The sequence below is a fragment of the Mobula hypostoma genome, chromosome 23 (assembly GCF_963921235.1).
Source record: "Mobula hypostoma chromosome 23, sMobHyp1.1, whole genome shotgun sequence".
Lineage (NCBI taxonomy): Eukaryota > Metazoa > Chordata > Chondrichthyes > Myliobatiformes > Myliobatidae > Mobula > Mobula hypostoma.
The window spans coordinates 44,630,937-44,775,115 of NC_086119.1; the positions used below are offsets into that span (position 1 = coordinate 44,630,937).

General features: G+C 42.8%; 1 protein-coding gene across 19 annotated transcripts; it reads left to right on the forward strand.

Moving 5' to 3' along the window:
* Positions 1-1,178: 1,178 nt before the first annotated feature.
* LOC134336822 (general transcription factor II-I repeat domain-containing protein 2-like) lies at positions 1,179-67,873 on the forward strand. 19 transcript variants are annotated; one of them, XM_063031329.1, is made up of 16 exons: positions 1,219-1,403; positions 4,042-4,136; positions 6,874-6,965; positions 8,288-9,156; positions 10,616-10,719; positions 14,589-14,727; positions 14,966-15,017; positions 21,333-21,382; positions 24,708-24,779; positions 36,766-36,831; positions 53,020-53,085; positions 57,781-57,843; positions 61,520-61,618; positions 62,884-62,949; positions 63,831-64,014; positions 65,785-67,873. In XM_063031329.1, the coding sequence occupies exons 4-16, from the start codon at positions 8,607-8,609 to the stop codon at positions 67,724-67,726; spliced, it is 3,453 nt and encodes a 1,150-aa protein (XP_062887399.1). In that variant the 5' UTR covers positions 1,219-1,403; positions 4,042-4,136; positions 6,874-6,965; positions 8,288-8,606; the 3' UTR covers positions 67,727-67,873. The 19 variants fall into 19 exon arrangements, with proteins under 19 accessions (XP_062887412.1, XP_062887413.1, XP_062887399.1 ...); XM_063031326.1 differs by lacking the exon at positions 1,219-1,403 and adding an exon at positions 1,411-2,279; XM_063031333.1 differs by lacking the exon at positions 1,219-1,403 and adding an exon at positions 1,411-2,279 and having other exon boundaries at positions 6,874-6,933.
* The last annotated feature ends 76,306 nt before the right edge of the window (positions 67,874-144,179 follow it).

Here is a 144,179-nt window from a genome sequence, read left to right on the forward strand (position 1 = left end):
CTCTGTGGGCGGGCTTTACAGTCAACCTCAAAAATAACGACAGTGTTGCTCGCTGCACTGTTTGCAACAGTGACTTTTCTATTGCCCATGGTGGGTTAAAATGTAAAAGACATGTTGAGTTGAGTTTAACAGGTGTCATTACAGCATAGCTAATGTTATTTAAACTAGCTGGCTAGCTGCTAAGGAGCTACGCTATTGATGTCCTACGTGATGAGGCCAAACTCCCTGTAGACTTGCTTAAAGTTGTAATTGAATAAACATGGGTCAGACACCCTGAGCCAATAGGCTGGTCCTGGACTTATTTCCTGGCATAATTTTACATATTACTATTTAACTATTTATGGCTTTATTACTATTTATTATTTATGGTGCAACTGTAACGAAAACCAATTTCCCCTGGGATCAATAAAGTATGACTATGACTATGAATATAAGTACATATTTTAATGTCACATTTGCTGCATATACCCAACTTGGTTTACAGATTAGACAAAATCACTAAACAAAGTATTACAGACACCCTTGGAGGTCGACGGGCGGGTGGGAGGGGGGTGGGGGTGCTACCTCCCTGAAATGAGTTTTTGCATGGTGGGCTGTCTGACAAAGTACCCAGGACATCTTTAGGGCGCAGTGTTTCAGAAAGGCAGCGTCCATTACTCAGGACCTCCAGTACCCAGGGCATGCCCTTTTCCCACTGTTACCATCAGGTAGGAGATACAGAAACCTGAAGGCACATACTCAGTGATTCAGGAACAGCTTCTTCCCCTCTGTTATCCGATTCCTAAATGGACATTGAAGCTTTGGACACTACCTCGCATTTTTTTTAATATACAGTATTTCTGTTTTGCACATTAAAAAAAATCTATTCAATATACATAATTGATTTACTTGTTTATTTATTATGTTTTATTTAATTTATTATTACTCTCTCTGCTAGATTATGTATCGCATCGAACTGCTGCTGCTAAGTTAACAAATTTTACGTCACATGCCGGTGATAATAAACCCGATTCTGATGTTGCCGAAACTTTCTTATTTTTTTCAATCAAATACTAACTGCCAAGTTGTTTCCACATGGCATTCAAGGCATTGTGGTAGGAGGGCAATGTGGTTGAAAGCACAGAATGAGCCAAGATTGGACTACATATCCCGGCATGCACCGGCAGCCGCTGGCGTCCGTTCCAGCTTCGCATAGGGCGGAGGTAATGGAGACAGGGATCCAAGTGCAGACGCAAAATACTGGCGAAATTCAGCAAGTCAGGCAGCATCTATGGAGGGGAATAAACAGCTGACGTTCCAGTGCGAGACCCTTCATCAGGACTAGGTGCCGTCAGCTGAGCTCTAGGTCGACTTCTGTTTTTTTTGTGTTTGTTTTAAAACACGAATTTTATCTAGTAGTTGAGGTAATATGACCCCGTGACTGATAATACCACCCAGTCTATTATTTATTTATTTTTTCTCTTAGCCTTTTCCACTGGCGGCTGAGGGGAATTTGTAGGAGTGCGCGCGCGCGTTCCTGTGATCGGTTGTGAGCTTTCTTCACCAACCTGTCGGCCTGGTGATGGCGGGGGAATCAAACCATCCCCGCTCGCTCCGTTGCATGTGCGTACGGTACAGAATGTAGTAGGTCACACGGAAGGTTTGAGCGGACGCCTGTTTGCATGGAGCAGATGGACGGACGCGCGTCTCCGCACCGTGTGGCTGTGCGACTCGCGGCTGTACTGCAGCAGGCGGAGGGATACACGGCTCCCCTCCCTCTCCGTCCCGTCATTACATCCCTGCCACCGAAAATAACTTGGCTCGACGGGCTTCCCCGGCGCAAATGAGGCTCGGGCAAATTTTTTTAGAGGTGGATAGGATGCGTTTGAATTACTTCCTTCCAGTATTGGTTTTATACCGGAATACTTCCGATCGTTTGGCGGCAGGATACGAGAATCAATAGGTCATAAACGCAAGCAATTTTGCGCATAGAAAAATGCTGGAGGAACTCAGCAAGTCCAGCGTTTGCATTATGTGGTAGTAAGTTGTAAGGCTTTAAACCAATATCCTGAAGGCCCGAAATATCGATTATTTATTCATTTCCGTAGTTGTTGCCTGACCCGCTGTGTTCCTCCAGTATTATGCGTGGTTCCTTGATTGACCGACAGCTGGTTTGTCCAATAGATAATGCGGTGGCTAGCTCGGAATTCCGATGTAACCAATCAGTATGTAGGGGGCAGGACGTCAATTAGGCTGAAAGGCAAAAAACTGGTTGACAAAAAATGGAAGAACGATTCGTGGTAATGTGATCAAAATTTTACATGCATATTAATTTTTTTTGCATTTGGTTGTTTATAATTTTGTTAATTGTTCTGCAAGTACTGGACAATTAGTGCACTATATCCGAATTTAACAGTAATTAATTTAGTCTATTGGTAATATTGAACCCATACATTGTAGATTAATATTTTTAAGAATCAATGGTGACAATATATAAAGTGCATTAATTGGTTATAAAGACGGTTGTTGAGTAATATATTTGCAAAAAATGACACGAGACTGTAGATGTCATATGGAGCTGAAAACAAATTGCTGGACAAACTCAGCTGGTTGAACCTTCATCTGTAGAAGCAAAGGGATAGCTGACGTTTAGGGTAGAATTTTCTTACCTCTTTAATAAAAGTGATACTATTTAGACTATGAAACATGTTAGATCTTTAGATACTGTTTTGGAAAGTGTAAAATACTTTAATTGTACTGCAATCTGCAGACATAACAATGTTCCTTGGCATCACCACTTTCTAATGTTTGGTACTTCTGTACTCGAGATCCTTGCATGGGCAGGACAGCACATTGGTAGTACTTTTTGACAGTGATTACAAATTCATATTCTAGTCATAGTCATACTTTATTAAGACTATAACTAGAATATGAATTTGTAATCACTGTCAAAAAGTACTACCAATGTGCTATTCTACTTGTTCTCTTCACCAGTATCATGCTCTCCAGTCTCTTGTGTATACACAGTCAGAAGAAACACAACCAGGTGGTCAGATTAATCAAAGGCAGGTGAGGGATGCAGTAGTGGGTATTCATGATGGTGGTATAGAATTGGTCGAATGCATTGCATCCTCCTGCATTGCAGGTGATGTATTGGAAGTTAGGTAGAGGTTTCTTCAAACTAGCCTGATTAAAGTCTTCTGCCACAATGTAATAGATATATGCTGCTTTGTTCTTATTGATTACCGTAATGTAGACTGCAGTCTGTAAACCTTTTATTGTTAGGTGGTAATGTTGTACTGTGGAGGCGGGGTGGTAGAGAAGCATTTGTTTAGCAAATGTCAAGTGCATTGCTTCATTGCATATTTTGGATGAAGGCCAGTAGGATGATCATTTATGAATATGGCATACTACTGAGGTTTAGCCATCATTGATGGAACAACTATGCAATTCAGTTCAGCAGTCATTATCTATCACTGCAGAGTTGTTGCAGATAGTGGTCCCTCACTTGGCTGTTGATATAACCGGATGGGTGCCTGGGTTTGGGCTAATGTTGTTGACTGCTTGTCCCTCTGGAAAACCAGCATTTGCTGTGACAAGACTACTCCAGGAATTTTGTAAGGAGAAGAATCCTGAATGCTCACATGTAAATGAGCACAGACATAGGTGCAATAGGTGCAGTCTGGCTGACTCGTACCCACGCAAGTATGCATACAGTGTGAAGGCATACCAGCCTGCATTTCTGGCAGTGATGTAAGTACATTCTATTAAAAAATCCATAACACAAGTAATCTGATGGTAATTCAATTCAAAAAGTTCAGCAGGGGGATAGTCTTACAATGTTGACAAAAGTAATAAATCTAAGGATTGAAAAGGTCTTAGAGTTGTTATGCATTGCTGAGTATTACCATAGGGAGAAGATGGAATAAATCACCCAGAGATACTTAAAGAGCAGCACAATTAAATATGATCACCATAGAGACAATGGGAAAAGTTATAATGGGTGGGTGGGATTGGAGGGAAATTGTTAAGTAATTTGTATGTACTGTATTTTCACTACAGAATACCCAACTGTGATAGACAAGGAAGCAAATTGAGGAGCTAATGACGGAGGGACTCAGTAATTAATGTTCTGGCGAAACTGAACGATTGAAATAGTACGTATCCCTTGGACTCGATAACTGCCATCTCTGAAGCCAGAATTATAGGCAGAAATAGTAAAAATCTAAGTTCTGTAGAGCAGTTGTGATTGATTTAAAAAGCGGAAAATGTCACACTCTTAGAAGAGAAATTGGGTGGTGGTGGGGGGATTAGGAAATGTAGATCAGTTGACCTAATACCTTGACAGCAAAATACTGTGGTCCAGCATTAAGGGTGGCATCAGGGCCCTTCATATTACATGAAATTAGCTTTTTTTTTAAAGGGAGGTCATAATTGACAAACTTTGTGTACTTCCAAGTACAAGTTTAAAGCGCAGTTTCCCAGCCTGGGGTCGACGGAACCCTTGGTTAATGGTAGGGAGCCATGGCATAAAAATGGTTAGGAACCCCCAGTTTAAAGGTTGGATAATGGGAAACTAATAAATGGAATATTACTCAATTTTTTTCAAAATGCATTTTGATAGAGTACAATGCAAACATTTCTTGCAAAAAGTAAAACCTCATATAAAATAATATATTACATTTATAGAAGACTACGACAGAATAAGAATAAATGTGTCATTTTTCAGGTAGACAGATTATTAACAGGGTAACAGTGATCAGTATTGAGTCCATATTAATTTAGATTAATAACTTTGATACAATACATTCTGCCTTTTCATCAAAGTTTGACTGGTAAATCTGCACAGAAGAGCAAGTTATGTTGAAAATGAGAGGGAGAGGGGTTGTAAAATTGGCCCAGTAGTATAGATAGATTTAAGCAATTGGAAGGGCACATGAGGTAGCAAATGAAATTTACTTAGGAAATATGAAGTAATGAACTTTGGCAGGAAAGATCTTCAAATCACAAGAATGTGCTGAATGTTAATGTAGAAGAAATCCTATTGTTTGTTAAGGGAAGGTAAAATATTGAAGGTAGAGGAAGCAATTAAAGTAACTGATAAGTTGACCTTTATCACAAAGGGTTTGGAATACAGAAGTTAGTAGTGAAACAGCTTTGGTGTAGCTTATGTAGTTTTGAATAAAAGAAACTTTAAATTACTTGATTGACTAATTGTAAGAAAGTGTGTCCAGTGAGAGGGAAGTTGAGTAAGATTAGCTTGCACTTGGTGTAGTTTGGACAAATAAGAGAGTCTTAAGATATACAAGGCTATGATACTGCTTTGGTACATTCTCAAGCTGCTAATTCTAGAGCTGAGGACTTAGTTTAAGAATGCGTTATATAGGATTGAGAATAGAAATTACCTTGTGCAGAGGCCTGAAATCTTCAGAACTCTACTACAAGGACTTTGCTTATTCGCTAGTTGGGTAAGTTCAAAGCTGAGATGGAATACTAGATGTCAAAGACATCATAAAATACAGGGACTGGGTGGAAAGCTGGACTTGAGGCACAGGTTCAGACATTATTATGTGAAATGATGGAGTGAGTTCAGAGAACATTGGGCTTGTTCGTATTGTTAGTATTGTTCTTCTACGGACTCGTTGTATAATGAGTTTGATGATTTCAGAACTGTAATCTGTCCTGACTGCTATTGATGTATCCTTTACTTTATTGTTGCCAAACAATTGATACTAGAGCGTACAATCATCACAGTGATTTTTGATATCTGCGCTTTATGCTCCCTGGAGTATAAATCGATAGTAAATATTAAAATTTTAAATTATAAATCATAAATACAAAATAGAAAAGGGAAAGTAGGGTAGTGCAAAAAAAAAACAAAAAGGCAGGTCCGGCTATTTGGAGGGTAGGGCCCAGATCCGGATCAAGATCCGTTCAGCCGTCTTATCACAGTTGGAAAGAAGCTGTACCTAAATCTGGCCATACGAGTCTTCAAGCTCCTGAGCCTTCTCCCGGCGGGAAGAGGGACAAAAAGTGTGTAGGCTGGGTGGGTCATGTCCTTGATTATCCTGGCAGCAGTGCTTCGACAGCATGTGGTGTAAAATGAGTCCAAGGACGGAAGATTGGTTTGTGTGATTTGCTGGGCTATGTTCACGATCTCTGCAGCTTCTTCCGGTCTTGGACAGGACAACTTCCGTACCAGGTTGTGATGCACCCTAGAAGAATGCTTTCTACGGTGCATCTATAAAAATTAGAGAGGGTTTTAGGAGACAGGCCAAATTTCTTTAGTCTTCTCAGGAAGTAAAGGTGCTGGTGGGCCTTCTTGGCAGTGCACTGTGCTTGGTTGGACCAAGTCAGGTCATTTGTGATATTGACCCTGAGGAACTTGAAGCTTTTGACCTGGTCCACTTGCGTACCACCGATGTAAATGGGGCCGTGTGGTCCGCTACTCCTTCTGAAGTCAACAACCAATTCCTTCGTCTTGCTGACGTTGAGGGATAGGTTATTGTTTTTGCACCATGCCACCAGGTTCTTAATTTCCTCTCTGTACTCAAACTCATCATTTCCCGAGATACAGCCTACAATTGTGGTGTCATCAGCAAACTTATATATTGAGCTTGATGGAAACTTGGCTACACAATCATGGGTGTACAGTGAGTACAGTAGGGGGCTGAGTACACAGCCTTGTGGGGCACCGGTGCTCAGAGTGATTGTAGAGGAGAGCTTGTCTCCTCCTTTTACAGGATCTGTGAGGAAGTTGAAGATCCAGCTGCAGATCTGAGTGCTAAGGCTCAGGTTCCGGAGCTTAGGAATCAGTTTATTTGGATTGATGGTATTAAAGGCAGAGCTGTAGTCAATGAAAAGGAGCCTTACATGTGTGTCTTTATTCTCCAGGTGTTCTAAGGAGGAATGTAGGGCCAGAAAGATGGCATCTGCCGTTGACCTGTTGCTCCGGTAGGCGAATTGCAAAGCGTCGAGGTTGACCGGTAGGCTTTCGCTGATGTGTGCCATAACCAATCTCTCAAAGCACTTCATAGCATTGATGTCAGAGCCACAGGTTGGGCCTCTAGTGGGGCCTTGATGAAGTGACTATTTTAATCAATGTATCTCTCCTTTAATTTTCCTTTTTTCTTGGTTTCTCTAGTTCCAAAGCTTCTGCTATCTTTATTATAGCTGTGAAACTTAAATATGCCAATAGGATTGAATGTCTGGAGCATAATTTAATTTCCAATATTTTCAATAATTAGTGTTCCTATTGCCAGGCTAAATGAGCTATGATTAGTATTCACATCATTCAAATTTGATATTCTCACCTGGCAGTGGTTTACATTAAAGGCTCCTCTCTGCAATGCTTTTCATTGGAATTGCTGGGTGTCTGGCTGACTGGGTCTACATGTACAGAGAGTGGATCTGTCAACCTAGTACTTTGGTACATCTTGGTGATTCTGCTTAGTGTGGATCTTCTTTCTCCAGAAATCATAGTCTGTGACAGTTGCTACTAGCTTCCTCATACTGTAGCTGCAGATTTTCTGTGCAGTCTAATGGGACAAATTTCACAGACCTTGGACAGAGAAATCCACCAGCTGAATCTGCAGCTGTGAGGATTGAAACTGGGTCACTGAAACTGTAAAGCGTTGTGGTAACCATTATGCTACCATACTGCTCCAGGTTTTCAAGTAGTTAAAATTTATTTAACTACCTTCTTTGGTGTTTGATTTTAGCATGATATTTTAATTATTTTTTTCAATAACTCCTGGGTGCTTTTGAATATTTGTGAATGAGAGAAATAAACATTGAGTGTCACGGACAGGTTTCTGGGAGCTGTAGTTCACTTGAAAGCTACTGAGTGTGGTCAACAAGTTATATGAGTGATCCTATATTTGAATATATCAGTGAACTGGAAGCCAGTGACTTCATGGCTAGTTGCACACACAACCATGCTGCAAGAAATATTTGTTTAATAATCTCTGGGTAGTGGAAAATCATCTCTGAGGTATTAATTTATTTCGTATTATTTATGTGCAAAGCAAATATGCCTCACTAGCCTGGAATTTGGAAGGAAATACATTTTGAGAGCAACCTTCCTGAATAAATTGCCTTTGCAAAAATAAAAGATGACATTAAGAATGCATAACTAATTGATTGTACAAATATAGACCTAGCACAAATGTTAACAACATTGACGATAGATTACCCAGTTGCATGTCCTTTCTTCTGTATAGATTTATCAGTAGGCTGCAGGTTGGCAAAAGCAAGCAAAATACTTAAAGGTCATTGTGATGCAGTAACTCTCTTTCTCTCTCCACAGATGCAGTTTGTCTTGCTGAGCACTTTCAGTACAGTTGGCCTTCCCTGTTCACGGGTTCTGCATCCGCGGATTCAGCCAACCACGGATCAAAAATATTCGGGAAAAAATTCCAGGAAGTTCCAAACAGTAAAACTTGAACTTGCCGAGCACTACGTTGAATCCACGCGAATGAAGTGATGTGTAGGCATACCGAGCTGTAGCCTCCCGCCATTTCACAGATTCTCAGTCTCTCTCTAGCACTTGTTGTTTGAGCATTGTTCGCCTCGCGTCTCGTTCGTTCGCTACTTGTGTTGTGCACCCTTTGTTTCTGTGAAAAAAAATGGCTCCTAAAAAGCAATTAAGTGGTCAAAGCAATTCCTCAAAGGCTAAGAGGGAGCGTAAAGTGCTATCTCTTGCCGAGAAAATAAAAATCTTAGATCTTTTGAAAAGTGGCATGTCGCTCTCTGAAGTGGGCCGTAAGGTTGGTAAGAACGAATCAAGCATTCGCACAATAAAGCAGAAAGAAGCTGAAATTCGTGGAAGTGTTAGTGTTACCCCTACAACGGCAAAAATGGTCTCTCTGGTTCGTGATAAAGTGCTTGCAAAGACTGAGAAAGCATTAAGTGTGTGGCTAGAGGACATGTCACAGAAGCATATCCCTGTTGATGGCAAAACTATTCGTGAAAAAGCACTTAGCCTCTATGAGCACTACTGTGAGGGGGTTGAGGAGAGCGAGAGGAAGGAGTTTAAGGCTAGTAAGGGATGGCTGGCTAGCTATGTAAAGCGCTACAGCCTCAAGAACTTAAAGCTCACAGGAAAATCGGCATCAGCGTTCCCAGAAGATCTCAAGAAACTCAAAAAGAAAGGCTACGTTCCAGAGCAAGTATTAGGTATTATAAGTAATCTAGAGATGATTTAAAATATACGGGAGGATGTGCGTAGGTTATATGCAAATATTACGCCATTTTATATAAGGGACTTGAGCATCTGCGGGGGGGTCCTGGAACCAATCCCCCGCAGTTACCGAGGGATGACTGTACAGTGGATTCCGGTTAATTGGGACACATCGGGACCAGTACGTTTTGGCCCAGTTAAGCAGCTACCCAATTAGATGAAGTTTCATTGAAATAGTTAAAAAGGTATTGAAAAGATAAACTGAGTAACAAATTATGTATTTAAATGAAATACAGAACAAATTAGAACACTACTAATACTATAACAGTACCATAAAGCTGTATTAGTTCCTAATACTTATCACTGGAGGAATTAATCTGTGCCATTTTCTTTTGAGTGTAAATTAACAAAGTCAGTGTAGGTAAAACTTTGTGTAGGTAATGGACTGCCTTTATGCAATGCTGTTGATGATTGCATCCTCCAAATCGTTATTTTCATTGTAATATTCCAGATGATTGGCGATATCTTCAAATTCTTCATAGTTCCTAACTTGTTGAAGAAGTAAAATGTTTCATTTTCGTTCCCGGCCATTACTGTCATCTCCAAAACTGAATGCACGAAACAGCAGTGAGCAGTACGGTTCAGAATTGTCTTACTGCTTATTTCTCACCACCTATCAGTGACAAAAATCACAGCTTTATGAACCCAAACACACAAAAGTAACACTGTTTAAACATTGTTTACTCTTAAGCATGGTGCATTGTCCAATGACCATGCAGTGCATGCGACTGACACTAGTTGGAAAATGTTTGGCAATGGTATCTGTTGTAAACCATGTATATATGTTGTAACTCGGTTACCTGTCTGGACACACCTCTCTGCTGACTGCCCCTGTGGCTCCTCCCACAGAGTCCTGTATAAAGGGTTTGCCTTGCCCCTCCCCCTCAGTCCGGGGGCAGACAATCACTGTGGAGGTCGTATTGTACAGCAAATAAAAGCCTTTCAGTATTTTACCAAACCTCAGTCTTTTGGAGTAATGGAAGGTGCTTCAGTATCCTGCCCCAATTAAGTGGCATAGTTTCCCAAATAAATGAAGGCTAACTGAAGGCAATCCCGGCTATTTTTTTTCAATTAGTATTTGTTCTTTAACAGTTGCCCGAAATAATTGGCTGCCCCAATTAACTGATACCCCAATTAACCGGAATCCATTGTATTTCATTTTAAATTTTATGTTGAAGTTAATACAATATTGACATTTTTCATGGTTTAATATAATTAACTGGTTAGGAACAGATTTTGAAAATTAGTAAAGAAAGCAACCAAAGAGATTAAGTAATTGATAATTGAAAAATTGGAATTACTTTGCAATTTTTTGTGGTTTTCACATTTGGTGCAGAGACTTTCTGTGTCTTCTTATAATCTTTCTCTTTGCTCTTGGCTCTCTCTTGCCTTCAGGAAATATGGCACAAGTTGCAACTACACCAGTTATAAATGAAGAACCCTCTGGTGCCAAAAATCTTCTGGCAGTAAGGTTCCTTATATCAGCACTGGAGTCGATGGTAAATAGTTAATTTACTAAGTTACCACTTGAGCTAATTTTAAGTGTATGGAAGCTGGTGGCTCCATGGAGTTGGGAGTCTTGGGGATAGGTAATAAAACTCACTTGCATCGTTGTTGTTTTTTAAAAAAAACAAGCATATTTGGAGACTGGACAAAATGGAGGTTCCTAGGGCTCCTGGAATAAGAACACAAGAAATAGGAACAGGAGAAGGCCATCTGGCTATCAGGTCTGCTCTGTCTTTTAATAAGATCATGACTGATCTGGCCATGGACTTGGCCCCACCTACCTGTCTTTTCTCCATACCCTTAATTCCCCTGCTGTACAAAAATCAATGTGTGTCTTAAATATATTTGATGATGTAGCCTCTGCTGCTTCCCTGCACAGAGAATTCCACAGATTCAGTCCTCTCTGGGAAAAGCAGATTCTCCTCATCTCCATCCTAAATCTGTTCCCCAAATTTTGAGGCTATGTCCCCTAGTTTTAGTCTCGCCTACCAGTGGGAACAGCTTTGCTAGCTCTATCTATCCTTTTCACAATTTTATGTTTCTATAAAATTCCCTCTCATTCTTCCAAATTCCAGCAAGTATAGGTCCAGGCAACTCATTCTCTTCTAATAGAAACATAGAAAACCTACAGCAGAGTACAGGCCCTTTGGGCCACAATGCTGTGTCGAAGATGTACTTACTTTAGAAATTATCTAGGATTACCCATAGCCCTCTATTTTTCTAAGCTCCATGTACCTATCCAAGAGTCTTTTAAAAGACCCTATTGTATCCAACAAGCTAATTCCCTCAAAAGTCAACCTGATGAACCTCCTCTGCACCACCTCCAAAGCCAGTACATTCTTCCTCAAGTAAGGAGACTAGAACTGCATGCAGTACTCCTGGTGCAACCTCATCAGTATCCTGTACAATGGCAGCATAACCTTCCTACTGTTAAATTAATCCCTCAAGTAATGAAGGCCAACCTTCCATTAGCATTCTTGGTAACTTGTTGCACTTGCAAACCAGCTTTCTGCAATTCACACACAAGCACTTCTGAGCCCTTGTGCACAACATGCTGCAGTCTCACCATTTAACTAATAATCTGATTTTGCACTTTTCCTTTCAAAGTGGATGACCTCACATATACCAATGTGTATTCCATCTACCAGACACTTGCCCACTCACTTAACCTATCTATATCTCTCTGCAGATCCTCTGCACAGTTTGCTTTTACACTCAGTTTAGTGTTATCAACAAACTTGGCTGCACTACACTTGGTCCCCTCTTCCAAATCATTAGTGTATATAGTGAACAGTTGCAAACCTAGCACTGAGCACTCTGCTCACCACTGACTATTAACCAGAAAAATACCCATTTATCAGAACTCTCTGCCTTCTATTAGTTAGCTAACCCTCTCTTCATGCTAATATGTTACCCCCAACACAGTGCATACTTATCCAGTCTTTTATGCAGCACCTTATCAAATGCTTTCTTAAAATCCAAGTATACAGCATCAACCTGCTTCCCCTTTATCCACTGTGCTCATTATATTGTCAAAGAATTCCAGATAGAACTTGCCCTTTGTGAATCCCTACTGTGTCTGCCTGATGGAGCCACGTCTATCCAGATGTCTCACTACTTCTTCCTTAATGATCACTTCAAGCATTTTTCTCACTGCAGACATTAAGCTAACTGGCCTATTATTACCTGCCTTTTGTCTACATCCTATGCTGGAGATAATATACTGGGAAATGCTGCCACGTGCCATAGTGGAAGTTTATTAGGTTGTGCTGTAGTGGGATCTTATTAAGTTGAGGGTTAACTGAATGTTTTGTATTTGAAACATCTTGCTAATATAAAGGTAATTGCTGCTGTAGATGCTGCCTGGCTTGCTGCGTTCACCAGCAATTTTTATGTGTGTTGCTTGATGAAGTATCACATTTTGACTTGTTTAAAACTAAGATTACAGATGGAATACTGAGTACTGTTTTGGGGTTCACAAAACTGAAGGACTGTTGAGGTACAGATTCCTGTTTAGATCACCATTTATTATATTTTTATTTCATACGTATTTGTAGAATTTGTAGTAAAATTAGTAATAGAAATTGCTAATTAGGCATCTATAGAGATTAATTAAACATTGGCATGTTTCCAGTTAGATTACAGTGTGCTTTGAGATGCTTGCAATTATGAAAACTAAATTGAACAGGTGGAAACATTCTACTGTCTGAAGATTCTCGCATGAAAGACTAGGCAATTTGAAGATCTGGGTAAAATAGACAGGTAGTTTAACTTGTTTGTTTGCACATCCTGTGTTTCAATAACACTCCTTAAGAAAGCCAATTTCTAGAAAGAAGGATAAACAGCAACAGTGGCCTATTTGTACAATGCGATTTGTAGTGACCTTGCTTTAATTTTAAAACAATGATGTTTCCTTCTAGATTTCCCTGTCTGAGAAAATAGTTCTCTGTATTTGGTAAATTTCAAAATTGGTTAATAGATGAATTTAATCTCGAATTCACCAGGTGGCTTAAGGTGCTTATGCTCTCTTTCAAGGCCATTATATATTTTCTTATTTATTGCCCAGATCTGAACATTGCTGTGAATGGATTCTGACCCAAGTTTTGAACTTATCAAATTTAATTTGTATTCCAGATACTTTGTGAAACTACCACCTGTGCATCAGTTTTTGGTTATCTGTGCACATCCAAAACAACTTCCCTCTACTACCTATTGTCTCACCTTTGAAAGAAAATATTCTGAATTGTGTGACTTATATTAAATATGGACAATATCCTGTTTTCCCCAGTTGTTCAAGAATTGGAGGTGAACTTGCATCGCACAAGTTTACTGTGCCTTGTGCTTCTTATTATTGGAAGTGGTTACAAAGATCGTACTGAATTTTGTGAAGTAAAAACAAAATATGGTCTGAATTAAAATTAAAAACAGAAAATATTGGGTAACATCTCTGGAGAAATATAGTTAGATGGTTTGTTGGAACTGGAATGGGACCCGTTCAGCTGTCCCCAGGCAATGAACAGGTTCCATTTTCACGGATTTCCATAAGTTGGACAATGTGTATATTAAAAAAAATGCACTCTAGTAGCCATGCCTCTGCTTTATTGCAATGAATGGCATCAAAGGCATATAAGACTGTTAAGGAAGAGAGATCATAAAAGTGAAGAGACAGTGGAAACTAATATTATTAAATTCCGAAGTATGATGTACATATATACCATATAGGGATATATGTTCTGTACATACATCGGACTTCGGAATTTCATATTATGGAAGCTCATCTGTATGTAAGGTTGTCAATAAGCCCTGTGTTCTTAACCTAGAGATATCTTGTAAGGTTGTTTGTTCAATAGAGCAGGCAAAGAAAAAGTAGAAGGAACAAGGGAGAAGATTGGTAAAAGGATTTAAAACAGGAGATTGAGTGATATATAGGATGAGGCTTAAGGCAGAGGGGATAGTGATGCGGTAAGAAGATAGCTACAGTATCTGAACATACCCCAACCCCTTTGAAAGTTGAGTTTACTGTAGTACTGTAGCTCCTGCAGGAAATGTTTATGCATAATGAGAGGTTCTTCAGGAGCCTAACCCCTTTGTTAACTGGGGAGACCTATACATATGTTTAGCCCTTGGATTTGGTTGAGTTTTTGGATATGGCACTTTACTCCTGTTCTACCTATGGCATCCTCTAATAATTTCAGTGATATTAATTTAAACTTGATACCCAGTATCATAAGGTATGAAGCTACAAGTTTTTCCTCAATATGATATCTGAGCACCAAATATATGTTTAACAAAAGTCATTTTCTTTAATGTGCATTTCTGTATATTTTCTGTTTAAAGTTGGTTCAGCTTGTTTCCTCTTCAGTGCCAGGAAATTGCAAAGTCAAAAGCTGAAGTGGCATGTATTGCTGTATATGAGAAAGATATATTTGTGGTGGGGACTGAACGAGGAAGATCTTTCATTGGAAACCGAAAGGATTTTCAAACTGACTTTGTGAAATACTGTAAGTTGAAAGCACAAAATCAAGTGATGATATTAAGTTGCTGGAAAACCTTTCTTTGGACTTACAGATTGTTTAATAACAACGTTAGGGGCCTCAGTTTTCTCTGGCAATTATTCCAGTTTGAATAATCCTGTTTGTACCGTATTTTGTGCATGTCTTTCACATGAATGTTGAACTAGGGATTGTTGTCTAAGCAAGCCAATCATTTGAAGATTAACATTCCTATTTTTCCATATAGTGGAAACAAAACAGCCAACTAGGAAGGAGAACACACAGATGCCTCCTGGAGGGTAAGTTGGTTTTTCTGTCCTTGCAGTACTTAAAACTTTAATGATATATCTGTAAATTCAGTATAATCTGCATAAATCCATAGTCTGTATTTAATTGCCTCATTTGGAGGTGTAAAAGATAGTATTTCTATTTTCACTTGGAGGTGGATTTGTTATTTCTTTTGGAATTATTTTATATGTGTGGGTATTTCCTTCTGAAGGTACTCTTCCATTTCTCCAGAAAGTTACAAAAAATAGAATTTTCTTTATATTGCTTTAGTAGAGCCCTCTTGTTATGTGATCTTGATCTGTTATTCTAAACTCCCTGACTGTATTTGCCCATCTTGTCCATCTGGTTTTCCCTCTGGTTGTCATACGCTCTTGTGTCTGCTGCCTATATGAAGCTTCGACCTTGGGTCTCACCAACCTGGAAGGTCATCGATTGTCATTCCTGGTGGGGCCCACTGACCACGGGAATCACTCTCTTCATCCTCAGTGCCTACAACCTGGCCCTTGAGGATTGCCTGTCTTCAATTGTGGAGCACTCCAACCTTGACTCTCACCACCTGCTTCTGACCCTAACTTCTAACTCACCCTCAATCTCTACATCCCCAAAACCATCCCTACGAACCTATAAAGCAACTGAGTCCTAGCCCCAACCTTGACAGGCATTGCAGCTCCATACCATCTTGACCAGATCCATTTATGATTTATCTGCTGGAATTTTCCATTCTCACGCCTATTTCTTTTTTCTTTCCATTCAGGTTACTTTGCTTGCTATTATACTTACTACAACACAGGATGCCATACAGCGAATCAGGTCATGCTGGCTTCCAATAGGAGAATCCCATTCTATTCTTCTCTTCTACCACATCTCATTACCCTGCACTTTATACTGACTTGATGTTCTGCAACTTCCCTTCAATTCTTTTGCTAATCACTTACACAAGAAGTAATTTACAGTAGGCAGTGGGTATACAGGAGAAAACTGGAACACAGTCGTAGGAAGAATGTGCAAACGAACGGACTGCACTGCAGGGTAGGATTCAATTTGCATTGCTGAAGGCCATCGTGCCACCCTTTTCATTCTTTATTCTCCTTTACTTTTAGTCTGTCTCCCAGTCTTTTGAATTCACATTGCCAAAGGGCCAGTGCAGTATTTGCCTACCTGAATTGCTGAACCTAAAGTGCATCCATGTTCAAGGATATCCAGATTCCATATCAAAATGAATGGCCTCACGTTTTCACATTACCCTCAGATCTGCACCCTCTTCACATAATCTCATTCCTCAGAGTCCACGAAATTGACTAGTTACGGATACATTTACATCATCAAAAATATAGATTTCAAATCATTGAAACATCCACTATGTGAAAGTGCCAATTTTACTTGTACTGATTTCTACCCTTAAACCAATCTAATATCAATGAAAAATATTTTAAACTTTTCATGAGCCCTTACTTTATGTAACAATCATTTTTTGGCCTTTTGTGAATATTGCAGAATCTAGTTAATTTTAGGAAATTAGTAGCAGTATATCACAATTTCTGCAGAAACCTCTTTTTTTTTAGAACCCTTGGTTATAGGATGTCCAAATTCATGGGATTTGTCTGCTTTTAAACATAATATTTTTCTTAGTAAGAAGGTTTATCTGAATGAGTTTGTTATCACTGACATATGCCATGAAATTTATTGTTTTGAGGTTCCTGCTCCAAAGTAGCTCCTTTATTGATGTTAGTTACATTAACTGTTTTTAGAGCTTTACTCTTCCACTGCTTTTGCCACATTGTGACTTCGGCCATGAAAACGGGAAGATGATTACTTTTTGGTCATATTTGTTGTCCTTATTTATAACCTCTTATCTCAGCCTCTCTGGAACTTCAGTTAAATCCTACAGTGTCAGGTAATGTTCTTTCTCTGCCTGTGTTGGACTGTGATAGGGGAATTAAGGGTTATGGGGAAAAGGCAGGTAGTTGGAGATGAATCCATGGCCAGATCAACCATGATCTTATTGAAAGGTGGAGCAGGCTTGACAGGCCAGATGGCCTACTCCTGCTCTTAGTTCTTATGTTCTTAACTTTGCTCCTCTCTTTTTACTGAGAAGCTATTATCTGTTTGTATTTTTTTACCAGTTTACTCTTGATCACTTCTGTACAGAATCCTGTGAGATTACTAATTCATCCTTGAAACACCAAAGTGTAAAATAATTATTCCCTGCTCACTTCAGAGATGCATTGTTTGCAAGCACAGTATGTTGAAGTTGTATAAGATATTGGTGAGGCCTAATTTGGGGTATTGTGTACAGTTTTGGTCACCTACCTACTGGAAAGGTTTAAATAAGGTTGAAAGATACAGGAAAAGGTCACGAAGATGTTGCCGGGTCTGGAGGACTTGTGTTATAATGAAAGATTGAATAGGTTAGGACTTTATTCCTTGGAATGTAGAAGACTGAGAAGAGGTATATAAAATTATGAGGGGTATGGATAGGGTAAATGCAAGTAGACATTTTCCACTGAGGCTGGGTGGGACTACAACCAGAGATCATGTGTTAAGGGTGAAGGGTGAAAAGTTTAAAGGGAACATGAGGGGAAACTTATTCACTCAGAAGGTCATGAGAGTTTGGAATGTGCTCCCAGCACTAGTGGTACATGTGAACTCAATTTCATCATTTAAGCAGGCCAGGCAGCATCTCTAGGAAGAGGTGCAGTCGACGTTTCAGGCTGAGACCCTTCGTCAGGACTAACTGAACTGACTCTTCCTTCAGTTAGTCCTGACGAAGGGTCTCGGCCTGAAACGTTGACTGCACCTCTTCCTAGAGATGCTGCCTGGCCTGCTGTATTCCACCAGCAACTTTTATGTGTGTTGCTTGAATTTCCAGCATCTGCAGAATTCCTGTTGTTTTCATCATTTAAGACAAGTTTGGATAGGCAAATGGATCGTAGAGGTATGGAAGGCGATGGACCTGGTGCAGGTCGATGGGAGTAGGTTCGTCAAGAGATGGGCCGAAGGGCCTGTATCTGTTCTGTACTTTCTATGACTATTTTCTGATGTCCAACTTTGTGCTTCAAGATTCTAATTTATTCGGAATAAAATAAGTTATTTCCATCTCCTGAACCTCTTCCTTTGCTCAAAAAGATTAACAAGGAACATGCTAGTACTACTGATTAAGCAATTGTCATTTGTTGATGTTATCTTCTACTCCTGAGCTAATTTCTCTGCAGCCATTCACTAGTAATGACAGTGAAAAGTATCTCTACGGGAGTTCCCTGTGTTAGAATCCTAACAGCCCGGGCTCTCCACTGTTGAGAATTGCTTGCATGCTTTGTTTTGAATTAGAAAATCTCCAAAACGAGCTCAGACTAGTCAATCATAAATAAGAAAACCTGTAGATGCTGGAAATCCAAACAACACACACAAAATGTTGAAGGAACTCAGCATGCCAGGCAGCATCAATGGAAAAGAGTAGAGTCGACGTTTTGGGCCGAGACATCTTCATCAGAGCTGGAGAAAAAAGATGAGGAGCCAGAGTAAGAAGGTGGGGGGAGGGGAGGAAAAATACGAGGTAGGTGACAGGTGAAACCGGGAGAGGGGGAGGGGTGAAGTAAAGAGCTAGGAAGCCAATTGGTGAACGAGAAGGGCTGGAGAAGGGAGAATCTGATAGCAGAGGACAGAAGGCCATGGAAGAGGGAGGAGCACCAAAGGGAGGTGATGGACAGGTAAGGAGATAAGGTGAGAGAAGGAAATGGAAATGGAAATGGTAAAGTGTGGGGGGGGGGGGGGCGGCATTACCGGAATTTCAAGAAATCAATGTTTATGCCATCAGGTTGGAGGCTACCCAGATGGAATATAAGGTGTTGCTCCCTCAACCTGAGTGTGGCCTCATCGCGACAGTAGAGGTGGCCATGGACTGTCATATTGGAATGGGAAGTGTAATTAAAATGGGTGGCCACTGGGATATCCTCCTTTTTCTGGCAGACGGAGCGTAGGTACTCAGAGAAACGGTCTCACTAACTATATCGAGTCTCACTGATATACAGGAGGCCACACCAGGAGCACCAGATACAGCAGATGACCCCAACAGGCTCACAGGTGAAGTGTTGTCTTACCTGGAAGTTTAGGGCCCTGAATGGTAGTGAGGGAAGAGGTGTAGGGGCAAGTGTAGCACTTGTTGCGCTTGCAAGGATAAGTGGCAGGAGGGAGATCAGTGGGGAGGGATGAATGGACAAGGACGTCTCACAGGGAGTTATCCCTGTGGAAAGCAAGTTGGGGGGGGGTGGAAGGAAAGATATGCTTGGTGGTGGGATCCCCCTGGAGGTCACGGAAGTTATGGAGAATTATGTGCTAGAAGTGGAGACTGGTGGGATGGTAGGCGAGGACAAGAGGAACCCTATCGCTGGAGGGGGTGGTGGAAGAATGGGGTGAGAGCAGATGTGTGTGAAATGGAAGAGATGCTGTTGAGGGCAGCATTGATGGTGGAGGAAGGGAAGTCCCTTTCTTGAAGGAGAACATCTTAGTTCTGGAAGGACTAGTCAATGACTGTTGAGCGAATTTTATTCAGAGATACACAGCTCTTCCCGCCATTTGAGCTGCACTGCCCAGCAACCCCTGACAACTCTGATTTAACCCTAATCTAATCACAGGACAATTTACAATGACCAGTTAACCTACCCAGTACGTTTTTAAACTGTGGGAGGGAAAACCCACATAGTCCATGGGAAGGATGTACAGAGACTCCTTACAGAGGATGCCAGGATTGAACTCCGAACTGCAACGTCCTCAGCTGTAATAGTGTCACGCTGACAGCTACGCTGCCATGAAACTGCCACTTCAAGTGGTATGACTTTTTCAGACTTGCTGTGATGAATATACTTTCTGCATTAGCTTGCATCAGTTATGTACCAGTTTTAGGTGCATCTATCATAGATCTAAAATTGTCACTTCCTGGCACAACAGAGATAGCTTGTCTCTTGAATGGAGGTATATTATGGCTGACACAGGTGCTGGATGATGGAAAAACTGAGTTTACACCTCAAATTATTATGCAACAACATGTGGGGCAAGGACATGGGATTTTTGTATGCTTCAGTATAAAGAGAGGTATAATATAAGAGTAATGGAGTAATGAAAGTGTTGGCGCGTGGCCAAGTGGTTAAAGCATCAGTCTAGTGATCTGAAGGTCGCTAGTTTGAGCTTCAGCTGAGGCAGCGTGTTGTGTCCTTGAACAAGGCACTTAACCACACATTGCTCTGCGACGACACTGGTGCCAAGCTGTATCGGCCCTAGTGCCCTTCCCTTGGACAACATCAGTGGCATGGAGAGGGGAGACTTGCAGTATGGGCAACTGCCGGTCTTCCATTCAACCTTGCCCAGCCCTGCGCCCTGGGAACCTTCCAAGGCGCAAATCCATGGTCTCACGAGACTAACGGATGCCTAATGGAAGGACTAGAATTCTTTCAAACATATGGTCAGAAGCCAGTGGGAAAGTAGGTTACCCTAAGTTATGTTGTTTTTAATGCTAAGAAGTATTACAGTCTGGAGTTCAACACTAGGTAAAAGCAAGTTCAGTTAGATTTGAAGGTTAACTTATTTGGAAAAGTATTAGAGTTGGAGGATATATATAGAGTACTTAGTACTGTAACAATTTTATGTATTGCATGGTACTGCTGCCACAAACAAAACAAATTTCATGACTTGAATGATGATAAACCTGATTCTGATATTTGTCCCTATTGTGGACTGAAAGGGGGCAGGGAGAGGGGAATCATGGTTGGGAAATAGGGAAGGGAGAGGGGAAAGAGCTGGAAGCACCAGAGAGACATACTGTAATTATCAAGAAACCAATTGTTTGGTATCAAATAACCTTGCCTGGTGTCTCAGTGCTAGGTGTATCTGCACCTATGCCAAACCCTGCCCCTTGTGCTCCTTCTCTGCCACTTGCCCCAGACGCCTCCCACAGCGCTCCACCCTTACCATTCTAAATTTCCCGCCAGATGTACAAACTCGTTCTCTGCTCCACGTTGACAAATACAGTACAGTTCAAAGGTTTTAGGCACCCGAGCTATATATAATATGTGCCTAAGACTTTTGCACAGTGCTGTAGCTGTTTAAAAGAACTAAGGCTGGGCTAAGTGGCCACTTATACCATAATATATTGTACAGTTTATTCTAAGTACAATCCTTTTTAAAGTTGTAACATGGTATAAAGTTAAACCTGAGTTGTCTTCCTGTAAATGCAAGGAGAGATAAGTGGAAAATAACTTACATTTTCTGTACTTACAGAAAAGGAGTAACAAACCATGGCAAAAGTCAATATATTTGAATGTTCTATTTTGTAGCTTTGTTCCAGTTAAGGTGAAAACTGAGCCATGTGATGATAACCAACCGAGTAAGTGTTACTTTCTAAAATTACATATGCTTTTCATTAAAAGAAAAATATGAATGTTAATGTATTATCTGTAGTCCTTATCTATGTTGTTCTTAGTAAAGCTCTGTGTTTTCTACTTGCATGAGATTAATTAGGAAACTTATGATGTAGTAATAGTTTTATCATTGAAAGGGTCAAAAATATTGTAAAGGTATTGAGTATGGGTTCAGTTGTCCATATTGTATAATTATTTCTGCACAGGAGTAACCATAATTTAATTGATCTTCTCATCATCCAATTCTAGGGTCATCATTATTGTAATTGATTTTGTAAGTCTGGCGACACTGGATATCTGAAATGTAACAAAAAATATGTTGGAAATGCTCAGAGGCTCAGGCTGCATCTCTGAAGAGAGACAATGCATCTCTGAAGAGAGACTGTATCTCTGAAGAGAGATATTTTGCCTTTTAGAAAGGAAGGTCTCCAAAATGAATTGTGAATGTTTCTTTATTCAGTTGTTTAAGTTGCCGAGCATTTTGGCCATTTTTTTTTGTTTTATGTCAGTAAAATTAACCTTCATTGTCTGTCCCTCTCTTAAATGGTAGAGGGACATTTGCTAATTTGAACACTTGGGGTCTGTTGCTCACGTCTAAAATTTAAGGAGTTGTTGGAAGATAAAAAGCAGTGCATTTATTATACTTGTAGTCTCTTCTTAAAGCTCAAGGTATTGCCATCAGATCTGGGAAGTTCTTTCAGCAGTTAGTCCCATTTAATTTTTCCTTTGCTGTCTCTTTACAAATATTAATTGTTCTTCATTCTTATGGGACTTGTTTCTCCCATATGTCCACGATATTTTCATTTTCTTCTGTGAAGGCATACAATGGTCAATGTCATTTCCTTACTCCCCATCATAACTTCTATTCTCTCAGCTTGATATGGGCTTGTTCTTGCTATGCAGTTTTCCAATGCCTTATAGAAACCTATAGTATTCCTGTGATTTCCAATTTGCTCTGTTACTCTCCTTTTTCAGCTTTTGGTAATTTCAGATAATTATTCAACACTTATAACTCCTGTAGACTTCTATTCCATTGAGAAGTAACAATTATTCAAAGAGAAAGAAAGACAGAGCAGGAAGCTACAGGACATCTAGTTTAATAGAAGTTACTATTGAAGAGGTTATAGGGCACTTAAAAGATTCAAAGTAATTGGGCGAAGTCAACAAGGCTTTTTTGATCAAATCATTTTTGATCAATTTTTTGTAGTTCTGTTAAGTAACCAGTGTTATTAATAATTAATAATAGGCATCCGTTAGTCTCGTGAGACCATGGATTTGCACCTTGGAAGGTTTGCAGGGTGCAGGCCTGGGCAAAGTTGTATGGAAGACCAGCAGTTGCCCATGCTGCAAGTCTCCCCTCTCCACGCCACCAATGTTGTCCAAGGGAAGGGCACTAGGGCCAATACAGCTTGGCATCAGTGTTGTCGCAGAGTAATGTGGGGTTAAGTGCCTTGCTCGAGGATACAACACGCTGCCTCAGCTGAGGCTCGAACTGGAGACCTTCAGATCACTAGACCGACGCCTTAACCACTTGGCCATGCGCCAACACAACCAGTGTTATAGATGATCGGAAAATACTAAGATTTCCAGAATACTATTGCTAATGTGCTGCGTGTATGGTTACTCTGGAAATTAAATGTTCGTAAGATATAACACTTTGACATGGTATTTTTGTGTTTAATTCACAAGGTTAATATACAGGTAATAAAAGTAATTAAAGAAATAACTTTATTGATCGGGGATAGTTATGGTCTCCTAATTTAATCAGGATGTTAATGTGTTGGAAGAGGTTCAGAGATTACTGGATTTATAATTGAAATGGGTGGGCTGTCTTATGAGAAAAGATTAATAAGTTGTATACCAGTGGCAGTACTGTAGAAAAGATAGCTCCGCTCAAAGGAGATCTAGAATGGAGTCAGTGTTTAAAAATGAATTGCCCATTTAAAATGGATGAACCTATTTTTTTTCCTCTCTCAATAGAACATGAGAATTCACCTTTGGAAATCTTCCCAAAGATATTCATATCTTCCATTAATGTCACTGGTCAAGCAAAGGCAAATAGCTACTTGATACAAAAATGTCATACAATAGTGTGGATAGACAGGAACATTGAAATGAGATTACAGTTTGGTCAATCGTGATCTTTTTGAGTGGCAGCAAAGTTTGGGGGCTGACTGATCTGAGTACTGTTGCTAATTCATGAAGATGTGATACCAACATAGCCCTTAAAATGGTCAGTCATTGCTTTAACATCCTCAATGAGGGAGTGTAGTTTTGGCACTTTATCAGACTTAAAGTGAAGTAGAGGTTAGGAGATCTGATGAATATCGAAGTTATGAGTTACAGTGAGTGAATTTGTGATTTAAAGCAGAAATTAAAGATCATCATCAATGCATTTCAAGGGCCTATTTCTGTGTTGTACTTTTCTATGACAATAAAGGAAAAGCTTGTGGTCTTTTACATATTGTATGATCAGAATATGAATTCCATTTCTAGAACCAATGATTGGAGCATTTCTCAACCTAACTTCTAAAAAGCAAAATGGAAAAGAATGCAAAAAATGAAAACAATGAGTACCTGGCTACCAGCTGTCTCAACAAATGTATTCATAGCAATAGGTTAATGGCCTTTTAACTACAGCTGTTTACGGTAGGCCAACTTCCAAGAGCAATGAAGTATATTTAAATATGCATTACATTAGATAGTAGACTTAATTGCTATTCCATTAAAATCATGTAACTTAAACATTGCACTCTTGAGCTCTAAAAATTACCCTCAGAGTTAATAAACTGCTTGTTAACACATTTGTATTATTGATTGCATCACTGGGTAATTGGTGTACACTTATCACTTTGATTTAGGGGCAAAAAGAACTAATATTGAATCAAACATGGTACTTATTAAATGTGATGGATTACTAGTCAAGATTAATGTTATGTGCCAAATATATTTTAATCTGAAGACTGGGTACAAAACAACTGGTAGAATGACCATAAATGATCCCATTTAGCTTGTATTGTGATTGCTTTTCATCTATAAGTGCATGTATTGATTGCTGATAAAGAGTCCATTGGGATTAGCTATGATAAATGTCTACTACACTCATTCTTAGGAACCACATGAGAATAATTAATAGGACACTTCCCTCCTTTTGATTCTGATATCTGAAGCAGTTTGCTAATTGTTGATCTTTTAAGAGTAATGAATTGTAAGAAAATATCTTCAGTCTCTGCTTTTACTTTGAAGTTTTCCCGATTTGCAATAGAATTTTCATTCTTAAATGTATTTCAGGTACATCAGTTGATCCGGTCCCAGTCAAAGTTGAAACAGAAGACCCTGATTATTATCAATACAGTGTTCAAGGTAATGTGCAAGTCTTGCTCCATAAAAGATCAGTTATTTGGCATGTGATTCAAAAGATTCTTCACGGTTTTAATCAATTTCATTAAAATGATGAAAATTATCAGTCATTTCAATTTAAAAACTTGCAATTTCAAAAACTTGAACAGTCTACTTGGCAGGCATGGTCTGTTTCATAAATTCAAGTGACTCCAAATTTTCAACAACATACTTCACACGAAGTTCAAGAGTATGTAAGTATGTAGATAAAGGGATTTATAAAAGTAGAAAGGTATAGATTGCTATGGTGCAGAATGTTAGAGGAATTATAGGAATGAGGTACAAGTTAGATACAGGATAAAAAGATTAGAATGCATATATGTTACAAGCATATTGTTTGCCTGGGTGAACGCAAATTCAAAGAGTGGAAGGTGAAACATAAATAAAATACATTTGGTGAGTAAGCCTTCACAGTCCTCGTGAGTAGAGTGTTCCAAAGGTTCACTACCCTCTGGCTCAAGAAATTTCTTGTATTTAATCTAAAAGGCTAACTCCTAATTTGGAAACTAATCTTTGGTTCTGGGCAACTCGGCCAAGGAAAGCATTATTCCTGCATCTTTCCTTACATGCTTTTTAAAATTTAAATTTTATTGAGGTGACTTTTTGTTCTTAATGCTAGAATTTGGGTTTGATCTGCTTAATCTCTCATTAAACAATCTCACCCTTCTAAAAGTCAAAGAACCTTTCATCCCATGGTTCGTTCTTCTCCCCTATCAGATTCCTTCTTCTTTAGCCCTTTACCTCGTCCACCTATGGCCTCCAGGCTTCTCACTTCATCACTCTCTCCCTATCCATTCACTTTTCCCCTCACCTGGCTTCACCTATCACCTCCCATTTTTTCTCCTTCGCCTTTCCCCAGATTCCCCTTCCTTTCCAGTCCTGATGAAGAGTCTCAGCTCAAAACATTGAGTGTTTATTCCTTTCCATAGATGCTGCCTGACTTGCTGAGGCGCTAGCATTTTGGATCTCTAGCCTCTGAAGAATCTCTAATCTTTATTGCATTCCTTCTTACAAGTAATGCAAAACTACTAATGTAGCACCTCAGAAACTGGGTAGCGCTGTATTACCAACTTTTCTAGACATTTGAGTGCTTTTCCTTTAATGCTTGCTGACCTAGCTGAAAGATACATGTGTTCTGCCTGCAAATCCATGTCCATGACTCCTAGTGTTAGCTCTGGATATGTGCCCAGCTCACACTCAAGTAGCTTTCATTCTAACCCCGACCTTGTGTCCCAGATTATTGAGTGAGCCAGATGTAGAATTATATGGGGTTTCTGGACATTTGGATACAGTGGGAGTTTTACTGAATACCTTTCCCTGCTGAGGAAGACTAGACCTAGACACAATATTCCTTCCTCTGTTCCCCTCTCTGACCTTTTACTACTTCTCACCTACCTATTACTTCCCCCTGGTTCCCTTCCTCTTTCCCTTTCTCCTCTGATCCACTCCCCTCTTCTATCAGATTCTTTCTTCTCCAGCCCTTGATCTTTCCTGCCCACCTAGCATTACCTATCACCTTCCATCTAGTCTCTTTCCCCTCCCTCCACCGTTTAATTTGGGCACCTCCCCCTTCCCTGTCAGTCCTGAAGAAGGCTCTCGGCCCAAAATGTCAACTGTTTCGCTTTTCCACAGGTGCTGTCTGACCTGCTGAGTTTCTCCTGCACTTTGTGTTGCTTCGGATTTCCAGCATCTGCACTTTTCTCGTATTTACTGTATTCCAGTTTTAGTCTTGTCAGGGCATCTATAATATTCGTAATACATTATTTCTGCGTGATAATTCTCTCGTAATAAAGGCCACCATGCCTTTTGCTATCCTGATTGCTTTGTATATCAACATGTGAACTTTTAAGTGATTGTTTGAGGATACCCTGATCCTTCTGAACACTAACCTTTGTGAATTTCTCCACTTAAATCAAATTAGATGCTTTCAAATTTTTTGCAGGATATTTAATCTGAAGACTCCTTGCCCATTCACTTGGCCTGTCTATACCGCCTGAACCTAATAAAGTAGCCATTGAGTATATGTTTATGGTCTTCTGCTGCTGTAGTCTATTCACTTCAAGGTTCAACATGTTGTGTATTTAGGGATGATCTTCTGCATACCACTGTTATAACTATAAGACATGCAAGCAGAATTAGGCCACTCAGTCCATTAAGTTTGCTCTGCCATTCCGTCATGGCTGATTTATTATCCCTCTTAACTCCATTCTCCTGCCTTCTCCCTGGTAACCTTTGATGCCCTGACTAATCAAGAATTTACCAATATCTGGTTTAAGTATACTCAATGACTGCCCCCACAGCCGTCCATGGCAATGAATTCCACAGATTCACCACCCTCTGGCTAAAGAAATTCCTCCTCATCTCTGTTTGAAAAAGGATGCTCTTCCACTCGGAGGCTGTACCTTCTGGCTCTAGACTTGCTCACTATAAACATCCTCTCCACATCTACTGTATCTGGACCTTTCAATATTCGAGCAACACACTTAAAAAATGCTGGTGAACGGAGCAGGCCAGGCAGCGTCTATAGGAAGAGATACAGTTGACGTTTCGGGCCGAGACCCTTCGTCAGGACTAACTGAAAGAAAAGCTAGTAAGAGATTTGAGAGGGGGAGGGGGAGATCCGAGATGATAGGAGAAGACAGGAAGGGGAGGGATGGAGCTAAGAGCTGGACAGGTGATTGGCAAAAGGGATATGAGGCTGGAGAAGGGAAAGGATCATGGGACGGGAGGCCTAGGGAGAAAGGGCGGGGGGAACCCAGAGGATGGGCAAGGAGTTACAATGAGAGGGACAGAGGGAGGAAAAAGAGGGGGGGAAATAAATAAATAAATGAGGGATGGGGTATGGAGGGAAGGTGGGGCATTAACGGAACTTAGAGAAGTCAGTGTTCATGCCGTCAGGTTGGAGGCTACCCAGATGGAATTTTGCCTACCCAGGTAGACCCATTGTCTCAGCTTGCTCCTGCCCCACCGAATTTATTTCTGTATACCTCGACACTGTTTTATCCCTCCTCGTTCAATCCCTTCCCACCTATATTCATGACACTTCTCACGCTCCGAATCTTTTCAATGATTTTAAGTTCCCTGGCCCCCACCACTTTGTTTTCACCATGGATGTTCAGTCTCTATATACATCCATCCCCCACCAGGAAGGTCTCAAAGCTCTCCACTTCTTTTTGGATTCCAGACCTAACCAGTTCCCCTCTACCACCACTGTCCTCCGTCTAGCGGAATTAGTCCTTACTCTTAATAATTTCTCCTTTGGCTCCTCCTACTTCCTCCAAATTATGGGTGTAGCCATGTGCACCTGTACAGGTCCAGGATATGCCTGTCTTTTCGTTGGCTTTGTGGAACAATCCATGTTCCAAGCCTATACTGGTATCGGTCCCCCTCTTTTCCTTCGCTACATCGACAACTGCATTGGCACTGCTTCCTGCATGCATGCTGAGCTCGTTGACTTCATTAACTTTGCCTCCAACTTTCACCCTGCCCTCAAGTTTACCTGGTCCATTTCCAACACCTCCCTCCCCTTTCTAGATCTTTCTGTCTCTATCTCTGGAGATAGCTTATCTACTGATGTCTACTATAAGCCTACGGACTCTCACAGCTACCTGGACTATTCCTCTTCTCACCCTGTCGCTTGCAAAAATGCCATCCCCTTCTCGCAATTCCTCCGTCTCCGCCGCATCTGCTCTCAGGATGAGGCTTTTCATTCCAGGACGAAGGAGATGTCTTCTTTTTTTAAAGAAAGAGGCTTCCCTTCTTCCACCATCAACTCTGCTCTCACTCATCTCTCCATTTCACGCACATCTGCTCTCACCCCATCCTCCCATCACCCCACTAGGAATAGGGTTCCCCTTGTCCTTACCTACCAACCCACCAGCTTCCGAGTCCAACATATAATTCTCTGTAACTTCCGCCACCTCCAACGGGATTCCACCACCAAGCACATCTTTCCCTCCCCCCCCCACTTTCTGCTTTCCACAGGGATCACTCCCTACGTGACTCCCTTGTCCATTCGACCCCCCCTCATCCCTTCCCGCCGATCTCCTCCCGGCACTTTTGTAAGCGGAACAAGTGCTATACATGCCCTTACCCTCCCCCCCCCCCAACCACTACTCAGGGCCCCAGACAGTCCTTCCAGGTGAGGCAACACTTCACCTGTGAGTCGGCTAGGGTGATACACTGCGTCCGGTGCTCCCGGTGTGGCCTTCTATATATTGGCGAGACCCGACGCAGGCTTGGAGACCATTTTGCTGAACACCTATGCTCTGTCCGCCAGAGAAAGCAAGATTTCCCAGTGGCCACACATTTTAATTCCACGTCCCATTCCCATTTTGATATGTCTATCCACGGCCTCCTCTACTGTCAAGATGAAGCCACACTCAGGTTGGAGGAACAACACCTTATATTCCATCTGGGAAGCCTCCAACCTGATGGCATGAATATTGACTTCTCTAACTTCTGTTAATGCTCCTCCTCCCCTTCACACCCCATTCCTTATTTATTTATCTAATGTATTTTTTCCCCCCCTTTTTTCCTCTTTTTTTTCTCCCTCTGTCCCTCTCACTGTAACCCCTTGCCTGCTCTCCACCCTCCGGTCTCCCTTCCCCCCTTCTCTCTCTCCCCAGGCTTCCCATCCCATGATCCTCTCCTTTCTCCATTCTGGTCTCCCTTTTGTCAATCAACTTTCCAGCTTTTAGATCCACCCCTCCCCTCTCCCCCTTCCCCTCCTACTTTCAAATCTCTTACTATATCTTCTTTCAGTTAGTCCTGATGAAGGGTCCCGGCCCAAAACTTCAACTGTACTTCTTCCTATAGATACTGCCTGGCCTGCTGCGTTCCACCAGCATTTTTTCGTGTGTGTTGCCAGAATATAAGGTGTTGTTCCTCCAACCTGAGTGTGGCTTCATCTTGACAGTAGAGGAGGCCGTGGATAGACATATCAGAAAGGGATGTGGAATTCCCTCCCCCTCCAGTCTTCTCCTATCATTGTGGATCTCCCCCTTCCCCTCCCGCTTTCAACTCTCTCTTTCAGTTAGTCCTGACAAAGGGTCTCGGCCCGAAACATCAACTGTACCTCTTCCTATAGATGCTGCTTGGCCTGCTGCGTTCACCTGCACTTTTTATGTGTGTTGCTTGAATTTCCAGCATCTGCAGATTTCCAAGTGTTTGCCTTTCAATATTCAATTGGTTTCAATTAGAAACTTTCTTCTAAAGTCCAGCGAGTACGGACACAGCCACAGAGTCATCAAACGCTCCTCATACGATGACACTTACATTCCCAAAAATCTCCTCTGGACCCTCTTCAATGTCAGGGCATCATTTCTTTGATATTGGGCCCAAAACTACTCACAGTACTCCAAGAACAGTATGACCTATGCCTTATAAAGCTTCTGCATTACATCCTTGCTCTTGCATTATAGTACTCTCAAAATGAATGCTAACATTGCATTTACCTTCTTTACCACTGAGTCAACCTGCAGGTTAACCTTTAGACAAAGAGTCCAAACCTTTTTTTAATGCCATGGACCCCTATCCATTAACTGAGTGGTCCGTGAACCTCAGGTTGGGAACCACTGTTTTAGGAAATCCTGCACAAGGACTCCCAAGTTCCTTTGTACCTCTGAATTTTCTCCTTGTTTATAAAATAATCCATGACTTTTTTCTACCAAAATACATGACCATACACTTCCCTACGCTATGTTCCACCTGCCCTTTTTTTGCCCAAGTCCTTTTGCCGACTCTGCTTCCTCAACACTATCTTCCTCACCATGTATCTTTGTATTGTCCACAAACTTGGCTAGAAAACCATCAATTCCATCATGCAAATCATTGAGATATTACGTGAAAAGAAGCGGTCCCAACACCAACCCCTGTGGAACATTGTTGGTCACCAGAAGCCAACCAGAATAGGTCCTCTTTATTCCGACTCATTTCCTCTTTCCAGTCAGCCAATTTTCTATACACGCTAGTATCTTTCCTGTAATACCTTGGGCTCTTTTTAAGCAGTCTCATTTGCAGTACTCTGTCAAAGGCCTCTGAAACATCCATGATTACAACACCCACCGACTCTGTCTATCCTGTTTGTTATTTCCTCAAAAAATTCTAACAGATTTGTCAAGCACAATTTCCCCCTAAGGAAATCATGCTGACCAGCCTATTTTATGATGCACCTCCAAGTACCCCATAAACTCATCCTTAATAATGGAGTCCAATATCTTCCCAATCACTGAAGTCAGACTAACTGGCCATTTTCTAGACCCCTAGTGATTCTTGAAAGATTATTACTAATGCTTCCATAATCTCTTTAGCTACCTCTTTCAGAGCCCTGGGCTGCAGTCCATCAGGCTCAGGTGACTTGTCTACCTTCTGATCTTTCAGCTTCCCAAGCTTCTTTTCCTTAGTAATAGCAACTACACTCACTTCTGCCCCCAATACTCTCAAATTTCTGGCATACCTCTAGTGTCTTTCACAGCGAAATATTTACTAAGTACGTCTGCCATTTCTTTGTCCCCCATTACTACCTCTCCAGTGTCACTTTCTAGCGGTTCAATATCCACTGTCAGCTGTTTTTTACTCCTTATATATCTGAAAAAAACATTTGTTCTCTTTTATATTATTGGCTTACTTACCTTAATTTTTCATCTTTTCTCTCCTTATAGCTTTATTAGTTGTTCTCTGTTGGTTTTTAACAGCTTCCCAAGCCATTAACTTGCCCCTAATTTTTTCTATATTATATGTCCTCTCTTTTGCTTTTATGCTGTCTTTGATTTCCATTGTCAGCCACAGTTGCCTCATCCTCCCTTGGAGAATACTTATTCATCTTTGCGATGTATCTGTCTTCCAGCTTCCAAACTACCCCCGGAAAATCCAGTAACGTGTGGTTACTTCAGTTACTGTCACCTTCCTGTCAGCTTGAAGCAGATGGCCATTATCTTACCTCTCTCATTAACAATGTGTTTTCACCCTCAGAACTGCTGCTCAATTAATGTGCGTTTTTTTTTGTTTTCACACCATTCTCTGGAAATAAAGAATGTTGCGCATGAAAATCCCAGGAGATCACCAGTTTATGAGATACTCAAATCATTCCATCTAGCACCAACAATCATTCAATGGTCCAAGTCACTTAGATCATATTTCTTCCCCATTCTGATGTTTGATCTGAACAACAACTGAACCTCTTGACCATGTCTGCATGCTTTTATGTATTGAGTTGCTACGACATGATTAGCTGATTAGATATTCTGTCTTTTAACCTGTCCCCTATCCTGTGTATGCCCCAAATTTGTTCAACAATCTTTTAGAAACATAGAAAATAGGTGCAGGAGTAGGCCATTCGGCCCTTCGAGCCTGCACCGCCATTTATTATGATCATGGCTGATCATCCAACTCAGAACCCCGCCCCAGCCTTCCCTCCATACCCCCTGACCCCTGTAGCCACAAGGGCCATATCTAACTCCCTCTTAAACATAGCCAATGAACTGGCCTCAACAGTTTCCTGTGGCAGAGAATTCCACAGATTCACCACTCTCTGTGTGAAGAAGTTTTTCCTAATCTCGGTCCTAAAAGGCTTCCCCTCTATCCTCAAACTGTGACCCCTCGTTCTGTACTGTACTCGAATCCTCTCACTATAAATGCCAGCATACCATTCACCTTTTTCACCGCCTGCTGTACCTGCATGCCCACTTTCTTTTTTTTTTATTTTATTTTTATTTGGATAAGGAGTTCACAATTATCATGTACTTTTTTCACACATATAACCTTTTCCATTTTTTTATATGTATAAAACTACAATTATTTATACATTCTTAAGTACACATTGAGATGATATAAAAGCAAAATAAACATTTAAATAGATAATTATGTACTGTGGTAAATCTAACCTATTAGGCTAAGTAATGAAATTAGTTGTGAAGAAAAATGGTAATAATAGTTTCCATACAACCCTTCTGGACCATTTCCACTGGTCCAAAATGTTGCATACAAGCCTATATACCAACCATTGTAGGTGTTTATATCCCAATTTGTTCGTAACTGGTGTATAATGACACCCAGGTCTCGTTGCACCTCCCCTTTTCCTAATCGGCCACCATTCAGATAATAATCTGTTTTCCTATTTTTGCCACCAAAGTGGATAACTTCACATTTATCCACATTAACTTGCATCTGCCATGAGTTTGCCCACTCACCCAACCTATCCAAGTCACCCTGCATCCTCTTAGCATCCTCCTCACTGCTAACACTGCCACCCAGCTTCGTGTCATCCGCAAACTTGGAGATGCTGCATTTAATTCCCTCATCCAAGTCATTAATATATATTGTAAACAACTGGGGTCCCAGCACTGAGCCTTGCGGTACCCCACTAGTCACCGCCTGCCATTCTGAAAAGGTCCCGTTTATTCCCACTCTTTGCTTCCTGTCTGCTAACCAATTCTCCACCCACACCAATACCTTACCCCCAATACTGTGTGCTTTAAGTTTGCACACTAATCTCCTGTGTGGGACCTTGTCAAAAGCCTTTTGAAAATCCAAATATACCACATCCACTGGTTCTCCCCTATCCACTCTACTAGTTACATCCTCAAAAAATTCTATGAGATTCGTCAGACATGATTTTCCTTTCACAAATCCATGCTGACTTTGTCCGATCATTTCACCGCTTTCCAAATGTGCTGTTATCACATCCTTGATAACTGACTCCAGCAGTTTCCCCACCACCGACGTTAGGCTAACCGGTCTATAATTCCCCAGTTTCTCTCTCCCTCCTTTTTTAAAAAGTGGGGTTACATTAGCCACCCTCCAATCCTCAGGAACTAGTCCAGAATCTAACGAGTTTTGAAAAATTATCACTAATGCATCCACTATTTCTTGGGCTACTTCCTTAAGCACTCTAGGATGCAGACCATCTGGCCCTGGGGATTTATCTGCCTTCAATCCCTTCAATTTACCTAACACCACTTCCCTACTAACATGTATTTCACTCAGTTCCTCTATCTCACTGGACCCTCTGTCCCTTACTATTTCTGGAAGATTATTTATGTCCTCCTTAGTGAAGACAGAACCAAAGTAATTATTCAATTGGTCTGCCATGTCCTTGCTCCCCATAATCAATTCACCTGTTTCTGTCTGCAGGGGACCTACATTTGTCTTTACCAGTCTTTTCCTTTTTACATATCTATAAAAGCTTTTACAGTCCGTTTTTATGTTCCCCGCCAGTTTTCTCTCATAATCTTTTTTCCCCTTCCTAATTAAGCCCTTTGTCCTCCTCTGCTGAACTCTGAATTTCTCCCAGTCCTCAGGTGAGCCACTTTCTCTGGCTAATTTGTATGCTTCTTCTTTGGAATTGATACTATCCCTAATTTCTCTTGTCAGCCACGGGTGCACTACCTTCCTTGATTTATTCTTTTGCCAAACTGGGATGAACAATTGTTGTAGTTCATCCATGCAACCTTTAAATGCTTGCCATTGCATATCCATCGTCAATCCTTTAAGTGTCATTTGCCAGTCTATCTTAGCTAATTCACGTCTCATACCTTCAAAGTTACCCCTCTTTAAGTTCAGAACCTTTGTTTCTGAATTAACTATGTCACTCTCCATATTAATGAAGAATTCCACCATATTATGGTCACTCTTACCCAAGGGGCCTCTCACGACAAGATCGCTAATTAACCCTTGCTCATTGCTCAAAACCCAGTCCAGAATAGCCTGCTCTCTAGTTGGTTCCTCGACATGTTGGTTCAAAAAACCATCCCGCATACATTCCAAGAAATCCTCTTCCTCAGCACCTTTACCAATTTGGTTCACCCAGTCCACATGTAGATTGAAGTCACCCATTATAACTGCCGTTCCTTTATTGCACACATTTCTAATTTCCTGTTTAATACCATCTCCGACCTCACTACTACTGTTAGGTGGCCTGTACACAACTCCCACCAGCGTCTTCTGCCCCTTAGTGTTACGCAGCTCTACCCATATAGATTCCACATCTTCCCGGCTTATGTCCTTCCTTTCTATTGCGTTAATCTCTTCTTTAACCAGCAACGCCACCCCACCTCCCCTTCCTTCATGTCTATCCCTCCTGAATATTGAATATCCCTGAACGTTGAGCTCCCATCCCTGGTCACCCTGGAGCCATGTCTCTGTGATCCCAACTATATCATAATCATTAATAACAATCTGCACTTTCAATTCATCCACCTTATTACGAATGCTCCTTGCATTGACACATAAAGCCTTCAGGCGCTCTTTTACAACTCTCTTAGCCCTTATACAATTATGTTGAAAAGTGGCCCTTTTTAATGCTTGCCCTGGATTTGTCGGCCTGCCACTTTTACTTTTCTCCTTTGTACTTTTTGCTTCTACGCTCACTTTACACCCCTCTGTCTCTCTGCACTGGTTCCCATCCCTTTGTTGTGAACTAACCTCCTCACGCCTAGCCTCTTTAATTTGATTCCCACCCCCCAACCATTCTAGTGTGACACCTTTGAAAGTTTTAATCGTCTTTCACTTATATTTATTCTGGTAACCAACTTCAAAACAAAACTTCGCACCTATTAATCTATGTCTAAACATAATTGTTTATAATTGTTATAAATATTTTCCTTTTCATTGGTTCATGTTGACTCTGCTTAATTCTATAAACTTCTCGGTGTCCCGTTAACATTTCCTTAATATTTTTCTAGCATTTTCCGTATCACTAATCTGGAGTTCAAAATTTTCTCTCTCCTTCCTTAGTGGAGTTAGATTTACTATGTTACATTCAGTGGGAACCTATCTGAAAGTAATGGAGTATTGGAAGATACTCAATGTGCTCCCAGTCCCATTAATTTCTCAGTTCTTTTTTTAGTAATCGTCCAAATTAATGTCTCTGGGAAGGTTTTGTGTCCATTTGAGGAAGTTGTTAAGAAACAAAAAAATGGAAAGAATTATTACATAGAATAGTTTACATTTTTGGTAAGGGTCCTTAGTAATACTTTAGTTTTGAAATAAAAATTATTTTCCCAGTTTCAAAGCCTTATATAATTGCACTTAAATATGGTTGTTACATCATTCAAGTTAACATTGCTTATATTCTTGTGATTCTTAATGGGTTTCTGTTTTTTTGGCTTTCCCCCACAACAGCATGATAAATGATAAAATCTAGTTGTACCTTGGAAGCCTATAAGTAGATTTGCAACTTAAAGCTCGTTGGCCCTGTAATTAGGAAATATGGCATGGCATGGGATTTCAAAAGAAATTATGTGAAAAGGTCTGTAAAATCTGCATTGATAAGTTTCCACCTATCTTAAAGGCTCTTGTTACTGTTCTAGCTTAATCTTTATAATCTTGAAAATGTAAGTGCTGAGGCTGTTCTTGACTGCCATTGAAATTAAAAACAAACCACTATATTTCTATGTGGGTAGTCTATTCAGTCTTGAGATGAGATAGGGAGAACTACGGTCATAAAGTGTGCAAGTTATGAAGTAGGAAATGGGTTGAATTTTGATAAGCATCTTTTTCATCAAATGTCATCGACCTTTTGAACAAACTGCTTGTTTGTGTTTTGGGTGAGGACGTGTTGCAAGCTGTCAAAAGGAGTCGGAGGGGTTTCCAGTTATAATTAGCGTGAATGAGACCTAGGTGGAAAACTTAGACTATTGATTAGTTACTATGGTCTCCTGGACTTTGTGGTCGTCAGGTGCTGCAGAGGAATTCTCCATAATTGTCCCCAACCCTTTCTTTGAATTAGCCAAGCATATGTGCATCTGATTATCTTCACTGAGATTGCATGGTTCAGACCATTAGATCCATGATGCTTATCTCTATGATTCGGTTAGACAGGATTAATAAAGTTACCTGCTTATTTTTGTTTGTGTGTTAGGGTTGCACACTATATCTTTAAAAGAAATTGCCTAAACACTGTTTGTAGTAGCTGGCAATGGAGATACTAAAAAGATGCTTTTCATGGCAGGGCTAGGTGTGACAATTTCAGATGTCATTGATACTACAAGACCTTCCCAATTAAAGTCTTTCAAAGGTATTAGTTTTTCCTTAACGTATTTTTGCATAGATTGTACAGGTTTCATAGCTGATTTAATTCATATTATTTTGATGGGAAGATTTTAGCAATGATTTATTGTCAAAATGAAGTATTTGGTGCTGCTCATTTCCATCTTTGGAGGTAAACTGGTGAAAAGAAATTAAACTAGTATTATTGCATGATTATATTCTGCTTTAAGCAAAATTTCATCCCAGGAGAAGTCTTAAGTACAACCTGCAGAAGGCTATCATGAGAGCAAAAAGGCAGTTCTGTACAAGTTAGAAACACATTCAGAGGCATGACAACTGTGAGTGACTATAAGGGGACACTTAACAGCATAAAGTTGTGCTTCATTTCCCAATGAGCTCAACACCTTTCATGCACACTTTGAAAGGGAGAACACAGCACCGGTCTGAATCCCCACAGCATCCCATGACCCTGTGTCTCTGTCTTGGAAGCTGATGTCAGAACATCCTTCAAGAGGTTGATTGCTTGCAACGTGTCTGGCCCCAGTGGTGTACCTGGCTGTGTACTGAAAAACTGTGCTAACCAGCTGGCTGGAGTGTGAGCTGACGGGCTGGCTCCAGTGCCCAGGAAGAGCAAGTGAGCTGCCTCACTGGCTATCGCCTGTTGGCCCTCAGATCTCCCATTATGAGCTGCTTTGTGAGATTGGTTATGGCTATTATTAACTCCTGCCTGAGGGAGGACATGGACTGCTGCAATTCACCTACTGTCGCAACAGGTCTACAGTGGACACAATCTCACTGGCTCTCCACTCTACTTTGGAACACCCAGAAAGTAGCAAAACATACATCAGGCTGCTGTTTATTGATTACAGCTCAGTGTGCAATACCATCATCCCCTTAGTATTATTCACCAAGCTTCAAAACCTAGGCTTCTGTACCTCTCTCTGCAACTGGATCCTCAGCTTCCTCATCAGGAAACCACAGTCAGTAAAGGTTTATGATAACATCTGCTCACTGGCAATCAACACAAATGCACTTCAATGATGTATGCTCAGCCTAATGCTCAACTTTCTCTATATTTGTAACTGTGTGGCTAGTAAGCATAGCTCAAATGCCATCTATAAAGCCGCAGATGACGCCACTGTAAAATCTTAGATGGCGATGAAGAGGCATGCAAGAGTGAGATACATCGGCTGATTAAGTGACAGCACAACAACCTCTCACTCAACTAGACCAAACTGTGCTCAGCAAGACCAAGAATTGATTGTGAACTTCGGGAAGGGAAAACTGGGAGAACACACACAAGTACTAACTGAGGAGTCGCTGGTGGAAAGGGTGAGCAGCTTCGGGTTCCTGGTTGTCAGCGTGTCAGAGGATCAATGCTGGGCCCAACATATTGATGCAATTGTGAAGAAGGCACTCCAGCAGCACTTTCATTAGGAGGTTGAAATTTGGAATGTCATCCAAGTCTTGCAAATTTCTATAGATTTCTACAAAACTCCTGGGTGTCAGCATCTCTGAAGATCTATCCTGGCCCAATATATTGATGCAATTATGTGCACAGCTATGGCTGTATTTGAGGAGAATTGGTATGTCACCAAAGACTCTCACATATTTCTGCAGATGTGCCGTTGAAAGCACTCTAACTGTTTGCAGCACTGACTGGTATAGAGTGCCACTGCACAGGATCACAGAAAGTTGGAGACTTAGCTTGCTCCATCATTGCACTAGCCTCCCCAACATCGATGGCATCTTCAAAAGGTGATGTCTCAAAAAGGTGGCATCCATTATTAAGGACCCCCATCACCCAGGACAGGCTAATTTCTCATTGCTGCCATCAAGGAGGAGGAACAGGAGCTTGGAGCCACATAGTCACATTTTAGGAACACCTTCTTCCACTCTGCCAGCAGATTTCTGAATGGACAATGAACCTATGAACCCATCCTCAATGTATATATTTTTTCTTTTTTTTTGCTTTTTTTCAGTATTTTATTTATATATGTTTCTTACTGTAATGTATAGTTTTTTAAATTATTATGTATTGCAATGTACTGCTGCCGCAAAACAACAAATTTCACAGCATATACCAGTGATATTAAAGCTGATTATGATTCTGAGATATGTAGTGGAGACCATTCTGACTGGTTGAGCTCCATCATGGGCACAGCCTTCTCCATCTTAAGAAGATGCCATCCATGAAGACTACCTTGTTGTTCCTGTTTTGCACCAGTTTTTTTTTTGTAATTCATACTGATTTTATATCTTTACATTCTACTGCTGCTGCAAACAGCACACTTCACATCATCTGATTCAGTGACAATATATATCTGATTCTGAGTTGGATTGTTCCTCGAAAGATGAGGGATGAATTGCTTTCTCTTTTAAAGCACCAACTGATACTTTATTGTGGCTGATATTTAATTAAGCATTTGAAACTGTTTTGACATGGTTTCACTACCTCTTGAGTCACCTCTGACGTATGTTTTTCCCCAATGCCTCTTATTTAAATGATCGATATTCAAATAATTTCATGGTTATACCATTCTTCATTATACTGATTATAGTCTGGTATCCACTAACCAACTCCCTCCTGATGCATTTATTGCGGTTATAATGTTAAAGAGCAACTAGCTTACCAGCCATGTTCTGTCATTTTTATTGTCTAGAACATTGTGACATACACCCCATACGTTTGAACTGTGGTGACTAAAATCTTCTTACACTTTTGAGATTATGGCTAGCTTCATCAGTGTGCTGATCTTATTAATAAAGTGGGAGTGCAATTACCTTTTAAATTTTTCTTTCCTCATGTATGCTGGTAATTTTTTGAATTGCTAGTCTTCAGGAGCATATGCATTCCAACAACCAAAAAGGAAATCGAGAAAACTTGATTTCTAATTTTCTAAAGCATGAAAAGTTGCATGGTACATGATCAACTGCCCTACTGGGCATCAATGCACTGTTCACAGAAGCACATTGAAACATCATTGAAATTTTCTTCTATTGGAGGACTAATTTCTGTGGCGCAGCTATTTATCTTCAGTGTTCTCTTGTATGATGGTTCTTCAGAGGTCTCCTGTGTCCTCGTTCTTTGTAAGCAACATTTCTGTGGGCCCGATCGATGCAGCGCTCAACTGGATAGTTTTCTTAGTTTCCTCAACTAATTGAATGGCGATGGCTGTCAGCTTGAAATTTGTATCTCTTGCTATGTCTTGTGTTTGATCTTGAGGTCAATCTTCTCAAGCAGCTGTTATATTTTAAAATATGGAGAGAGATTTCTGGATTTGAGGTGTATGGGAGCAAATCAAGTAAAGCATAAGGCATAGAAGTAGAAACAAACTATTCAGCCCATCGAAACATCTTCCCCCATTTAATGGCGGCTGATTTTTCTCTTTTTTAAAATATCTCTTAGCTACCTTCTCCTGCCTTCTCCCTGTGACACTTTTCCTAAACAAGAACCTGTCAACTTCCACTTTAAATATAGTCAATGACTTGGCCTCCACAGCCATCTGTGACAATGAATTTCACAGGTTCAAAGTTCAAAGTGCATTGATTATCAAAGAATATATAAATTATACAACCTTGAGATTTCATTGTTTGCGGTGATAGTTTACCACAACTTTTTAAAACAAAATGTTGTCAATAATGGTTTTAATCAAATTCCTTTGCCTTTGAACTACTACTAAGCTGTTGCACATATTCGGTATACCTTCTGAAACTGGACATTGCACCACATTTATGGATAAGAAATTCATCCTCATCTGTTCTATGGGGAATCTGTTTATTCTGAAGCTGTGCCCTTTGGTCCTAGACTCTTCCAATATTGGGAAAATGCTCTCCACATTCTCTCTATTCAGGTTTTTCCATACTTGGTACATTCAGGAGTTTCCCACCCCGCAGTCCTTCAGAGGTATCAAACACTTTTCTTACATTAACCATTGCATCCCTGTTGTCATTCTTGTAAACCTCTGGATTATTCCAGTGCCAGCACATCCTCTCTTAGATTTGTGGTCCAAAATTGCTCACAGTACTGCAAATGTAATCTGAGTAACACCTTGTATAGCTTCAGCCTTATATTGTTGCTTTTATGTTCTAGTCCTCTCAAAATAAATGCTAATATAGACCAAGATAGATGATCTTGTAACACAGTTAGAACCTGGCAGGTATGCACTGTAGCCATCACCGAGTCCTGGGTAAAACTAGATCACATTGCATCAAAAGGAAAGACAGGTAGGCAGAGACAGTGGGGTGGCTTGGTTGGTCAAATCTGTAGAAAGAGGTGACATAGGATCAGAAGATGTAGAAATCTTGTGGGTAGCATTAAGAAATTGCAAGGATAAAAAGAACTGATGGAAGTTGCATTCAGGCCTCCGAATTGTAGTCAGAATGTGGGGTACAAATCACAATGGGAGATGGATAAGGCATTCAAAAAGGACAATGTTGTGATAGGCATGGGGGATTTTAGTATGCAGGTAGATTCAACACAGGTATACCACGACGCTATGTGCTTAACTCCCTGCTCTACTTATTTTATACTTATGATTGTGAGGCTAAGCACAGTTCCAACGCCTTACCCAAGTTTGCTGAAGACACCACTGTCATGGGCCAAATCATATTGAAGGGAGATCAAAAATCTGGCTGAGTGGTGCCACAGTAACAACCTCTCACACCATGTCAGCAGGACCAAAGAGCTGACTATTGACTACAGGAGGAGGAAACCAGGGGTCCAAGAACCAGTCCTCATCAGGGATCAGAGGTAAAGAAGATCAGTAAATTTAAATTGTTATTATTTCAGATGGTCTGTCCTAGGTCCAGAATGCACGTGCCTTTACAATGAGAGAACAGCAGCACCTCTGCTTAGAAGTTTATGAAGATTCGGCATCTCATCTAAAACTCTGACAAGCCTCTTTAGATATACTGTGGAGAGTATACTGACTGGTTGCATCACGGCCTGATATATAAGCACCAATACTCTTGACCAGAATACAGTCCAGTCCATCACAGGTAAAGCCCTCCCCACATTGAGCACATCTACATAGAGCACTGTTGCATGAAAGCAGCATCCATCATCAAGAACCCCTACCATCTAGGCCATGCTCTATTCTCACTGCTGCCATCAGAAAGGAGGTACTCAAGCATAAAAGCCCACACCACCAAGTTCAGGAACAGTTATTACCCTTCAACTATCAGACTCTTGAACCAGAGGGGATAACTTTACTCACCCCATCACTGAACTGTTCCCTCAACCTATGGACTCACTTTTGAGAACTCTTCATCTCATGTCCTCAATATTTATTGCTTATTTATTTGTTACTATTTTTTCACTTCTTGTCTTTGTACAGTTTGTTGTCTTTTGCACCCTGGTGTTTGTGTGTTTTGTTGGGTGCAGTCTTTTCATTGATACTATTGTTTCATTGTATTTACTGTAATTGCCCAGAAGAAAGTGAATCTGAGGGTTATATGTGACATATATGTACCTTAATAATAACTTTACTTTGAACTCCTATTGGGAAAATCAGGTTAGTGCTGGATTGAAGAAAAGGAATTTTTAGAATGCCTATGAGATGGCTATTTAGAGTAGTTTGTGGTTGTGCCCAGTAGGGAAAAGAATGGTTGTTATGTAATGATCCAAATTTGATCAGGGTGCGTAAGGTAGGGGAACACTTAGGTGACAGTGATCAAAATATGATAGAATTCACCCTGCAGTTTGAAAGGGAGAAGCTAAACTCAGATATATCAGTATTACAGTGGAGTAAAGGGAACTATGGAGGCATGAGAGGAGTTGGCCAATGTTCATTGGAAGGGATGACATCAGAACTTCAATGGTAGGAGTTTTGGGAGCAATTCTGAAGGCACAGGGTAAATTCATCCCAAAGAAGAAGAAATATTCTAAAGGAAAAATGAGGCATCCATTGTTGACGAGGGAGATCAAAGAAAGAATCAAAAAATCGAGAGGTTGTAAAATATAGTAAAAATTACTGTAAGCTAGAGGATTTTGAAGCTTTTAAAAACCAACAGAAGACCACAGAAAAAGCAATAAGGAGAGAAAAGATGAAATTTGAAGATGTGGCTTCCAGATTTTTTTTATCCACTGTACTTCGGAATTCAAGAATGAGGCATAAGACTTAATGTTTCTGATTGCTTATAAAGTGTTACAGGAACAAAATAAGGGGAGAACAGGCACAAGGGAGTGGGAGGGAAAGAACAGAGACAAAAGAGACCTTAGTGGCAGGGAAAAGAACAAAGAGACAAAGAAAGCAAAATGAGACCGATCTAATATGGTCTGGTGATCCAATATGGTCTGGTGATCCAATATGGTCTGCTAATTGCATTGAATTTCCATAGATAACAGTTAACCAGTGAGATGGCCCCTGTTCAAGTAATGCAATATCCACCATTGAAACTGCAGCCACACACAGCAATTACACATATATAAGTTATTACATTAGAAAAATCAAAGAAAGTAACAAAAGTATAAACAAGGAAAGTAACAATCATACAGTCCAATCAAACAAAAGTAAGCTAGCCAATAATATAAAAGAGGATACCAAAAATTTTTGCAGATATATAAGGAGTAAAAGAGAGATGAGTGGATATTGAAGTGCTGGAAATTGACATAGGAGAGGAGATAAAGAAATGGTGGAGGAACTTAAGTATTTTGAATCAGTTTTCACTGTGGAAGGTACACTAGCACCATGCCAAAAATTCAAAGCGTGTCAGGAGGCTGAAGTGATTGTAGTTGCTATTACTAAGGAGAAGGTGCTCGAGAAGCTGAAAGGTTTAAAGGTAGATAAGTCTTCTGCTCTAGATGGACTACACCTCAGGGTTTTGAACGCTGTAGCTGAGTGATTGTGGAGGTATTAGTAGTGATTTTTCAAGAAACATTAGATTCTTGATTGATTTCAGAGGACTGGAAAATTGCAAATGTCACTCCTCTCCCTAGGAAGAGAAAGAGGCAAAAGACAGAAAATTATAGGCCAGGTAGCCTGACTTCAGTGGTTGGTAAGAATCTGGAGTCTATTATTAAGGATGAGATTTCGGGCTACTTGGAGACACCTGATAAAATACATCAAGGTCAGCATGGTTTTCTAAAGGAGAAATCTTGCCTGACAAATCTACATAGAAACATAGAAAACCTAGAACACAATACAGGCCCTTCGGCCCACAATGCTGTGTCAAACATGTACTTAGAAATTACCTTGGGTTACCCGTAGCCCTCTATTTTTCTAAGCTCCATGTACCTATCCAGAAGTCTATTAAAAGACCCTACTGTATCCACAATCTGTTGGAATTCTTTGAGGAAATAATAGGCAGGATAGACAGTCATTGGGTTTTGTTTACTTGGATTTTCAGAAGGCCTTTGACAAGCTGCTGCACATGAGGCTGCTTAACAAAATAAGAGCCTAAAATACTATGGAAAAGATACTAGAATAGATGGAAGATTTGCTGACTGGCAATATGCAAAGTGTCAGATTAAAAGGGGCTTTTTCTAGTCAGCTACCGGTGACTAGTGATGTGCCGCAGGCTTCAGTGTTGGGACCGATTCTTTACCCATTATATTTGAATGATTGGATGAAGGAATTCATAGGTTTGTGGCTAAGTTTGCAGACAATTCAAAGATACATGGAAGAACGGGTAGTGTTGAGGAAGGTCTTGGACAGATTGGGAAAATGGACAGAGAAGTGCCAGATAGAATATTATGTTGACTATTTTGTAAATGGGAAGAAAATTTAAAAAATCAGAGGTGCAGGGGGACTTGGGAGTCATCGTGCGGGATTTCCTAGAGGTTAAATTCCAGACTGCGACATTGGTAATGAAGGCAAATCAATGTTAGCATTTATTTCAAGAGGACCAGAATATAAAAGGCTGTAATGCTGAGGCTTTCTAAGGCATTGGTCAGACTGCACCTGGAGTATAATGAGCAGTTTTGGGCCCCTTATCTAAGAAAGGATATGCTGACATTGGTGAGGGTTCAGAGGAGATTCATGAAAATGTTCCCAGGATTGAAACGATTAATGTCTGAGGAGCTTTTGAATGCTACAGGCTTATACTCATGGAAGTATAGAACAATGAAGGGGGAATTTCATTGAAACCAATCAAATATTGAAAGATCTAGATGGGGTGGATGTAGAGAGGATGTTCCCTATAATGCAGGAGTCTGGAACCAGAGGGCACAGCCTCAGATACAAGGATGTTTCTTTAGAACAGAGATGAGGAATATCTTTAGTCAGAGAGTGGTGTATTTGTGGAATTCATTGCCACAGATGGCTTATTGCTTTTTTATTTGTCTTCTGTTAGCTTGTTAAAGCTTCCCAATCCTCTGCTTTTTCACTAATGTTTGTTACATTATATGCACTCTCATTTGCTTTTATGCTGTCTTTAACATACCTTGTCAGCCATGCTTGGCTCATCCTCCCTTTAGAACGCTGCTAATTTGAGATGAAATGATCCTGCATCTTTTGAATTGTTCCCAGAAACTCCAGTCACCATATCTCAATTTCCTGCTAGACTCCCCTTCCAGTCAATTATGGCCAGCTCTACTCTTAAGCTTTTAAGTTTCTTGTACACCACCAGTATATCGGATTTTAGTTTCTCCCTTTCAAACTGCAGGGTGAATTCTATCATGTTTTGATCATCGTCTCCTAAAGGTTCCTTTACCTTAAGCTTCCTAAATGAAATCAAATTCATTGCACAACTCTAAATACACAATTGCTGGTGGGTTCAACCACAAGCTGTTCTTCAAAAACAAACATCTCATAGGCATTCTACAAATTTCTCCAGTCTGCCTGCAGATTGAAGATCCAATGAACACGATAACACTGTCTTTCTTACATGCCTTTTAATCACCTGTTATAATAATGTGCTTCACATCCTGGCTACTTTATATAACTCCCATCAGGTCCTTTTACCATTGTAATTTCCTAGCTATACTCACAACAATTCAGCACCTTCTTGATAAAGATTTTATTTTATAGTTTATCAACAGAACAATACTACATGACCCCTCTGCCCAGCTACCTATCTTTTCAATAGGTTGTGTAACCTTGGGTGTTTAGGATGCTTTATCTTCTTTCAGCCCATCTCTATGATGCTCACAACATCATATCTGCCAGTTGTGAACTGCACTATAAGCTTGTCTACCTTATTTCATTTATAATATGCATTCAAATATAACACCTTCAGTACTGTATTCATCACTCTGCTTCTCAAATTTGTCTCCATGTTGCCTGAAATAAAATTCTTATCCAACAGCCCACGTGGCGAGAACAAGCATAATATACCAAATGCCATGTGGAGACTGCCCGAAACAATATGTAGGACAGATGGGGAGAAAACTATCCATGAGACTACATGAACATCAGCTTCCCGTAAGAAGACTCGATTCTCTGTCACTCATCTCAATACATAAAGATCAAGAAGGACACAAGTTTTTCAGGGAAAATACAAAAATCCTAGCAGAATTTGTCCTGAGCCAGTCTTTCAAATTGTCCCCAGTTGCAGCCCATCTTCAAAGATCCTTCATCTCCCAGGGGTGAGGCCTTTGGAGCTTCTGTTGGTGTTTCTGTGTCACTGGGTTTTTACAGGATGAGGTTGCTAGTCCCGTGGCCAGTCATCCTTCCATAACCAAGCTTGGGACCATCCATGGTGGAATTCCAGCAAGGACTCCCAGCACAATTTGTGGACAGGCCGACTGGAGGAGAGGTCATACTGGATCTAATACTAGGAAATAAACCTAGTTATAGTGACAGATCTCTCAGTGGGTGAGGTTTTTGGAAACAATGAGCACAATTCCCTGATCTTTACCATAGCTTTGGGCAGCGATAGGAGCAGACTGTATGGGAAAGTATTTAATTGGAGGGAAGGTGAATTATGGTGCCTATTAGGCAGGATGTTGGGAGCGTAAATTGGGAACAGATGTACTCAGAAAAATGTCCGGCAGAAATGTGAGTAGACAGTTTATATGATTTGGCACGGACCAGATGAGCCAAAGAGCCTGTTTCTGTGCTGTACTTTTCTATGAGTATAAATATGGAGGCTTAAGGAGAATTTGCATGGGATTCCGGATAGATTTGTTCAATTGAAACAGAAAGGATGCCCTAAGGTTCAGGAAGTAAAGATCAGACTGGGCTACTGTAAGTTAAGGTAGCCAGGAAGGAACTCAAGAGGGTTCTCAGGAGAGCTAAAAAGGGACGTGAAAAGACCTTGGCAAGTAGGATTAAGGAAAAAACCCACGGCGTTATACACGTATGTGAAGAACAGAAGAGTAGGAGTGAGAGTAAGACTGACCAGGGATAAAATGGGAAACATGCCTGGAGATGGAGGAGTTAAGGGAGATCCTTGGAGCTGGGAGGGGTGGGCTTTGGGGTTCGAACATTTAACTGTCATTCATTCTTTAGGGCACTGCTCTGCTCCTCTGTTTTCGTGGATGGCTGTGAAGAAAAAGAATTTCAGGAATATATTATTTCTCTGACATTAAATGTACCTTTGAATACTTGCTTCAGTATTCCAGTGAGAGGAACGCTGACAAATGTGAGGACAGTGTAGAACAGGTTAATATGCCAGGGCCTGTCGATGTTAAGAAAGAGGATATGCTGGAACTTTTGAAAAACATTAGGATATATAAATCCCTGTTGTCAGACAAGATACACCCAATGTTACTACAGAAAGCGAGGAAAGAGAATGCAGAATTTTTAACAATGATCTTGGCATACTCCCTGGCCACAGGAGTAGTACTCGAAGGTTAAGGTGTGGCCAATGATATTCCTTTGTTCAAGAAAGGTAACAAGGATAATCTAAGGAATTATAGATAGTGAGTCTTATTTTATTGGTGGGCAAACTACTGGAGAGGACTCTTAGAGATAGGATTTATGTACATTTGGAGAAGCATGGTGTGATCAGGAACAGACAGCATGTTTTTGTGAGGAGCAGGTTGTGCCTCATGAGCCCATTATAAAACACTGTTACCATCAGGTAGGAGGTACAAAAGCCTGAAGGCACACAGCGATTCAGGAACAGCTTCTTCCCCTCTGCCATCCGATTCCTAAATGGACATTGAAGCTTTGGACACTACCTCACTTTTTTTTAAACATACAGTATTTCTGTTTTTGCACGTTTTTTAAATCTATTCAATATACGTAATTGATTTATTTATTATTAATGTTTTATGTTATTTATTTTTTTCTCTCTGCTAGATTGTGGTATTGTATTGAACTGTTGCTGCTAAGCTAACAAATTTCACGTCACGTGCCAGTGATAATAAATCTGATTCTGAAGACAGAGCAGTGGATGTGGTGTGCATGGATTTTTGCAAGGTGTTCAATAAGGTTCCTCATGGTAGACACATTTAGTAAGTCAGGGGGCATGGGATCCAAGAAACCTGACTATGTGGGTTCAGAATTGGCTTGCCAACCGAAGGCAGAGAATGGTAGTAGATGGAGTATATTCTGTCTGGAGGTTGGTGACCAATAGAGTTTGACAGGTATCTGTTCTGGGTCCCTACACCTTGTGATTTTTATAAATGATTTGAATGAGGAAATAGAAGGGTGGGTTAGTACATTTGCAGATGATGCAAAGCTTGATGGTATTGTGGATAGTGTAGAAAGTTATAGGTTACAACAGGATATTGATAGGATGCAGAGCTGGGCTGAGAAGTGGTAGATGGAGTTCAATCCGGAAGAGTGTGATGTGATAACACTTTGGAAGTTTGAATTTGAAAGCAGATTGCAGATTTAATGGCAGGATTCTTAGCAGTGTGGAGAAACAGAGGGATCTTGGTGTCCACGTCCATAGATCCTTCAGAGTTGCTGCAGAAATTAATAGGGTGGTTAAGAAGATGTATTATGTATTGGCCTTCATTAGTCAGGTGAATGAGTTCAAAAGCTGCGAGGTAATGTTGCAGCTCTATAGACCCCTGGTAAAACTACACTTGGATAATTCTGTTCAGTTCCAGTCACCTCATTATAGGAAGGACGTGGAAGCTTTCAAAGTAAATTTATTTTCAAAATTTAAATATGTCATTTTCTTGTAGGCATTCACAATAGAACAGAGAATATAATAGAATCAGTGAAAAACTACACACAAACACTGACAACCATTTTGCAAAATAAGACAAACTGTGCAAATATAAAATAAATAATTATATAATACAGAGAACATGAGTTATAGAGTCATTGAAAATGATCCGTAGGTTTTGAAATTAATTCAGAGTTGAGGTGAGTGAATTTTTCATGCTGGTCTAGGAGCCTGATGGTTGAAGGGTATAACTGCTCCTGAACCTGGTGGTGTGGGAACTAAGGCTCCTATCCTTCCTTCCTAATGGAGGCAGTGAGAAGAGAGCATGGCCTGGATGGTAGAGGTCCTCGATGATGGATGCTTCTTTCTTGTGGCGTTCCTTGTAGATATGCTTAGTGGCAGGGAGGGCTTTGACTGTGATGAACTGGGCTGTGTCCAGCACCTTTTGTAGGGTTTTCTGTTCATGGGTTTCAAAAGAGTGCAGAGAAGATTTACAAGGATATTGCCTGCATTAGAGAAAGGATGTTTTATGAAGAAAGATTGAACAAGCTAAAGCTTTTCTCTGTGGAGCGAACGAGTATGAGAGGTGACTTGATAGAGCTGTATAAGATGATAAAAAGCATGAGATAAAGTGGAGAGCCAGCATATTTTTCCCAGGACAGAAATGGTAAATACGCCATGTTGATAATTTTTAAATGTTTTGAGAAAATTATAGGAGTGATGCCAGGGATGGGTGTTTTACACAGAGGGTGGTAAGTGCATGGAACATGTTGGCAGGGCTGCTGGTAGAGACTGATGCAATAGAGTGACTTCAGATGCTCTTAGATGGGTACATGGAGGAAAGAAATGGAGGGCTATCTGTGAGGGAAGCGTTAGATTGGTCTGGCAGTAGGTTAAGTAGTCAGCACAACATCATGGAGGGAAGAGTCTGTACTCTACTGTATTGTTCTATGCTCCAATGTTCGTGCTCCTTTTGAGCCTGCCTGATTTTACTTTGTTGCATTGTGCTATTCATCTTGAAAATGTGCAGCTTTTCTCTTTATCTGTTACTTAATCACACCAGATGGTGCTGTGGTGCTTGCAGTGAAATTATTGAGCTATTCCAATAAAATATTTTGCCAAAATGTTCCACTAAAATTAAAAGCAAAAAAAAAGAAATTATTAGATTGGAAATTAAGGAAAGAGTGAAAATATGTGACAAACAAGTTTGGATCTAATGATTCAGATGTTCTGGGGAGCATTATAAACACAAAATAATCTGCAGAAGCTGGGGTCAAAGCAACACTCACAACACGCTGGAGGAACTCAGCAGGTCGGGCAGCATCCGTGGAAAAGATCGGTTGACGTTTCGGGCGGGTCCTGACAAAGAGTCCTCCAGCGTGTTGTGAGTGTTTCTGGGGAGCATTAACTGGTGTATATAGGAATCAAAAAATAACATCCAGAGCAAGATGCTCAAAGCATTTTGAGACTGTGCTGATGAATAATTTATGACGTGAAGCACCGATTTTCAGGGAAAATAGTGCTTCACTGTTTACTCTAAGTCTTGTCTTTTTATCACCAAAATTCTTAAAGTTGATTTTTTTTTTAAATGAGCAATAGTCCTACTGCTAGCTACTGACCCTAGAGAGCTGCTTTCTGGAAGAACGAGTTCAGTGCTGCTCTGTTTTGTCTGTTTTTGTATTACACACTCATCTTTCACCCATTTTCCAGTCCCAATTTTATGCAATCTCAATATAATTTACATTTTGATTTGTATGGAGTAGTTGGTGGAAGACTAACATTTGGTGAACAATGTGATGGGCTGCTTGGCCATTTCCTGCTACAGCTGCAAGGGTCAAGAGAAATGGAGAATAGAAGAAAGGCAACACAGCAGCAGTAGTGCTCTCCCCTTTGTCCCCACCTTTTTATTCTGGTATCTTCCCTCTTCCGTTCTGGTCCTGAAGAAGGGTCTCAGTCCGAAGTGTTGACTGTTTATTCATTTCCATAGATGCTGCCTGACCTGCTGAATTCCTCCAGCATTTTGTCTGTGTTGCAGTAGTAATAGTTGTCACTCAGTTTGCAGATTTGTTTGGATTGCAGATTTAGATGCCGTGGTCAAGTGCATGACAATGATGAAATGGAGCACACAGTCAATCAAATCAGAATGGCTAGGAGCTGAAATATGTTTTATTAGAACATAGAACATAGAATCTACAGCACATTACAGGCCCTTTGGCCCACAATGTTGTGCTGACCATGTAACCTACTCTAGAAGCTGCCTAGAATTTTCCTATTGCATAACCCTCTATTTTTCTAAGTTTCATGTATCTATCTAAGAGTCTCTTAAGAGACCTTATTGCATCGCTGGCAGTGCATTCCACACACCCACCTATCTCTGAGTGGAAAAACTTGCCTCTGACATCCCCCTTGTACCTACTTCCAAGCACCTTAAAACTATGTCCCCTTGTGATAGCCATTTCAGCCCTAGGAAAAAGCCTCTGGCTATCCACACGATCAATGTCCTTATCATCTTATACGCCTCTATCAGGTCACCTCTCATCCTCTGTCACTCCAAGGAGAAAAGGCCAAGTTCACTCAAACTATTCTCATATCGCATGCTCTCCAATCCAGGCAACATCTGTGTAAATCTCCTCTGTACTCTGTCTGTCGTATCCACATCGTTCCTGTAATGAGATGACCAGAACCGAACACAGTACTCCAAGTGGGGTCTAACTAAGGTCTTGTATAACTTTATTTTTACCTCATGGCTCTTGAACTCAATCCCATGGTTGATGAAGGCCAATACACCATACACCTTCTTAACGACACTCAACCTGTGCAGCAGCTTTGAGTGTCCTACAGATATGGACCCCAAGATCTCGCTGATTCTCCACACTGCCAAGAGTCTTGCCACTAATATTATATTCTGTCTTCAAACTTGACCTACCAAAATGAACTACTTCACACTTATCTGGGTTGAACTCCATCTGCCGCTTCTCAGTCCAGTTCTGCATCCTATCGATGTCCCACTGTAACCTCTGACAACCCTCCAGACTAACCACAACACCCCCTACTTTGTGCCATCAGCACACTTACTAACCCACCCTTCTACTTCCTCATCCAGGTCATTTATAAAAGTCACAAAGAGGAGGGGTCCCAGAACAGATCCCTGCGGAACACCGCTGATCACCGATATCCATGCAGAATATGAACCCTCTTCAACCAACCCTTGCCATCTGTAGGCAAGACAAAGCAAGGTCTCCTTGGATCCCATGCCTCCTTACTTGCTTAATGAGCTTTGCATAGGGACCCTTATCAAATGCCTTACTGAAATCCATAGACACTACATCCAGTGCTCTGCCTTCATCAGTGTGTTTTGTTACATTCTCAAAGAATTCAATCAGGCTAGTAAGGCACAATCTGCCCTTGACAAAGTCATACTGACTAACCCTAAACAGAGTATTGTGTGTAGTATTTCATTGCAGAGTACTACATCCTTGTCAATTGGTTAGTAATTATAGTAAGTAGATGTAGTAGATATAATAACTCAGATTTATATACAGATTGAATGGTTTGGATTGAGGATACAGATTATTAAGGAACTGCGTTTATATTCAGTATTTTGCTGATTGTTAGTTTGTCTAGTCCAACCAACAATTCATAAACACTTCCTTCAATTAACTTATCCTCTTCATTTGTTCAAAAGTTTTAATTTACCTAATTACATCATTAATACTGATATTTGTATTGTGAAAATTGTATTACATAAGCTTATACATAATTCAGGAAAAATTCCTGTTTACTTGCAGCATGATATACAGAACTTTGCAGTAGAACTTGACGTCAATTTTAAATGGTATTGTACATTGAGCTGGCGCTTGGCCAAGTGGTTAAGGCGTCGGTCTAGTGATCTGAAAGTCGCTAGTTCGAGCCTCAGCTGAGGCAGCTTGTTGTGTCCTTGAGCAAGGCACTTAACTATGCATTGCTCTGCGACAACACTGGTGCCAAGCTGTAGCGGCCCTAATGCCCTTCCTTTGGACAACATTGGTGGCATGGAGAGGGGAGACTTGCAGCATGGGCAACTGCCAGTCTTCTATACAACCTTGCCCAGGTCTGCGCCCTGGAAGAGGCACAAATCCATGGTCTCATGAGACTAAACGGATGCCTATATACATTGAGGAGTACAAAAGTATATTCAAAAGTAATTCAAAGTATCATTTGCCGACAGGAGGAGAGTTGCCGAATGAAGCCAATGCATCAAGTGAAGAGACTGAAGAGGAGTTTACAGCAGATGGTATGAAGTGGAGTAACCTTCCATTTTTGACTTAAGCCCCCTCAGAACTTTAAATTAACCTGTCATAGTCCCAGAGAAGTAACAGATCATTAATGCAGAAGTTTTTGAACTGACAATGTGGTTAACTTTTAATGCATAGAAATAAAAATGTAAATTTCTGCGCTAGTAAATTGTTACGATAATTAGTAGACTAATAATAGCAATTTGATATCATAAAAAGTACAAACTTTGTGGACTCTTAGTTTGATTCTTTGTCATTTATTTCAAGCAAACCTTACGAATTCTGCTGGTGTCTTAGTAAAATTGTATTGGTGAGATTGGTCTTTCATGTACAAGCATCTGGAGTGCCCAGTTTTGAGTCTTGAGATCTGAATTCATGAATTCCATCTCACCAGCATCTTCGAGCTTGTGCCAAAATTGGGAAAGCTATTTTCCAGACTAATCAAGCAAAGCTTGATGTTGTGGTACTCATTAAATCATAGCTTACGATCAAAAGGACCCTGGTCAGACCCCACATTGGAGTACTGTGCTCAGTTCTGGTCGCCTCACTACAAGAAGGATGTGGAAGCCATAGAAAGGGTGCAGAGATGATTTACAAGAATGTTGCCTGCATTGGGGAGCATGTCTTATGAGAACAGGTTGAGTGAACTCGGCCTTTTCTCCTTGGAGCAACGGAGGACGAGAGGTGACCTGATAAAGATGTATAAGATGATGAGAGGCATTGATCGTGTGGATAGTCAGAGGCTTTTTCCCAGGGCTGAAATGGTTGCCACAAGAGGACTCAGGTTTAAGGTGCTGGGGAGTAGGTTCAGAGGTGATATCAGGGGTAAGTTTTTTTTTTACTCAGAGAGTAGTGAGTGCGGGGAATGGGCTGCCGGCAACGGTGGGGAGGCGGATAGGTTAGGGTCTTTTAAGAGACTTTTGGATAAGTACATGGAGCCTAGAAAAATAGAGGGCTATGGGGAAGTCTAGTAATTTCTAAGGTAGGGACATGTTCGGCACAGCTTTGTGGACTGAAGAGCCTGTATTATGCCGTAGGTTTTCTATGTTTCTATGTATGTAAAAATCCAGATGCCTCCATCTCCATCCCTGGGCATGTCCTATTACTGTCAGCAGGTTCGGATATGGTCCAAGTGCGGAGTGAGAGATACTGACGCGGGTCAATAGTTCACAGACTTTAATGCGATCAGTGTTAAAGGGAAAAGAAAACAATAAACGCTAGGCCAAACAGGGCCATTAACTAAAGCTCTCAAATGGAAAACAAAGCCTACACTGCAGCTGAAAAGAACAACTAAATATAAAACAAATACTGCTGGTCTTCAGAGTTAGTTGACTGGACAGTCCAATTTCCTGGGCAAGGCCAAATGCAGACAGACAGCAAAGCGTTGCTGTGTTCTGAATACTATCACGATTAAATAATACTTAGCTGACACATGCTTATTCACAAGCCCAATTGTCGTATCTACTGTGCTGCCAAATCCGTGGTTGTGATAATTATACCACCAAGAGAGATCCACCAGAGATGGTGGGTATAGTGGGATACAGTCAGGAGGGAGCTGCCCTTGGATTCCTCAATAATGGCACTTGATTCCATGAAATGTCACAGCATTAGGTTAAACCTAGTCAAAGAATCCTTCAGACTATAGTGTATCTTCCTCCTTCTGTTGATGAATCAGTACTACTCCATATTGAATGCCATTTAGGGTGTTGAATATACTGTGGATGGGTGACTTCAACATGCGTCACCATGATAGCTTGGTAGATCCACTACTGACCAGTCTAGCAAATGTTAAAATACATTGTTGTTAGATTGGATCTGGGGTAGGTCTTGAGGGAACCAACAAGAAGGAACCTCCTACATGATGTCATCCTCACCAAACCTACCTGTTGTAGATGCATTTGTCAACAACAGTATTGACCACTGCACAGTCTTGTGTAGCTGAAATCCAGTTTTTACAGTGAAACTACATGTCATGTGTGGAAATACAACCATGCTAAACAGGGGCAGACTACAACTGTCTAGCAGTTCATCACTGGACATCCATGAGACATTGAGGGCCAGCAGTAGATTTATACTCAATCACATCTGAAACCTTTATGGCCTAGCCCTGCTCTGCAATCACCACCAAACCAGAGGATCAACCCACGTTCAATGATGAGTGTGGGAGGGCATCAGACATACTTCACATTGAGGAATCATTTTGGTAAAGCTACAAGATAGAGCTATTTGCATTTGAGACAACAAAGACAGCATGCACCAGAGGTAAGTGGTCAGACCCCACCTCTGCAGTACTGCTGCATCCATTAGTGAACAATTTAAAATTTCACTGAAGGAGAAGGCTCTCCAGATATCGCTATTATCAATGAAAGGGGAGCCCAGCACATTAGTGCAAAAGAGGAAACTGAAGCATTTGCAAAAATCTCCAGCCAGAAATGGTGATTGGATGACCTATCTCAGCCTCCAGCATTACAGATGCCAGTTCTCAGCCAATTTGATTTACTCCTTGTGATATCAAGAAACTGCTAAAGGCACAGTATATCACTATGGGCTCTGATAACATTCCAGCAGTAGTACCAAAGTCTTCTACTCCAGAACTTGTGGCCTTGGAGAAGCTGTTTCGAGAGCACCTACAATACTGACATCTACCTGACAGTGTGGAAGGTCATTAATGAAACACCTGAAGATAGTTGGAGCTCTGACAATGGTTTGAGGAACTCCCGTAGTGAGATCCTTGGTTGCAATGATTGGCCTCTGACAACTAAACCATCTTCATTTGTGGAAGGTGTTCCCATTGATGCTGTTAATTTATTTTACTAGGACACTTTGATGTCACTTTGCCATTTGCCACTGCCGTGATGTCCAGAGTAGTTACTCTAGAATTAAGCTCTTTGATTCATGTTTGGACCAGACTGTGATGCTATTCAGAGCAAGATAGTCTTGGCAGAAGCCAGAGCGGATGTTGGGGTGTTGACTATGTTATTGATAAGTAAGCACTGCTTGGTGTCATTGATGGTGACAACTTTTATCCTGCATTTTATGACATACCAATTTTCACATCTGGGAATTAAAAGCTCTTGGATACCTTCTGTTACCTACCCCTGGGACATGACCCTACCAATGAAGTGTTACCTGTTCTGCATTCCACCAATGCTGCCTGACCTGAAGTTTTTCCAGCATTTATTTTTTCTGGATTTCCAGCATCTGCAGTTTTTATTTTCGTTGTTTATTTATAAAAATATTGGTGGTTGTCTGTTGTGTCCGACGATGACAGCAGGAGCGGGAGAGTTCTTAATGTGGAAAAGCCATTGCACTTGGATAGTTCCACTCTCTTGACCTCAGAAGTCTGACTCCAATGGTACGAACAATTGTCACAAACTGGGGTCTTCCTTGGTTGCAGTGGATAACCATGATGTCTTTGTGCATTGTCATGTCCTTCGCTCACTACAGAGCGTTACAGACCCTAGCCATTGGATCTCCCTGTAGATCTCATCCACCTAGTCCACTGGAGCTGATTTCTCATGCTGAGACAGGCATGTCCCTAACTCACTGGGGTATGAGGCCGCCAGCTGCCCTCTGCTGGTTTATCCCGCCTGTTGAAGCGGTGTACTCGGGAGTGGCCACTGTGACATGCAAACAGCTACGTGGAGTCACGGGTGAAAGCTGAGTGTTCTGTGGGGACCAAAGATGAGTGAGCTGCGCTAGAATGGACATGAGAAGTCCCTTCACCAGAGGTGCTAGCCCTCCCTGGACACCCCAAACATCCCATAAAAATATTGTATAAGGATTACTTTAATTGGAAAAGTTTTGTTTGCATCTATTGCTTTGAGTCCTTTACAAATATAAAATGGTTGCAGAGCCTGCCATGACCTCTACTAAAGTAATTATTATGTACTCTACAATAAGCAAAATCATGTATATTTAACATTTGCATCACTCACTGAAACAATCGGTATTTTAAAAGACAGTTTAAAAGTAAAAGGCTGCTCTGTAATTGAGTATTTTGAGAAAGTAATGCAAGCTTTAAAGTGACAAATCAACTGACATTTGCATTGAATTGATCTTGTAATGGTTTCACATAGTGTGGGATAAACTCACTGTCATAATGACTGTAGGTTTTCTTCAGGCAAATTCAATGAGTTACATATTGATGCAGTGATCATCATTACATCTGAGGGTAAAGTGGCTGTTGGAACCGGTGTCTATGTACAACTACATGGCAATTAAATAAAAGCACACACAGAGGGGATGGATTTAACTGGTGCATTTGCATTGCAGCAAGAGGGGGGAGAGAGAGAGAGAACAATGTGCTTGCAGACAACAGGTCAATATGTAGTGCTGGGGGGGGGGGGGTCAATGCTTTAAAAAAAAAATTTGTTCCAAACATTACAGAACTTCCCAGAGCTGAAGTCAGTATTACAGAGGGATTTGATCATTGATATTTTAGAAGTTAAAAAAGTGTTTTCCATTAAATTCGTGGTTAACTTACAATTATTTTTTAAACCTGAATAGAGCTATTGAACACATAAGTAAGGACATATAGGGTGACCCTTATCTGAGCAAAAAGCTTTTCTTAATTGTGGAATACTTACTAACATCCTATGGTTATGTGAGGTGCAGTGTATAACTCTGAACATAAATTGGTTTTATGTTCTTTATATTCTTTAAATGATACACATTTGTTTTGTATTCTTTAGATCCAAAGCAGCAAGAGCTTTCTGAAACTAGTGACTACCCAGAAGTAGAAGTTACTATTGAAGGCAAGCATTGGTCTTTAACTTATTTGGTAGTCTCCACAGAAATCACAATAACTAGCATATTTGGATGTTTAGTTGGTATTCAATTTTAGTTTCTCCTATTACAATCTAAAACAATTGTGTGTGTCTCCATAGGAGGGGATGGACAGATGGCTGGTGAACTTAAATTTTGGAGCTGCTTATTCTTTTAATTAATTTTTTTTCATCCCTACAGTCCTGACCTGATATATTTTACCCTCAGATTTATGCTAATTGCATTTGAAATGTAAAATTGGTGCTTCATAATGCAGAATCTTAGTTTGGAAAATAATTAATCAAAAGCTTTTTAAATGAAGAGGGTTACTTTTCTAGTTTCTTAGCTTTGATTTCGCCTGCTATCTGTAAGGTAGCTCTTTATGGAGTGGTGTAGGTACTGGAGTGGGTAAAAGTAGCACCTTGAAGGCTTTTAAACTGTATTAGAATCAATCTTGTTGCATGTTAATTGAGATAATGGAGAAAAATCTCAGTAATCAGACATAGGCTGCCAAGATGAACAAGTGCTTCAAGAAGGTGTCAGTGTACCACAGCAACGTCGTGTGGGCTGCTTACAAAACCTCTAAATATACCTCTTCTGAATAACTCTTACTGCTATCTGTAGCCTATAATTTCCCTTTAAGCACCATACTTTTGAACCATCGATTTCATGATCTTCTAAAGGATTCGGCAGACTTAGCTCTCAAGCATGCAGGTACAGCACTTTTAAGCGGATGAAGGTACGTCAGGATGACTGGAAGAGAAGGACAAGGGGAGGACTCCCAAGCCAGACTGAAATGCCAAGCAGTGGAAGTTCCCCTACCCAGCATCTTGTTGGTAAATGTGTATCACTGGAGAACAAGATTGAGGATTTAAGGGCAAGATTACTGTATTGGAGTGAAATGAGGAATTGCTGTGTTCTGTGTTTCACGGAGGCATGGCTCACTGCGGACACACTAAATATGTTGGTAAGACTTGATATACAGGATAGACTGGACTGCTGTTTCGGAAAAGGCAAAAGATAGGAATCTGTGTTTCATGATAAACTCTTTGTGGTACGGGGACATGGCAATTTTGTCACATTCTTGTTCCCCCAACCTGAAACATCTAGCCGTAAGTACCAACCATTCCACTTACCAAGAGGGGTCTCCTCTGTGATCCTGACCTCAGCTTACATAATGCCAAAAGTTGGCATTAATAAGGCACTCAAAATATTGAATGCTGCCATCACCAAACAAGAAACAGCCCAACCTGATGCATTTCAAATCCAGAGTTGGGCACTTCAATCAGGCTTGTTTGAAAGCTCTGTGCATTTATCATTCAACCAGTGCACTGAACCACTTCTTTACTACAATAAGGAATGCATACCATTCCATACCTGGACCATATTTCGGGAGATCTGATCCTTCTCCTGTCTGCGTAAGGCAGAGGCTAAAGAGCAAGGCTCCAGAGATAAGAACAGCAACAAGATTCAGGCAGAGGTGCAGCTATGGGGTGTGCTGCAAATCAGTGGATTGGGCCATGTTCAAGAACTCATCAAAGAATCTGAATGAATACACCACACTTGTCATGGACTTTATAAAAGCAATCATAGATAAGTCAAAATCATTTAGAGCCTTCCCCAGTCGGAAGTTTTGGATGAACCATGAGATCTGCTATCTGCTGAGGGCCAGATCAGTGGCATTCAGGTCTGGCAACCAAGTAAGATACAAGAGATCCAGGTAGGAACTCCGGAAAGCCATCTGACATGCAAAGTGGCAATTCCAGACCAAACTTGAATCACAGAAGGTTGCTCGAAGGCCATGACAGGGCTTAAATGCTATTATTTCTTGAAACCGAGCAACATGGGTGACAACAAGTCTTTGCTCCCAGATGAGCTTAATGCCTTCTATGCTTGCTTTGACCATCAAAACATGGAGAAACTTTCACAAACTCTCACAGCCCTCGATGATGATGTGATTTCAGTCTCGGAGGCCGATGTGCGAGCAGCCTTCAGGAGGGTGAACCCACGAAAAAGATCCAGTCCAGATGGAATACCTGGCCAAGTGTAAAAGACCTGTGCTGATCAACTGGTTGGAGTGTTCTCTAATACCTTTAACCTATTGCTACAGCAATCTGAGGTACCCACCTGCTTCAAGCAGGCTTCAGTTGTACTGGTGCCTGAGAAGAACATGGTAACCCTGCTTCAATGACTATCATCGCGTGGATAGCCGGAGGCTTTTTCCCAGGGCTGAAATGGCTAACATGAGGAGGCATAGTTTTAAGGTGCTTGGAAGCAGGTACAAGGGGGATATCAGAGGTTAAGTTTTTCATACAGAGTGGTGGGTATGTGGAATGCACTGCCAGTGACAGTGGTAGAGGCAGATTCAATAGGGTCTTTTAAGAGACTCTTAGATAGCTACATAGAGCTTACGAAAATATAGTGCTACGCAGTAGGGCGATTCTAGGCAGTTTCTAGAGGATGTTACATGGTCGACACAACATTGTGGGCCGAAGGTTTCTATGTTTCTGCTTCTATCCAGTAGCACTTACATCCACTGTGATGAAGTGCTTTGAGAGGTTGGTGATGAAATATCAACTCCTGCCTGAGAAGCAGCTTGGATCTGTTCCAATTTGCCAACCATCAAAACAGGTCAACAGCAGATGCCGTGTCATTGGCTCTTCACTCAACCCTGGAACCTCCTGAACAGCAAAAATGCATACATCAGTACGTTCTACAGCTACAGCTCAGCATTCAGTGCTATCATTCCCTCAAAACGAATCAATAATCTTCAAGACCTTAGCCTCCTGGATTTCCTCGCTTGTTGACCCCAGTCAGTTCAGATTGGCAACAACATCTCCTCCACAATCTTCATCAGCTGAGATGCACCACAAGGTTCTGCGCTTAGCCTCCTGCTCTACAAGTTGTTTTTTAGCTTTCTGTATTTGCACAGTTTGTGTTTTATTTTTGCACATTGGTTGTTTGTGTGTCTTGTTGGGTAGGGTCTTTCTTTGATTCTGTTGTGTTTCTTGCATTTACTGTATATGCTCACAAGAAAATGAATCTGACGGTAGTATATGGTGACATATATGTGCTTTGATAATAAATTTAATTTGAGCTTTGATCTTTGAGTTTTGCCAATTTCACTGAGGTAGACCACTTGAAAGATTTTCTTTAGAAAATTGACAAGCAATCACTTCCATTGACACCTGTAAAATGATATTCTTTTAAAGGGTCTAATGGTTTAAGGGTCGGCACAACATTGTGGGCTGAAGGGCCTGTACTGTGCTGTACTGTACTGTTCTATGTTCTATGTAACATCCACTGATTCTTAACTTTTTTTATTTAAAATTTAAAATTAACTTTTGCATCCTTATTCTGTATCATTATAACTAGTGAGGGGAATCTGGTTAATAATTGCTCATTAGGTGGTCCTCATCAGCACCATTGCAAAACTATATTAAGTGGTTTGTGTATTTTCTGACTTGTATAAACGGAGCCAGTTTGTAACCTGTCAACGGCCTTTACTTCTATAATGAATGCTTCGGTAAAATTAGTCTTATTGGACCTTGAAGCTGAAAGGCACTCTGCACAGAGCTATTTGGACAAGTATGAGGAGCACATTTTTTGGTTTGGACTTTCATGAATAACATGGGAAAATTATAAAGCCATATTTTATGTTTTCAGATGATGAATATTTCCCACCAAATAAGCGACCAAAGAGTACTGTACAGGCAACAGATGCTGGGGCCACAGTGAAGTGGAAAAATAGAGAATTCAATTTTGGTGAGTCAAGAGTACCATTTCAGTGTCCCGAAAAGGTTTGGATCAATAGCTTGAAAATGGGACTAAATGTCAGTGACTTTCTGGATACTATGTATCCCATGATTATGCAGAGGTTAAATAAATTGTACATTTTAATATTTAACTGTAAATATTGTGAATTTTTATTCTCTGTAGGGCTGGCCCAGTAGTGTAGTGATTAACATAGTGCTGTTACAGGCTACGGTCCCACCACTGTCTGTAAGGAGTTCGTATGTTCTCCCTGTGACCACATAGGTTTCCTTCTACATTCTGAAGACGTGGGGGTTAATTGGATACGGGTGTAATTAGGTGTTGCAGGCTCATTAACATAATATTAATAATAGGGCCTGTTACCATATTGTATCTCTAAATGAAAAAATAATAATTCTTGATTTTAAAATGAAGGCAAAGGACATAAAGTAAGGATGCTATGATAAAGTCTTCATAGAGCATTGCAGTATTTTGATATCATAAGAATGGATATAATGAGGAGGCACAGAGGATGGAAGATTTCAGTTATTTGAAGAAACTAAAGAAATAGTTTGTCATGGAGCAGAAGCAAATATTAGGAAATGCAGCATTTGTCTGCAGGGTTGCATATTTGGTCTATTTCTGAAGGCTGGTACTGGACTAGCCATTATTGCAGTGAAGGCCTCAAAACAGCATTCAGACTATTACTTGGGCCATAATTTCCAAAAGTATACACAACAAAATGTTAGTTTTTGCAAATGTAGTTAGATTTTTCCAAAGTGATTGGCATAATTCACTGGCAAGCTGCCCATGTTTTGCATTATATACATTTGTTTTACAAGTGTTAAATCCAGCGGCTTTCCAAGGAAAATTCATTTCAGTGAGATGTATCAGCAATTTCTGTTTAAAACATTCATTTAGGCTGCTTTAAAGGAAAGAAATGAGGTTGAGATTACCACGTTGGTTTAACACCTCTATTACAAATACAACATAATTTTGAATTTTAATTATCAAATATTTGTGTTGGAACCAGATATTTGATTTCTTTTGTTTCATGAAGTTCGCTGTGGATATATTTTAGCAGTATTGTGTAGTATACAACGTTTGACATACTAAGGTTGAAAAAATCCCTATGTTCAGTTCTGCTTGTTGCCATCATTCCTATATATAATCAATAAAACTGACTGTCCCTGAATGTTAGTTACCACAATTTGCATTCAGGAATATATAATATTGAAGTTTTTCTCATTAATTTAGAGACCTTTTCTTAAATACAGAGCAATCCAATGCTAGGATTACTGATTTAAGAAAACAAGTGGAAGAACTCTTTGAAAGAAAATATGGTAATTATTTTAAATCTCTTATGAAGTACTAATGAGATAAGTGTTAATTTTTTTTTAGAAATAAGGATTTGAAATCCTATTCATGTTTGGATGAGTTGGCCGTAATGATGGTTAATTAACTCCACTGCGTGTGTCTGCTTGTATCATGTAATTATTTGCTTAAATTTGAGTTAGATGTATTTTAGCAAATGCTTTTCTATTTTTTGTGCGCTAAGAGTACCAAATTGCCTGTCTTGTTTTTGACAAAGCTTGCTGTTTCTTTGTTGAACATTAAATTATTTATTTCCATGCATAGTCTTTAAAACAGTTAAACTCCAGGAATTTCCTTCTGAATTTGGCAATGCAACACAAACAGATTTTCTAGACTTTTGGATGTTGGATTATTGAAATTTTACTATATGAAGGGCTTGGGAGGGTATTGTGCATGAATAGCACAAGGAGTAGAGCCTGCAATTTTGTTTTAGTCACGGACAGAGTTTCATTGCCTTTCTCATTGTCACTAGTCAGTAACTTAATTTAGTTTTGCATTGAAAATATGGGGGCACTTATTATATGTAATTTCATTAACTACAGGTTTTTAACCCCACAAGCATTAGACCTTGTGAATTAGTAAAACACAAGTCCAGTGAAGTTTTCAAGATTGTTTGGCTTGCTTTATTCTCCATGTTATGAGAATTTTAGGAGGGTCTGATGAGGATATCTTACAATGTCAATAATCTCTCCACTTCTCTATCGAAAAATAACATTCTGCAATTTGGTAATCCTCCCATTCACCACTGTTAAAATATGCTCATCGCAAAGTAGAATGTAAGGAATTTAGAACAGGTATTTCAAAAAGCTGTTGTGATGGGATCTAAGTTTTACATTGTGTAATCTTTTAGCTGAAGCAACTCTAGCTACTGGACCGGTTGTGATCCCATATCCACTCTTCCAGTCCAATTCTGAAGATCTTTGTGTTGATGGCTTACCTGAAGGGATTCCATTTAGGAGGCCGTCCACCTATGGAATTCCAACATTAGAAAGAATCCTTCTAGCAAAAGACAAGATAAAATTTGTTATAAAAAGGTATGGATTTAGCAAGGATATGATTTAATGGCAATATAAGTGGATCTTATTGCTCACTGTAAATCACTCCCTAGTTTTCTTAAAGTAGATTTATTGACTGCAAAGGGCTTTGGAATAACTGAGGATTTTGAGCAGTGTTATAAAAATTTAAGTCCTTTACAAGTCCATAATGTATCAAAATCAGCCTTCTACTTTTGGCCATGATTAAAATTTATTAAGTGGGCTGGGTGAAAATATGAAGTTTTTTTTTGTTTTTTTTTGTGTTACTGAAATATTCTTAAGATCGTTGAAGTCTCATTGTATTTCAGTATCCAGGGTTCTGTGTTGAAGTAATCACATGTTTTCACTTGTGATATCATGTCAAGTCAATGGTCACTCCCAACAGACTGACTCAATCAGTCCAATTCATCAGTTGTATTCTGTGGCCATGCAACTTGTTCTTTTGGAAGGTCATCTACTTCTTTTTAATCTTTTAGCCATTTATCCACAATGGGGCTAAATTGGCATTAGTTGATTAACCTACCAGCACGTGTTTTAGATCCTTATTTAAGAAAGGATGTGCTGACATTGGAAAGGGTACAGAGAAGATTCACTAGAATGATTCCGGGAATGAGAGGGTTAACATACGAGGAACGTTTGTCCGCTCTTGGACTGTATTCCTTGGAGTTTAGAAGAATGAGGGGAGACCTCATAGAAACATTTCGAATGTTGAAAGGCATGGACAAAGTGGATGTGACAAAGTTGTTTTCCATGATGGGGGAGTCTAGTACGAGAAGGCATCACTTAAGGATTGAAGGGCGCCCATACAGAACAGAGATGTGAAGAAATTTTTTTAGCCAGAGGGTGGTGAATCTATGGAATTTGTTGCCACGGGCGGCAGTGGAGGCCAAGTCATTGGGTGTATTTAAGGCAGAGATTGATAGGTATCTAAGTAGCCAGGGCATCAAAGGTTATGGTGAGAAGGTGGAGGAGTGGGACTAAATGGGAGAATGGATCAGCTCATGATAAAATGACAGAACAGACTCGATGGGCTGAATGGCTGACTTCTGTTCCTTTGTCTTATGGTCTATGGTCTTATGTTGAAAGTGAAGAACCTGACAGAAATTTATACGGTCACAAGATGGCAGGGGTGATGAGCTTATGGCATGCATGCTCAAAGTAGTGTGCGAGAAAGTTTTTGTTGGTAAACAACATGCAGTCTTCTTCTTGGGCCTTTAACTTCCAGTGGAGCATGGGCCATTGATGCTCTCCCATCTCCATCATCCAAAGTCGATGGTATGGTTGGAATTCGTCAATATTTCTGTCATCCTTTGTGTCCACTGTACAGGGGCTTGATCTATACAGCTACACCAGAGCCCTGCTGGCCTGCCTTACCCCTTCCCTCCTCTCACGACAGGGATGTAAGGTTGGACTTTGAGAGGCACAGGGCATACAGTGCCACCCTTCAAGCCTTTAAAATCCACCCATAATAAAAAGGTACATAATGATTATCATTACCGTGAAATGAAACAGTAAATGATTTTTTGCCGTCCAAGAGCAGTGAAATGTTTTCACAGAAAACGTCTCCTACTGACTAGGTGCCAGCTAGATGGTGGGGAGAACATATAACATTTTGAAATCCTCGCAGACCTGGTGTACACATCAGTATTTGGATTGTAAATGGTTGGGCCAGTTAGCATTGGCCTCCATGAATATTTTCCCATAATAAAGGTAAAACTATTATTTAAGTTTATTTGTGAAAAATTTTTAAATTGTGTTTACCCTTTTCAGCTTGCTCGGAATGTCAGATACACCAGTAAGGAAACAAAAGCATTCAAGTGATGAGAGAAGCACCAAAGATTTTCAAGAATGGTGGAGTGAAAGATTTGGCATGATTAAAAAGGGTGATAAAGCATTCTGCATCTTTTGTTCTGAAACAGTGGTGTGCAGGACTTCCTGTGTGAAGTGGCATTATGAAACTCTTCACAAGCAACTCTGCAATAAGAGTGAGCAAGAACAAAAAGAACACATTTCTCGAGAAATCTGCAACAAACAAATGCAGTCAAATATTTTGATGTCGTTCATTTCAGATAGTTCCAATTTAGTTGCTGCTAGTTTTGAGGTTTCAAAGGTTATTGTTAAACATGGAAAACCACTCAGTGATGGGGAATATGTAAAAGAATCATGGCTAGAATGTGCTCCTTTCCTTTTTAACGGTTTTCTAGAAAAAGAAAAAATTATTCAGCGCATTAAGGGTTTGCCAGTGAGCAGTAACACGATAGAAGAAAGAATATTAATGATGGGAACAAACGTAGCAGAACAACTAACAAAAGATATTAGTTCATGTAAATTTCTTTCCATTTGTCTTGATGTGAGCATTGATGTTATATCGCCAGCTAGGCTAGCCATCATTGCTAGATTTTGTAGGGATGATGAAATATGCGAAGAACTGGTTAACTTGGTAATGTTACCTGAACACACCACAGGGATTGAAATCTGTAAGGCAGTAGTAAAGGCATTGTCTGGTCGACAAGTTAACCTTTCTAAAATAGTTTCTGTGACAACTGATGGTGCACCTAGCATGATTGGTGAAGAGGCAGGTTTTGTAGATCTGCTTGAAAATGATGTTGGACATCCACTGATAGGCTTTCATTGCATAGTACACGAGGAGTCTCTGTGTGCGAAAGCTGCCCTTAAGGAACTTAAAGAAGTGATGAAAATTGTAACCAAGGTAATTAATTTTATTTCTGGGCATCCTTTTAATAAAAGACAATTTCAGAATTTATTGAGCGAGGTGCAGTCAGTGTACACAGGACTATTTACATTCAATAGTGTTCAGTGGCTTAGAAGAGGTTCTGTCCTGAAATGCTTTGTTGAGTGTTTGGATGAAATTCATCTATTTTTGACAAGTGAAAAATTTGCTTGTCAAGAATTATACGACATTGTGTGGATTTGTAAATTGATGTTTTTTGCAGATTTCTCCTCACATTTAAGTGATTTGAGCACCAAATTACAGGGATGTGGCAAAACGCTTGATGTCATGTTTGATAATATAAAGGCCTTTGAAATCAAACTGGAAGTATTTAAACGTGATGTGGAAAACGGCACTTTTAAATATTTCCCTAACCTAAAAAAACATATGACAGCCGTTGAAATTCCAGAAAAGACAGACATTCAGAGCCTTCAAATACAATTTTTGAGCATCATTGATTCAACTGCTGAACACTTTTCTTTCAGATTCACTAAATTCAGGTTGTTTGAAGAAACTGCAAAATTCATTAAGTATGCAGACTGTGTTACAATAGACAAACTGAATTTAGAAATATTACAGTGGATTGATTTGGGTAATTTTGAAATGCAATTGATTGATTTACAAAGCAGCTCAATTTGGAGGCAAAAATTTGTTGACTTAAGAGTTGAACTAGAAAATATTGAAAGAGATCGGTTAGTGACTGGATCAAAGCTTAAAAATCCAGACAATGAGATTCTGAAGCTCTGGAATTCCATTCCTGAAACTTTTAACTGTCTGAAAGATCTTGCTATGGCAATATTAACAGTATTTTCATCAACATATTTATGTGACTCATTATTTTCAATGATGAACTTGGAGTCTAATTATTGGAATCGACTTAATGATGAAATTAGTGCTACGTGCATAGCCCTTAAGACAACCAAATACAAACCGGATGTAAAACATTTGTCATCGTTAGTGCAGCAACAAAAATGCCACTGAGTAAAGTGTGTTTATTTTTCTTTCCTTGAGCTTTTGTAAGTATGCAGCAAAGCTTATAATTTCATGTTCACATTTCTTATGAAGTACAATAACAATACTATTTAGAAATATTTTCAATTGTCTTTTTGAAATATTAAAAATATTTTGTACAGGTTTTCTAAAATGCTTTGTTTATTTCTTAATAGTAAAACAATATATGTAAATAAGCAACAGAACTCACCCTTTTCCCTTAAAGTCAATAATATTGTAACTAATTCATTAACGACTGATAATCTCTGCTCAAAAGTATCATGGCACATGAGATAAATTTTTCGAAGATCATTACCAATTTGGGCTCACACTTTCAAAATTGTCTGCCATTCCTGTACCACAGTTACATATTCTCAAACATTGCATGTCATTCAGATGAACCTGAATGCAAGCTGCATTCTTCTGCAGCCAGTTTTGCTTCATAAAACAGTTTGGTCACGTGAGTTCCTCCAGCATTTTGTGTGTGTTGCTTGGTCACATGTAGGAACAGTTCCCACGCTTCCCCCCCGCCCAAAGCAGGAGGATAAATGATAAATGTGGAACTGTTCCAGTACCTGTCACCAAGGTAATAGTTCCATGTCCCAAAAGTGGATACCCAACCTCCACAGAATTTCCTGGTGAGTGCCAAGGTGCTGGTCAGATAGGAAAAAGGGCAAAACTTCCCCGAGCCCCTTGTTGGAGGTTCAGGGGAATGTGATGGAGCTTGGCTTTAAAGTTGCCATAGTTGAGCCAAATGTCATTTGGATTTCTGAACTGATAAGCGCGGATCAGCAGAGGCAGAGATGAAGCACAAAGACAAATACTGTACACGTTATTAATATTAGAGGGATGTGTTCACCAGCAGAAATTCTGGGAGGAGTTCTGAGTTAACTTTAACTTTTGGTGAACTTAAATGGTGATAATTCTTTCATCGGCTGCCACCATTGCTGTGGCAAATTCCACCTTGATGCCAAAAGCAATTATCAGGTTGTTTAATGGGTATTATTAAATATCATAATATTTCAAGGACACCATCTGATGTCTATTATAGATATATACTGCATAATTTGTTATAACGTTTATATGGAACTGAACAATTTTCAAACTACGCAATGTACAACTGGTGACATTCACAGAAACCCTGGAACGTAACATTTCCCCGGAAGAATCTTCTCCTGTGTCTGTAGTAACATTTCCACTGATTCCTGGTGACGATTGATATACTTCCAGGGAATCCCTGCAGCAGATACTTCCGAGAAATTCTTGTAACTACTGGCATGTCCAGGAACTTCCTGCAGTAAACACTGCTATGGAGTTCCTGTGCAATGAATCTCATGGAGAAGTGATAAAACTGGATGATGTATCAGTAACATTTGGTGATTTGGCAGGGAGGGCTGCTCAGAGGGACATCCAGTAGGCAGTATGGGGCTATCACATTTCCAAATGAAATTCACAAAGAGAGGAACTGAAAGAAAATTCACTTTGCTACTGGTGCTAAAATCATTTCTCAGTTAACTTCCGGTGTCTCATTGCACAACAGGCAGACCTCTGCTGTCTGTCTGGACCAGCTTAATTTAGCTCATTGGAATGTCCTCTGCTGCTCTCACTGGTCATGATTGCATTTGTCGGTGTCACTTTTCATACAAAAAAAAAGCTGCTAGAGGAATCCAGTAGGTCAGGCAGTACCTGCAGAGGAAAGTGACATTGATTGCCTGTTTCCCTTTACTGATGCTGCCTGACCTGCTGAGTTTTTCCAGCAGCTAATTTTTTTATTCTTCAGATTATATCATCTGTGATCTCGTCTCCAGTAGCGTTTTTTGCCTACTTGCGTATGTTAGTAACATGCCATTCTATTCATCATAGATCCTACCTATTCCTTTGGACTGGGTCCTACTGAGGCTTTCTGGTGTTATATTGTGAATATTATGCAAGTATAAATTATTGCTTTAGATCCTTCCATAAACTCCATAACTAGTCACCCCGTCCTCCATCTCAGCCCCTGAAAACTGCTGAAGGCTAAACTAAACCATTCAAGAGCCTGGTGCCGCATTTACATGAAATGGAGCATCTGTGGCATCAGAGACTGACAATTTCCACCTCAAAGGTCACCTGACTGCCTATCCTGTGGTAAGTGACTCATCTGATATTCTAAAGCCTTTCCACCACCTACAAGGCACACAACAGGAGTATAATAGAATATTCTTCACTATTCTATAGCGCTAACAACTCTCCAGACGTTCAACACCGTCCAGAATCAGCTTATTTGATTGGTGTGTGGCCATGGTTAAGGTGTCAGTCTAGTGATCTGAAGGTTGCCAGTTCAAGCCTCAGCTGAGGTAGCATGTTGTGTCCTTGAGCAAAGTACACATTGCTCTGCAACGACACCGGTGCCAAGCTGTATCGGCCCTAGTGCCCTTCCCTTGGACAACATCAGTGGCGTGGAGAGGGGAGATTTGCAGCATGGGCAACTGCCGGTCTTCCATACAATCTTGCCCAGGCCTGCGCCCTGGAAACCTTCCAAGACGCAAATCCATGGTCTCACGAGACTAACAGATGCCTGTTTGATTGTAATTCTATTCACCCAAAACACTTGTGCACTCCTCCATTGGTATACAGTGTTACTGAGGCATCATCTACACAATTTATTGCTCTCTCAGATTACTCTGAAAGCACTTCCCAAATCTGTGACCTCAGTTACCAAGGAGATTAAAGGTGACATTCCAGGGGAAACATCATGTGCAAGTTCCCATCCAAGTTACACACCATCCAGAGTTGGAAATATGTTACTGCTTCCATATTGTTGGTTGTTGAATTCCTGAACCTCCTTGCCCAAGAATAGATTAGATTATGAGGACACATTTATTGTCATTTAGTAATGTATGCATTAAGAAATGATACAATGTTCCTCCAGAATGATATCACAGAAACACAAGACAAGAGTATCACTAGGACAAGAGATTCAAGCACACAGCTTTATTCCCAAAAGGTTTAAAGCTAACAAGTGCAGGGGACTGATGCCTTCCTGCTCACTGAAATAAGCTTCAGAGATACAAGTATTCGCTAAGCCACATACAATTTATAGTTAAAGCTTGGTGTATCAGACTTTAAAATATCAGGAAAAACCTGCTCCAGGTGGATTATCTAGTTATTAATGCTAGAAGGGGGTTCTGGAGTGTTGTAACTCATTAATATGACTGAGTTTATGATTAAGACTTTTAAGAATATTGCTTTCTTTGCATTCTTACACCGCCTTTCAGAAAAGAACTGGTATTGGATCATCTGGCTCATGAAATGCACGAGAACCAAGAGGAAAGGGAGGAGCAGGTCATGTATCCCCTCAAACTTGTGCTCACATTCAAGATTATGGCTGATCTGGTGCCATCTTAATCTCAACATTCTTACCCCATGCCCAATGATCCTAACTCGCCCACTAGTCCAAAGATCCACCCATCTCAGCCTTGATGATACTCGATCACCTGCCAACCTGTGCTCTCCCATCTTCTTAATCTGGCTTCTGCTCCCTTCCTTTCCAGCCCTGATGAAAGGTTCTCAGCCTGAAACATTGACTATTTATTCCCCTCCGTAGATGTTGGCTGAGCTCCCCCAGCACTTTGTGCATGTTGCTCAGAGAAAATCCTCTTTGTTAGCTGTTGACCCTGAGACCATCCCCCAGTTCTATGCTGCCCACCAGAAGAAACTTGTTGCTGCAGCTTGGGTGAAGAATGTTTCCTTGTGCTGCAACAGTACAGGGTGCTGGCAAGGCCATAGATGGAAGTCTAGGTGCAATTCTGGTCTCCTTACTCCAGAAAAGAATTACTGGATTCAGAGGAGGGTTGATTCCAGAGATGAGATGGTTAACCTATGAGGAGAGATTGAACCATCTGGAACTACACTCAAAGAATGACACATATAAAATTATGAAAGGTGTAGTTGAGATAGAAGCAGGAAAGTTGTTTGCACTGTAGATGAGATGAGAGCTGGGGGACACAGCCTCAAGATTTGGGGGAGTAGATTTAGGATAGAGATGAGGAGAAACTACTTTTCCCAGGAGAAGTAAATTCTCTACCCAGTGAAGCTAAGAGGTTTCCTCTTTGAATATACTTAAGACACTATTAGATAGATTTTTGCATGACAGGAATTAAGGAATACAGAGAAAGGCCAGGTGGGTGCAGCTGAGTCCACAGTCAGATCAGCCATGATTTTATTGAATGGTAAAGCAGACTCGAAGGGCCAAATGACCTACTGCCGCTCTTCTTTCTTAAGTTCTTATTTTTGGAAAGAAGATTTCAAAAACTTTACAGCAGCACAGCTACAACAGTTGCTGACTTACAGCACCTGAGAACTAGGTTTGATTCTGACCTCCAGAAGGTTGCACATTCTCCCTGTTTCCACTTGCATCCCAAAGATGCATCAGTTAATAGGTTTTTTGGTTACTTTAAATTGCTGCTATTGTGTGGGTTACTGGTCGTTTCCGGGGAGAATTGTTAAATATGTGGGATTAGTGTAAATGGGTTGATGATGTTCAGTCACAAACAAGAGAAAACCTTTCAGATGTTGGAAATCCAAACAACACACATAAAATGCTGGAGGAACTCAGCAGGCCAGGCAGCATCTATGGAAAAGAAGAAGGGACTCAGTCCAAAATGTCGACTGTACTCTTTTCCATTGATACTGCCTGACCTGCTGAGTTCCTCCAGCATTTTGTGTGAGTTGTTGATGTTCAGTGCAAACTCAAAATTGCCCATTTATGTGCTGTCTCTCTTGGAAAACTGTTAACATCACAGCTGGATGATCTTCCATCAGAAATGTCACTAATTAGAAAGGCTGGTTATTTACAATCTTTGAATGCAGCAATCTGAGACTTGTAACATGTCTAGTCAATATGTTCCTCATCTGTAAGTTGGGTTTTGATGGAGTGATATGAGACACAAGGAGAAACAGATGGGAGTGGGACAAAGTACATAACTCTTTATTCAATACACAAGGAAGTTCGAATCAGAGTCTCACTCCAACAGTAAAGTATTGCTTTGGCACTCTGGTAATCACTCACAAATGACTGAGAATCATGTCCAAGTTGGAACAAGCCTGACGGGCAGACACCAACCTGCACCATCTTACACTTCCATGCTGAATTGTGAGTCATAGAATCTCTTGGGACCCCTCAGCCCAGCTGCCCAGTATTTCCCAAATATTCGTCCATTCACACTCGTCTCTCTCCTACTGATGGCTGTTCTCAGTCAGATCGGCTATCCTCCACCCTACCCTCAAATTTACCTAGTTCATTTCTGGCACCTCCCTCACTTTTCTCAATCTGTCTGCCTCTATCTCTGGAGACAACATATCTACTGATACCTATTATAAACCCACTGACTCTCATAGCTACCTGGACTACTATGTGAGGTTTTGGGCTCCTTATTTTAGAAAGGATATATTGGCATTGGACAGGGTTCAGAGAAGATTCATGAGAATGATTCCAGGAATGAAAGGGTTACTGTGAAAGGGTGCATTTAAGGCAGAGCTAGATAGGTTCTTGATTAGACAGGGCATCAAAGGGTATGGGGTGAAGACAGGGGAGTGGGGATGACTGGAAGAATTGGATCAGCCCATGATTGAATGGCGGAGCAGACTTGATGGACTGAATGGCTGACCTCCTATATCTTACGGTCTTATACCTCTTTCCACCCTGTTACTTGTAAAAACACCACCCCCTTCTCTCAGTTCCTCCGTCTCCACCACATCTACTCTCAGGATGAGGCTTTTCATTCCAGAACGAAGGAGATGTCCTCCTTCAAAGAAAGGGACTTACCTTCCTCCACCATCAACGCTACCCTCAACCACAATGCTTCCATTATGCGCATGTCTGCCTCACCCCATCTTCCTGCCACCCCACCAGGGATAGGGATCCTCTGGTCTTGAGCTACCACCCCACCAGCTTCCGCGTCCAGCACATAATTCTCTGTAGTTTCCACCATCTCCAAAAGATCCCACCACTAAGCACATCTTTCCCTCCCTCCCCACTTTCTGCTTTCCGCAGAGATCACTCCCTACGATACTCCATTATCCATTTGTCCCTCCCCATTGATCTCCCTTGTAAGCAGAACAAGTGCCACCCTTGCCCCTACACCTTCTCCCTCACTACCGTTCAGGGCCCCAAACAGTCTTTCCAGACGCTTCATCTGTGAGTCTGTTAGGGTCATCTACTGTATCTAGTGCTCCCGGTGTGGCCTCCTGTATGTCGGTGACACCCAGCATAGATTGGGAAACCACTTCACCGAGCACCTACGTTTCATCCGCCAGAAAAAGCAGGATCTTCCAGTGGCCACTCATTTTAATTCCATTTCCCATTCCCATTCCAACATGTCAGTATGGCCTCATGTACAGTTGTGATGAGGCCACAATCAGGTTGGAGGAGCAACACCTTAGATTCCGTCTGGGAAGCCTCCAACCCGACGGCATGAACTTCGATTTCTCAAACTTCCAGCAGTGCCCCCATCCCTTCACCATTCCCCATTCCCTTTTCCTTCTCTCACCTTATCTGCTTAACAGCCCATTATCTCCCTCTGGTGCTCCTACCCCTTTTCTTTCTTCCTTGGCCCTCCGTCCTCTCCCATTAGATTCCCCCTTCTCCAGTCCTCTGTCCTCTCCTATTAGATTCCCCCCTCTCCAGCCCTGTATCTCTTTCACCAATCCACTTCCCAGCTCTTCACTTCACCCCCTCCCTCTCCTTGTTTCACCTTGTGATTCTTCATCCCCTCACCCCACCTTCTAATGTTGACTTCTCATCTTTCTTTATGCAATCTTGATGAAAGGTCTCAGCTCGAAATGTCAACTATACTCTTTTCCATTGATGCTGCCTCACCTGCTGAGATCCTCCAGCATTTTATGTGTGCTGCATACATTTCACACATTTCATACATAAGATGAGTCTCACTCCACTCTGTCGACTGACAAAGGCAAACACGAGTATGCCTTCTTTACAACCCTGTCTTTTGAACAAGCACAAGGTCACTCTGTACGTCAGTGCTGTTGAACATCCTGCAGTTAACTGTTCACTGTTAACAATTAACCTCTCAAAGTGCAACACCAAGCCAATGTTGTTAACGCTGAGCTGAACCCCCAGACCTGGAGGACTGCTCTTAGTCTGGCCACTGCCCTTTGACCTGTCTGGCATGGGTGACCCTACCAAGAGACAAAACATAAAGCCCTGGCTCCAGCTAACATAATTCTCCAGGTCATTGAGGCACACAGGCCTCCTAACCACAACAAGGTTGTGGTCCTCTTGGATCCAACCAAGGTCAGATTTATACAGTGAGTGGCAGGGCCCTGGTGAGTGTTATGGAATAGAGGGACCAAAGGGTGCAAGTTCACTGGAAATAGCAACAATGGTCAGCAGGGTGGTGAAGAAGGCATTGGCATTTTGGCCTTCTCAGTCAGAGCAATGGGTAAAGGAGTTGGGAAGTTGTGTTGCAGTTCTATAAACCACTGGCAAGGCTGCACTCACCGGATTGTGTTCAGTTTTGATCACCCTGTTGTAGGAAAGATGTTACAAAATGCCAAAGAGTGCAGAAAAGCTTTACCAAGATGTTTCCTAAGATAGAAGGGGGAACTGTGTAGGCGAGGACTTTACTCTCTGTAATGTAGGAAGTTAGCGGTTTAAGATAGCGCTGGTGAAACACAGCGACACCTTACTGGCTGCAAACGAATCTACTAACTACTGTATTAATCACAGATTTTCTGGACAACCGTCACCACGATCAATAGCCTGTAACTTCCCTTTCTGAACTGAGCTTTTGAACTGCCCTGTACAACCTGGCCATTGCAGTGTGAAGTGAAGTCCGGAAGGTGCAGGACAGTTGCAGCGCAGTGTGCACAGGCCGAGTCGAGGCCCGAGAGCAAGGAACGAGCAATGTTTGGAGCAGACTTGGAGCCGATTTGAAGCGGCAGATCCGAGGCGAGGAGCGGCAGAGTCGAGATGGCGAGGCCCAGGCCCAGGAGTGAAGAAAGGGTCAATATTTGACCGACTTAAGTAGCAAAATAGATTGGAAAGGTCGGGTATGGGCCGGATCAAGGCAGGGCCCAAGCCCGAGAGCATATCAAAGCAGCAGGACCTGGGACCGAGAGTTAGACACAAGCTGATTTAAGTGCCCTGCTAGAATGAAAAGGTCAGGGTATCGGGGCCAGAGGCAATGTGCAGCTCGCTGCTCAGTGAAGTTTATTCATTCCTGTGTTGAACTGAACCTATCACATGCAAGGAACATGCTCCTGGACCAGCTGCAGTGATGGCTAGCTTTGTGGCTGTGAACTCACTTTCATGAACTTTAGTTCTGAATGTTATTTGCTTACTTTTTATTGTTTGTATGACTTGTTCTTTTTCTTTACATATTGGGTATTTGATGTTCTTTTCTAATGGGTTCTACTGGGTTTTTTTGCATTCTGGCTGCCTCTGTAAGGAGATGAATCTCAAGGTTATATATAGTGTACAGCACATACTTTGAGGTATAGATTGAGGTATATCTGATCATGAGGGTGCAACAAAACACAGTCATGAAGGTAGAGCAGTGGATGTATTGTATACGGATTCCAGTAAGCATTTGATAAGGTTCCCCATGTGAGGTTTATTCAGAAAGTAAGGAGGCATGGGAACCAAGGAGACCTTGCTTTGTGGACCCAGAACTGGTTTGCCCACAAAAGGGAAAGGGTGATTGTGGATAGTTCATATTCTGCATGGAGGATGGTGACCAGTGGTGTTCCACAGGGATCTGTTCTGGGACCCTTCCTCTTTGTGATTTTTATAAATGACCTGGTTGAGGAAGTAGAAGGGTGGGTTAGTAAGTTTGCTGATGATACAAAAGTTGGGGGGGGTGTGGATAATCTGGAGGGTTGTCAGAGGTTACAGTGGGACATTGATAGGATGCAGAACTGGGCTGAGAAGTGGCAGATGGGGTTCAACCCAGATAAATAGTTCATTTCAGTAGGTCAATTTTGTAGACAGAGTATAATATTAATGGTAAGGCTCTTGGCATTGTGGAGGATCAGCGAGATCTTGGGGTCCACGTCCATAGGACACTGAAAGTTTCTATGCAGGTAGACGGTGCTGTTAAGAAGGCATTTGGTGTGTTGTTCTTCATCAACTGCAGGATTGAGTTTAAGAGCCGTGAGGTAATGTTACAGATATATAAGACCTTGGTCAGACCCTACTTGGAATGCTATGTTCAGCTCTGATCACCTCACTACAGGAAGGATGTGGATGCTATAGAGAGAGTGCAGAGGAGAGTTACAAGGGTGTTGCCTGGATTGGAGAGCATTCCTTATGAGAATAGGTGGAGTGAATTTGGTCATTTCTGCTTGGAGCGACAAAGAATGAGAAGTGACCTGATAGAGGTGTATAAGATGATGAGGGGCATTGATCATGTGGATAGTCGGAGGCTTTTTCCCAGAGCTGAAATGGCTAACACGAGGGGGCATAGTTCTAAGGTGCTTGGAAGTAGGTACAAAGGGGATTTCAGGGTAAGTTTTTTACACAGGAGTGGTGGGTGCGTGGAATGCACTGCCAGCAAAGGTGGTAGAGGTGGGTACAGTAGAGTCTTTTAAGAGACTCTTAGATAGGTATATGGAGCTTAGAAAAATAGAGGGCTATGCAATAGGGTAATTCTGGGCAGTTTTTAGAGTAGGTTACATGGTTGGCACAACATTGGGGGCTGAAGGCCTGTGATGTGCTGTAGATTTCCATGTTTCTATGAGGGGCATAGACAGAGTGAAACCATGTAGGTTTTCCTTTCCACAGGGTGGGGGTGCAGTCAACAAGAGGGTGGAGGTTTAAGATCAGAGGCGAGTTATTTAAAAGGGACATTGGGGCTGCTTCTTCACACGATGGGTGTTGCCTATTTGGAATAAAATGACTAAGTGCAGAAGGCTGGTGGGATGCATTGAAATGAGGAGAAATTTCTTTAGCTGAAAGGTAGTGAATTCATTGCCACAGATGGCTGTGGAGGCCAAGTTATTGGGGATACTTAAAGTGGAGGTTGATAGATTCTTGATTAGTCATGATGCCAAAGATTACAGGCTGAAGGCAGAAAAATGGGCTTGAGAGGGTTAATAAATCAGCAATGTTAGAATGGTGAAGCAGTGAGCGAATGGACTAATTCTGCTCCCGTGTCTTATAACCGTCATCCCCTTACCATGTTCCTGGCTGTGAATCTTAATGTCCTTGAAGGTATATTCCTGTTACCCAAACTCTCATGGTCCCAGGACACATCCTACTCAGTCAAGAAAGCTCACCAATGTTTCTGAGGAGGCTGAAGAGGGCTGGACTTTGCACATCCATACTCATGTCACTCTACAGATGCCCAGTAGGGAGCATCTTAACAACCATTATCACGGAAACTGCACTGTGACGGACAGGAAGGCTCTACAGTGGGTAGTCAAAACAGCCAGACACACCACTGGCACCAGCCTATCAGCCATCAAGGACATAGATACCGAAAGGTGCTGGAAAAGGGCCAGTAACACCATGAAGGATCCCACACACCCTACTCATTCACTGTTTGTTCCACTTCCAGCAGGGGAGAGGCTACAGAGCATCCGTACCAGGACAGCCTGACTCAAAAACAGTTAATTTCCACAAGTAGTAAGACTGATCAACACCTCCACCCACTCACTCCACCACTACTTTATCATTTCCTGTCAGTCGCCTTATGTACAGCCTAACACCACTCTGTGGACATACAATCTATCTCTGTACATAGCGATCTTACGTATTTATATTTATTGTGTTTTTTAATTTATTATTATTTGTTCTTTACCTTTGAGGTTTTTTCCGGTGCTGCATCAGATCCGAAGCAACAACTACTTTGTTCTCCTTACACTTGTGAACAGGAAATTATGTTAAACAATCATGGTGACCTCTCCCAGCTTGTATCCTTTGCACTTGGCCAAGTATCCCAGGCAGATACGAAGCTCAACATTTCCCTACTAATATCCTACCAGAGGTAATTATGTAGTTTGTTTCAGGTGGCACTTTTGTCAATTATGTGTGCAAACTACTTTACCAGCAGTGTAATTAAACAATTGCCAGCCTACTTGATTACAATCTTTAACACTACTATATTTGTGATAACCATTGCCAGTATTAATATGGTTTTACGTACAATAAACTGGATTGCTTATAATAGAATTGGGTCTGGTGCGCTCCCATTGACATTTGTCCTTACTAACTCTCACAGCCCCAACAGAATTAAAGATACAAGCAACTGAAGTTGAAGGTCATGACGATGGGTTGAACTGTGTGTTGTGTGTGTGGATACCAAATGCAAATTAGGTAATGCTGTCTCATGAATATGCAAGACCAAGCCGAGCCTCCCAGTACTTGTCACTACTTTTTCCATTCCACGCAACTTGTCCTTGTCCAGTTCCAACAGAGTCTGACTTTAATTTGAGTAGCAGTATCTCACCCAAGTAGTAAGTACATTGATTCTAAGAACACTGCAATGAATTTAATCATTGTCAAGATTTCGGGCCGAGACCCTTCATCAGGACGGTCCTGACGAAGGGTCTCGGCCTGAAACGTCGACTGTACCTCTTCCTAGAGATGCTGCCTGGCCTGCTGCATTCACCAGCAACTTTGATGTGTGTTGATGGGCAATAAATGCTGGCTTAGCTGGCGACACCCACGTCCTGTAAATGAATAAATAAAAAATTAAAATACACAACAAACATGAATAACACAATAAAAATATATAAATATGCAAGATTAGTTTATATACATAGACTGATTGTACATAAAGTGAGATTAGTTAGAGGAGTATCTGTACATAAGGTGACTGACAGGAAATGATAAGGTAGTGGTGATGGGGGGGGTGATTGATGGGTCTGATTAATGGGTGCCAGTGTCGATCAACCTGATGGCTTGGGGGAAATAACTTTTTTTCAGCCTGGTGATCCTGTCATGGATGCTGCATAACATCTTTTTCCGATGGAAGTGGGACAAACAGTCCGTCAGCGGAGTGGATGGGATCTTCATGATATTGCTGGCCTTTTCCCAATACCTTTCTGTACACATTTTCTTGATGGTGGCTAGGCTGATGCTGGTGATTTATTTGACAGTCTGTCCCAGATAGAATACGTGGTTGAGTACCAAAGATCTGTGTTCACTCATAAATTTAACATCTCGTTCTGGCCATCTGAGATACCCACCTGCTTCAACCAGGTTTCAACTATACCAGTGCCCAAAAAGAACGTGGTAACCTACCTCAATGCTTATCGTCCAGTAGCTCTTACATCCATGTCCTTTGAGAGTTGGTGATGAAACATATCAAATCTTGCCTGAGGTGCAACTTTTATCTGCATCAAGTTGCCTACTGTCACAACAGGTCAACAGCAGATGCCATTTTATTGGTTCTCCACTCAACCCTGGAACACCTGGACAGTGAAGATGCTCTTCATTAACTACACCTCTGCATTCAATACAATCATCTCCTTAAAGCTAATCACAAGTTCCAAGATTTAGGCATCAAAATAATACTTAATCCTCAGCAAAAATGAGGCATTTAAGCTTCTTTCACTTGCCACACATATAACCAGTGTCACATGTCTCTGGTGAATCTGTCCTGTCTGGAATCCCTCTGCTTAACTTTATTTTCATCCTTCAATTTCCTCACCAAAAACCTCTCATTCAATGTCAGCAAAACCAAAGAACTGACTATTGACGAAGGATAAGGAAACCAGAGGTCCATGAGCCAGTCCTCATCAGGGGATCATAGGTGAAGAGGGTCAGTAACTTAAAATTCCTCAGCATTATGATTTCAGAGGACCTGCCCTGGGTCCAGCACATAAATGCCTCTACTTTCTTAGAAGTTTGCGAAGATTTGGCATGTCACCTAAAAATTTGACAAACTTCTATAGATGTGCAGTGGAGGGTATTCTGACTGGTTACATCATGGCCTGGTGTGGAAACACCAATGCTCTTGAACAGAAGAGCCACAAAAGGTAGTGGATACAGCCTGGTCCATCACAGGTAAAACCCTCCCCACTATTGAGCACATCAACAAGGGGCACTGTTACGTTAAAGGAGCATCCATCATCAAGGACCCCCTAGCATCCAAATGCCATCAGGAAGAAGGTACAGGAGCCTCAGGACCTACACCACCAGGTTCAGGAACAGTTATAACCCTCAACCATCAGGTTCTTGAACCAGAGGGGATAACTTCACTCACCCCAACACTGAATTGTTCCTATAACCTATGAACTCACTTTCACAGACTCTTTCTCATGTTTTTGATATTGGTTGCTTATTTATTAATTTATTTGTTGTTATTATTATTATGTTTTTTTTCTTTTTATATTTGCACAGTCTGTTGTCCTTTACGCAATGGCTTTTTGTCCGTCCTGTTGTGTGTGGTTTTACATTGATTCTGTTGTGTATCTTTGCACTTAGCGTGAGATCCTGCAAGAAAATGAATCTCAGGGTAGTATACGGTGACGTATACATACTTTGATGACAGATTTACTTTGAACTTTGAACACAGTGACATTTCCAGTTTGTGTCTATACTTGCAAGTTCTAATGAAAGATCCCCTACGGTACTGTTGACAGTTTATGAGGAACACCCAAGTTGCTGGAGGAACTCAGCAGGTCAGTCAGGAACTATGGAGGGAATTTTGTGTGTGTTGCTGAAGACAGTCGTGGGATGGAATGGGAGTATAGAGGTTAGACTGACACTATTACAGCATGGGACGTTAGAATTCAATTCTGACGCCTTTTGTAAGAAGTTTGTACCTCCTTCCTTGAGCGCGTGGGTTTCCTGCGGGAGGTCCGGTTTCCTCCCACATTCCGAAGACGTTCCAGCTAGTAGGTTATTTGGTGAATGTAAATTGTCCTGTGATTAGACTAAGGTTAAAGAGATGGTTGCTGGGCGGTGAGGCTCGTTGGGACTGAAGGGACCGTTCCAAGCTGTATCAATCAGTCAATCAATAAATGTATATCCAGTACAGTATCTACAGAATCTCCTGTATCTCATCTCACAGGTGCTGTCTTGGTCTGCAGTACATTTCTGATTTCCAGCACTAGCGGCAGTGTGTCTCAATTCCAGCACTCCTCTCCTCATTTTTGTTCAGCTCAGCATGCCCACACAGATTAGCTGAAGTAAGTGAGCCTTCACAGGCACAATCCAGTCCCTGTCTCCTCTCTCACAGACTTTTCACCTCTTCCGTTTTGTTCAAATTCAGAATTCATATGAGTGTTCAGATTCCAATATCTCCTGCTTTTATTATTTCAGATCTCCAGCGTCAAGAATTTTGTTTTTAAAATGCTAGGTTTTAAGTTACTAACTTATCCTGTTTTCATTGCACTGAACAGGCCCAACCCGACTTGTTTGAAACAAAATGCTGGGTAAGCTTAAGGTTCAAAGATCAAAGTAAATTTATTATCAAAGTACATATATGTTACCATCTACTACTTGGAGATTCATTTTCTAGCAGGTATTCACCGTAAATCCAAGAATCACAATAGATCACACCAACAGGATGGAGAACAGCCAATGAGCAAAAACAAAAACAACAAACTGCAAATCCAAAAAGAAAGAGAAAATAACAAGTAAGTAAATAAATAGGCAGCAAATAAATGAATAAAAGGTAAATTGATAAATAAATAAATACATAAATAGATAAATAAATAAATATCAAGACATGAGATGAAGAGTCTTTGAAAGTGAGTCTATAGGTTGTGGGAACAGTTTAGTGATGGGGTGAAGTTGCCCCCTTTGGTTCAAGACCCTGATGGTTGAGGGGTAATAACTGTTCCTGAACCTGGAGGTACAGATCTTGAGGCTCCTGTATCTTTTACCCGATCACAGCAGCGAGAAGTGAGCAGGACCTGGTTGCAAAGGCACTCTGTGTTTTTATACTCAGTGGTGGGGAGGGCTTTACCCATGGTGGACTGGGCTGTATCCATTAACTTTTGGAGGCTTTTCCTAACAATCACATTGGTGTTTCCATATCAGGGCATGATGCAAGCAGTCAATATACTCTCTAATACACATCTATAGAAGATTGTCAAAGATTTCGATAGTCATGCCATCTGATCTAGATCAGGCCAAGCAGCATTTGTGTAAAGAGGAAGTTTTTCAGTCTGGAACCCTTTACCAGAACTAAGAGAATCAAAGTCGAAGTCAAAGCAAAATAAATTTGGTACATGTTACCACAGGCTACCTTAAGGTTCATTTCTTGCAGGCATTTATAGAAATACAATAGTATTTATGAAAAACTATACATAAACAAAGATTGACAAACAACCAATGCGTAAAAGACAAATCGAAAAAATAAAAATAATACTGAGAACATGTAGAGTCCTTGAAAATGAGTCTGCAGATTGTAGAATCAGTTGAAAGTTGAGGTGAGTGAAGTTATCCATGTCAGTTCAGGAACCTGATGGTTGTAAGGTAATACCTGTTCCTGAACCTGGTGGTGTGGGACCTAAGATTCTTATACTCCCTGCCCAATGGTAGTGGTAAGAAAAGAGCATGGCCTGAATGGTGGGGGTCCTTGACAATGGATGCTGCTTTCTTGTGGCAGCGCTCCTTGCAGATGTATTCAATAGTGAGGAGGAGGGATTTGTCTGTGATGGACTGGGCTGCATCCACCACTTTCTGCAGACTTTTTCACTGCTGGACTTTGGTGTTTCCACACCAGGCCATGATGCAACCAGTTAGGATACTCTTCGCTGTGCATTCATAGAAGTTTTTCAAAGTTTTAGGGAACATGCCAAACCTACGCAAACATCTAAGAAGTTAGAGATGCTATTGTACCTTCTTTGTGACGGTACTTATGTGCCGGTCCCAGGACAGATCCTCTGAAATAACAGCACCAAGGAATTTAAAGTTACTAACCCTCTCCGCCTCCAGTATCCTAATGAGGACTGGCTCATGGACTTCTGGCTTATTCCTTCTTGTAGTGTAACAACTGTTCTTGAAACTACTGGTATGAGACCTAAGGTTTCTGTACTTCCTGCCCAATGCCGCAACAAGAGGAGAGCATGGCCTAGATGGTGGGAGTCCTTGATGATGGATGCTGCTTTCTTGTGGCAGCTCTCCCCGCAAATGTGCTCAATGATGGGGATAACTTTGCCTGTGACTCACTGACCCAGGACAGATGCAGAGAGATGCATCTGAAGATTTGATCTCGGCCATGAAAGCAAGAGATAACATCTTGTACTTATTTTGAGAGATGTAAGGCTTGGCCTACTCTCGGCTTGTTCTGACAGATCTGCCATCACATGAACTAGTTTGATGAATCTTCACTACACGCTCTCTATCGCAAAAATATCCTTTAGGTAAGGAAACAAAAGTACTCAGTGTTTCCCATGTGGTCTCACCAACATCCTGTTGAAGTTCAAGTAAACACTCAGAATCGGAATCAGCTTTAATATCCCCGACATCTGTTGTTTTGCAGTAGCACTACAGCGCATTACATAATACAGTTTAAGATCTATGAATAAGAAATATATAAAAATTTAAATTAGACAAGAAGTGCAAAATAAGAAAACAAAAAATACTGAGTTAGTGACTTGGGTTCATTTTCCATTCAGAAATCTGATGGTGCAGGGGAAGAAGCTGTTTTTGAAACATTAAGTGTGTGTCTTCAGACTTCTGTACCTCCGCTTTGATGGTAGCAATAAGAAGAGAACATGTCTTGGGTGATGGGGGTCCTTAATGATAGATGTCACCTTTTTAAGTCATCGCCTTTTGATAGAATCCTTGATGCTGGAGAGGCTGACACCCACGGTGGACCTGGCAGAGTTTACGATTTTCCACAGCTTTTTCCAATCCTGTGCAGTGGCCCCTCCAGACCAGTTGGTGATGCAACCAGTTAGAATGCTCTCCATAATATATCTTTAGAAATTTTGGTGACATACCAAGCAATATTCCCTCTAACTTATAATGACCAGTGTGCGTAAAAATCTTGTGCAATGCAATTTTTTGCCCAGTGACACCAACATGTTGGCACTGAATAATTTCTTCAATAAAGACAAATAAGCCAGTACAAATAAGCCAGTTCTAAAATCAGCAGACATATCATTGCAAACTCCACATTCTCAACACCGTCCGCATCCGCAACCGGATTGTGTACGATCATGAAATATACTTAACATGCCAATGAGGTAGAGGGAGACAACCTTTTGTGCACAGTTTAAATTCCTTTGTGCGCTAGTAGCAAAAGGCGTGTGTGCACACACATGCACATCTTAGAGGGACTTTTGATACCAAGTCTCCTCGAACTCCTAATGAAATATAGCCGCTGTTGTGCCTTCTTTTTAATTGCATCAACATGTTAGGCCCAGGATAGATCTTCAGAGATGTTGACACCCAGGAAGTTGAAACTGCTCAGCGTTTACACTGCTGATCCCTTGATGAGAACTGATGTTCTTTCCCTTGACTTCCTCTTCCTGCAGTCTACGATCAATTCTTTGGTGTTATTGACATTGAGTGCAAGATTGTTGTTCCAACACCACTCAACCAGCTGATCTATCTCACTCCTGTACACCTCCTTGTCACCATCTGAGCATCTGCCAACAACAGTTGTGTCATCAACAAATTCATAGATTTGTTCGCGATATCCCTAGCCATACAATTGTGGGCATAGATGGAGTAGAGCAGTGGGGTAAGCACACATCCTTAAGGTGTGCCAGTGTTGATCGTCAGCAAGGAGTAGACATTACTTCTGATCTGCACAGTCTGTGGTCTCCCAATGAGGAAGTCCAGGATCCAGTTGCATAGGGAGGCACTGAGGCCCAGGTTTTGGAGTTTGTTGATTAGAACTGAGGGTACAATTGTGTTGAATGTTGAGCTGTAGTCAATAGACAACAGCCTAACATAGGTATCGTCCAGGTGATGCAAGGCAGAGTGGAGAGCCAGTGAGATTGCATCCACTGTGAACCCATTATGGCGATAGGCAAATTGCAGTGGGTCCAGGTCCTTGATTCTGGCCATAACCAACCTCTCAGTGCACTTCATCACAGTAGGTGTGAGTTGTTGAGGCAGCTCACTCTGCTCTTCCTGGGCACTGATATCATTGTCATCCTTTTGGAGCAGGTGGGAACCTCCGACTGCAGCACTGAGAGATTGAGAATGTTCTTGAACACTCCCACCAGCTGGTTGGCACAGATTTTTGGTGTTCTACCAGGTACACCATCAGGGCCTGACGCTTCTTTCTTGTTGTCAAATCCTCTTTCGGTGAAGAGCAAGGAAAAATCTAAAGTAGGACTTCTAGCCAAGAAGGGGATGAATTTCATTTGGCTGAATGTCCATCCCCTGTTTTGTCCCTCCCAATAAAACCTTGCTTTATATATTCAATGCATTGAGTTTCCTGTTATATGTTTGAAGCTATCCTACACTATTTTCACAAGTTTCAATGATAACACACCAGTTTGCAATTAAAGACCAGAGAAACTCTATGTATTAAAGAGAACTGTTTCTGCAGATGCTGGAATCTAAATTACTGGAATTTAAATACCAACTGCATGAGCTACCACAAATATCAGAGGCAAAATAATCATACCCCTCTACAGTCAACCATTGACCAAAGTTTTAAATTTTTTTGAACTATCACCTGATAAGTAAAGCCTATTATTAACATAAATTTTAAAGGTACAGCCAAATTTCCGCAGTCCTCGCTCGGTTACTCTGCACCAGAGAGGGGACAGCCTGCCGCTGCTCCCGGAGAGTGTTGCCTGGGTATTTTCTGCACCTTGGGATGTGGACTTTGGTCTATAGACCCTTTTTTTCAGGCTTATAGTTTTTGTATTCTGTGTTTTTTCACCTAATCTTTTTGTTTATTTTTGTGTGTGCAGGGAGGGGGATTTGGGGTTAATGTGCCTAATCTGTTTTGTTAATTTTTTTTTGTGTGGGAGGAGGGATTTGGGGGCTGTTGATCGTACTGCCTTTCTTTTCTTTCTTGGTTTCATGGCTACCCGGAGAACTGGAGAGTTTCAGAGTTGTACCCTTTGATAATAAATGAACCTTTGATTCCCATAGATGTTGCCTGACCCGCTGAGTTTTCCAGTATTTTGTATATTTTGCTTTGGATTTCCGGCACCTGCAGACTTTCTTGTGTTTATTATAAGTCAGATGCTGCCTGACTTGCTGAATTCCTCTGGCACTTTCTACATTGGGCCAAATTTCCATAATTACTAATACATCCTTTCCAGAGTGATTATCACTTACTCACTTAATTAGTTCCAACTGTTATGAGCCACTGATAGCTTGTTTACTATTGATTTGAACAAATGAGTAAATTAAATTTTTCAAACTAGATACAAGCAGGGAGATTAAATGTTTAAATCCACAAAAATGCTGGGGGATTTTTACTGCAAAAATCAGTTTATTCCTTTGGTATAACTACCTCTGTTGTACAGGTGGGGGTTCAGATTTAAACTCGGATATGAACTGTATGATGCATCTCTCAATACTGAGTTCCTTTTACCTTTTATTTACCTTTTATTTAAGGTTCAACATTAATTAAATTAACTATAAAACAATTTTAAATAAAGCATTGGTGTTCCTGAATTTTGTATTCCTGCTTATCTTTCTTCACACTCCCCAACCCCATCTTGTTGCAATAGTTCTCTTATCACACTGCCCTCCACTCTTTGCATCAAATCTCAACCTTACCATCAAACCCGCTGACAAAGAGGGTGCTGTCGTAGTGTGGCGGACTGACATCTACCTTGCTGAGGCCAGGAGGCAACACTCAGACATCTCCTCTTATGTATTCCTTGAAATGGACCCCAGACCGTCAGAAAATTGGCTCTGACACCATCACTAACCTCATCAACTCTGGAGAGCTCCCATCCACCGCCACCAAACTCATGGTTCCCTTACTCAGCACTGTCCATTCCCACCTCCTACGCAAAATCCGCAAACCTGACTGTCCAGGGAGGCCCATTGTCTCTGCCTGCTCCTGTCCCACTGAACTTGTGCCCTCATACCTGGACTCCATTCTATCCCCTTTGGTTCAATCCCTTCCCACCTCCCTCCGCGACACTATACATGCTCTCCATCTCCCCTACAACTTTCAATTCCCTAGCCTAGACCGCCTCATTTTTACCTCGGATATCCAGTCCCTAAACACTTCATAAGGAGGTCTTAAACTCATAAACACAAGATATTATGCAGATATACAGAGATTATGCAAAAATGCCATTCCCTTCTCACAATTCCTCCGTCTCCGCTGCATCTGCTCTCAGGATGAGGCTTTTAATTCCAGGACGAAGGAGATGTCTTCCTTTTTTAAAGAAAGGGGCTTCCCTTCCTCCACCATCAACACTGCTCTCAAACACATCTCTCCCATTTCACGCACATCTGCTCTCACTCCATCCTCCCGCCACTCCACTAGGAATAGGGTTCCCCTTGTCCTCACCTACCACCCCACCAGCCTCCAGGTTCAACATATAATTCTCTGTAACTTCCACCACCTCCAACGGGATCCCACCACCAAGAGCATCTTTCCCTCCCCCCCTTCTGCCTTCCACAGGGATCGCTCCCTACGTGACTCCCTTGTCCATTCGTCCCCCCCAATCCCTCCCCACTGATCTCCCTCCTGGCACTTATCCTTGTAAGCGGAACAAGTGCTACACATGCCCTTACACTTCCTCCCTTACCACCATTCAGGGCCCCAAACAGCCCTTCCAGGTGAGGCGACACTTCACCTGTGAGTTGGCTGAGGTGATATACTGCGTCCGGTGCTCCCAGTGTGGCCTTCCATATATTGGCGGGACCCGACGCAGACTGGGAGACTGTTTTGCTGAACATCTACGCTCTGTCCACCAGAGAAAGCAGGATCTCCCAGTGGCCACACATTTTAATTCCATGTCCCATTCCCATTCTGATATACCTATCCACGGCCTCCTCTACTGTCAAGATGAAGCCACACTCAGGTTGGAGGAGCAACACCTGATATTCCGTCTGGGTAGCCTCCAACCTGATGGCTTGAACATTGATTTCTCTAACTTCCGTTAATGCCCCTCCTCCCCTTCTTACCCTATCCCTTATTTATTTATTATTCTCTCCCCTTTTTTCTTTCTCCTCTCTTTTTTCTCTCTCTGTCCCTCTCACAATCACTCCTTGCCAGCTATCCATCTTCCTCTAGGTTCCCCTCCCCCTTTCTTTCTCCCTAGGCCTCCCATCCCATGATCCTTCTCCAGCTCTGTATCCCTTTTGCCCATCAATTGTCCAACTCTTAGCTTCATCCCTCCCCCTCCTGTCTTCTCCTGTCATTTTGGATCTCCCCCTCCCCCTCCCACTTCCAAATCTCTCACTATCTCTTCTTTCAGTTAGTCCTGACAAAGGGTCTCGGCCCGAAACGTCGACTGAACTTCTTCCTATAGATGCTGCCTGGCCTGCTGCGTTCACCAGCATTTTGTGTGTTGCTTGAATTTCCAGCATCTGCAGATTTCCTCGTGTTTGAGATTCTGCAGATGCTGGATATCCAGAGCAACAGGCACAAAATGCTGGAGGAACTCAGCAGATCAGGCAGCATCTGTGGAAATGAATAAACAGTTGACGTTTTAGGCCGAGACCCTTCTTCAGAACAGGAAAGGAAGGGTGAAGGCGCCAGAATAAAACGGTGGGGGGATGGGAGGGGGGCTAGCTGGAAGGTGATAGGGGAAACCAGGTGGGAGGGAAAGGTAAAGTGCGGGAGAAGAAGGAATCTGGTGGGAGAGGTGAGTGGACCATGGGAGAAAGGGAAGATGGAGGTAAGAGCGGGGAACAGAAGAAGAGGGAAGGGGTAAGGAAAAAATTACAGGAAGGATAAATCATTGTTCATGCCATCAGGTTGGAGGCTACCTAGACGGAATATGAGGTGTTTCTCCTCCACACTGAGAATGACCTCATTGTAGACCGACATATCAGAACAGGAATAGAGATAGGAATTAAAACGGTTGGCCACCAGGAAATTCCACTTTTGGTAGATGGAGCAGAGGTGTCTCTCCATTGTAAAGACATCAATATAGGGAGCACAGGATATAATGGAAAATCCCAGTAGATCTGCAAGTGAACTGCTGCCTCACCTGGAAGGACTGTTTGGTGTGCTGAATGGAGGTGAGGCAGGAGATAAGTGGGCAAGGGTAGCATATCTGCCACTTGCAGGGATACGTGCCAGATGGGAGGTTCGTGGGGAGAGATAGATGCATTATGGATTCACAGAGGGAGTGATCCCTGTGGAAAGCAGAGCCATAAGGATGTGTATGATGGTGGGACCCTATTGAAGATGGCAGATGTTTTGGAGAATAATGTGTTAGTTTAAGGGAAACATTGAAGACTGCATTGGTGCTGCTTCATGCACCCAAGCCATCCTCATCAATTTAATCAACTTTTCCTCTAACTTCCTTTCTGCCCTTAAATTCACCTAGTCCATTTCTGACACTTCTCTCCCCTTTCTCAATCTCTGTCTCCATCTCTAGAGACAAACTGTCTACCAACATCTTTTATAAACCTACCAGTTCCCATAGCTAACATCTCTTCCCATCCCGTCTCCGATAAAAATGCTACTCCCTTTTCTCAGTTCATCTCTGCCGCATCTGTCCCAAGATGTGGCTTTCCCTTTCCAGGACATCAGAGATATCCTCCTTCTTCAACAAATGGGGTTTCCCTTCTTCCACCATTGATGCTGCCCTCACCCATTTCTCCTCCATTTCCTGGACATCTGCGCTCACCCCATCCTCACGCCACCTCAATAGGAAAAGAGTTTCTCTTGTCCTCACGTACCACCCCACGAGCCTTCGTGTCTAAGACATCATTCTCCGCAAACTTCGCCATCTTCAACGGATCCTACCATCAAACACATCTGCTTTCTGCCGGACTGCTCCCTTCAAGATTCCTTTGTCCATACATCCCTCCCCACTAATCTCCCTCCTGGCACTTATCCCTGCAAGTGACAGAAATGCTGTACCTGCCCATTCACCTCCTCCCTCAACTCCATTCAGGGTCCCAAATAGTCCTTCCAGGTGAGGCAACAATTCAGTTGCAAATGTGTTTGGGTCATCTATAGCATCCTGTGCGCCCAGTGCTGCCTCCTCTTCATTAGATAAGCTGGGGTATCACTTTGTCGAGCACCTCTGTTCCATCCATCATCCATCAAAGATGAAGTGGAAATGATGATTGACTGTCACCAACAGCCCCCTACCTGGAAATTATGGTCAGGCTGTGAATGTGGCTGAGTCATTCAAATTCCTCAGGTCTGCATTACCAATACATTGAAGTAGGACAAGAACGTTACACTAATCACTGGGAAAGCCCAGCAGAGATTGTTCCTCCTACACCAGCTTAGGAAACTTAAGATCTCAGGGTGTTTCCTGATGAATTTTTGCTCAGCCACCATTGAGAGTGTCGTGACCACCTCTGTCACCATTTGAGTTCCTACCGCCTCCTCCCTATCCAAATCCAGATTGCAAAGAGTGGTCCACTGAGCGAAGACATTGGCTGTCAGCGACTGACATTAAAACACCTGCTCATTGCCAGTGCAAAGAAAAGAGCTGGAAAAATTCCGCTGATTCTACCCACCCCAGCAGTCACCTATTCACCAAATTGCCATCAGGGAGATGTTACAAGTCCATCACCACCAGGACCACACACCATCTCCAAACCTTCTTTCCTGTAGCTATCTGGCTTCTCAACAAAACTCACTCAGGTGTAATATCCTAACGGTCCCTGCACAACATCCGTTAAATGGTCCTTCCTGCTCACCTTGTCCGTTGATAATGATTGAGTCTGTTCATATGTTCACATTTACTTAAGTTTGATTATTGATATTTGCACATGCAAGCGTTCTGCTAATTGTTGATTGCTCATGGCTACCTGCACTATTGCCTTGTAAATCACTGGTTGCTATTGTGTTGTCTGTTATGGAACTGTCCTGCGTTTTATGCTTAGCACTGAACCACAATCAATTCTGGTATATTTTACATACTGGCAATAAAGTGATTCTGATTCTGAAAAACAGAATTGTCCTGGTGGCCAACCATTTTATTCCCTATCCACATCCCCAGTTAGTTTATGGCCTCCTCTTTTGCCACGATGAGGCCACCCTCAGGGTGGAGGGGCCATCTTGGTAGCCTCCAAACTGATGGCATGAACAGTGATATTTCCTCTCAGAAATTTTTTCCCTCCCCCTTCCCTCTTCTTCCACTCCCCAGTCTGGCCTCTTACTACTTCTCCTCATCTGCCTATCACCTCCCCTGGAGCCCCTCCTTCTTCCCTTTCTCCCATGGTCCATTCTCCTCTCTTATCAGATTCCTTCTTCTCCAACCCTTCACCTTTCCATGCACCTGGCTTCGCCTATCACCTTGCAGCTAGTCCTCTTTCCTCTGATGTGAGATTCTTTTGGATTCCCTTGGACTCTCACTCCTGAAGGTTCACTGCGTGAATAAAGATTTTTATATTTCCCAGTTACAGTTTCTATGCGACTCAGTTTTAGTTCAGTCAACAGAATGTGTCCTAATCTCTACACTGTCTCCACTTATTGGTATTGGTTTACAATGGTCACGTGTCCCAAGACACAGTGAAAATCCTATCTTGCACAATGCTTATACAGATCAAATCATTACACAGTGCATTGCGTTTGAATAAAGTAAAACAATAACAATGCACAATAAAGTGTAAAAGCAGCAGAGAAAGTGCAGTGCAGGTAAACAATAAAATGCAAAATCTTAAAGAGATAGATTATGAGGCTAAGAGTCTGTCTTATTGTACAGGAGATCCATTCGAGAATCTGATAACAATAGGATAGAAGCTATCTTTGCGCCTGGTGGTATGTTCTTTCAGACTTTAGTATCTACTGTCCGATGGGAGAGGGGAGATGACGTGCCAAGTTCTTGCAGTATTCTGGCTTCATTCCAAATTCCAATGCCTGTAGCCTTTTGTGTCTTCCTGCTTTCAAGATAGGCTCCCTGTCCAAAGCACAGAAAGGCAACCACTCGTTAGTGTTGGAGGTAACCATGGCAGGATATTTGAGGCAAATGCTAAAACAGCAGATATTCTCATTTATTACAGCACGTAAGGTCATTCAGCCTATTGGGACCATGCCAGCTCCCAGCAAAGCAATTCCATCAGTCCAATTTCGCTCTTGTGTATCCCTAATACCGTTCTTTATCACAAGCCTATACTCCCCTCTAATTCTTCTGTTCCTACCTACACAAAGAGTTAATGTGAACAGCCAGACAGTACATTGTTAAGATATGGGAAGAAACCAGAAGATTGAGGGGAGGGACCAGATCACCCAGATAATATACAGAGTGCAGTTGGGGTCAGGGTTATACTCAGCTCCTTGAGCTGTGACATGCTGCCAACTGTTGTGTCTCATGCAACTCACATGAAAAGTAGAAAAAATGCAATGAAAATCCAATAAGAGACAATCTTCTGTGTGGAGGTGTGCTGGGACAATGGCATCAACACAGGTGATGCCAACAGGCTCAATAAGCTGATTACAAAGGCTGGCTCTGTTATAGAAGACAAACTGGACACATGGGAGGCTGTGGTACAATAAAGGACTCTACAAAAAACCCTGGCAATTCTAGACACTGTTTCTCACCCTCTACATGCCACCTTGGCTGAACAGAGAAGCACTTTAATTAATGGACTTGGACAATTCAAAGAAAGCAATATGAGGTCATTCTTAACCTCGGCCATTAGGTCCTATAATGTGTCAACCTATAGCTAGAGGAGTAAGGACCCCTTCCTGTTAGACTGCTTGAGATAACTTATTTTTTTATTCTTTCTTACTTCTCTTCTAATATTTATAAAAGTGTATATCTGCACACTTGTAATGCTACTGTGACACTGTAATTTCCTTTGGGATCAATAAAATATCTATCGATCTCTCTATTCAAAATCAGTTGCTGCTGTATGGAGATCTGTTTCTGCAATTATCTGAGAACTGTAGTTATGGGTGTGATAGTATCATTTTATTGACCTGCATGCCAATCTTGCAAACAACCTGAACCAGCAACAGATTGAGAAAGAAACAATCAGTTTATCATTTATTTTCATGCTAGCTTGCTAGCTTAAACATGCCCACCTCCCAGACAGTAAAGTGCACACTTGTTTTTGGCAGAATCAGAATATCAATGGTATATATATAGGTTCAATTCAGAAATCAGATGGCAGAGGGGAAGAAGCTGTTCCTGAATCGCTGAGTGTGTGCCCTCAGTCTCCTATACCTCCTCGCTGACGGTAACAATGAGAAGAGGGCATGTCCTGGATAATTGGAGTCCTTAATGATAGAAGCCGCCTTTTTGAGGCATTGCCTTTTGAAGATGTCCTCGATGCTGGGGAGGCTAGTGCCCATGATGGGGCTGGCTGAGTTTGCAACTTTCTGCACCTTTTTACGATCCTGTGCAGTGGCCCCCTCCATACCAGACAGTGATGTAACCAGTTAGAATTCCCTCCTGTAGAAATTTGTGAGAGTCTTTGGTGACATACCAAGTCCCCTCAAACTCCATGTCACTGATATGCCTTCTTTGTCATTGCCTCTATATGTTGGACCCAGTAGATGTTCGGAGATGTTGACACCCAGAAACCTGAAACTGCTCACCTTTTCCTCTGCTGATCCATTGATGAAGACTGGCGTGTGTTCCCTGAACTTCCCCTTCCTGAAGTCCATAATCAATTCCTTGATGTTGAGTGCGAGGTTGTTCATGGAACAGAGACACTCTATTGAGAGCCAGATGAGTGAAATAGGGAACACTCCTCCATATTAGACTCGAATATTGTAAGAAGCATAACCCAGGTTCACACCCATACTGTTGCTGACTTTGAGCTTCCAATGTGAGCTATGACCAGAATGAGGTGGTGCAAAACTGCAGTAATATCAAGAATGAAAACTACACTCTGCTTGGGGAGAATCTTCTTGCAAGTTGTTTAAAGGTAAAGTCAATGCTTTTAGACTACAAGCACCAGGTAAGAATAAACAAACTATCTCCCACAGTGTCACTATTTATTGCCTCTCCTGACTTACCCACTGATCACAAACCAATTATGAATCAAAAACATTGATATATGAGGGTAGCAGATGTCCTTCATTAAGGACATTAGTGAACTGAAAGAGGTTTCACAACAATCCAGCTGTTTCCTGGTTATCACCATTGGGACAAAATATGTTTTTTTTAAACTCCAGATTTAATTTCACAAGCTGCCAAGGTGGGCGTCAATATCCTATGGATTAATGATCCAGATTCTCGATGTTTGTCTTGTAACTTAACCATACTCCATTATTCCCCTGCAAACAAAATCAAACATTATTGAAAAGTAATAAAACTTTTGTCTAGATTAGGGCTTCCCAACCTCAGGTCCACGGATCCCTTGCGTAATGGTATTGGTCCATAGCATAAAAAAAGATTAGGAGCCCTTGGTCTGGATTGACTTTATCTGTTAATAAGTATGTGTGTGTTGTAGAAATGTTCCTTTACTTTGCAGTTCCAAAGGTTTTGCTTTAACCAAATTTCATCCGGAAGTAAAGGAGGCCAATGAGACTATAAAAGCAGCCAAACACAAGTCAGCAACATTAATGAAAACAATCTCTTGGGTCAGCCATGTGCACAAAACTGATGTGATATTAGATTAGATTCAATTTTATTGTCATTGTGCCGAGTACAGATACAAAGCCAATGAAATGCATTTAGCGTCTGACCAGAAATGCAAAGAATAGTGTTATTTACAAAATAACTGCGAATAAAAAACATGCTACAGCACACAAATATAAAAGTACTGAGACAGTATAATGCAGATGTAATACTGCTTAGCGCTGTGATGAAAGGTTCAGCAGTGTCACAGCCTCAGGGAAGAAGTTCTTCCTGTGCCTGCTGGTGCGGGAGCGGAGGCTCCTGTAGCGCCTATCGGATGGGAGGAGAGTATGATATCAGAGTTGAATCCTTTAACACAGTGACATAAAATCAATATTCACTGTAAGATAGAGGTGGAGTTGAGAATGTCTTTACTTTTACAAAGTGCTGTTTCACCCTTCGATTTTATGCATTCAACAGAAAGGTCAGTTTAGAGCACAGAGCACAAAAAATGCCCTTCCACCCAGTAACTCCACACCAACCATTGACCTCCCATTTACCCCCACCCTGCACCATTCCCAATTTAATCTCCTCACATTCCCCTTAATTGCCTCCAGAGTATGCCCACAACCTCCTTACAAGGAACAGGTGTTTACCTTCATTCTCAGAAGTTAAAATCTGTTTATTTTAGTTCTTTTTAAAGGAGAGCAGAACAGCTTTACTCGGCTTTACCCAAGCCTTAAACAGATGTCCTTTTTAAAAGGAAGGAGTCTATGTGTGGGTGTATGTGCATGTGAAGGGTAAAGAATATGTTCACATTTGCAAAACTTACGTTTCCATTTAAAATCAATCAGATTTGAGCTCACTGCTTACTTTTTTTTAGTTTAAACATTTTTGAAAATTGTTTGAACTCAAAACCAACTTTCACCTAATTTTTAGATAAACCAGAAGTTTAAAATCTGGAAATAAAGTTTCAGAAAATTTCACAGTGAATTGCACTGAATGACTGAAGTTTTGAATAATAGATAAGATAACTAGTTCTTCTGCCTTTGGCAGAATACTGTCAAAGATAACGAGAACTCAACTCTGCATCAACCAGTTCTTGTGCTCTGTGAAAAGGCAGATTGTGCCCTGTTTAAAGTCAGTCCTGAGGAAGTGTACATCAGTGGAGCTAACAATATGCTGGGGAAACTCAGTGGGTCATGCAGCAGCTGTGGGAAGAAAGAAACTATCAACTTTTTAGTTCAAAACCCTGCATCATGACTTCTGATGGTGCAGCATTCTCTCAATATATAACAAACAAGAGTACTTGTATCCAAAATGTCAGTTTCCAAATCATGATACTGAGATGTCTGCCTGTTCCATCCCAAATTCTAAACACAAAATAATCTGCAAATGCTGGGATCAAAGCAACACTCAGAACATGCTGGAGGAACTCAGCAGGTCGGGCAGCATCCGTGGAAACGATCAGTCAACGTTTCGGGCCAGAAACATTGACTGATCGTTTCCACAGATGCTGCCCGACCTGCTGAGTTCCTCCAGCATGTTGTGAGTGTTTCTCCATCCCAAGTTCAACCTCTTCCTCATGTTATTCCTTCTCCCATCTTCTGTCTCCCCTGATTATGAGTATAACCAACTCCTATTAATCTCAACTACTGGGAACCCTGCTCGAGAGTTGCTATTTGATGCTTGGGTAACAGAGGAAAGAACAATAAAGATGCCTGCAGTTCAATTTCTATGAAACTTGATTTTCCTGTGTTTCTTCTATCATTCTGTTTCCCTGTAATTCTCCCCATAGTGAGGACTGTATCTGATTGCTTAAATTGTTATTCAGTGTTGTAACTGTGAACAAAGTCTCCAGAGGGACACAGCTAGTAGATATAAAAGTCATAAAAGTCTTTATTTGGGACACACACAAGCTGGCAGCCTTTGCGATCAAAAGGGAGAGAGAGATCTGAAGGATGGTTGCTATCAAATTAATATTTGCTATATTGTATCTCCAAAATACGCCCTAACGTTCGACAAAAGATGTTTTTATTCAAATGCAGCAGGAGAGAAACAAATTCTGTTTTAAAACATATTTGAGTTAAAACTATTGATTTTAGTTCCAATTATAATTTCTTTCTTTCTTCCTAAGGCCCTAAAATATTGTTATGCTTCCTAAATCATGTCACCTTCTATGTTTCATTAAAACACAGAGATTCTGAAATAACTTGGCTATGGATGCAGGGAGGATCTCTTTATAATTGTGGATCAGACAGCTAGAACTGGGGTCAGGAGAAATTAATTAGCTCATAGTGGTTTCAGCCTTTGATATTCTCTGTGCTGGAGTGCTGTGAATGATCAGCCATAAGTTTATCGACATGGGACTGAAGAAGGTTTTAGATAGGAAACTAGATTTCAGCTCGGCAAGTGACAGTGGATTCTGTGGCCTATTCCTGCTCCCATTTGTTGTATCTGCTTTCTTGCATAAACTCCTCCTTCCCACAACCCTAATTGGATTGAATATCCTGCACAACCGTGGCTCCACTCTGTAATCTCCCCTTATTTGCTGATCTTTGTACTGCTGGTTACAATTGACCTTGCTATCCTTCAGTAGCACCACCTCCTTGTTAGAGACTACGATCAGGAAATAGATAAGGAATCCATTTTGTGTGAAAGAAACACTTATCTCAAATTCACTGTAACTGTTGTACAGCTAAAACCCTGGAGCGAAAATGCCTGCAAAGCCAGCAGCAATATCTGTATACTGTCAATAAACCATCATGACACTAACTCCATGTAAAATAGCTTTGGAAAATTCTCTTTTCTCATGGGTAAAGTACATATGTTTACTCTTTCCTATATAAGCAAATAGATAGAGCTATTTATGTTTTGACCTGAAACCTTTCCGAGGAGAGACTCTGTTATACTGAGATAATAATGCTGTTGTGACCTTAAAAGCAAAGCTTTTGTGAAGAAAGGCAGAAAATGGTGGAAACACCCTGAAGGTCAGATAGCATCTGCAGAAAGGAAAACAATGTGTCGATTCTGGGATCCTTCAACAGAACTGAGAGTGAAGTAAATCAACGCAAACTCGAGGAAATCTGCAGGTGCTGGAAATTCAAGCAACACACACAAAAAATGCTGGCGGAACGCAGCAGGCCGGGCAGCATCTATCGGAAGAAGTACAGTCGACGTTTCGGGCCGAGACCTTTCGTCAGGACTAATTGAAAGAAGAGATAGTCAGAGATTTGAAAGTGGGAGGGGGAGGGGGAGATCCAAAATGATAGGAGAAGACAGGAGGGGGAGGGATGGAGCTAAGAGCTGAAAAGTTGATTGGTAAAAGGGATACAAGGCTGGAGAAGGACAGTACAGAACTGGGGGAGGGAAAGTGGGTGGATCAAAGGACTTTCTCTGATAGGTTGAAATAAAAAGGAGTTTACATTAGATTAAACAGCTTTGTGTACTGTGCTGCTATTGTTGTATAGTCTGGTATATGGGGACGTGCCCAACGATTCAGAATATTCAAAAAATGAAACTAGGCAAAAAGAAAAGAGAGAGCAAACTACCTAAGGCTGGAGAATTCTGTATTGAGTCCAACAAATTGCAACACCTTCAGGTGGTAGGTGAGGTGCTGTCCCTCAAGCACTATCACCTCTCCGGGATCCTGTGCCTGTGGAATTGGAATTGCTTTATTATTGTCACATGTACTGAGATACAGTGAGAAGGAGTCGGTGACCCACCTCTTTGCACACTGTCAGTTCGCAGAGAAGGTGTGGCGGAGGATGGACGGGCTGGTGTCACGTTTCATCCCCAGCAGCTGCGTAACGGAGGACTCTCTGATCTACGGGCTGTTCCCGGGGACGCACACGGAGACCAACATCCGGTGCTGCTGGCAGATCATCAACTCGGTGAAAGACGCTCTTTGGTTGGCCCGAAACTTGATGATCTACCAGCACATGGAGATGTCTGTGGGAGAATGCTGCCGACTGGCACATTCTCAGCTGCAGGAGGACGTGCTGAGGGACGCCCTGAAACTTGGGGCAGCCACTGCAAGGGCCCGGTGGGGAAGGACCACGGTTTAGGGTTCTTCACCCGTGGGAGTGGGAGGGGTTGGGTGACGGGGAGCATACCCCTCAACAATGATGTCAAGGGAACAACTGGACCGCCACGTGGGTGGCCATAAGTATGGAGATGTACAGACCATAATGGAAACGTATGTAAAGGATGGAAAGATATTGAATGGTTTATTGTATATAATTTTATTTTTGAATAAAGTATATTTTGAAATTTTAAAAAATGTACCAAGATACAGTGAAAAACTTCTTTTGCAGACTGTTCACACAGTGCATTGAGGTAGTCCACAGAAAAGTTATTAAGAGTACACAATAAAGTGCAAAAGAAGGGTTGAGACCGGGCCGGGCGTTTTTGCCGCAGGGTTTTAACTGTACGACAGCTACAGTTAGGGTTGCCAACTTTCTCACTCCCAAATAAGGGGCAAAAGTAGCAGTCAAATATGGGACACTTCTGTTTACCCCGAGAAAGACTACCATGACCATGAAGCCTTGCGCGGGCACCTGTGTGCGCATGCGTGTATGTGCCGATTTCTTTGTTCTACAAATTGGTTTTGGCTTAATCTTCTGATTCTGTTAAGTGAAACTGCACTGTACATACATTATTTCTACTTTATATAGGCCGTGTATTTATCATATCATTCCTGCTTTTACTATATGTTAGTGTTATTTTAGGTTTTATGTGTTATTTGGTATGATTTGGTAGGTTATTTTTTGGGTCTGGGAACGCTCAAAAATTTTGCCCAGATAAGTTAATGGTAATTGCTTCTTCGCTTTTTGCCATTTCGGCTTACGAACAGTTTCATAGGAACACTCTACCTTAGCGGGGGAAATATGGGACAAGGGCGGTCCCGTATGGAACAAACCAATTTAGCCCAATATATGGGATGTCCTGGCTAATACGGGACATTTGGCAACCCTAGCTACAGTGAAATTCAGATAAGCGATTCTTTCACACAATTGGGAATCCTTAACTTTTTACTGACTGTCCTCTTTAACAAGGAGGTTGTGCTGCTGAAAGATAGCAAGATCAATTTTTGGATCATTGGGATCTCTTCTGGGGAAGGTGGGACCTGTACAGATTGGATGGGTTGCATCTGAACTGGAGGGGGAGCAATATCTTTGCAGGTAGGCTTGCTAGCATGGTTCAGGAAGGTTTAAACTAATTTGCGAGGGGGATGGGACCCAGAGCGATAGAGCAGTGAAAGAAGTGCATGGAGTGAAGCCAGATCTAACATATAGAGAGGCTTTAAGGAAAGAGAAGCAGAATAAATGGCATAAAGACAGTAAGGTAGAAGGGCTGAAATGTGTGTACTTCAATGCAAGAAGCATCAGGAACAAAGGTGATGAACTGAGAGCTTGGATACATACATGGAATTATGATGTAGTGGCCATTACAGAGACTTGGCTGGCACCAGGGCAGGAATGGATTCTCAATATTCCTGGATTTCAGTGCTTTAAAAGGGATAGAGAGGGGGGGAATGGGAGGAGGGGTGGCATTACTGGTCGGGGATACTATTACAGCTACAGAAAGGGTGGGTAATGTAGCAGGATCCTCTTTTGAGTCAATATAGGTGGAAGTCAGGAACAGGAAGGGAGCAGTTTCTCTATTGGGGGTATTCTATAGGCCCACTGGTAGCAGCAGAGATACAGAGGAGCAGATTGGGAGGCAGATTTTGGAAAGGTGCAAAAATAACAGGGTTGTTATCATGGGTGACTTTAACTTCCCTAATATTGATTGGCACCTGATTAGTTCCAAGGGTTTAGATGGAGCAGAGTTTGTTAAGTGTGTCCAGGATGGATTCCTGTCACAGTATGTGGACAGGCCGACTAGGGGGAATGCCATACTAGATCTAGTACTAGGTAATGAACCGGGTCAGGTCACAGATCTCTCAGTGGGTGAGCATCTGGGGGACAGTGACCACCACTCCCTGGCCTTTAGCATTATCGTGGAAAAGGATAGAATCAGAGAGGACAGGAAAATTTTTAATTGGGGAAGGGCAAATTATGATGCTATAAGGCTAGAACTTGCAGGTGTGAATTGGGATGATGTTTTTGCAGGGAAATGTACTATGGACATGTGGTCGATGTTTAGAGATCTCTTGCAGGATGTTAGGGATAAATTTGTCCTGGTGAGGATGATAAAGAATGGTAGGGTGAAGGAACCATGGGTGACAAGTGAGGTGGAAAATCTAGTCAGGTGGAAGAAGGCAGCATACATGAGGTTTCGGAAGCAAGAATCAGATGGATCTATTGAGGAATATAGGGAAGCAAGAAAGGAGCTTAAGAAGGGGCTGAGAAGAGCAAGAAGGGGGCATGAGAAGGCTGTGGCGAGTAGGGTAAAGGAAAACCCCAAGGCATTCTTCAATTATGTGAAGAAAAAAAGGATGACAGGAGTGAAGGTAGGACTGATTAGAGATAAAGGTGGGAAGATGTGCCTAGAGGCTGTGGAAGTGACCGAGGTCCTCAATGAATACTTCTCTTCGGTATTCACCAATGAGAGGGAACTTGATGATGGTGAGGATAATATAAGTGAGGTTGATGTTCTGGAGCATGTTGATATTAAGGGAGAGGAGGTGTTGGAGTTGTTAAAATACATTAGGACGGTTAAGTCCCCAGGGCCTGATGGAATATTCTCCAGGCTGCTCCACGAGGCAAGGGAAGACATTGCTGAGCCTCTGGCTAGGATCTTTATGTCCTCGTTGTCCACGGGAATGGTACCGGAGGATTGGAGGGAGGTGAATGTTGTCCCCTTGTTCAAAAAAGGTAGTAGGGATAGTCTGGGTAATTATAGACCAGTGAGCCTTACGTCTGTTAGGGGAAAGCTGTTGTAATAGATTCTTAGAGATAGGATTTATGGGCATTTAGAGAATCATGGTCTGATCAGGGATCAGGGACAGTCAGCATGGCTTTGTGAAGGGCAGATCGTGTTTAACCAGCCTGATAGAGTTCTTTGAGGAGGTGACCAGGCATATAGATGAGGGTAGTGCAGTGGATGTGATCTATATAGATTTTAGTAAGGCATTTGACAAGGTTCCACACGGTAGGCTTATTCAGAAAGTCAGAAGGCATGGGATCCAGGGAAGTTTGGTCAGGTGGATTCAGAATTGGCTTGCCTGCAGAAGGCAGAGGGTCGTGGTGGAGGGAGTACATTCAGATTGGAGGATTGTGACTAGTGGTGTCCCACAAGGATCTGTTCTGGGACCTCTACTCTTCGTGATTTTTATTAACGACCTGAATGTGGGGGTAGAAGGGTGAGTTGGCAAGTTTGCAGACGACACAAAGGTTGGTGGTGTTGTAGGTAGTGTAGAGGATTGTCAAAGATTGCAGAGAGACATTGATAGGATGCAGAAGTGGGCTGAGAAGTGGCAGATGGAGTTCAACCCAGAGAAGTGTGAGGTGGTACACTTTGGAAGGACAAACTCCAAGGCAGAGTACAAAGTAAATGGCAGGGTACTTGGTAGTGTGGAGGAGCAGAGGGATCTGGGGGTACATTTCCACAGATCCCTGAAAGTTGCTTCACAGGTGGATAGGGTAGTTAAGAAAGCTTATGGGGTGTTAGCTTTCATAAGTCGAGGGATAGAGTTTAAGAGTCACGATGTAATGATGCAGCTCTACAAAACTCTGGTTATGCCACACTTGGAGTACTGTGTCCAGTTATGGTTGCCTCACTATAGGAAGGATGTGGAAGCATTGGAAAGGGTACAGAAGAAATTTACCAGGATGCTGCCTGGTTTAGAGAGTATGCATTATGATCAGACATTAAGGGAGCTAGGGCTTTACTCTTTGGAGAGAAGGAGGATGAGAGGAGACATGATAGAGGTATACAAGATAATAAGAGGAATAGATAGAGTGGATAGCCAGTGCCTCTTCCCCAGGGCACAACTGCTTAATACAAGAGGACATGGGTTTAAGGTAAGGGGTGGGAAGTTCAAGGGGGATATTAGAGGAAGGTTTTTTACTCAGAGAGTGGTTAGTGTGTGGAATGCACTGCCTGAGTCAGTGGTGGAGGCAGATACACTAGTGAAGTTTAAGAGACTACTGGACAGGTATATGGAGGAATTTGAGGTGGGGGGTTATATGGGAGGCAGGGTTTGACGGTCAGCACAACATTGTGGGCCAAAGGGCCTGTACTGTGCTGTACTATTCTATGTTCTATGTAACCAGCAGTACAAAGACCAGCAAATTCAGGGAGATGGCAGAGCAGGGCCATGGTTGTGCAGGATATTCAATGCAACTGGTGCCGTGGGAGGGAGGAGTTTATGTAAATCGAGTGACCTCGGCACAGGAGTCCCTCAACAATCCTGCTCCACATTTCAATATAACATTTCATCCACTGAGTCAATACCAGTCTACAGAACACTCTCGCTCCCCATTAACTTTTCCCATAACTTATTCATCCCACGTTCCCATCACCTCCCACTAAGTTCTACCACTTACTTTCACAAGAGGGACATTTCACAGTAGTTAGTCTAGCAACCCACATGCACATTTCTGAGATGTGAGAGGAAGCGGGAGAATCTTGGGGAAGTCCAGGTCATCACATTGCAATCATGCAAACTGCACATCGGCACAACACTCAGGATTGAACCTGTTTCACTGGGCCTGTGAGGCAGCAGCTCTACAGCTGACCGAAATAGCTCAGGTTCTGATTTGCTGGTGTTAAAGATTATCCTTGTCATGGTTCTGTTTGGTTGTTCCCCTTTAACGCTCCTTTCTTCCTGATTATGCCCTAATTTCAACCGTTAGATTTCCAATTGCTGCTAGTTTACTTAATTACAGTACACCTGGTTTGCATCAGAGACTGTGAAATAGGCACGATGGTGTCACTACACAGGTCGCCAGTTTGTTGGTCTATTCTTGTGTGATACTTCGTTCTCTCATCCGCTTAGAACCATTAGTTCTAAGTTTAGTTCCAAGTGCTGCTCTAGTTTCAAGATAGTCCCTGTAGATCCCGTCTCCTTGTCAAGATTCCTCCGGTTTGCTGTTCTACGTTCACGTCTACGCCAGCAACCCCAACTCAGTCGACGTGCCGGTGTCCTGCCCTTGGGTTCTCCTCAGTCGCCCCGTGCAACAATTCTGGAGTTATGAAATTATGGATAGCATAATCGTGAATTAACTAAAATGAGAACCAGTCTCCTGGAAATAAAAGCTGCACACAATTTAACTTCCCACCGATACTTTGTGGCTATTAAACCAACGACTGGGTGTGGGCCTGTTTGATTCAGTCCCACCAAAACTACATAGGAGAAGACAAGGTTTATTGACTACAAACCAGCGTTTAACACCATCATTCCTACAGTTCTGATTAAAAAGCTCCAAAACCCGGACCTCTGTACTTACTGTAATTCAGTTTTATTTCCTCGATTATTATATATTACATTGTACTGCTGCTGCAAAGACAACCAAGTTTCTCAAAATATGCCAGTGATATTGAACATAATTCTGATTCTGATGAACATTCCAGGTAAGAGTGGGCTCCCTCACCTCTGCCCCCTGACCATCAATGCAGGTGTCCCTCAGGGCTGTGTCCTAAGCCCCCTCCTTTACTCTCTGTATATCCATGATTGTGTCACCACCCACAGTTCCAATCTGCTGATTAAATTTGCTGACGACACCACACTGATTGGCCTAATCTCAAATAATAGTGAGGCAGCCAACAGAGAGGAAGTCATCATCCTGACACAGTGGTGTAAAGAAAACAACCTCTCCCTCAGTGTTGCAAAAACAAAGGAGCTGGTTGTGGACTACAGGAGGAATGGAGACAGGCTAATCCCTATTGACATCAATGGATCTGGTGAACAGCTTTAAATTCCTCAGCATACACATCACCAAGGATCTCACTGTGTAGTGAAAAAAGCACAATAGTGCCTCTTTCATCTCAGACAGTTGAAGAAGTTTGATACAGGCCTCCAAATCCTAAGAACTTTCTACAGGGGCACAATTGAGAGCATCCTGACAGGTTGCATCACTCCCTGGTATGGGAACTGTATTTCCCTCAATCGTAGGACTCTGCAGAGAGTGGTGTGGACAACCCAGCGCATCTGTAGATGTGAACTTCCCACTATTGGGGACATTTACAGAGACAGGTGTGTAAAAAGGGCCGGAAGGATAATTGGGGACCCGAGTCACCCCAAACACAAACTGTTCCAGCTGCTACCATCTGGGAAATGATACCAAAACATAAGAGCCAAGACCAACAGGCTCTGGGACAGATTCTTCCACCAGGCCATCAGACTGATTAATTCACACTGACGCAATTGTATTTCTATGTTATATTGACTGTCCTGTTGTACATACTATTTATTGTAAATTACTATAAATTGCACATGGCACATTTAAACGGAGATGTAACGTAAAGATTTTTACTCCATATGTATATGAAGGACGTAAGTAATTAAGTGAATTTAAACAACACACATCAAAGTTGCTGGTGAATGCAGCAGGCCAGGCAGCATCTCTAGGAAGAGGTACAGTCGACGTTTCGGGCCGAGACCCTTCGTCAGGACTAACTGAAGGAAGAGCTAGTAAGAGATTTTAAAGTGGGAGGGGAAGGGGGAGATCCAAAATGATAGGAGAAGACAGGAGGGGGAGGGATGGAGCCAAGAGCTGGACAGGTGATAGGCAAAAGGGATATGAGAGGATCATGGGACAGGAGGCCCGGGGAGAAAGACAAGCGGGGGGGAACGCAGAGGATGGGCAAGGGATATAGTCAGAGGGACAGAGGGAGGAAAAGGAGAGAGAGAGAGAGAAAGAATGTGTGTATATAAATAAATAACGGATGGCGTACGAGGAGGAGGTGGGGCATTAGCGGAAGTTAGAGAAATCAATGTTCATGCCATCAGGTTGGAGGCTACCCAGACGGAATATAAGGTGTTGTTCCTCCAACCTGAGTGTGGCTTCATCTTTACAGTAGAGGAGGCCGTGGATAGACATGTCAGAATGGGAATGGGATGTGGAATTAAAATGTGTGGCCACCGGGAGATCCTGCTTTCTCTGGCGGACAGAGCGTAGGTGTTCAGCAAAACGATCTCCCAGTCTGCGTCGGGTCTCGCCAATATAAAGAAGGCCACATTGGGAGCACCAGACGCAGTATATCACCCCAGCCGACTCACAGGTGAAGTGTCGCCTCACCTGGAAGGACTGTTTGGGGCCCTGAATGGTGGTGAGGGAGGAAGTGTAAGGGCATGTGTAGCACTTGTTCTGCTCACAAGGGTAAGTGCCAGGAGGGAGATCAGTGTGGAGGGATGGGGGGGACGAATGGACAAGGGAGTCGCATAGGGAGCGTTCCCTGTGGAAGGCAGGGGTGGGGGAGGGAAAGATGTGCTTAGTGGTGGGATCCCGTTGGAGGTGGTGGAAGTTACAAAGAATAATATGTTGGACCCGGAGGCTGATGGGGTGGTAGGTGAGGACCAGGGGAACCCTATTCCTGGTGGGGTGGCGGGAGGATGGGGTGACAGCAGATGTGCGTGAAATGGGGGAGATGCGTTTGAGAACAGAGTTGATGGTGGAGGAAGGAAAGCCCCTTTCTTTAAAAAAGGAGGACATCTTCCTTGTCCTGGAATGAAAAGCCTCATCCTGAGAGCAGATGCGATGGAGACGGAGGAATTGTGAGAAGGGGATGGCGTTTTTGCAAGAGACAGGGTGAGAAGAGGAATAGTCCAGATAGCTGTGAGAGTCAGTAGGCTTATAGTAGACATCAGTAGATAAGCTGTCTCCAGAGATAGAGACAGAGACAGAAAGATCTAGAAAGGGGAGGGAGGTGTCGGAAATGGACCAGGTAAACTTGAGGGCAGGGTGAAAGTTGGAGGTAAAGTTAATGAAGTCAACGAGCTCAGCATGCGTGCAGGAAGCAGCGCCAATGCAGTCATTGATGTAGCAAAGGAAAAGTTGGGGACAGATACCAGAATAGGTTTGGAACATAGATTGTTCCACAAAGCCAACAAAAAGGCAGGCATTAAGTGAATTTAATTCAGTGATTAGTACTTAATTAGAGGAGTATCCTTCTACCTAATGCACTGTTTACGACAGATGTGCTTTGTTACTTAGCCTTTTAGTTAATAATACATTTATATCCTTCAACATTGTAACAATGGGTGTATAGTCTGGGTATCTGGAGTTTGTACTCAGTCTTTTTGAACAGGCGCCAGTAAAGGGGTTTTGTTAGTGGCGATGTCACTACTATCATAAATACGTAATTCTATAAAGTTACCTGACTATATCGGTATATAGGAGGGAGACTGAATGGTGACACCACAACAACCTATCACCTTGTGTTTCTATCTCCCCTCCCCACACTTTTTAAATCTACTCCTCAGCATTTTGTTCCCCAGTCCTGCTGAAGGGTCTCAGCCCGAAACATCGACTGATCTTTTTTCGTGAGATGCTGCCTGGCCTGCTGAGATCCTCCAGCATTTTGCGTGTTTTACTTGAATTTCCAGCATCTGTAAATTTTTTCTTGTCCATGCTCTCTTCTCACTGCTGACATCAGGAAGGAGGTACAGGAGCCTTAGAACCCGCACCACCAGGTTCAGGAACAGTTATTACCCGTCAACCATCAGGCTACTGAAGCAGCGTGGATAACTTCAACTCGGGACTGATTCCATAACCTATCGACTCATTTTCAAAGACTCTACAGTTCCTGTTCTCAGTATTATTTCTTTATTGTTACGTTGTTTGTATTTACATAGTCTTGTCTTCTTTTGCCCCTTGGCTATTTGTCAGTCTTTGTCTGCATCTAGTTTTTTATTGATTATACTGAAACTGTAGTCCTTTAACATCTGCCGGACGATGCTGAGGATGTTCTACGAGTCTGTGGTGGCCAGTGCTATCATGTTTGCTGTTGTGTACTGGGGCAGCAGGCTGAGGGTAGCAGACACCAACAGATTCAACAAACTCATTCGTAAGGCCAGTGATGTTGTGGGGATGGAACTGGACTCTCTCAAGGTGGTGTCTGAAAAGAGGATGCTGTCCAAGTTGCATGCCATCTTGGTCAATGTCTCCCATCCACTACATAATGTACTGAGTGGGCACAAGTGTACATTCAGCCAGAGACTCATTCCACCGAGATGCAACACAGAGCATCATAGGAAGTCATTCCCGCCTGTGGCCATCAAACTTTACAACTCCTCCCTTGGAGGGTCAGACACCCTGAGCCAATAGGCTGGTGCTGGACTTATTTCATAATTTACTGGCATAATTTACATATTACATATTACTATTTAACTATTTATGGTTTTATTACTATTTATTATCTATGTTGCAACTGTAACGAAAACCAGTTTCCCTTGGGATCAAAAAAGTATGACTATGCCTATGACTAGTTAATCAATTATTGTTATCTTTCTGTTGGAGAAACTTAAAACACTATATGAAGAGAACGAGATTCTCTTGGGTTCCCCCTCCTGAAGATTTGATGTGTGAATAAACACTTATATATTTCCAAATTGCAGCCTCAGGTGGCTCAGTTTTAGTCAGTCATTACAGGTGAAATGTCTCAGATTTCACAGTTAGACAGGCCTTTGTAAACTCAGCTTTCTCACAACACGTTTATTTAAAGCCCTTGATCATGTTTTTGATGATGAGGAGGTTGAGAACTTCTAGTTCCTAGATGTGAACATCACCATCAGCCTTTCCTGGTCCAAGCATGTTAATGTTATGGCCAAGAAAGCTTACCAGTGCCTCTGCTTTCTCAGAAGGTTTGGATTACCTTTTTTTTTGTGTGGCTGTATCTTACTAATATCTTTATGTGTTTGCTATCTCGTATGTACAATGTGTGCTTTGTGCTGTGTGTGACTATTGGCATTGTGTTTCGTACCTTGACCCAGGAGTAATGCTGTGTCGATTGGCTGTATTCATGAGTATTCATGTTTGGTTGAATGACAATTAAACTTGAAATGAATTGAATTGAATTGAAATTTTGCACGTCTCCATCGACTCTCACCAAATATTATCAATACACCAATCTGCCTGGATGCATGACGACTTCATATGGCAACTGTATGTGATCAGAAGAAACTGCAGAGTTATGGACACAGCTCAGTACATCACAGGAAGCAGACTCCCCTCTATGGACATCAACACACACAAGGTGCTGAAGGAAATCATCAGGTCAGGCAGCATTCATGGAGCTGAAGAAACAGTCAATGTATTGGGCCAAGACGAGATGCCAGTGAGTGAGTGGGCCAGTAAAGGAGTGGAGCTTTGAGGCTTTGACTCGAGAGGCTTCAACGAGAAGAGGCGGAGGATGAGTTTATTCCCAGTTAGTCTTTACAATGCCTCCTGAGATGGTGATATGCCTCTCATGTGAGATGTGGCAGACTTGGGGAAACTCCCCTCTCCCGCAGAGTCACATCTGCCAGAAGTGCATGCGGCTGGGCGATCTGGAAGACCATGTGAGGAACCTGGAGCAGCAGCTGAATGACTTTCGACTCATAAGGGAGAATGAGGCAGTCATAGATGAGAGCTACAGGGAGGTAGTCACACCCAGGCTGCCGGAAGCAGGTCATTGGGTGACAGCCAGAGGGGGGGAAAGTGAAGGTGAGCAGACAGGTAGTGCAGAGCACCCCTGTAGCCATTCCCCTGAATAATAAGTTTACCGTCCTAGATACTGTTGGCGGGGACGACCGACCAGGTGTGAGCCACGGTGGCAGGGCCTCCGGCACTGAGTCTGACCCTGTGGTACAGAGGGGTAGGACAGAGAAGAGGAGAGCTGTCGACATTGGAGACTCTATAGTCAGGGGAGCAGACAGGAGATTTTGTGGATGTGAGAAGGACACCCGCATGGTTTGTTGCCTCCCGGGTGCCAGGGTCCGGGATGTCTCTGACCAGGTGCGCGACATCCTGGTACAAGAGGGAAAGCAACCAGAAGTCGTGATACATGTTGGCACCAACGACATAGGCAGGAAGAGAGATGAGGTCCTGAAATGTGAGTTTCGGGAACTAGGCAGAAGGCTGAAGAACAGGACTCAAGAGTGACGTTCTCAGGATTGCTGCCAGTGCTACGTGACAGTGATGGTAAGAATTGGAGGAGATGGCAGTTGAATGCGTGGCTGAGGAATTGGTGCAGGGAGCAGGGTTTTAGATTTTTGGATCATTGGGATCTCTTCTGGGGAAGGTGGGACCTGTACAGATTGGATGGGTTGCATCTGAACTCGAGGGGGAGCAATATCCTTGCAGGTAGGTTTGCTAGCATGGTTCGGGAGGGTTTAAACTAATTTGCGAAAGGGATGGGACCCAGAGCGACAGAGCAGTGAAAGAAGTGCATGGAGTAAGGCCAGATCTAACATATAGAGAGGCTTTGAGGAAAGAGAAGCAGAATAAAGGGTGTAAAGGAAGTAAGGTAGAAGGGCTAAAGTGTGTGTACCTCAATGCAAGAAGCATCAGGAACAAAGGTGATGAACTGAGAGCTTGGATACATACATGGAATTATGATGTAGTGGCCATTACAGAGACTTGGCTGGCACCAGGGCAGGAATGGATTCTCAATATTCCTGGATTTCAGTGCTTTAAAAGGGATAGAGAGGGGGGGAATGGGAGGAGGGGTGGCATTATTGGTCAGGGATACTATTACATCTACAGAAAGGGTGGGTAATGTAGCAGGATCCTCTTTTGAGTCAGAATGGGTGGAAGTCAGGAACAGGAAGGGAGCAGTTACTCTATTGGGAGTATTCCATAGGCCCCTGGTAGCAGCAGAGATACCGATGAGCAGATTGGGAGGCAGATTTTGGAAAGGTGCAAAAATAACAGGGTTGTTATCATGGGTGACTTTAACTCCCCTAATATTGACTGGCACCTGATTAGTTCCAAGGGTTTAGATGGGGCAGAGTTTGTTAAATGTGTCCAGGACGGATTCCTGTCATAGTATGTGGACAGGCCGACTAGGAGGAATGCCATACTAGATCTAGTACTAGGTAATGAACCGGGTCAGGTCACAGATCGCTCAGTGGGTGAGCATCTGGAGGACAGTGACCACCACTCCCTGGCCTTTAGCATTACCATGGAAAAAGATAGAATCAGAGAGGACAGGAAAATTTTTAATTGGGGAAGGGAAAATTATGAGGCTATAAGGCTAGAACTTGCGGGTGTGAACTGGGATGATGTTTGTGCAGGGAAATGTACTATGGACATTTGGTCGATGTTTAGGGATCTCTTGCAGGATGTTAGGGATAAATTTGTCCTGGTGAGGATGATAAAGAATGGTAGGGTGAAGGAAACATGGGTGACAAGTGAGGTAGAAAATCTAGTCAGGTGGAAGAAGGCAGCATACATGAGGTTTAGGAAGCAAGGATCAGATGGATCTATTGAGGAATATAGGGTAGCAAGAAAGGAGCTTAAGAAGGGGCTGAGAAGAGCAAGAAGGGGGCATGAGAAGGCCTTGGTGAGCAGGGTAAAGGAAACCCCAAGGCATTCTTCAATTATGTGAAGAAAAAAAGGATGACAGGAGTAAAGGTAGGACCGATTAGAAAAAAAGTGGGAAGATGTGCCTAGAGGCTGTGGAAGTGAGCGAGGTCCTTAATGAATACTTCTCTTCGGTATTCACCAATGAGAGGGAACTTGATGATGGTGAGGACAATATGAGTGAGATTGATGTTCTGGAGCATGTTGATATTAAGGGAGAGGAGGTGTTGGAGTTGTTAAAATACATTAGGACGGTTAAGTCCCCGGGGCCTGACGGAATATTCCCCAGGTTGCTCCACGAGGCGAAGAAAGAGATTGCTGAGCCTCTGGCTAGGATCTTTATGTCCTCGTTGTCCACAGGAATGGTATCGGAGGATTGGAGGGAGGTGAATGTTGTCCCCTTGTTCAAAAAAGGTAGTAGGGATAGTCCGGGTAACTATAGACTAGTGAGCCTCATGTCTGTGGTGGGAAAGCTGTTGGAAAAGATCCTTAGAGATAGGATCTATGGGCATTTAGAGAATCATGGTCTGATCAGGGATCAGGGACAGTCAGCATGGCTTTGTGAAGGGCAGATCGTGTCTAACAAGCCTAATAGACTTCTTTGAGGAGGTGACCAGGCATGTAGATGAGGGTAGTGCAGTGGATGTGATCTATATGGATTTTAGTAAGGCATTTGACAAGGTTCCACACAGTAGGCTTATTGAGAAAGTCAGAAGGCATGGGATCCAGGGATGTTTGGCCAGGTGGATTCAGAATAGGCTTGCCTGCAGAAGGCAGAGGGTCGTGCTGGAGGAGTACATTCAGATTGGAGGGTTGTGACTAGTGGTGTCCCACAAGGATCTGTTCTGGGACCTCTACTTTTTGTGATTTTTATTAACGACCTGGATGTGGGGGTATAAGGGTGGGTTGGCAAGTTTGCAGACAACACAAAGGTTGGTGGTGTTGTAGATAGGGTAGAGGATTGTCGAAGATTGCAGAGAGACATTGATAGGGTGCAGAAGTAGGTTGAGAAGTGGCAGATGAAGTTCAACCCGGAGAAGTGTGAGGTGGTACACTTTGGAAGACAAACTCCAAGGCAGAGTACAAAGTAAATGGCAGGATACTTGGTAGTGTGGAGGAGCAGAGGGATCTGGGGGTACATGTTCACAGATCCCTGAAAGTTGCCTCACAGATGGATAGGGTAGTTAAGAAAAATTATGGGGTGTTAGCTTTCATAAGTCGAGGGATAGAGTTTAGGAGTCGCCATGAAATGATGCAGCTCTATAAAACTCTGGTTAGGCCACACTTGGAGTACTGTGTTCAGTTCTGGTTGCCTCACTATAGGAAGTATGTGGAAGCATTGGAAAGGGTACAGAGGAGATTTACCAGGATGCTGCCTGGTTTAGAGAGTATGGATTACGATCAGAGATTAAGGGAGCTAGGGCTTTACTCTTTGGAGAAAAGGAGGATGAGGAGACATGATAGAGGTGTACAAGATATTAAGAGGAATAGATAGAGTGGACAGCCAGCGCCTCTTCCCCAGGGTACCACTGCTCAATACAAGAGGGGATGACTTTAAGATAAGGGGTGGGAAGTTCAAGGGGGATATTAGAGGAAGGTTTTTTACTCAGAGAGTGGTTGGTGCGTGGAATGCACTGCCTGAGTCAGTGGTGGAGGCAGATACACTAGTGAAATTTAAGAGACTACTAGACAGGTATATGGAGGAATTTAAGGTGGGGGGTTATATGGGAGGCAGGGTTTGAGGGTCGGCACAACATTGTGGGCCGAAGGGCCTGTAATGTGTTGTACTATTCTATGTTCTATGTTCTAAGACTCTTCCTCAGGACTGGAAAGGAAGAAGGAAGACACCAAAAAAAAGGTGGGGAAGGGGAAGGAGGACTAGCTACAGGGTGATAGGTGAAGCCGGGCAGGTGGGAAAAGTAAAGGGTTGGAGAGGAACGTATCTATTTGGAGAGGAGAGTTGACCATAAGAGAAAAAGAAGGAGGAGGGGACGGGGGGAAATGGAGATCAATAAGTGGCCAGAGTGGAAAATAAGAGGAAGAGGGGAGAGGAAGGGAAAAATTGTTTTACTGGAAGGAGAAGTATATATTCATACTAACAGATTTGATGCTATCCAAATGGAATATAAGGCGTTGCTTCTCCACCCTGAGGGTGGCCTCATTGTAAAACAAAAGGAGGGCAAGGACCGACTTGTTGGAACGGGAATGTGAATCTGAATTAAAATGTTTGGCCACTGGGAAATTGAGCTCGTGGTGGATGGAGTGGACGTGCTCGACGGAGCAGTTCCCCAATTTGCCACAGGTCTCATATCAAGAGCACCAGATACAATGGACAACCGCAGCAGATTCACAGGTGAAGCGTTGCCTCATCTTGAAGGACTGTTTGGGGGCACTGAACAGAGGTGAGGGAGGAGGGGAATGGGCGGATGTAGCATTTTGGCCATTTGTTGGCATAGGCGCCAGAAGGGACGAATGAACAAGGGAATCATGGAGGGAGTGATCCTGCAGAAAGTGGAGAGTGGGGAGGAAAGTAAAGATCTGTCTGGTGATGAGACTTCTTGCCTCAGTAAAGCAGGCAACATTATCAAAGACCCCACCCATCCCAGACATTCTCTCATCTCCCCTCTCCCATCGGACAGTAGATACTAAAGCCTAAAAGCACAAGCACATATCACCAGGCTCCAGGACAGCTTCTATCTCACTGTAATCAGTCTCTTAAATGGACCTCCTGTACAATAAGATGGTCTCTTTGCCCCACAATCTACTTTGTTATGATCCTGAACTTTATCGTTTACCTGCTCTGCGCTCTTTTGGTAGCTGTTACACTTTATTCTGCACTGTTACTGTCTTACCTTATTCAAGCGCAATGCCATGCGTAATGTCTTGATCTGTAAAAGAGTTGTGAAAGGTAAGATTTTCATTCTATCTTGGGACACGTGACCACTGTAAACCAATACCAGTAAATGGAGACAGTGTAGAAGTCAGGACACATTCTATTGTGACTGAACTAAAACAGAGTTGCACGGAAGCTGTAACTGGGAAATATAAAAATCTTTATTCACACAGTGAACCTTCAGAAGACAGTGTTGAAGAAAACGGTTGAAGAAGTTTGGTCTGTGTCCCAAAATCCTAAGGACTTTCTACGGGGGCACAATTAAGAACATCTGACTGGCTGCGTCACTACCTGTTATGGGAACTGTACTTCCCTCAATCACAGGACTCTGCAGAGAGTGGTGTGGACAGCCCAGCGCATCTGTGGATGTGAACTTCCCACTGTTCAGGACATTTACAGAGATAGGTGCATAAAAAGGGCCCGAAGGATCATTGGGGACCTGAGTCACCCCAGCCACAAACTGTTCCAGCTACTACCATCCAGGAAACGGTACCGCAGCACTAAAGCCAGGACGAACAGGCTTTGGGACAGCTTCTTCCACCGGGTCATCGGACTGATTAATTCACACTGATACAATTGACTGTTGTACATACTCTTTATTACAAATTACTATAAATTGCACATGGCACACTTAGACGGAGACACAATGTAAAGATTTTTACTCCTCACGTTTGTGAAGGATGTAGGTAATAAATAAAAAATCAAGTCAAGTCATTCTTCAGAATCATCCGAGAGAATCTCACTCTGCTGACACGATCTTCAGCACAAAGATAATAAACTATTAACTACTGTTTCAATTGCTATAATCACCTACAGTAATGATTTTAATATAGTCAGTTAAATTTATAAATGTATATACTTACAATGGTAGCACAACCCAACCAGCAGAACCTCACTGAATATTCATTACTGGTGTCTGTTCCAAAACCCAGACACCCAAAATATATCCTTTTGTTACAGTGCTGAGAAGTGTTCTCATGAATATACAACTAACCAGAAGGTTAAATGACAAAGCAGATCTGCCCTGAACTATGCATTAAGCAGCAGGGATACACGTTTAACAATGTGTCAGAACATCCATCTATTCTCATTCCCTGTGTAGGTTCAATGAAACAAATTCAAAATGTTCCATTAAATTGCGTGCACATTTTATTTCTTAAAGACTGGTTGCAAAGCTGTCATTTTAACTTCAAACTAATTACTGAGAATCTGAATCAGAATCAGGTTTATTATCACCGGCATGTGTCATGGAATTTGTTAATTTAGCAGCAGCAGTTCAATGCAATACATGATAATATAGGGAAAATAAATAAATTTGTTGGCATCCGTCTGTCTTGAAGGGTGATGATGGTCATTATCACAAGCCTGGGCAGATCCTGAGATACACAGTCGTCCAAGGTCTCCCTCTCGACCTCACCAGTGTAGTCCAAAGGAAAGTTTATGAAGAAAGACATTTGACACCAGCTTGGCTATAGGAGCTGTCAGAAGGATATTCAATGACGTCCAGCTGCCTTAGGGGCTCCACTCCGGATTTACCCCCATAGCTTTTGTCTCTCCTGAGGCTGCCCACAAGGCAGTGGGGTATTTACCCATAGCTGGGGATCTCGTTAACAAGCACCAGGGTGTGTCCACACACCGGTGGGCCTGTGTGCTATGTGTACTAGGTGATGAGGGAGACGGTGAAGACAGAGGTAATCTGGGAAACTCGGGCAATCTCTCTCTGCATCACTCAGTTGCCCAGCTGCTGATTTGAATGGCCAGATTTATCAGGTCATCCCAGCTATCCTGCTCATTATGCACTATGACCTCATGCTGGACCCTTGCGCTCAACCCACGCAGGAAAGCAATGATGAGGGATCTCTCATTCCACCCTGGCTCAGCCGCAAGCATGCAGAACTTTACTGCATAGCCCCTCACTGTCCCTTTCCCTTGGCGCTGGTCCAGGAATTGGTGGGCAGCCTCACGACCCCATATTAGAAGATCAAACACTCTCTTGAACTCGACTACAAGTTGCTGGAAAGGCTGGGCTGCAGGGGAACCTTGTTTTTGTAGAGCGTTGAACAGGCTGAGTGGGGGTCCATCTCAGAGATTCACCATGTCAGACAGTTCACGTGCACCTTAACCAGACTGACCTGGCTGGGTTTGGAAAAACAGCTCACACGGGGTAATAAAGCTCCTGTAGCCATCAGGGCCAGCGGAGTATCTGCCTGGTGGAAGAGTAGTCAGTTCTGGTCTGGTCAATGTTAGGGAGTCAGGACGTTAGGAGCTGAGGTGGATGAGACAGTATAGAGGAGGGTGAGGGAGGGGCTGATGCCAAGAGTGGGCTATCACGGCTGAAGGCTGCTGAATTGTATGAGCGAGAGTGGTAGTTGCTGCCACCTGATCCTGGCTGTCTGTGGTGAGTTACTGGACTGTCACTGCCAGTGTTGACACCTGTTCTTCCTGGTTTGACTGGCTTTGCTGCTCTGAAATTTGTTTGACCATAACACCATAAGACATAGGAGCAGAATTAGGCCATTCAGCCCATCGAGTCTGCTCCACCATCCCATCATGACTAATCCTGGATCCCACTCAACTCCACACACCTGCCTTCTATTCATATCCTTTGACGTCCCGGCCTATCAGGAAATGATCAACTCCCGCCTTAAGTATACCCACGGACTCAGCCTCTACTGCAGTATGTGACAGAGCATTCCACAGATTCACTACACTCTTCCTTACTTCTGGGCCGGCTAGTGGTGTAGTGGCGTCAAGGCAAATGGTCCTGAGTTCAAACCCGTCCGGGTCTCAACCTGGGCAGCAGCATTATCTGCGTGGAAGAAAGGCCTGAAAATCTACTTCCGTATCTTGCCATGAAAACTCTATGGTCCATAAGGTCACGAAGAGTCAGACTTGACTAAACGACTGAAAACAAACCTCTGTTCTAAAAGGTTGCCCCTCAATTTTGAAGCTGTCCCCTCTAGTTCTGGACACCCCCACCATAGGAAACATCCTCTCCACATCCACCTTATCTAGTCCTTTCAACATTCAGTAGGTTTCAATGAGAGTTTCTTCTAAATTCCAGTGAGTACAGGCCTAAAGCTGCCAAACGCTGCTCATATGCTAACCTCTTCGTTCCCAGAATCATCCTTGTGAACCTCCTCTGGACTCTCTGCAATGGTAACACATCACTTCTGGGATATGGGACCACAAAACAACCATAGTTGTTGCTCTACATGAGTTAGATGTGCCAACCCAGTCTTTGCTGACTTTAACTTCTCCCACACGAATTTCGGTTTGGGATGGGCTGGTCCTTCTGTGAGTAGCTGTCGCACTGCATGAGCCACCTCAGCCAATGTAACCTCCACTGACTTTAACTTCTCTCCCACCTGACCAATGAATGCCAGGTTCATGGTTTGATGTTCTCTTTCCACTGGGTCCATTGTGGTGGTCGAGTCTTGCTGACCAGGATGTGCAGTGATGGCCCAAGTCCAGAGGGAGAGGTGTAGAATCAGGTTGAACAGTTTACTGAATTTTAATTAGAACTGTGCAGAACAATAGGAAAAATAATAAACTCTAGGCCAACAGGGCCATTAACTAAAATTCTCCATCTAAAGCTAATGTCAACACTATGGCATGGAAGCAATAACTTAACACTAAGTTAATTCCGCTCCTTTACAGTGTTAATCTAAGCTGCAGTCTTCTTTCCATAATAAGGACTAAAGCCTGATTTATACTTCTGCGTCAAGGCGACTACTGTGTTGCCGCAAACCTTACACAAAGCTGACGCAGATCCCTACACCAGAGCCTGCGTTGCTGCGACGCGCACCTCTCCCAAAATTTAACCGCGCGTCGCGGCAACGCAGACTGCAACAGCTGTGATCGGTCCACTTTGTAGCATCGCATTTCACCCTACACTGCAATAGCTTCCCACTGGGCGACTGAAGGGAAGGGAAGGAACTCTGGCTGCAATGCTTTCCATAAAGCTTTACAGACCTCCGAAATTATGGAGGACACATTTGCTTTTACGATAAAAGACGCTCGCTTCTTGTTTACCCCGAGAAAGACTACCATGACCATGAGGCCTTGCACAGGCAGGTGTGTGCGCATGCGTGACGTGCGCAAATTGCAGAGCAATGCAGACACGCCAATGCACAAATATAAATGCTCACAACACGCGTAGGCCACTTGCGTAGGTTACGGCGTCCAGTTAACACAGAAGTATAAATCAGGTTTAAGGCAAGCCGGGAGCATAGCAATCGCTCTGCTTTGGCGAAGACTTGACAAGATTGAAACAAAAGGAAGGGAGTTAAGTACAACCACAATGGAACGCTAGTTGGCTGGATTGTGCATAATCACAACTGTGATTGCCAACCCCACTCAGCTGCCTGCCTACGAGGGTGCTCAAAGCCAACAGCAGAGAGAGTGAAACTGCTTTGCTTTCGTAATCCTGTCTGCATCAAGTAAAATTACTTGGATTAACATGCTTTTCAGACATCATGAAGCTGTTTACAACCGATTATATAAATGTTAAATGTAATCACTATTGTAAAGCAGTAATTTGGTCCACACAGCAAACACAAAACAGTGAAATAAGTCACCATTAAGTCTACATTATTTTATGGTTTGGGTATGTTTGGGTGTATTCTAGATGAGGGTAATATGGCAACTATTAATTTTAACAGCAATGAGTCCAGATCTGAATATGGACTGTAGGTTGAGTTTAAAATGCAGTTCCGTACAATGGTCTTCCTGGAGCTGCAGACTGGGGTTGATTGCAAACAAAGAAACACTCCATTTGACCTCAGCTGCCTACATATGCACAAATGCAGCCCAGAGTCAGTGGGGATTAACATTAATTTTGGATGTCTGTACTGTTGGTGTGAAGATGGAGGTTTTTGAAAATTATATGTAATTCAAAGGAAGCATTGTAGATACATTGTAACTATAGATTTGTCCTGCTCTTAACTTTGATCTTTAGCATTTAAAAATGTCATGCAGTATTGGATCAGGGAGCCTCGTCCAGTATGATGCCTGCTCGTGTGCTGAATAAAGACTACTATATCACTGTCTCCCAGTGATTTTTTTTTCACACACTCACAACAGGTAAAGAATAAACATTGGACAAGAAGACTCAGAGAATTCTCCCAAATATCACCCTATTTAGTTCAGGATGTTGTGTGGAAGATCATTATACTGCACTCTCCTCAACTGTTCTTAGACATCAGACTGTGGCACACACTTGATCTTTTGTTTACTCACATAAAACTTGTCTCTGTAAGGTTATTAGATTTCCTGCTATCAGTGCTGCCATTATCCTGCACAAAGTGAGGAAAATTGCTTCGGATGAAAGGATAGCTTTGTGCCCTGGTGGGTGTTCAAAGGATGATGGGGTATAGTTGACAAAGAAGAAGCAGCAATAACATCAGTCTGAAATTAAATATTGATTTCCTGAAAAGGCAAGCTTTTATCACTCTTCATAAAATTCAGTAATGAGATGAAAAAGAGAAAGCAAAGAAAAGCTACATATTTCAGAAGCTGAGTCAACAGACAAAAATTCTGGAAGAGTGCATCAGGTCACTAATCATTTAAGGAGACCAGGGATCTCCCTAGTGAGTGAAAGGGTCACGAAGGAACTGCATCTGGTTCTGAGAAGCAAAGACAAAACAATGGCAGATGCTGGAGGCCTGGAATGATGGAAGAAAGAAAAGGGGGTAGGAGCACCAGAGGGAGGTGATGGGCAGGCAAGGAGATAAGGTGAGAGAGGGAAAAGGGGATGGAAAATGGTGAGGAAAGGGGGTGTGGGGCATTACCAGAACAAGACCTTATATTCCTTTTGGGTAGCCTCCAACCTGATTGCATGAATGTTGATTTCTCAAGCTTCCTCCCCCTTTTCTTTCTTCCATGGCCTTCTGTCGCTTTCGCCAATCAACTTCCCAGTTCTTTACTTCATCCTTTCTCCTCCAAGTTTCACCTATCACTTTGTTTTTCTCTCCCCCTTCTCCCCACCTTTTAAATCTACTCCTCAGCTTTTCTCTCCAGTCCTGCCGAAGGGTCTTGGCCTGAAACGTCGACTGTACTCATTTCCATAGATGCTGCCTGGCCTGCTGAGTTCCTCCAGCATTTTGTGTGTGTTGCAGGGGGCCCTTCGTACAACTCAACTATTCACTGCTTCTCTGCAAGAGCAGCTAAACCATGGCACCCTGTTCCATGCGGACACTGGCACATGTAACTCTTCCTTTCTTGCTGCACCTCCACTTTCTCAGATGTGTCGCGCTACTTGCTTTACGTCCGGGGCTGGGTGAGCGGTTGGTCTAGTTGGGAAGTTCAGAACTGCAACAGTCTGTCAATCTCCAAATTTTGAAGCCAAACAAAAAAAACAGAACATTAGAAGAACTCAGGGGGTCAAGCGTCACATGTGGAGACAAAAGTTATCAGTCTTCATTTCAGGTGAGACCCTGCGTCAGGATGCTGTTTTACCCACTGAATTCTTCTAGTGTTTTACTTTTTGCTGGGTTCCAGCTTCTCCTTTGTCATCAAGCTCAGAATTTTGTTAAATATTTCTATTATAGTTACCACCACAAAACCCCTTAAGGCACTGTGCTTAGTAACTGTATTAGAAATAGTTAACGCGAGGAATTCTGCAGATGCCGGAAATTCAAGCAAAACACATCAAAGTTGCAGGTGAACGCAGCAGGCCAGGCAGCGTCTCTAGGAAGAGGTACAGTCGACGTTTCGTGCCGAAACCTTTCGTCAGGACTAACTGAAAGAAGAGCTAGTAAGAGATTTGAAAGTGGGAGGGGGAGGGGGAGATCCAAAATGATAGGAGAAGACAGGAGGGGGAGGGATGGAGCCAAGAGCTGGACAGGTGATTGGCAAAAGGAGTATGAGAGGATCATGGGACAGGAGGCCCAGGGAGAAGGAAAAGGGGGAGGGGTGGGGGGAAAAAGCCCAGAGGATGGGCAAGGGGTATAGTCAGAGGGACAGAGGAAGAAAAAGGAGAGAGAGAGAGAAAGAATGTGTGTATATAAATAAATAACGGATGGGGTACGAGGGGGAGGCGGGGCATTAGTGGAAGTTAGAGAAGTCAATGTTCATGCCATCAGGTTGGAGGCTACCCAGACGGAATATAAGATGTTGTTCCTCCAACCTGAGTGTGGCTTCATCTTGACAGTAGAGGAGGCCGTGGATAGACATGTCAGAATGGAAATGGGATGTGGAATTAAAATGTGTGGCCACTGGGAGATCCTGCTTTCTCTGGCGGACAGAGCGTGGGTGTTCAGCAAAGCAATCTCCCAGTCTGCGTCGGGTCTCGCCAATATATAGAAGGCCACATCGGGAGCACCGGACACAGTATATCACCCCAGCCGACTCACAGGTGAAGTGTTGCCTCACCTGGAAGGACTGTCCGGGGCCCTGAATGGTGGTAAGGAAGGAAGTGTAAGGGCATGTGTAGCACTTGTTCTGCTCACAAGGGTAAGTGCCAGGAGGGAGATCAGTGGGGAGGGATGGGGGGGACGAATGGACAAGGGAGTCGCATAGGGAGCGATCCCTGCGGAAAGCAGAGAGGGGGGAAGGGAAAGATGTGCTTAGTGGTGGGATCCTGTTGAAGGTGGCATGTTAACATGTTTTAAGCATCAATGAAGTCTATTAATCAGGACAAAAATTGAAACACAAGGCAGACAAGATGAAGAGCAATTACCCGTGGAGTCTGTACTACATGATTGGTACAAAATTATATTGGGAAGGGATATCCGTGATGCATTGATTCTACTGGAATGTGTACCTATTGGTTTTATTCTGATGAATGGTTTCAAGGCAATTGTTTGTGGCTGTAGCCCTGTTTCCAAAAGGAATCAATGGCATTGGAATAATTCTAGCCTAACGCAAGCCAACTCCAAGATACTTACTGGCTCTGTGCTGCAGTTGTTAGCACTATTAGAGGAAAGAGTCCACTTGCCAAGGAGAGGCCTGTTGTGAGATTGGACACACCAGTGATTAAAATGGGACTCTCAGCCTACAGAATGGCAAAGCAAAGAGGAAGGTTACACATTTAAATGTTTTTGGTTACTGTTAAGTGTTTCAATTTTCTCCAAAAATCAAACTTAAAATCCATGGCAGCTTTGACAGGATAGAATGCTCCGCCCTTCGAGTTTGCCTTGTATCGAGCGATATCGGAGCAGGCCTGCACTCTACGCTGTGTGAGGCTGAGAACTTGCTCCTGACTTCAGCTCAACGAGCTCCGACTCTTTGTGTTTTTGTATCATTTACTCTGAAGGCCACTGCCTTTGCATCAGCTTTACAGATGCTTGAGCCAAAATTTCCTGAAGTGTCTCCTGCGATGTATGTGCAGATTTACTGCAAACAGGGTGCTCCCCCCCTCTTTTGCCTGTTACGCCACTGATATTTAGGGCAGCAATGAAGGTCCTCCATTTCTGGTGGTGTTCCCTGCCTCCTTCATCGTGTCAGTAGCTTCCTCTTGGTTTACTGTCAATCATGCAAGACCCGGGTGGAGACTCAGGAATACCATCGCACTCAGATGTAGAAGAATTCTTCCTTGCTGTTTCCATAACTGTGTTGTTTTACCATTCAGGGTTGTTAGCCCTGAGCTGAGACCATCGGAACCTGGAGGACCCGTGAACCATTCTTAGTATGGTCTCTACCCTTTGACCTGTTTGAAATGGGTGACCCAACCAAGAGCCAAAGCATAATGCCCTGACTCCAATCAGCATTGCTCCCTAGGTCAGTGAGGCATGCAAGCCTCCAAACCTCAACAAGATTGTGGTCAACTTGGAGGAAGCAGGGTTGCAGAGAAATGCAAATAATAAGCAAACCAAGTCTTCCTGGTAAGTGGGGTCGGTGAATTTGACTCGCTTGTATGCAACAAGCTATCTGCTGGAGGAACTCAGTGGGTTGAGCAGCATCTGTGGGGAAAGGTACTGTCAATGTTTCTGGTCAAGCACTCACTTTTTATACCAGAGCAACACACATAAAATGCTGGTGGAACTCAGCAGGTCAGGCAGCATTTATGGAAGGAAATAAGCAGTCAACATTTTTGGCCCATATCTTTCATCAGGACTGGAAAGGAAGGGGGAAGAAACCAGACAAAGAGGTTGGAGGAACAGGGAAGAAGTACAAGCTGGCAAGTGATAGGTGAAAACAGCCGAGGGGGAGGGGTTGAAGTAAGAAGCTGGGAGGTGATAGGTGGAAAAGGTAAAGGACAGAAGAAGAAGGAATCCGATATGAGAGAAGAGAGGACAATGGGAGAAGGATGGAGGGGCACCAGAGGGAGGTCATGGGGCAGGTGAGGAAAAGAAAGGGGTAAGAGGGTAACCAGAATGGATAATGGAAATAAAGAGAAGGGAAAATGAGAAGAATTAGAAAACTATATGTTCATGCCACCAGGTTGGAGATTACTCAGATGGTATCTTGCTCCTCCAACCTGAGAGTGGCCTCATTGAGGAGGCCATGGACCGACATGTTGGAATGAGAATGGGAATTAGATTTAAAATGGGTGGCCACCAGGAAATTCCTCCTTTTGCAGTGCATGGAGGGAAGATGTTCGACAAAACGTTCCCCCGATTTATGTTGGGCCTCACCGAGGTAGAAGAGGCTGCACCAGGAGCACCGGATACAATAAGTGACCCCAAAAGACTTGCAAGTGAAACATCGCCTCACCTGGAAGGATTAGGTGGAGCTCTGTATGGTGGTGAGGGAGGAGGTGTGAGGATTGTTTTGCTTGCTGGGAGGGAGACCAATGGATAAGGCTGAGAGGGCACGGGAGTCATGTTGGGAGTTATCACTACGGAAAGCAAGAGTGGAAGGGAGGGAAAGGGGTGCTCAGTGGTAGGATCCCATTGTTGATGGCTGAAGTCACGGAGAATGATAATGCTGGATGCAGAGGGTAGTGGGGTGCTAGGTAAGAACAAAAGAACCTCCATCCCTGTTATAGTGGCGGGAAGATGGTAGGAGGGTGGACGTCCAGCTTCTGCCCACTTCCTTTCCAGACCTGATGGAAGTTCAAGGCCTGAATCATTTTCTAGTTATTTCCCTCCATAGCTGCTGCCTGCTGCTGCTTACCACCATGGTAACGTAACAGTCAGCACAAAGCTACGATAGCTCAGGGTGTCAGAGTTCTGAGTTTAATACCAAGATCATCTCTAAGGAGTTTATATGTCCTCCCCGTGAACACGTGGGTTTCCTCCGGGTGCTCCAGTGTCATCTCACGGTCCAAAGGTGTACTGGTTCATAGGTTAATTGGCAAATCGTCCAAGATTAGTGTAGGGTTAAGTTGGTGGGTTGCTGGCAGTGGAGATCGAAGGACTGGAAGAGTAAATAAATAAACTTTGTAGCATTTCACGTGTGCTGCTCTGCATTTCCAGGGTCTGAGTTCATAATCCTCTTAATACCAGTTTGCTTTGCACAGAGGGCCTGCAGAAAGAGAATGAATGGTAGCAGACCAAAGTTAAAGCAGGTGGGATGGAATAAGCAATTACAAGCAGACGACACTTAAACGTTAATAACATAGTGCTCATTCTGGGTTTCGCCAGAGCTTCTTTTCTTCCGACCTCATCGCAGTCCTAGTGTAAACATTGACCAAAGAGCTGAATCCCAGAAGAGAGGTAAGAGTGGCTGCCCTAACTTTAGGACAACATTTGGCCAAGTGTGATATCAAGGTACCTTAGTATAACCGAAACCAATTGGAACCAAGGGGAAAGCATTTGAATGATGAAGGAGTTTGGCGCAGGGGAAAATCACTGTGACTGTTGGAGATAAACATTGGAGCTCCTCAGGACAGAGTCCTCCTCTTCAGTTGCTTCATCAATGGTCTTCCTTCCATCAAGAGATCAGTAGATGGATGTTCACCAATATTCACCTCCATTCACAGCTCATCAGCAATTGCAGTGTAAGCATACACACAATAAAATCTAGACAACATTAAACATGGGCTGACAAGAGGTCCATGAGCTAGTCCTCATCAGGGGATCAGAGGTGGAGAGAGTCAGCAACTCTAAATTCCTTCCCATTACCATTTCGGAGGATCGGTGCTGGGTACAGCAAGTAAGTACAATTATGAAAAAAGCACGGCGGTGACTATACTTTCTTAGAAGTTTGCAAAGATTTTGCATGACATCAAAAACTTCGACAAACTTCTATATATGTATGGTGGAGAGTATATTGACTGGCTGTATCACAGCCTGGTATGGGAACACCAGTACCCCTGAAAAGAAAATCTTACAAAATGTAAACACGAAGAAATCTGCAGATGCTGGAATTTCAAGCAACACACATAAAAATTGCTGGTGAACACAGCAGGCCAGGCAACATCTATTGGAAGGGGTACAGTTGATGTTTCGGGCTGAGACCCTTCATCAGGACTAACTGGTCCTGCAGTTAGTCCTGATGAAGGGTCTCAGCCCGAAACGTTGACTGTACCTCTTCCTATAGATGCTGCCTGGCCTGCTGCGTTCACCAGCAATTTTTATCTTACAAAATGTAACGGATATGGCCCTATCCACCACAGGTAAAGCCTTACCCACCACTGAGCACATCTACGCGGAGCGCTGTTGCAGGAAAGCAGCATCCATCATCTAGGAAACCCACCACACATGCCATGCTCTCTTCTCACTGCTGCTATCCGTAAGAAGGTACAAGAGACGCAGGACCCACACCACCAGGTTCAAGAACAGTTACTACCCCACAACTACCAGGCACTTGAACCAGAAGGGATAACTCCTCTCAACTTCACTTGTCCCTTCACTGAACTGTTCCCACAACCTATGGACTTACTTTCAAGGACTCTTCATCTCATGTTCTCCATATTTATTGTTTATTTATTTATTATTATTATTAATATTTTTCTTCTGTATTTGCACAGTTGTCTTTTGCACATTGGTTGTTTGTCCATCATGTTGAGTACGGTCTTTCATTGATTCTATTGTGTTTCTTCTATTTACTGTGATTGCCCGCAAGAAAATGAATCTCAGGGTTGGATATGGTAATATACATATATGTACTTTGAAAATAAATTTATTTTGAACTTTGAACAACTGTGCCAGGCAATAACATACACTACAAATAAGAGGCCACCAACAGACCCTCAACACTCATTGGCATTTATATCACCAACTACCCTGCCTTCCATCAACATCTGGGAGTAACCATCAAAAGAACTCAACAAGACCAGCCGTGTTCTGTTTATGTTTGTGAATGAAGCCACCCAGAGACTGGAGCTGTACAATAATGTCATATTATTGATACTAGTTATAGATTATTATAGATTATTAATACTGATACATGTTGGGCACATGGCCAAGTGGTTAAGACGTTTGTCTAGTGATCTCAAGGTCGCTAGTTCGAGCCTCAGCTGTGGCAGCGTGTCTGTGCGAGGAGTGGCGCCCCACACAGACTTCCAACCTGTGCCTTGTAAGGCATGAAAGTGCCCGACGCAGGCCTCTCATGGTCTGAAGTCAACATTCCCTTGACGTTCCCTCCCCTCCCTCATTGATACTAATATGAGACAATGGTAAAGAATATCTCACGAGAATGAAAATCACGAACTGCAGATGCTGGAAATCTGAAATAAAACCAGAAGGTGCTGGAGCTCTCCGCAAGTCGGTCAGTGTCTGTGGAAAAGGAAACAGTTAACATTTTAGGTTGGAGACTCGTGATCAGATTTAGTAATCAGCATACAGGATATTTTATGCAGGTCTGATGCAATGGTAATGACTGACAACTGATCAGCAACCCAACTAAGCTGATTAGGACTGGATGGGACCGGTGTGTAGGGCACTACCTGAGATGTCCCGTGTAGAATCTAAAACGTCCTAGCTCAGATGAAATCATTGTTTCACATGTTGTCCACTAACACTTGACCATTCACTCCTCTCCGCTGTCAATGCTGATCTGGCACATAACTTCCACAGAAATAGACATTGATTGTCCTGGGTTGAATCTTGATGGCTCTTTTAAACTGTTAAAATGCACACCTATATCCGGTGTATTTTAATTGTACAGTTCATCCCTGATCTGTTCCCTGTACATTCAAGTCAAAGTCCCATCGTGTTAGCATTCCACAATGATTCATGGAATCATTACATCTATTTCTGAGCAGATACTCCTCTGCTATATTCCTACCGTGTCTAGCAGGGGTCTGTGAAAATTCTGTCATCAGTTTCTCAAAGCAAATATTAACAATCATAAACACGAGAAAGTCCGCGGACACTGGAAATCCAAAGCTACACACACAAAATGCTCGAGGAACTCAGCAGTCAGGCGGCATCTATGGAAATTAATAAACAGTCGATGTTTTGGGCTGAGACCCTTCTTCCGGTCTGCAAAGGAAGGGGGAAAATGCCAGAATAAAAAGGTGAGGGTAGGGGATGTAGCTAGGTCGAAGGTGATAGCTGGAAGCCAGGTGGGTGGGAAAGGTAAAGGGTTGGAAAAGAAGGAAACTGATAGGCGAGGAGAGTGGACCACAGGAGAAAGGGAAGGAGGAGGGGACCAAGACAGAGGTGATGAGCAGGTGAGAAGAATTAAGGGGCCAGCGTGGGGAATAGAAGAAGAGGGCAGGGGGAAGGGAAAATGTTTTTACTGAAAGGAGAAATTGATATTAATGCCATCAGGTTGGAGACTACCCAGACAGACAGAATAAAGAGTGTTGCTCCTCCATTCTGAGGGTGGCCTCGTCATGGCACAAGAGGAGGCCATGGACCAACACGTCAGATTGGGAATTATAATGTCTGGCCAGCAGGAAGTTCCGCGTATGGCGGATGTAGAGGAGACTCTCGACAAAGCGGCCCCCCAAATTATGAGGGATCTCACCAGTGTAGAGGAGGCCACAAAAGGTGTACCAGATGCAATAGACAACCCCAGCAGATTCGCAGGTGAAGGACGGTTTGACTGGCAGTGAGAGAGGGGGCAGATGTGCAGATGTAGCACTTTGGCCACTCGCAGGGGTAAGTGCCGAGAGGAAGATTAGTGGGAAGGGATGAATTGACAAGGGAATAACAGAGGGAATGATCCCTGCAGAAAGCAGAGGAGGTAAAGATATGTTTAATCGTAGGATCTCTTTGTAGATGGCAGACGTTGAGGAGAATGAGGTGTCGGATGTGAAGGCTCATGAGGTGGTAGGTATGAACAAGAAGAACTCTATCACTGTTAAGGCGGAAGGAAGTTGGGGTGAGCGCAGATGTTCAGGAAACGGAGAAGTTGTAGGTGAGGGCAGCATCAATAGTGGAAGAAGGAAAACCCCATTCTGTGGAGAAAGAGGACATCTCTGATATCCTGGAAAGGAAAGCCACATCCTGGGAACAGATGCATCGGAGGTGAAGGAACTGAGAGAAGGGAACAGCGTTTTTACCGGAGGTAGGGTGGGAAAAGGTGTAGTCAAGATACCCGGGGGAATCGGTAGGTTTATAAAAAGATATTGGTTGACAGTTTGTCTTCAGAGATGGAGACAGAGAGAACGAGAATGGGGAGGTAGGTATCAGAAATGGACCAAGTGAACTTAAGGGCAGGGTGGAAGTTGGAGGCCAAGTTGATGAAATTGACAAGCTCAGCATGGGTGCATGGAGCAGCACCAATGCATTTGGGGAGTATTACCAGGGAAGGCTTCGAACACGGACTGGTCTACGCAGCCAACAAAGAGGTAGGCATGAAGGTACCCAGCGCTACCCCTCAGCTCTGGAAAAAGTGGGAGGAGCATAAGGAAAATCTTTTGAGGGTGAGGACCAGTTCTGCTAGACAGAGGAGGGTGGTGGCAGAGGGAAATTGGTTGGTTCTTTTGCTAAAAAAGAAGTGTAGAACTTTGAGGCCTCCTTGATGGGGGTTAGAAGTGTACAGGGACTGAACATCCATGGTGAAAATGAGGCAGTCAGGGCCAGGGAATTGAAAGTTGCTGAGGAGATCTGAGCATGAGAAATGTTGCAGGTATTGGTGGGAAGGAACTGAACCAAGGGGGATTGAATGGAGGCGAGGTATGCAGACATGAGTTTAGTGGGGCAGAGACAATGGGCCTACCCGGACACACAGGTTTGTGGATCTTGGGTAGGAGATAGAAGTGAGCAGTGCGGGGTAAGGGAACTTTGAGTTTGGCAGCAATGGATGGGAGTTCTCCAGATCTGCATAACAGGCTGGAGGAACTCAGCAGGTTGGGCAGCATCTGTGGAAACGATCAGTCAACGTTTCAGGCCGGAACCCTTCGTCAGAACTGAAGAGGAAAGGGGCAGAGGCCCTATAAAGAAAGTGGGGGAGGGTGGGAAGGAGAAGGCTGGTAGTTTCTAGGTGAAAAACCAGGAAGGGGAAAGCTAAAGGGGTGGGGGAGGGGAAGCAGGGAGGTGATAGGCAGGAAAGCTGAAGAAAGAATAGGGGAAAACACAATGGGTAGTAGAAGGAGGCGGAACCATGAGGAAGATGATAGGCATCTGGGGGAGGGGGCAGAGTGAAACAGGGATGGGGGAAGGGAATTACCAGAAGTTGGAGAATTCTATGTTCATACCAAGGGGCTGGAGACTACTTAGATGGCATATGAGGTGTTGCTCCTCCAACCTGAGTTTAGCCTCATCATGGCAGTAGAGGAGGCCATGTATGGACATATCCGAATGGGAATGGGAAGCAGAGTTGAAGTGGGTGGCTACTGGGAGGTCCTGTCTGTTGTGGCGGATGGAGCGGAGGTGCTCGACGAAGCAGTCCCCCAATCTGCGTCGGGTCTCACCGATGTAGAGGAGGCCGCACTGGGAATACCTACCAGCCTTCTCCTTCCCACCCTCTTTATAGGGCCTCGGCCCCTTCCCTCTTCAGTCCTGACGAAGGGTTCCGGCCCGAAACATTGACTGATCGTTTCCACGGATGCTGCCCGACCTGCTGAGTTCCTCCAGCGTGTTATGCATGTTGCTTTGACCCCAGCATCTGCAGAGTATTTTGTGTTCTCCAGATCTGGTGAGCCACTGTCTGTGTAAACATGGTACAGTACAGCTGTCTGCCACAGTGATACTGGCTTTTGTTGACACAGCTGCACCTGGTGATCTCAATTGCTGGCTATTCTTTGTAGTCAGGAGACAGGGGACTCCCTGATATCAGTGTGGGATAGGTTGAAGACTCCAGCTTCTTTATTATCCATGTTTCCTGTTAAATATACCCACTGTCATTCTCACGGCCCTCTAAATACCCTTTTTGTTCTCCGATATCAACATACAAATGTGCTGTTTTTTATATTTTGGACATTTTATGAATAAAGTACATTTATGGAATGCATGTGAAAGAAGGGAAAATTATGTTATCTCAAAAAATTTCAAAGTACATTTATTATCAAAGAATGAAACAACCTTGAGATTTGTTTGCTTCCAGGCAGCCACAAAGCATGAAACCCGGAAGAACCCAATTACAAAAAAGTAAATTGAAGACCAACACCCGATGCGCAGAGAAAGGGAAAAAAGAAAGCTCAAATCATGAAAACAATAGAAGCAAGCAACCAAACCAAAATGAGTCCTTGGATCCGAACCCCGGAGCAGCCTGGAGTAGGCCCAAGCCTCAGTATCAGTTCATCATATTAGCAGGCACGGAGCACAGCAGCCGGGGGGCAGCCTTCATAGCCTCAGTGCCGTGGAGAGAGGAAACTCCGTTATGGGAGAGTGGGAGAAACTGGCTTCCACCTCCGATCCTAATGCGCTGCCTTTCCAGTATAGCATTTAAATTGTCCAAACGGTGAACAGTACCTCGCGTTAGGACCCGGGCACTGCCGTAGACAAAGGCTCCGGGCCTAGAACACGCCGCCCAGTGACTTGCTCCAGGCCCAGATTTCACCGCCCAGCTCAAAGCCGCTCTTGATTTCTCCAAATCGACTCGGTGCCCAGAGCAATCCAACCTCACACCCGGGCTGGTAGCACGGGCATTGGAACTCCGCTGTCTCAACTCCTCCTCTCCGAATAGCACCTCCACTGCGTCCATTCTGCAACGTACCAGCACGGTTCATCCCTCCAATGGTAATGTAAATCTTGTAATGCACAGCAATAATAGTAATATAAAATTTCATTGCATTATATATTTTGCAAGTTGTACCCCGCTGGGAGTGACTCACCCTCTGACTCCTCAAAGCTTTTCACCCTCTACAAGGCAGCATTCTTCATCTGCCTGGTAATGTCCAGCTCTAACAACTCTTAAAAGCTCGACAACATCCAGTTCAAGTTAGGCCAATTGATTTGTACTCCATCCATTGCCCTAAACATTCACTCCCTCCTCAGTGGCTGTGGTCTATCCCATCATAAAAGGCATGGCGGTGACCAAACAGTACCTCCCAGATCCATGACCTTTGCCACAGGGAGGACAAGGGAGCAGGCACACTGGTATCTCACCACCTCAATGCTCCCTCACCCCCAGTCTCACACCACACCATCTTTGAAAGTGTATCACCTGCTGGGTCTAAATCCTGGAACTCACTTCCCAAGAGCATGGTGAGGGGGGAGCAACTGCATCATCAGATGAACTGCCGTTGGTCCAGAAGGTATTTCACCACAATCTTCTGAAGGGCAATGAAGAACAGGGAAGAGTTGTTGAAGACTATGAAACAATCTCCTTGTAGGATAAACTGGACTCCTGGCCTCACAATCTACCTCATTGTTATCCTGTACCTTATTGTTTACTTGCACTGCACTTCCTCTGTAGCTGTTACACTTTATGCCACAGTTATTGTTTGACCTTGTTTTCCTTGTTCTACCCCAGTGCTCCGTGTAATGATTTGATTTGTCTGAACAGTAGGAAAGACAAGGTTTGCACTTACATGTGACAATAATAATCCGAGTCCAATGTTGGACTTAAAGTTAATGCACAGATCCAAAAGCCATTTAAAATAATACCAGACCTGGCCTGTTTTGCTTTCTGGTGAAATTAATCTGCACAATAAACCATGCTTTCAGTGCAAACTCTCTTTGTTCGCTGTCTCTTGGAGTGTTAACTGTGAGTCCAGTCATGCATACCGCCCTGGCTCCAGGCTGACTCAGTGTTGGCAATGGATATTGCATTTCTAAGAGAACCACATTGTTCTCAATATCTGACATGCATTACATTTTTAGTAATGTAAATCCACCGGGCTCAATCACTTGTAGAGGATAGTTCAGAGTTCAAAGTTCAAAGTACATTTACTATCAAGGTATGTATAAAATATACAAGCTTGAGATTTGTTTCTTTGCAGGTAGCCACAAAACAAAGGAACGCAAAAGAACCCATAAAAAAGGAAGACTATCAAACACTCAAAGTGCAGAAAGAAATAAATCAAATTGTGCAAACAATAAAAGTAAGCAAGTAGCATTCAGAACAGAAGTAAGTCCAAGGACACAAAGCCTGGAGCAGCTGGAGCAGGCCACAGCCTGAGCCTCAGTTGAGTGTAGACCCGAGTAAACATCGTGGAGCCTTCAGACACAAAGCTCAGAGCAGGCCGCAGCCTCAGCCTCAGTTCAGCACAAAACCAAGTAAGAATTGCAGAGCAGCAAGCAGAACTGGCCTGACCCCTGCTTCTTGTCCCGACACCCTGTCTTTTCAATCCATCTGGCTTAGCTTTTAAATTGTCCCAACATCAGGCCATTCCTCGCACTAGGCCTCAGGCCCTGTCTCCTCGATATGAACTGAGCCTGGAACCCGCCGCCACATCTTGGCCGGAACCCGACCTTTCCAAATCAGCTTGGTGCTTAGATCAATCAGACCTCGTTCTTGGTTTAAGTGAATGGGCCTCAAATCTACCTCCCATCCACCCCACTCACCCCGACTTTGCCTTGCTCCCACACGCTTCAACCCTTGACCCTGCCTTGCCTTTGCTCGCTTCTCCATTGGTTACGGTGATCGCTTACCATAAAAAGTGTTATTAAAAGTAGTTAGTTGTGTTCTTTGTTTTGTTTCTTGCCAGTTCTAGTCACTGGGCTTCATCAGTGCCATCTTAAACTGGAATATGATCTGCCAGTAAGATTTGAAAAAAAAAGAATGCCTCCTTTTTATGGAACATCATTCCCATCCCATTGCAGAGTGTACAGCCAATGCATTATAATTACAGTTGTCATATAGAAAAACCAGGAACACAGTAATAACAATGGTTCAATGGTTCCATTTAATATCAGAGAGTGCATACTGTACACAATCTGAAATTCTTGCTCTTCACAGACATCCGCTAAACAGAAAATCCCAAAGAATGAGTGACAGAAAAGTGATAGAACGTCAAGCCCCCACCCCCATTCACAAGCAGTGGCAAAACATCTCTCCCCACTCCACCCACATTCCAGCAGAAACATCATCACTCCCACCACCACCAGGCAATAGCCAGGGACCACCAGAAACCACCGTTCATCCTTGCACTTCGACATCCCATAGGCTTTCTAATGAGAGAGAGAGAGAGGTATTGCTCCTTCAACGGCGAGAGGGCAGGGCAACGGCTCGCTTTTTCGATGTTACAGTCTACTGCGTCGCTTTATTTCGAGTTCCTTGTCTCAAGGATTGGCGGCAAACTCTGTCCACCATCGAGAGAGAGAGAGAGAGAGAGACAGAGTGAGTGATGGATTGAGTACAAAGGCCTCTGACAGCCACACCTGCTGTCTTGATGTTCCCATCTCCTGCAACGCTTCAGCTGGCGATACCGGCAAGGAATCAGGCAATCCACAGGGCCTCAAAAGATCGCAGGCCACTTCTGAAGATATTGAAAATGCTAGGCCACTCAGCGAGCTCTGAGAGCAGGAACCCACCGCAGTTTGAGTGTAGCTGCAGCTCACGGACACCGACAGGACTCCAGCCACCTTGAAAAGGAATGAAGAGACATTAAAGATAAGAATTTAAGCTGTTCCGTGGATAAACTCGAAGAAGTCGCCCTCTGGCGCCATCTTTAGCTCCTCCCTGAATGGGATGTGGTCTGGATGATCTGTGCTTTTCTGCTTGATGGTTAAATATTTCTCAGGACTCTCCTGCTTGAAATGGAACCTCCTAATTTCACCTGAGAAAGCTGATGATGCCTCGGTTTACTATCTACCCACTGTTGTGTTCGTTATTGAGGGATGGTGCAGAGAACACCAGCACACCAGCATGAAGGATACTCGACTGAACTTTATTGACAACCCTGCCTGTACAGTATGGGAACTCCTCCCATGTGGGAGTGGCTAACTGAGTGGCAGAGGAATACCACTATTAACTACCACTATACCCACAAGTTGGCCATTTGAGTTGAGCTGCGCTCCCTTATTACACCGCACCAGTGCTTGTGGAGATCAGAATTCTCAGTTCTCTGGGAAGGAGCTTGAAGTTTCTGCCTTAGACATATCAGCCATAGCAGAAGGCTGGCAACGTTTGACAATGAAATAGATTTCCAATAAGGTTATTTGTTTGGTTTAACCACACAACTGCCAGAAATGTCAACTGTACTTTTTTCCATAGATGCTGCCTGGCCTTCTGAGTTCCACCAGCATTTTATGTCTGCTGCTTGAATATCGAAAGGCCTAAATCATGCGGACGTGGAGAGGTTGTTTCCTATTGTGGGTGAGTCTTGGACCAGAGGGCACAACCTCGGGACAGAAGGGCATCCCTTTAGAACAAAGATGAGGAGGAATTTATTTAGCCAGAGGGTGGTGAATCTGTGGAATTCATTGACACAGATTGCTGTGGAGGCCGTGTCATTGAGTATATTTAAAGCGGAGGCTGATAGGTTCATGACTAGTGAGGACATCAAAGGTTACGGGGAGAATGCACGAGAATAAAGTTGAGAGGGATAATAAATCAGCTATGATAAAATGGGGGAGCAGACTCAATGGTCTGGAGTCTTAATTCTGCTCCTATCTTTTATGGTCTTACGGAAACAGCGGCTCTTGTATCTGGTGTCGTGGGACTGCAGCCTTCTGTACTTCCTACCTGACGCTAATTGCAAAAAGATGGCACGGCTTGGAAGCTGGGGATCTTTGTCGACGAATGTTGCCTTCTTCAGGCAGTGCCTGCTGTGGATATCTACCAGCAGTGGGGAGGAAGGTGACCATGAATTATAGGATGGAGTCACCTTCTCTCCACAGCTTCCTGCATTCCTGTCTGTTCAAATTTCCTCACCAGACCTTAATGCAAACAGTCAGGATACTTTCAATAGTACATCTGAAGACGTTTGTTAGAGTGTTCAGCCTTAAGGCTGATTTATACTTCTGCATCAAATGTACGCCATACCACACGCCGTAGGGTGACGTGCACCTCCCCAAAAATGTAGCTCGCGCATCGCAGTGACACAGACTGCAACAACTGTGATTGGTCCGCTTGGTAGCATCGCATTTCCTCCTACGCATTTCCGGTTGCTTTTCTCCGCCTAGTCTGTACACTGATGCGAAATAAATGGTTAGAGACGATGAACCAAATCGTCCAATCTACCTGTCGACATCCGAAAATATTTGAAATGCATTTCCTTGTCCATGTCTCTCACGAAGAAAATCAACACGGTGGCATAGAAACCCCACTGCCAACTAGTGTTTTGGCGGTAAATTGCAGAGCGACGCAGACACAGCTATGCATGTTCGCTACGGCGTAGGGCTACGCAGAAGTATAAATCAGGCCTACGGCGTAGCCCGTACGCAAAGTATAAATCAGCCTTAACAGAGTAAGTGATTTCTTTATGATTGCATCTACATGCTGGGTGAATAGGTTCACTCCTGGAGGTTAACCAGTGCCTCCTGCTGGATGTGCATCGTGGACTTGAATCAGTTCAAGGAGTGGGAGGGAGGAAGGTATAGGCAGGGATTGCAAGCCTTTTGAGTGTGGACTAATGATAACACAGCCGCCAGTGATGGAGTGATGTAAACCAGGGATGTGATAAAGACCAGTGAAACAACTTGCTGCTGCTCACTTGTGATCAGCCTGCCACCCCTGCAGAGAGACCGGTCATGGCAGCTGCCCTGGAGGCCGTACCCCACCTTCATTCAGGAAAGAGGGAAGGGAAAGTAAGAATAAAGAATTTTTAAAAAGGATTAACGTCACTATAGACGTGTTCCAATTGCTCCCACAACCACTAACATCTACAACTGTAACTGCTTCCCAGGAGAGCTAAGGTCCCATGAGAATTGTCATACAGCTCCAGCACATTAAGAGAAGGCAGACCCATCTGACTTATACACACACGTACCATCTCTGAGGTAGATGACTGGCTCTTGCCTAGTAAATAACCTCTATGTAAAATACTAACCATAACTCGCTAATAATACTACTGTTCATTTTGGATTTCATATTCAGCCTCATAGGGTTTACATCAAAGGAACCTAATAAAAGACATTTTCCTGTCTAGGATTTCATTGTTCATAGCAATTTTCATTTCACTCACTAGTAAAAAGATGCTCTTGCTAGTAACTGCAAGGTGCCAATTCTGCTTTGAGTACTGCTTCTAGAGTGAGGTCCTGGGGCTTGCATCATTGAACAACACACATCAAAGTTGCTGGTGAACACGCAGCAGACCAGGCAGCATCTCTAGGAAGCAGTTGGTTGCTTGCATCATTGTTCTGGACTCCTGCAGTGCACTACAAAGTACAAAGAGACCCATTGTTCAAACAGAGCACTCAGTCCAGGGTTCTCCTGCACAATCTTGTGACAGTCTCCAGCAAGACTGGTTTGCTAACCTCAGCAAGAACATCTATGCATGCCTTGTGCAGCCTCAAGATATCACAGAGAAGTTTGAAGCCAGCATTTTGGGAAAAACATAGAAAGTAGCAGGAGGAGAAGATTCAGTCCTTTGAACATCTTCTGTCACTCAACAGAATCTTGGCTCTTTGCTAACAACAGGAATTCTGCAGATGCTGGAAATTCAAGCAACACACATCAAAGTTGCTGGTGAACGCAGCAGGCCAGGCAGCATCTCTAGGAAGAGGTACAGTCGACGTTTCGGGCGGAGACCCTTCGTCAGGACTAACTGAAGGAAGAGCTAGTAAGAGATTTGAAAGTGGGAGGGGGAGAGGGAGATCCAAAATGATAGGAGAAGACAGGAGGGGGAGGGATGGAGCCAAGAGCTGGACAGGTGATTGGCAAAAGGGATACGAGAGGATCATGGGACAGGAGGGAAAGGCCTCTTCCTAGAGATGCTGCCTGGCCTGCTGCGTTCACCAGCAACTTTTATGTGTGTTGCTTGGCTCTTTGCTAATTGGTTTATCATTTTCAGATGCACTGAAGTGCAGTGAAAAACTTGCTTATCGTTGTTGTGTCTGAGCACAACGACATATCAATTAAATGAAGGCACGCACCAGGAGATGGCTTTAACTAGTGTATTCACATTGCAACGAGAGAGAGAGAGAGAGAGAGAGATTGAGAACAATGCGTATGCGTAGACAACAGATCAATACATAGTTCTGGAGGGAGGGGGGTTATTGCTCCAAAAGAAATACTGTAGATCCATACATTACACCTCCTCCCCCTTTAGATTAATGCAACATAAAGTATGTATGTAAAAACATTCAATTTCCCTTTCATAAACCTATATTCCAAATAAGTATGCTTTCAAAATAACAGTCCATAACTTGCTTCACAGTTCTAAAGGTTCAGTCTTTTGGGTGACGCTCTGTTTCTTTCAGGACAGTGCCTCTGGACCTATGGAGTGGCATCAGGTTTGCTAAGTGTCTTGTCTAAGACAATGTTCTCAGTTTCCAGCCCATAAGTGGACAAGGGAATCATGTAGGGAGCGATCCCTGAGGGAAGCAGAGAGTGGGTGGGAGGGAAAGATGTGCTTGGTGGTGGGATCCTGCTGGATGTGATCTCCCTCCTGGTACTTAGCCACCTCCAGCGGGACCCCACCACCAAGCACATCTCTCCCTCCCCCCTCACTTACTGCTTTCCGCGGGGGTCGCTCCCTAAGTGACTCCCTTGTCCATTCCTCCCTCCCCACTGATCTCCCTCCTGGCACTTATCCTTGCAAGCAGAACAAGTGCTACACCTGCCCCTACACCTCCTCCTCCTGGCTTTGGAATTTAAAAGTTTATTTTCTTCTTGGCCTCCACAACCTTTTGGGATAGAGATTTTCAGACTGATTGCAATCTGAATGAAGATGTATCTCTTCATCTCTGTCCTGAAAGTCTTAGCACATATCCTGAGACTGTGAGCACTTGTGCTAAATCTCCCAGCCAGGGAAACAGCCTCTCCACATTCAGTCTGTTGACATTTCCTTCAGGATTTTGCATGTTTCTGTGAGATCACAACGCTCTCTTCTAATCTCTAGTAAGTGTAGTTTAGTCAATTCAGTCTCCCTTCAACAAACAAACTGCTGGAGGAACTCAGGGGGTCAACCAACATCAATGCCGGGGGGGGGGGGGTGGAGGAATTTTCAACACCTTGGGTTGAACCCTTGCATCAGGTCCTTGGGCCACTGAAATGGGTGGAATACCGAGCATTCAGAGGGGCTGAGGTTGGAATGGAGAGATTGAGGTGAGCCATGTCACAACAGCATTTTTGGAAATGAAAATGTCAAGAGAGGGTGAAAAGCCCAAAAGCGATGTCCAAGGGGAATGGGATCAATGGGGTGAGAAACGGTAATCAGTGAGAGGGTGAGGACTCCTTGCCAAAGAAACAGGCACAATGTTGTATGCGAATCAAAACCAGCTCAAAGTCATGGCAACTCATTTGAGGTGTGAGCACAGAGCTACCAAGACAAGGCCTCTGCTGAGGAGAGGCCACTCAAGATCAGAGAGGAGGAGGTCTGGTGGGTGGGGGGGGGATCAAGAAATGGCATGGGTTGGAGTTTGGACAAGCCATGGGGTGAGAAGAGGACAGTGGAACGTGGGTCTCAGGGAGTTGAAGTGGTGGGGAAGGAGTTACTCAGGGAAAGAGGGGAGGAGGAAAAAGGGGGAAGGGTGGCATTAGAATTGGCCGTGGGTTACAAGTTCAGGGGAGAGTATGGGACTGTGATGAGAACAGTAGCAGGCGAAGAAAGAGGAAGGCTCAGTGAAGCTTCACGACCCTGACATCAAGTAGAGATTCTGATCCTCCGTGAAGGTCTGGATGGAAGAATCGCTCCAGCAAAGGACAAAGAAAGGTTGTTGTGGACCACAGCATATCTGGGAAAGGAAGCCCAGGAGATCTAGCAGAGAAACAGAAAGGGCCAGAAAGTACTAGCACATGGTAGAGATGTTAGAAAGAAAACTGTAAGGAACAGTGGTCAATTTTTTGCTGCAGACTACTGTCTGAAGAGATCTGGCCTCTCTTGCATCTCTCTCCATACAGTAGCCTTTCCATCCTGGGAAACTGTCTATTCAACATTCATTACGTTCCATAGACAAACCTAATGTAATGTATCTCATTACATCACAGTTATAGATATACTGCAGATATTACCATGTCCCCCAAGAAGGGCTGTATCTTTATTCTGAGTCACAGGCAGCCTATAATGTTCACAGTCGATTGTACATGCTGGTGAAAGCCCCTCTCTGTGGAAGTTGCAGCAAGACAAGGGTTATATTCTTAACAAAATAAACTTCATTCATAATTTTATAAATGATTTACAGCAACATAACGGTTAAGATCATGTCCAGGCAAGGATGGTTTACAGATGGTGTGTAGTCAGCCTAGGCAAGAAAGGTCTTTGAAGAGCTTAGTTTCCCTTTGCATAGAAGGGAACTGGAGACACTTGGTATATGGAGACAAGATAAAGATGCAAATGAAGGATTCTAGGGTGACACTTACTATTGGTTAGTTACTTTACTAATTCTGAAGTATTATTGGCCTCTAATATGGAGATTCTATTGGCTATTATTACCTGTATTATCACAGTGTGATTGGTGATTGGTTATGCTAATAAGGAATTTGAACATACACCAGTCAATTTCTGTATAAAAATGGCATTTCTTTGTTCAGGCTTTGGAACGGTGGTGATTGGGGTAGGAGTGGACTGCCAAGGTGAAACAGAAACTGGCACTGTGGGGAGGGCGCTCCCTATCGATAACGGGCAAGAACCTGGTCATCAGGTGTGAGGTGCTCTCAGGGCTGCTGTACTTGGCGCAGGTGTGGCCCGTCCCCCGCTCCTACAGCTCGGAAATCACCCGAGCTGTCTTCAGATTCGTCTGGGGATCCAAGATGGAATGGGTCAGACAGACCGTCATGCACAAGTCCCTGGACAATGGGGGCAAGAACATCCCCAACGTCGCCCTCACCCTGATGGCCAGCTTCATGTGTGCCTGCATCAGGTTGTGTGTAGAACCCAGGTTTGTGGGCCACAAGTACCACTATGTGTCCAGGTTCTACCTGTTGCCCTGGCTACGAAGGATGGGTCTGGCCCCACTCCCGCGCAACACCCCAGTCAGCTGGTCGTTGCTGCCATACCTGTCCTTCGTAGAAAAGTTCTTCCAGGACCACGCCTTTGGCCACAGGGCCATCAGGCAGGGGTCAGCACGTAATGTCCTGCAGACACTGCAGGAGAAGGACGTGATGGACACAGTGGGGTGGTTCCCTGAGCAGACTGTCCAGTTCATCTGGCAAAATGCCTCATCGCCAGACCTCACCAACAGGCACCAAGACCTCGCCTGGCTGGCAGTGAGAGGGGTCCTCCCAGTCAGATCCCTCCTGTACGCCCGGAACGTCGTCTCCACACCCCACTGCCCATGGGAGGACTGCAGAGAGGAGGAGTCCTGACATATTTCCTGGCATAATTTACATATTACTATTTAATTATTTATGGTTTTATATTGCTATATTTATACTCTATTCTTGGTTGGGGCAACTGTAGCGAAAATCAATTTCCCTCAGGATCAATAAGGTATGACTATGAGTCTGTGACCCACCTCTTTGCACACTGTCAGTTCGCAGAGAGGGTGTGGAGGAGGATGGACGGGCTAGTGTCACGTTTTATCCCCAGCAGCAGCGTAACAGAGGAGTCTCTGATCTACGGGCTGTTCCTGGGGATGCACACGGAGACCAACATCCGGTGCTGCTGACAGATCATCAACTTGGTGAAAGACGCTCTTTGGTCGGCCCGAAGCTTGATGGTCGACTAGCACATGGAGATGTCCATGGGAGAATGCTGCCCACTGGCACATTCTTGGCTGCAGGGGTACATGCTGAGGGACGCACTGAAACTTGGGGCAGCCACCGCAAGGGCCCGGGGGGGAAGGACCACGGTTTAGGGTTCTTCACCCGCGGGAGTGGGAGGGGTCGGGTGGCGGGGAGTATGCCCCTCAACAATGATGTGGTAAGGTGAACAACTGGAGTGTCACGTGGGTGGCCATAAGTATGGAGATGTACCGACTATAATGGAAACATACGTAAAGGATGGAAAGTTATTGAACGGTTTATTGTTTATAATTTTTATTTTTGAATAAAGTATATTTTGAAATTTTAAAAAACAAGTTTTAAAAAGTGTGTTTGAGGAATGAGGGCAGTTTATGGCAATGACAATTTCAGAACTGGGAAAATCTGTTCTATAAATTATACCTATGGACAAAATGATGGAATTTGAGGGAAGAGAATGTGGACAGACTGGGAAACTTTTCCAAACAGGCTGTGTATGTTGTTGTGATGAAAAAGAGGGTGCAGATGCTGGAATCTGGAGAAACACAACAAGTTGAGGGACTTCAGCAAGTCAGGCAGCATTCATGGCGGGAAATGGACAGTCAACATTTTGGGTTAAGACCCTTCATCTGGATGTTTCCCTCCACGCATGCTGACTGACCTGCTGAGTGCCTCTAGCTTTTTGTGTGTGTATGTACTAAATTATATAAGAAAGAGAAAGATAGGTTCCACCAAACTTAGAAAAATGTTAATTTGACTTATAAGGCAGGTATACTTTTTTTAACTTATAATAAAATTGTGCCTGTAGGCTGATGTTCTATCAAGCTTGTACCCGCTTGTACTCTCCATGCCTTCCTAGGTAGGAAGGCTGAAAATACACACAGTGAGTGTTCCAGATATGGACTCACCACAGCAAGATTCTAGTCAGTGTTGTAATGCTGGAAAAAATAGCAGCCAGTCCAATCACAGCAATTTCTCATAAAGCAATCTTTCTTGTTATGAGCTTAAGAGACAAAAATTGACCAAGACACCAGGGATACCTGTCCTGCTTTTGTTTAAACAACTGCCATAGATTCTTCACAGAACTGACGGAGTGTGTTTACAAAGAGTTATAGAGCACCTCAGTACAGTGGCTGGCCATTCAGCCCATCTAGTCTATGCTGAACCTAGTCCCATTGACCTGCACCTGGATCATAGCCCTTCATACCCCTCCCATCCATGAACTTACTTAAGTTTCTCTTAAATGTTAAAATCAAACTCGCAAACACCACTTCCACTAGTAGCTCGTTCCTTGCTGTTCACTATACCCACAATCTTGCTGTCATTCACACATTTCCTGATTCAATTTACCATATTATCATTGATATAGCTGATAAACAACAATAGACCCAGCACTGATATATGTGGCACACCACTAGCCACCAAAGACCTGAGCAAATTTCTTCGGATTTCTATAGATGTGCGGTGGCGAGCATTCTACCTGGTTACATCACCGTCGCTATGGGGCCTCCAACGTACAGGATGGAAAAAGGCTGCAGAGTGTCGTAGACCCTCGGCTGGTTCCATCACAGACACAATCCTTCCTTGTATCGAAGCCACCGAAGAGAAGGCCACATCCGTTATTAAGGACCCTGACCCTCCGTGACATGGCTTCTTTGCATTAATACCTTTGGGGGAAGGAATACAGGAGCCTAAGGATCCACACTCAATGTTTTAGGAACTGGTTCTTCCCCTCTGCCATGAAAGTTATCAGCCACCCATGAATACTACCTTGCTATTCGTCTTTCACACTATTTATTTATTTCTGTAACTTACAGTAATTTTTATGAAACAACAAATTTCACATCTCAGTGAAATAAGACTGAATTCTGGGATTGAGGGCAACAATGTCAATGTAAGGTAACATTACCAGCTGTGCATCATTCCCTCAGTACTGCACTAGAGTTCAGCTTGGGTTTTTTTGCAGGCTTATAATCCAGAGGCAGCTGGTCCACAACTGACAACGACATTCTGCAACATCTCTTCACTGGAGATATGATCCTTCTGACAGCAACTGCAAAAGTGGAAGGAGTTGTTTTAGTCAGCTGAAGAGTCTAGACAGATAGATGCATAGTGGAGAGGATCCCAGCTGGTTGTCTCACGGCCTTCTATGGAAAGACCAATGCCCAGGAAAGGGAAAGGCTAAAGAACAGGCAGAGCTCAGTCCAGCCCTGGAAAAGCCTTTCCCACCACTGAAGACATATACATGGAGCATTGCACAAGAAAGGAGCATCTATGACCAAAGACTCCCACGATCTATGCCATGCCCTCCTCTCGCCACTATCGTCGAGCAGGAGTTATGGAAACCTTAGGTCCCACACCCCAAGGTTCAAGAGCAGTTGTTACCCCAAACCATCAGGCTCCTGAACCGGCGTGGTAGAACTTCAATTACCACTCCTCTGAAACTGATTCCAGGACCTGCACTTTTACAACTTTACAACTTATGTTTGTTACAGATCATTCTGGTGTAATGACATTATGGATAGCTAATTATGGATTAGCTAAAATAAGAACCAGTCATGTAGACAATCTAATGGGAAATTCTGAGTCTGTCCCATTG

Coding starts and splice junctions, on each gene's coding strand:
- LOC134336822 (XM_063031342.1), top strand. CDS start 8,607: ATGGCTCCTAAAAAGCAATTAAGTGGTCAAAGCAATTCCTCAAAGGCT. Junction 14,728..14,965: donor AACTGACTTTGTGAAATACT/GTAAGTTGAAAG, acceptor TTTTCCATATAG/TGGAAACAAAACAGCCAACT. Junction 62,950..63,830: donor ACTCTTTGAAAGAAAATATG/GTAATTATTTTA, acceptor GTAATCTTTTAG/CTGAAGCAACTCTAGCTACT.